The sequence below is a fragment of the Nuphar pumila genome, chromosome 2 (genome assembly GCF_984573655.1).
Source record: "Nuphar pumila chromosome 2, dmNupPumi1.hap1.1, whole genome shotgun sequence".
Classification (NCBI taxonomy): domain Eukaryota; kingdom Viridiplantae; phylum Streptophyta; class Magnoliopsida; order Nymphaeales; family Nymphaeaceae; genus Nuphar; species Nuphar pumila.
Genome location: NC_143250.1, coordinates 92,730,410 through 92,874,588, shown reverse-complemented (window position 1 = coordinate 92,874,588; position 144,179 = coordinate 92,730,410). Strand labels below are relative to the sequence as shown.

Genomic DNA, 144,179 nt, shown 5'->3' with positions numbered 1-144,179 from the left:
TTTTTATTGTGAATTATGGGTTTATGCTTTCTTGAGAAATTTTTAGCATGTTTGTATTGCAAAGCTCACCTCAGTTTCAGATTTGTGAAAGGAGGAAGAAAAGAGAAAAACAAAACAATGGTCTCAGTCTATCCCGGCTGGATCAAGCTCAAGTTCTCTCAATTCTTACACACAAAATAATTTGAAAAAAGTAGATAAAGATATTCTGTAAGCAATAGCATTATGCCTTCAGCAGTTAGCATTCACTAAAAAATCCATGATTTTCAGAAGTATATTTTTCTAGAGATGTTCTCCTTCTACTCCCCTTCCCTCCAATCTGTTTGTTCCTCTAGTTTGTCGTTGTCATTAGTTTTCCTTAATTTCTTTCCACATATCTTTCTCTAACCGTTGTGGCATTTTTATTTGAGTATCATGTAGTCTTATGGCCCCAATTGCAGGTGATATACCTCTGAGAAATGGGATTGTACCTGTCCTGATGGAAAATCAAACTAGATCATGTTTTTAGAGTCATAATGTTGGTACTTGGTACATTGTAAACCATCTTGCAAGTAGTGTTTGTTAATTATGAATATGATGGTATGCAGTTTTTTAATATAGTTTTTTGTACTTTATAGTATAATTTATTGTCATAATTTTGTTTTTAAGTGTGCATTTGTACTCACTCTAGCTTAAATTTCTGGTTCCGCCACTGAAGGGGTTGCAGAGGTCCTATCATCCCCTTTAATGTAAGATTGTCTAAGAGAGATACAATTATTGCCACCAAAACCAACTTTCATACTCGATTCACTTATTAAAAAACTGGTTTCTTATATTCATAGACACGAGTTTGATATGTATTTATAGATGAAACCAAGTTTGGTATGGGTTTCACTTATATAAGAATATAAGAAATTGGTTTATATTCTTAGGGATGAGTTTCATATGTAATTTACAAACACGTTTCTTGGTGTTTCTGAAACTGGTTTGAATGTTTTTTAAATCAGTTTTATAATAATACTATCATAAGTATACTGTTACACCTGAAACGGGATATATAGGTTAAAGTATGGTTTCTATGTAACTATGGAACGAAGCTCTCTTGGACCAGAAAAGAAAATGAAGATTGTTTTTAGAAAAAATAACAAAAACACACCTGATTTTCACTTATTGATAAAACCACTCAAGAAATTTTGTGGTTTCACGCTTCTGAAACGAGCTTTGGAGATTATGTAACTAGGAACCAAACCCACCCCAAGCTCACTTTCTTGGCTAAGGGAGCCTTTCGAACTTCGAAGTTTTAAGAGAAGCTTAGAAACCCCCACCGGCGCCCACCTGACGGTCTCCGTCAATTCAACCGTAACGGCGACGGAAGAGCCAAGCTCTCGTTTGACGCAAATATGAATTTTTTTATTGGACACAACCGAACCTCATTTCTTTTTCACCCTCCCACAACCAACGCCAATAATAATCAATTAAAAACCAATTAAATTACTTTTAAAAACAGGTAGCACACCAATTAAATTATTCTTTTAAAAAAAACAGGCCGACCAATTAAACTATTTAAAAAAAGGCAGACAGTAGTAATCAACAGACGCTCTCTCCCTCTCTCTCTCTCTCTCTCTCTCTATATATATATATATATATAACCCCAGCACGACTCACCCATTCGCCCTAATCCCATCTTTCTAGAGAGAGAGAAAATGGCGATCCGGTGGTTGATGGCGATTGTGGTGGCGTCGGCGGTGATGGTATCGGCGAGCGCGGGGCTGCTGAACGGGGAGAGCGGGATGGGCTGGCTGCCGGTGCGGCCGGGGTGCGAGGGATCGATGGGGGAGTGCTTCTCGGGAGAGGAGGAGATGGGCATGAGCTCGGAGATCAACCGGAGGATACTGCAGACGAGCCAGTACATAAGCTACCAGGCGCTGAGCAGGGGAAGCACCCCTTGCTCCAGCTCCGGCGCCTCCTACTACAACTGCCGACCAGGCGCCCAGGCCAACCCTTACACCCGCTCCTGCTCCGTCATCACCCGGTGCGCCCGCTCCTAATTTTATATTTACAGCCCTCCCCACCAAAGTACCCTTCCCTGTTTCTTATGTCACTGTCTCCCGTGATTCTTGTGTGTAATTGTGTCCGCATTCTTGTTGTTTTCATTTACAATAACTCCAATTTGTGCCAGTCTTCTTCTTTCTACTTTTCTGGATCTCTCTCTCTCTCCTTTTGTTGGGTATGTTGGATGAATGACTATGAAATGTAATTTTACAAATATGAAAGGATGGTTTTCAGTTTGAATTGGGTGGATGCGGTTTTCAGCGATTGTCCTCGCCTCGCTGCGTCTGAGTTTGGGCTTTTTTTTTTCTCTCTTTTGGTGATGATTTCGCTTAGATGGTATGGAGTGGAAATGTGATCGGAGTTTTCCGGTTCGGCTCGGTAATTGTATCGATTCGGAACTATCTTTTTCGGTTCGAGTGAGCTTTGGGGCTCGGTTGTAGCGAAACCGGGTCTCGTGTTTTCTTGTGAGAAGCTGATTTGGAGTTTTGTACTCCTCTCTGCTGAGCAATAAGTAAAGATTATTTTTATTTGATATTTATATGAAGAAACCGAGTTAAAGATCAAAGACCTAGCGGCGTTGGCTCTGCCTGCAATACTTATCTCAAAAAAATGGTAAATTTATCTAAAAATGAGCTTTGTACGTTTTCTAATTGTTTTTATGTTTTCCAAACACTCAACCGCTGTAAAGCAGGCGAGAGGTACTGTTCATATCCGACGTTGCCTACCAATTATATTTCTAGCTATTGGGTTGCCGGAAAATGCAAAAAGTAAGCCAGTTTTCGTCATTTTCCGATCACTCATAGGCTTAAAAGTGGCTGATAATTTTTTTCTAACAACAAGAACATGAAAACTTTTCAAAATTAAAAAGTGAAATATTGATGATATTTTACGTTGGTCATTTGGTCAGAGAGGCTGGTGAGACATCACTGGCAAACTAACAGAACGAACCAAACATGGCATGTTCAGGCCTGGTTAGTTTACCATGTAATTGCATATTATAAATAAAGTTTTTTTATATATATTAACACGGAGAAACCACCAACAAGATTACCTAGAAGGGTTGGCTACAGTAGCTGCCTGGCACCCTAAAACTCCGTGAGCTTACCCCTTGCCCTCAGTGAGTCGCCACGCTTTGACTTGTGCAAGAGGTGATGCCTATGGGATTTGAACCTAGATTGCCTGCCTAACCGCCTAGGCCCCATCCCACTACGGCTAATTAACGGCTATTATAAGTAGAGTTGAAAAACAAGATGAACCGCTCGTGGTTTTACTCACAAAAGACTCTTCTGAACCAGTAAATCAAGCTCTACAAGCCAAACTAAGAACTGATTAACCCAGCTCAACCCATATAAATTTATTTAAAAGTAATAAATATATTTTACAGTCTAAAAGAAATTGTTAAAAGTGTTTGGCTTGCAAGTCATAGGAATAAAATTTAAATCTTTATTGCTTTCAGCTTTAAAACAATGTATTTTTTTGTCTAATACCCTAGTCATCTTGAGCTTTGTTCAGTTGACTTGAGTAAAATCCAGTTACTTCAATCTACAAAACAATGTAAACTTTTTTTTTTATAAACAAGCCAGATTGAACTCAATTTATTTAGCTTGACCTCATCATGATTCTTTATCCTAGAAGGAAATCATGGGTGCAAGCCTTATCGCCTAAATCTAACCTCATGGACGCTTTCAACAGACTGATCGCTAGGAGATGCACCCTGGATCATGTTTCCTTAGGGTATAAACATGATTTTTTTGAGCCATAAAATTTGTTAGCATCATGTCCAATTGGTTTTTCTAAGCCTTTGAGAAACTTGCTTACACGTTGCAATCACACAATTCAAATTAAAACTCAATTTCAACTAAGCAAACTTTGCAGATCATATTTATAAGGTTTTGATCTACCAAAAAAACTAAAAAAAAAATAGTGAAACTAGTGTTTTTCTCATCATTACGAGGTAATGGCTCCGTGACCAAATGGTATCCCTTCAAAATTGAGCATCTCGTTTTTTTTTTATATTTACACCAAGAAACCAACCCCAGTATCATATGTTGGATCGAATTTTCGGATCCCACAGGGAGCAAACATGTCGGGTTCCACCATATACCAAAATCCAGACATATGCATAAAACATAATATAAACAACAAAAGCATGTTAATACTGTGTAAACGGCTAAGGCGTACGAAAGTACTCCCCTTAAAGAAGATTTGCCCCCACATACACTGCAAACAGGGTTCGGCGTCCTTCCCTCAGGATACAATAGCCTCGACGATCTGGATCGGTGCACGCCAATGGTAGATCACCCTTCGAAAATAACCTTAGGAACTACAACTACAGACCTCACAGTTTTAGCAAAGCAAGAAAGAGAGAGAGAGATGATAGAGTATACATCCGTCCCCTTAGAACCTCTCTAACTACATTTATATAGACGTGGAAGAGATCTGTTCGAAAGGACATGTCTCTTGAAGAGTTGCCTATTATGAATAGACATAACCCTTGCAAAGAGTTACCAGATTTGAACAAGTGTGACCCTGCCAAGGGTCACCAGTTCTGAACGGGTGTGACTCTGCCAAGTGTCACCAGTTCCAAAAGGCATGACTTTTCATCAAAACCAAACTTTTTCCAAAAAGGAAAAACACTCCATGTTTCTTCTTGGAATTTTCTCTCCCCTCCCTTCTTGCACCTAACATCATGGACTTAGCGGCTCTGTCTTATTTACGGCCGTTGTCCTGATAGCTTAAAACTTTGTGAGCTTACTCCTTACCCCCATGGAGTCACTACGCTTCTGATTACTTGCAATATTTTAGGTCATACTTTTTTCAATGTATGTGAGTGCAGCGCCTGTTAGATTTTTTGGATTGGATTGGATCCAACCTAGATGTGACATGTATTGACACGGGCACATCAAAGGTTTATTTTTATGAAAGTGTTTTTCAGTTTTGATGGCTATAGGACTGTCCCTTCATGGTAACCTCTCACTATTGAATTCTTCCTCTATGTAAAGTCACCATGGTGCTTGATGAGAGCTGCATGCTATGCGGTGGGATACCGATTTCTTTGAAGGTCTGATGTTCAAGGGTCCTGCTCACCTATCGACATAATGGCCTGGGCTCATCGAAGACATTGATTGACTGAGAAGAATGCCGAAAACCCACCTTCATCGAAGACTCATTTGGATCGTCTCTGATGGCCTTCAATAAGTGGTGTCTCTCTGACCCTCAAGCCACTGTCGGTGAGCAGGGTTGCCAAAAATTGAGTCTCTCTCGGGTAAATGGAGCCCTGCCCCCTAGCCACCATAAGCCACATACACCAGGAGGTTGGGTTTGGCCCTGCTAGGCGTCGGCTAACCGCCTGAGGTCGGCCATTGTCATCGGTAGCTGAGACCGGCCGCCGTTGGCATGCAGCTAGGGGTGCTTTATGTGTTTGTTTTCGTCGCTACAGTCATCGGCGGATGGTGGCTGGCGGTTGCCGTCAGTAGCTAGCTGAGGCGCTGGCCACCAGTGACGGTTGCTAGCGGCGGTGGACGGTGGGAGGGGGAGGGGGAGGGGGACGTAACCCTCATGCAAAAAACAAAATTGCAGTTTAGTTGGTCTTTAACTCGTTGAGACATATGACCCTCACACCTATCAAGCAAAAGGGTTGTCCAGATTTCTTAGATTCGGATTGATCGTTGACCACCAATTATCTTCTCTCTTCAGAAAGGGGTTAGTTCCTCGGCTCAAGCAATTTTTGACTGCTAAGACCCATTTGCAACCAAGTGCACATGAACTAAACCTTAGTCGAGTCAAGACTCCCACCCGCCACCTAAACTAGGGCAGATTTGGTCAGAATATTGTATATAACCGATATTCATTGATTATATTACATCCCTATCTTGGGCCAGGCCATGCCAAAAGCCTGGATTCCTGGATTGGGCCAAGCTTAGGGCAAATTTATAGGCCCAAGTCCGGCCAGTGGCGGGCTGCCCAGCCTAGTGCCCACCTGCAGTTGATGAAAATGTGTATGGGCTCGACTCACATTTTCAAAGTGAGGTGTACAATGAGAATTAAATATATTGCCCGCCCTGAGTTGCGCAAGAAGTCTGGATCAGGTACCATCACATGGCACATTTTTTGTGCCTTAGGCACCTGAGTGATCGCCCAACATCAGGTCATGAGCCCCACACCTGACAGGCCCTATCCCCAAGATGGAGGGTGATCAAGTGCGTAAGGCACACAAAAAATGTGCCATGTGATGGCACCTGATCCCTACTCGTTGTGCAAGTGGTTAGAGTGGTTTTTAGGAAGATGAGACGTCGTGCTACTCAGGAATGATTTGGAGGCCTGAACAGGTGAAATCGCATTGCACAAATGCAATGTGCCTTTGTACCTAATCTCCCTCCATCTGCTGCTGTACAGCCTGTCGGAGTTGAGCCCAACAGCAGATGAAAGGTGATCTGGTGCGACAGTGCAATGCATCTATGTAATGTGATTGCACCTTATCTTATCAGTTCATTGATTTCTCTTGAGATCATCATACTAGTAGTAGATAGGACACTCATGTGGCTATAATTATCAAAGAAGAAACCCAAGGGGTTTGGCTTAGTGAGATGAAGACTAGACCTTTTGACGAGCAGTCTAGATTCAAATCCCATGGGCATCACCACCTGCCGAGAAGCCGAAGCCGAAGCCGAAGCCGAAGCTTGGCGACTTCCTGGAGCTGAGGGGTAAGCCTTCGGAGTTTTGTGCTGACAGGAGGACAGCGACCCTAAGTATGGCAGGCTGAGCTACCGCGGCTAGGTCTCTGCGCCTGGGGGTGGTTCTTTTTGAGTAAAATTAAAAAATAACAAAAAAAGAAAAAAGAAAAAATGCTTGAATATTGATGGCTGCAAACCACTTGAACCCTAGAAAATTATTACGACTGCTGAAGCATCTTACTTGTTCATACGAAAGCGTGTTTGTTCAGGTCAGACAAATAGATCACCAATTTAGAATAACGCTCAATAGACAAAGTCCCTCACCAAATTTTCAAGGGACAACAGTGCCACCAACACCAAGATGTTGATATCCTGACTAGGGTTGTCAACGGGTGGGCTTTGGTTTGGAACCAGGATCAGATTTTCAGGTATGGTATCGAGCCTGGACCCGGTTTTAATAGAGTCTACTATAAGAGAAACCATACCCGGACCTGATAAGAATCACATGAACCAGACCCGGACTATACCCGGCAAAATAATATTTTTTATTATTTTTACATTGAAAAACTGCTGGTCTTAATTGGAACTCGGGTTGGGCCCGGGTCTGGTATAAAATTTCACAATTTATAGCCGTCCATGTATTAATTGGACTTTGGATCCGGAACCAGGTATTAATCGGGTCCTCTTATTTGTCAGCATACCTGGACCTTATAGTGTTTGGTCCGGGTCGGGTCTGGGTAAACCCAACCCATTGAGAGATGTCGAAGTTAATCGAGCCCATCTAAGACATGTTCACCAACTTCATAAATGAAAGCAAAATGATACCGACCCCTTCTAGAAATTCCACACTTCAATGGAAATTTTAATTTATAGGCAGGTTAGAAAAGGATGTGCAACCCTAAATCAAACTAATCAGAATTAAAAAACAAAAGTCAAGTGTCTCAGTTGGTAGGTGTCGGCATAAAACCAAACTAATACGATTATGTTGAGATGAAAAAGATTGCCCGGTAGTAAAACTGGAATCAAGATGAAATTAGTTCAAGCTCTTATCTTTAATTATCGATCGGGTCTGATAATGACTTCTAAATTAGGTGAAAAAATAACAAGGTAGGCGACCTGCTTATACCTTAATTATCTTTTTCTTTTCTTTTTCTTTTTCTTTTTCTTTTTCGTCAGTTCTCATTTGGCCAGGTTAGGTCAAACTCTCGGCTTCGAAGGCCTTAAGCCAACCCATCTAGCCAGGTGTGCAGAGCTCTTGTGGGCATTCACACCTCATCTAACATTAGACTTCTTTTAGGTATAATTTTTTAAAATGAATTAAGTACCCTTAAATTTGTTATACAAATTGGTTTTGAGATTGTTGATTACCCCCATTACAATTAAGGGAAACTCAACCTCAAAGAAATGTAACTTCTTTTTTTTTTTTACTCCGAGAAACCGCCCCAGGCATAGAGACCTAGCTGCGCTGGCTCAGCCTGCCGTACTACGGTCTCTGTCCAAGTAGGTGTAAAACTCCGAAGGTTTACCCCTCAACCACAAGGAGTGGGCAAGCTTCGTCTTACACAAGGGGGTGACGCCCATGGGATTTGAACCTAGACTATCCGTCTATCAGTCTAAGCCCCATCCCACTAGATCTACAAAAAAAATGCGACTATGGTCCCCATTATCAGGTCACATTTTTTTTTTTTTGGATAATTCAATGGAAAAATAATCATAGCCGGCCACATTGGCTGGCCAATGGTTCTTAAAACCCTTGAGGTCCTCCGTGCCCATTGGGGGAGCACACCCAGCTTCAACCTTATGGCAAAGGATGCCACCCGTAGGTTTCGAACTTGTCACATCTTAGTGACATTCACAAGTTGCCCTTAAGTCCATCAATTTGACCGTTATGGATTAGCTTAATTGGGTTTGTTTTTTCTTTTCCTTCCAGTATCATGCCCTAATTGCTCCACTCAAGAGTGGTAAACACTAGGATAATGGATTGGTCCTACAGTGCTACTCCATATTTATCACAATTTGATCCCTGGCAGAATCGACCTTGTAACGTTCAGGGCATTTAGACATCTTGAAGCTTGCGCTAACCAATTAGGTGTCCCTGTAGAGGCTGCCTGACTCGGCCTGTTGCCATCACTCCAACAGTTGGTCAACTAGTTAGTTTGTAATATATCCTAACATTGAGTAATGCGTAGGTTCTAGACCATTTATGTCCCATATCTTTTTGCATGTGTTTTTTGGATTAATTCAAACCTATAGATGTGTTTATCATTACTTATTCAAACAGAACCATGCTTTAGATCAAATCAATTTAACAAGAATTCTTGATTTTTAGTTAATCAAGATTTTGGTGTAATATGAATCATCGATCTTTTTGCCGAGCCAAAAACACATCTAAACATAAAAAATGTTTAAACTAATATATGTTTTCTCACGTCTACATGTTTAGATTAAGTAGAAACCACATGCAAAAATATCTTTTTTAAAGGAGTCTGGGATGATCTGGCCTCGAACTTGCATAATACTCTTATAGCTGCACAATATTTCCTCAACTTTGTATTTGATCCGTTTTCTACAAAAATCATCAAAAATCTTGAAAACTTTAAAGCCATGACAAAATATTTGAAAAAGTTTCAAAAAAACACAAGAAAAATTTAAGTGCAGGTCATAAAATCCTTGGAAGGGCCCCCCTTCGACGAATGTTCTCTCGTTTCCTTAGCCAACATGTTTAGAAAGAACATTCATAGTCTTTCACTTTGTTCTTTGAACAAGCTTTCTCATTTAGACGTTCATTTGTCTGAATTGTCCATGAGGTAAGAACCTCTTGAGCTTTTAAAAAAGTATCCAACCAAAGTTGCAAGATTTTCAACAAAAGAAAAGAAATTCAAAAACAAATATGCTCAACAAATTCTCTCAAATTAATGTCTTTTTTTTTCTTGTTTCATTTTGAAACTAAGGGTTGGTCGTTGGCAAGACCCTCATCTTAAGAGGAACCTCGTATGAAACAAATTGCTTACCTTGTCTTGGCAAAGCCAACGCAACAGATCGTTGAGCACCTACACAAGTTTGGCAAGACCTTGACTCAAGATAATCGTAACCCTAGAGAATATATTCACATAATTTTTTATCAAATCAACCTCCACCAACTTCACATTATCTATGTCTTACGAGTTTTCTCTTATTAAGAAAACCTCTGGTTTTTTGTCTAGATCAAAATTTGAGTGTGTCAACTTCATTATTATCAATCGAGCATCACACGCTCGATAACAAAGAAGGGCATCTATTGACACCTGAAATTTTTGGGATTATCAACCAGCATAAATGTTGGCCCTGTCACACTAGAGTTGGATTGATGACTTGTTGAAAATAGGATGGCGTGTTCGTACTCTAAAGCTTTTGGATATGAACTTGAAGTATCCTCACATGCAAATAGCAAGATACTTTGCAAAAGATCCTTTTTTGCATAAGGTTGATCAACACTTTGGGCACAATTTCATGAATCTTGAGAGAGAAGACTTTTTTATAAAACCCTCACAATGAATTCAAATATATTCAAAGATTTTTTTGCAAAAACTCAGCTTTCACCTTAATTATTTGATTTTCAAAACAACATCCTCCAAGTATTTTCATGAAAAACTAGAGATTTCAAGCTTTCCAACCAAATAAAAATTACTGACATCGAATTGAAAAGTTATGAATGAAACAAGTTTTAGTTTTGAAAAAATGGTTTTAAAAAACAAGGCCTATTTCAAACCAATTTTTGATTGACCAAATAACTAATTTTAACTTTGTTCCTAAAAACTTTTTCAAAAGAAAATTATGTTAGCTTTTCAATACACCAAATTGTGTATCGATACGATGCACTATTTGAGAGATACAACCAAAACACCAAACCAGCGTAAGGAGAGACCACAGTCAACTAAGGTTGGGGCCAGCAGTAATGCCCTCTAAGGCGTGGGGTTGTGGTTTTAAGCCTTGAGAGGGTGGATTCAAGGGGCTCTGCTATCAATGCTAGTAGCCCTGACATGTCGAAACCACCCGTAGTTCAGAAAATGAAATCAAGAATACAAAAAAGTATTTTTTTTCTCTCTTGGAATTATTGAACTCCCGGAATTAGGGTGCAGTACATATAGATTACACAAGACTTAAAGAAAATAAAAAGATAGATACATTTACAACCGACCTTGATTGCCGATAACAAGTCTACCGTTTTTCCTTGATTATCGATAACGAGGTTATCGATATAACATGGCTATAACTGTTACCTTGATTAATTCTCGATAACAATGTTATCGATATATAACACGGCTATAATTGTTACCTTGATTCTCGATAACAGGGTTATTATAACCATATTGATAACAAGATTATCGATAACCATTTCCATTGGTTATCGATTAAATGTTACACGCGTGTATCGAAAATCTTTTTCTAGGGATGGCAGTCAACCTAGGGAAAACGGTCCGTCCGAACCCATCTCGTTTGGGAAGGGTTTCGGGGCAGAGATGGAGGATATCAAATGAAGAATGGATCGAAGATGAAAGTGATGGAGGCAGAGACAGATTTACGCTTTCCCAGCTCAGCCCCGCCCCCCCCCCCCCCCCCTCCGATCCTCGTTAATAAAATGACTAAACGGGAACGGGGCAGGGATGAAGGTCACTTGGGCGGAGATGGAGACCTTGTCTCCCGCACCCACCCCGGTGCAGTGCCATCCCTATGGACCTAGTCGCGTGGCCACTGCCTGGGGTTAGCCATGAAGTTTTTCGCTGCCAGGACAGCGACCGTAAGTACTGCAGATATCGCTACGGAGAATGGGTACGTGCTTAATGCATAGCGCGCACGAAAAATGAAAAAAAAAAAACGATCGAACCTTTAGTGGCGCTGGAAACTGCCGCTAAAAGGTTGAGTTTTTGCGCTGTTAATGTTTTTTAAGCCAGTTTTTTTAGCGCCGACCGTCCACCAACGGACGGCAAAGCCCACCATGCATTAAGCACCTACCCATCACTCTATATTTACTAACTTACAATAATTAACAAACTAGGTTACAAACCTAGCCTGAGAAAAAACGTCCAGCATTTAACATACCAAACAAAATCAAGCCACACACAATTTATATAGAACAAAAGAAAAGAGAAGGGCCTCAACATGTACAGATCAACGTAACCAACATCACCAATTCCGTTGTTCAAAGGAGCCTGTAGCTCACAAACGCCAGGAAGGAGGCCCACAGCACGTAAGGCTTGACGAGATCGCCGGCGATCGGGTTCGCATCTCGGAAGCTCCGGTAGCACGCCACGGCGCCGGCGACCAGCACGACGGATGCGGCGAAGGCGAGCCGGCTCGTGCCGAAGCCGAAAGCCAGCGCCCAGGCGATGCTGAGCCCGAGCTCTATGGCGTATAGAGAGAGTGCACCGGATTGCTGGGGGAAGCCGCCCTCGACCCAGACGAGCCACGAGGAGAGGCCCATGATGGCGTGCGAGACGACCCAACCCAGGTCGTGGAACCAGACCGGGCACCAAATCGTTTCCTGACCCAGACGTCGGTGACCTAGTCGGAGGTTGACGAGTCCCAGTAGGAGGGGTATCGCCACGGCTACGGCTAGAGATCGCAGGCCACTCTTAGCTAGCGCCATCTTCTTGGCTCTTGGGTTCTTTCTTCTCGTCTCGGTTTCCGAGACGGACGGTTTGTTTCTGACTCGGTCCTTCAGATGGGACGCCTCCATGCTGTGGTACAGAGAGAGAGAGAAGAAGAAGAAGAAGAAGAAGAAACCGAGGCCCCAAATATATCCTCGTGTGGCGTCAGAATGACCAAGAAGGCCCTTTTTTTTTCAAAATGACAAATATGTCTCATGGGTTGTGGAATGGTCTTAGCTTTTGATTCAATCTTGGATGGCTCCTGAGTTGGTTCGGGCAACGATTATGCTAAAGCCTCGATGGGCTCAACCGATCAATGACATGGCGGTTACGTCGTTCCTGAACATGGGCGGTCAAAGTTCTCCACGGGGAGGGGGGGAATTGTCATTTATTAAGATAATTGGGGGTATATCGAAGATGTGCGGAATCAAAGGGTAAAAGAGAACTACGAACGTGTCGCTGCACCGTTACACGTGGCACGAGAAGATACAAAGGACCGGTTCTTGTGGAAAGAAGGCCTAACACGTGGGTGCACGCAGTTCCACGTGGAGAACCGATCTAGAAACAAAATTACAGGAAAACCCATGTACAAGTTAGGAAATCACAGGAAGAAACCTGATAGACTCCAGCTACAGCCGTGCATCTGTAAGATGGACGTCAAGAAGAACACTGTGGCGTCCGTAAAACGAACGGGGTGCTGCACAGGGCCAAACTGCTCCCTTTGCATGGTTTTGATCTTAGAATAACGTGCGGATGATGGGATTCCTGTCGAGTGTCGAGTATAACCGTCCATCTGAGAGATAGATGGTTATTACACAACCGCTACGTACAAAATGTGAGGTCCATAACCATATACTCTCGTTTTCCTCACTTCTTTCTGATGCCGACGCTTCTCCGGATCAACGAGGAGTAGCAGCACTCGCCAGAAGATCGGCGGTTTACTCGGCCGGAAATTCAAATGTGCTTGCTTCTAACGGTAACCCTAATTTCTAATTTAGAACGCACCACCAACACTAATAAGTATTTTGGAGCAACTAGAGGTTATCTCTTGAGTTATGGTCAGAGGATATTTTTGAAAGCTCTATAGAAGCCATAGGCGGCGAGTATATCGGTGTGGAGTTGTGCACCAGATCGAAAGAACGAAGGGAACTTCGCTCGGATTCGGATGGGGGTTCCTTTAGATTTCAAGCCACAGGCGTCTGTGGAGATTAATACAGTGGAGGGAGGATACAGTTATAACCAAAAGGTGGTTTATGAGCAGAGTATACAGTATTGCTCCCCTTGTGAACACCGCCCCGGCTCAGACTCGCAAGAGGTGAAGGAGTCTCTAGCGAAAGAAGAGACACCTGCTTCAAGCCGGGGTCTGAAAGAAACCATGCAGGTACTCGGTCGACAGTGGGAAAACAGAACCCCAACAAGGGTGCTCGGTCGACAGTGGGCGATAGTGCTCGGCAGAAGGAGCGCCCAAGGGCGAACAAGGAAACCTGCAGAACGACAACGGAGGACACGATGGATCGTGTCTCGACGAATTGATTGGGATGGAATTGGAAGTCCTCCCGGGATTCCAACTTCCAGTTCTGTTTTCATTACCTCTAAATGAGTTGGATGCTAAGGGTCTCGGGACAGACTCGAAGCAGAATATGCGGTCCCGAATCCGTAACCCTAGCAGTGACCATAGGAATAGTCTGCTTGGGGAAGAAAGTATTGGCCCAGGTAGAAGCTTTTCTGCTCAGTTCAAACGTAAAGGGTATTCAGCTTTGAGAAATTTAGAACTTGTAAAACTGAAGTCAGAGGAAAATGTGGGTTTGAACCTTGATGGTTGCAGTCGACTCCTCAGGAGGAGCCCTAAAAAAAGAAGGTAAGAAACCTGGGGGTCGTTGGGTAACCCACAAGAAGGAGAGCAGCGACTGGGATCCCTGGGACATTTCTCATACCCTCCCACAAGAAATCAATGAGACTCTTAACTTGGAATAAATGGGGATCGGGTTGTAGGGGTCCAGACGGCAGATAGTGGACACTCTGGAAATCGGTAGAATGAATCTTGCAGCCAGGATTCGACAGAAACCACAGAGAAAATTTAACTACATACTGAGATATCTAGCAAAGCTAGCCAAGGGGGGATTCAGAAGTCATGGAAAGATCACCCCCCAAGATTGGTCCCCTGTTTTAGGTGAAACATGATACCAACTTTGTAATGCTTTTTGTATTTAATGATATCTGGTAGGGGTCTGCCTAACCCCAACTTGTCTTTAAAAAAATATATATTAATTTGTTTTGTGTGATTTTATTCATCTAGTATTGAAAATGTTGTTCTCTTTATGTGATTTTAGGATAAGAAAGCACTATTATCCCATTACATGATTTCATGAGTCTTTTAGAGTTTGTTTTTTCAATTTTATGTTTTAATCGACTTACGGGTATAGAATTTTTTGCAAACCCGCAATGCGTCATACTGCCAAGTCTAGTCAGCCCAATGGTCAAAGGCCACGCACAAACATTTTTTCATGTGTTGAATCATTTTCATTGGCCCTGCGCACCACCTCGTGCGCAGCTGCCTAATGAAAGCTGATCAAGTGCATCTTCAAATATGAATTTCATCTGGTGCATGTCGCTTAGTGCATAACTGTCTCATACTAGCCATCACTTTCGAAAGGGGCACAAACAGGCCCTGCATGCCATGGAGTATATTGTGACTCTATGCGCATAACACGACAAAACTTTGTCATTAAAGGGACAAGACCTTACAGCCCCCAGTCCGAAGACCAGTTGATGATTAAACACTATAGCAAAGAGCATCACCACCCAGACTCATTCGTCGGTGCCTAGGCATTCACACGCCTAGTCCCGAGTCACCACCATACTCGGTCAGAATCACTTAAGGTGATCCTTAGGAGAAATAGCCCTCATTCACACGCACTCCCGTGCATCCAATCATTACGCATAGGAACTCTTGCAAGTTGAGAGGTCCTTAACCAAATCTCTAAAAGCAACATCCTCTGATCCGCTGGCACTGTTTAATCAAATAAGGCTCTATGTTTGAGCCACCATACAGTTATGCACTAACGTTGATATCATTGTTTATTGCGTGTAGCGCTATTACAGTGTGTCACCGATCAAGTCAATGCATACCACGTTCTCTTACACTCAATGTGTTTTCCACTCAGTAGAGCTTCGCACTGCACATGCCCCATTCTGAAGGCTTGGTCTGGGACATTCTCCTTCACCCAAACTATTGTCGTCCTCAACAATGATGGTACAAGTAAGAACACAGTCTTAACTGATATGTCAGGTTCTCCTTGTAATTATCTTTGGTTTACTTTTTTTCTTCACTCTGCTCAACTTATTTTGGTTTTCATCTCTCATTGTCGCAACCTTTAACATGCCAAGTTTTATTTCTTAACGCATCTCTGGTTACTTAGACAGCGGTCTTTTGCTCCATCAACATCAAGCACCATTTACTCGTGGGACCTCAGTATAGTCCCATAGACAAGCGAGTCATCCTCGCCCGCATGATAAGCTTGTTGTCTTCATGCTCATGGCTGGAGTGTCTTCCAACACCAACAAGGGCAATTCCAAGCACTTCGTGGTCCTCGTAGAAAAAGACAACCACCAACATGTGCCGTAGGGATTTCAACTTCTTTAAGCACCAACTTGTGATTTTTCAACTGTCCAAACTAGTCCTCAAGTGGGGAACACTTATTTGCATAACACCCCAAAGTGGTCCTTCAAAGCATCTTTTTGAGCACTTGTCCACACAAGGAGCAACACAACTCAATGTTGTAACTCTTATCTGGAGCCAGCACGTTGTAACTCTCATCCAGAGCCAGCAAAATATTCTCGCAAGAACCAAACCAATGAGTCACAAACAATATTTTTTTCCCCACACACAATCCACAGAGGAACTGTCAACTCAAGGGACCAAAACAATGAGCATTCTGCTCAACATGGGCACTCCGCTAACCCATATTCTTGAGAGAGAATCTAGAAGTTTAGTAAAGTCTCTCATACCCAAAAGTATAAATTCATCCAGCCAAATCCAACGTGTATTCTCTGCATGCACAAGGCAAACGTCACGCTCCACCTATGAGCCCAATGCATAACTGGTAGAAATCTTTGGTTTATCTATGTTCTCTTAACCAACTGAACAGTAACCTTACACTTTTGCTTATCATCGACAAGATGACCCATACCAACTTGCCAACATCTTATTTTCTATGCTCGATCAACTACACTTCAGTTGCGCAAAATAGCATAATCAAGATAAATTACCATTGTCCTCTTCAGTGTCGCACACAATGAAGAACAAGGTCTCCATGAATCTTTCTGCTCTGATGACAATTTATCATGGGCATAGAATTTTTCGCAAACTCGCAACGCGCCAGTCTGGCCAACCCAACGGCCAAAGGCCGCACACCAACACTTTTTTATGTGTTGAATCATTTTCATTGGCCCTGTGCACCACCTCGTATGCAGCTGCCTAGCAAAATCTGATCAAGTGCATCTTCAAATGCGAATTTCATCTAGTCCATGCCGCTTAGTGCATAATTATCTCATACCGGCTATCACTTTCGAAAAAGGCACAAACTTGCATTAGCCCTGCGTGTCATAAAGCGTATTGCGACTCCATGCGCATGACACAACAAAACCTCGCCACTGAATGGACAAGACCTTGTGGCCCCCAGTCCGAAGACCAGTTGATGATTGAACACCATAGCAAAGAGCACCACCCAGACTCATTCATCGATGCCTAGACATTCACTCACATAGCCTCGAGTCATCATACTCAGTTGGAACCACCTAAGGTGATCCCCGGAAGAATTAGCCCTAACCCACACGCACCCCCTTGCGTCCAATTGCTACGCGTGAAAACTCATGCAAGCTGAGAGGTCCTTAACCAAATCTCCAAAGGCAACATCCTCTGATCAACTAGCACTGCTTAATCAAACAAGGCTCTACGTTTGAGTTGTCGCACAACGATACACTAACGCCGATATCATTGCTTATCGCGTGTGTCGCTATCACCGCACATCACCGATCAAGCCAATGCATATCACACGCTCCTACACTTGATGTGTTTTTCACTCAATCGAGCTCCGCACTACACATGCCTCATTCTAAAGGTTTGGTCTGGTACACTGGCAATAGTTCCAAGTGTGGTTTTAACTTCATAACAGATGTCCAAATTAGTAAATATAAAGGATATTAAGAATTTAATAACAAAAAAGGTGTAGCCTCTGTAATAAATAATAGAATTTTCATGTACAATGAAAATAATATATATATATATATATATATATATATATATATATATATATATATATATATATATATATATATACATGAACCCAATTAGTAAATATAGAGGATATTAAGAATTTAAGAAAAAAAGTTGCAATCCCTTTAATAAATAATAGAATTTGTATGCACGGGCCTCATTTAGAGGCTTCACCTAGGGCCTCAACTTCTCTTGAGCCGCCCCTGCTCATGGTTCAGCTTGTAGTCGCCGCTCATTCAAACTCGTGAGATAACACTAACTCGGCCTGTGAAACCAGATGAGCCGCTCATAATAGCTTGACTTGTAATCTCGGCTCAGTAAGCCAAACACGAACAAATGTGTGTTCAGCCCAGTTCAGTTCATATAGCTCGTTAACTAGTAATAAATATTATATATATTATACCATAAAGTGCAGATGGTTGAAGTGTTGGCGTGCAAGCAATAAGCTTAGAGTTCAAATACTGCCTAAAAACTTTTAAATATTGCAGTTGTTGGGTAAATAAACCAATTTGAGCTTCAATTAATAGGTTTAGAGCTTAAATCTGTTATTTTTAATTTTAAAAATGTAATTTATTTATAAATGAGCCAGCTCGATCTCAGCTCGTTTAACTTGGAGTGGCCATGAGCTCGAGCTCAACTCGGCAAGCCAAGCTTGAACACCCTCCATTCGGATTGTTCAGCTCGTTTACCAACCCTAACAGCAACACTAATCCTAGCTCCATGGATCCAATCTGAGTCACGAGATAAAATTCCTCTCTAATCCTTCATGGCTGTACACGAGCTGAATGACGCCTGCACGCTTGTGGCAAGCTAAGCAGGCTCAAACTCGTGGCATGTTCAAGCTAAACAAGTAGAGCTTGATCACGCTCATTGGCCAAAAACATGGATTTTTTAAGATGAAACAATAGGATTTGAACTCTAAACCTTGTTTTACAAATTGGGGGATGGGATTTCAGAAATATATATAATATATTTATTACTACTTAACGAGCTGATACAAGCCAAGCTTAGCTGAACATTCCTTATTCATGTTTGGTATTAGCCAATGTCACACTGACTACTTGGTATAGAAGAATGCAAGTAAATTAAACAACAATATCAATATAACACTAATTTGTTGCACAATTCTGCATTTTCAAGTTCAACTAAACTGTTTTGCTGAAAGGAAGCTACCTGAACCATCAGAACCGAAAAAAATAATTGTATTGAGCCAGCCAAACTGCACACACTCATCTGCCAACTAGCAAACTATTACCCAGAAGTGAAACCCAAATTCCAACCGAACTGGTAAGGTCCGTGGAATAATGGATTTTGACAGATTTTTAGCACCTCCTTCAACCACTGTTAAACAGAGCCTCCTGTAACATTGTTCTAGAAATACATCCTTTGTTGGTTTATATTCTTGAGTGTAGATATTGCGGTTCTCTTACATGCTTTAATCATTGTTATCATTATCACCATCATAAGATTAGCAGTCTCCCGAACAACAATGCTTAGTTGGTTAGACAAAGCCTCCTTAGAGTAATAGATGTTCTTTTGTGTTGATCAATTTCTTTCCCCTCCCAGATCTGAAACCCTGGCTTGCGGTTAATTTCATGTTTCCAGAGGTAGCGAGCCTCTCCTGACATAAGAACCAGAGATCCAGGCTTCAATAGCACAGGAATCTTGTCAGATAAACAATATTCTTTATCCTGTTGTTGTCCTTTGTGGCCGCTACAAAACTCTATTGTCGGAGTGAAGTGCATCACACAATCGGATTCCAATGAGATTATAGCAATTCCATCTTCAAAGCGCATAAGGTCTACATGGCTGCATATTCCCTGAACAACAATAAAATAATGAACTTTTTCCTCATGAAAAACATGCATAAGGAAAGAAAGGCATGTCTAAATAAGATACATTTCTCGTTTGTCATTATAATTCAGTAACAAACTCTAAGAAAGTGCAGCAACAGTATCTGATTTAAAGAGCATTAAGTTTCATGTATGTAAGGCGTAACCTATTAAACTTTCCATGCCATCCATGGTCAGAAAAATCTCATCACTTCAAATCTGATAATTGTTTAAAATACAGCTCTAATTGACTGCAAGCATGGGAAATCGCAACCTGGAGAAGACAACCGATCTGTGAACACGAGAACAGTGAGGTTTGCAATTTTGAAAAGCACAACCATCCTCATGAAAAGGATAATAATACCTTTCGTGAGAATTTAAACTAGTGTATAACAAAGCAGGAAAATATTTATAGATGCTATTGTCCAGCCTAATCATACATATTCAGAAAATACATTACTTATTTTCTGCTTTTCTGGTGTCTTGCACTTCCCCAGGGATGATGATTATGTAATCAAAAGCTCATAAAACCCCTAAAAAGATTAGTCAAGGACTAGTCAAGACTAGTCGATACCCCGATTCAAAAATAAACAAGTATACAAAATGCACATAAAAATATGTTTGATTTTTTTTAGTAATAAGATGTTTTCCATCACAAGTACAAAATTACACAATCACATACATATATACGTTTGTGTGTGTGTGTGTGAGGCAGCTTAGTTGTCAACTAGGTGCCTTAGTTGACACCTAGTTGAAAAAATTGGCACCTTTTAAGGTACCCGCCTAAGAATCGCAAAGCCTAGGTGTTTTATTTACACTTGAAGTCGTAAATCTTGTTCTCAGGATATTCTCGGCAAGAGACAATCTTGGAATACTTTTACAAAATAAATTTTTCTCTAAAACATATTGGGAAAATCTTGGCATTATATATATATATATATATATAGAGAGAGAGAGAGAGAGTTTTGGGTTGAAAAAGAGAAAAAGCTAGGTGTGAGGTAGGCATAAAAGGCAGCAATTAAAGTAAAAGAGCAGGAATTTTAGTCCCATACCAAAGAGCGTGGGAAGGGAAGGCCCTCCCCCAACTCTATAAATGGAGGACCTCCTTCCCTCTTTCTTTTGTCAAGTTTCAAAGTGTCTGCAGGCAGGCAGCATTTAATGCCTTGCCTCTATTAAAATGTGTGGGGATGTAAAAGGGTAAATATTGTGATAATGTCCTGATATTTTGATTTCTGGCAATATTTTCAAAATATCAGTGACAATGGTTGGCTATGGTTTCAACCAAGAAGTTGTTGTGTTTCACTTGAACCACAAATCTCGGATGGTTCTCAACTCAACTGGCATCAGTGGACTACCTCTGGGCCTATTTATGTTTAATTTACTCTGTGATTCCAGAGTTCCTGCCATTGATCCTTATCTTTCTTGAATTTTTATCATCTCATGTTCCTAACTTAGCATTATAAATCCTTTCTTGCAGTTCAACTTCTATGTTCTGTTACATTTATATTTGCCCGGTTTTGAATATCGCATATACTGCATTCAGCTACAATTTTATGATAGGATACAGTAAAATTGATAGAGGAGCCTCCATAAATAATGTGAGAATGCATTTCCAAAGTCAATGTTATTTACTACACAACAATATTTAAGATAAACCTTCTGCCAAGCCTGAAACGAATCAACCAGCTCTTCAACAAGACATTCAACTTCACTGATCAACTTGCTCGTAACTGGTTGTTCTCTTATGGTCCAAATGTAAGTGTTTAACTTTGTCAGTAAAGATTTTAACGTGAGCAGACCAATGCACTAAACCATCAAGGAAGCACGATCGCCACAAGCTTGATTACAAAGCTCTCAATCTCCATTAGAGTAGCATATATCACTATTAATCACTATAGCACTATTAATCACATATACCCTGCCCTGTGAGAAAAATGAGTTTAATAACAGATAATTACAACATCTTATTACTACAAGTACAGCTCTAAACTGGTGTGAAGCAATACCATTTCTACACAAACAAGAAAAGCATGCATCTGTTGAACATGCTAATGTCAACTTCAAACGTAACAAAGATCAAGTCCGCACCTCACCCAGATGGTATACATTGACAATCATTTGGTCAAAAAGTGGCTCTCTCCAGAGCAAGTCAGCTGGAAAGGGGAACCCTTCCTCTTTATGATGATCACAAACAGTCAAAGCCCCACAAGTTTCACAATTGAATTCATACAAACACACAGCTGCACGAATGGAGCTGGAAAGTTCAAGTGCCCAATCTGGAAGATCTCCAAACCTCATAGCCTACATTAATGAAAATTTGTGAAATGACTGAGAGAAAAACTGAGATATATGAGTCATGACTACCATTAAATCAATTCTGCAATAGTGTACATTTCAAAACTTTGAATCGACTAGCAGTCATGAAATTTTACACCCTTAAGTTTCATTCAGAGATCAACTTAACTATCTCATAAACATGCAAAACAGTGCTTTAAATAGTTTGGGAATATTATAGCTTAGTTTTTCAGGGGAAAAAGTTGCACTTATAACAGTAAATGACAATGAGCTTGATCCCAAAAGGTAAATGACAAAGACATTTTTTTCCAAATAAAAAAAAAAAGAATCAGGTAAGAGAATTCGTCAACCAGTTTCAGCACTTTCAGGAAGTCAAAGCAAATCATGAACTATAATTGTTCTTGTCCAATTAATGTAGACGTAAACCGTCTCAAAGCATTTCTCTTCAGTTCCGTCTAATGAACTAAAGGCTAGAAAAGGACTTTATGGTGCAATATTATTCTAATGTCATTCTAAAGAAATATCCTGTTTAGGGTAAAGAACTTTTCTGTATTTGCTTAATGTCATCTTTCAAGGTAATTGAATTTTTGTTTCTATATCCAGAGACGAAGCAGTTTTATCCGTTGCAAAAGAAATGTATTATGAAGAAGAGGAAATGATATTATATACAAAAAAATGGCTTGTATCCATCATAAAACATGGAAAGCCTTCTACAATGAATCAGTTCATTCCATCATATCGATATAATGTTGTTGTTATGATGAAGAAAATAATTAAAAAAGAAGATATGTTGAAATCCTTACTAATCTCATCAAGAAGAGACGATTGTCTATTAGGATCAAATAGTTATGAAGCATGGTTCGTTATAAGAACACTACAAAGGCAAATCCAATGGTGCAGAGCTATATTTGACTGATTTAACAATTGCGGCTGCTAAGTAGGCCTGGCTTTGATGATCAAGAAGCATCATCAAAAACAAAAGTAGTAACAATCATAGACAAAGAAATACCTGATTGTGAGAATTTTCGGAGAACCATCCCTCTACAAGCACATTAGAGTTTGAAACCAAAAGAAATTTAATTAATAAAGTGAAGAATAAAAACCTCATATGATGAGAATGCACCTGAAGTAGAATATGAATTGTCTAGAATAACTTATTTGAATATACATCACCCGTTAACAATGTCTCTACAGCAATACCCAACAAAATTACAAATCACCAATACTGAGAGCCACGAAAAAGACATCAAATATATACCATATATTCATTGCAGATTCAAGTATATGTGATGTGATCAGAAAGAATCTGCATGACATAATCCAGAAAATTGGAGTATTATTTATCCTTGGCAAGAAACCACGGAAAGCTGAAACTTAGATGTGAGCACATGAAGCCACAAGCAGTCGTTCATGTGACATAGAAAGTCACAAAAATGGGCTAGACTTGGAAATATTCGAGCCAGCTCAGTTGCAATCCAGTTCCAGAGTGAAAGTTTTAGAATCTGTTGATGTTTTACATGTCAATACCACAGCCTTATCACCTTTAGGATGACTTCAGTGAGCAAAAAGCAAATCATCTAATTTGAATTATGCATTCACTTCTTCTGCAAGTTTTACTCCTTAGAAAAAGATATTGCATGCTTCATATACAATAAGCAACAAATTCCTAAATGATTCAACAAAGCTTTAATCTTCATATTAAACTCTGGCCTATACTGGGGCAAGAAAGGCCTAAATCTGAAAAAATATAGCTAGTAAAATCCATGCAGTCCTTTAAGAGATCTTTGAAAGAATCTAAGCTTACCTAAAAAATGTATCTATGAAAAAAGATTCATGCAACTCAGAAATAAACAAGCCACATCTAAAAATTATTCATGTTTCTGACAAATAAGCTTCCTTCGTAGTTAGCAAGAGTCTCCTTCAGTTGGCATGCCTTGGCAAGTTAAATGTACGATCTAACAAAACTGTTTTGTTCTCGACTACATAGCTCGCCTTTTTGAAGAAAATAATATCTAATATGTACTTGTCGACCAATCATATCAATCCTCAAGTTGAGATGAAAGGAGAAAACATCTTACATTAATTTCATATTGAAAGTACCAATGAGAGAAACAACTGCTACAATCAGGTACTACAGCAATTACTAAATCGTGCTGTAGATCAACATGAATGAAATCGTCCCTTCAGAAGAAAGACCAACTCTAAGTACCAGTAACACCAACGTCTAACAAAAAGTGAGCTTTTCCCCATTCAAGGAACTTCTCATTTGTTTAACAGAAAGTCAATACACGCTACTACCGACAAAAACATAGAATCATCCATCAAAACAAGTGAGCTATACGAAATGGTTTTTCGCATGCAATATGAACATGAAAGGACTTCCAAGAACATCGTCCACGTTAAAGCAAGAACTAGAACAAAATTTTCAGCACCAATAGGTTTAAGCAGGAATCCACGCTCACGAGTACAACAAAGATGGAACAAAGGATTATGGGTGGCTGTGATCAAACGCGGAGTTGCTCGGCGTGGTTGACAACCATAAGATCAAATGCTTAGCACTAAGAGAAAATCCACACTAAGCAAAGGATTGTGGATGGGTGTAATCAATCGAGGACTTGATCGGAGTGCTCATGACTCATAACTCACAAGAGGGAATGCTTAACAAGATAAAAAATCACAATCTATAGATTGTTACGTAGCTAAAAAAGACCAAATGCTACATCCCCATCTACTCCCAACCTCTCCATCGTTGTATTATTAAAGGCGGAAACTCTTCAACGAGTGAACTCGTTGCATCCACTAGCATGACCAACGTGTGAACCACAGTATAGAACAACAAAAGAAAGGTTGAGTTTCTTATTTAAGCTAGGAGCAGTTAATTTTGGATCAGACAAGATAACCAACAAGTGCGTACCGAAATTAGAGAGAGATGGAGAGAAGGATGAGGAGGAAAACCCACCTTGTTGAATGGCACGGAGCAATGAGATTTGGTTGTGTGGGGAGAGGAAATCTCTGCAAACCCACAACCCATTTATGCCTTCCACCTCCTCCCACACTTGGTGATGATTCTGTGGAGCACACACAGAATCTGCTTGTTATTACTTATATTAATCAAGTATGAAAATGCAGAAAGATGAGAGGCTCACCTCTCTAAGTATGGTAGCCTTGGGCAGATCTTCCCCTTCAAAATCACTCTCTGAGGGGTCACCAAATACTGCTCGGAGAGCACTGCTCTGGTCATCCATTCTGGAGAAGAAGAAATGGGGTTTGGCTCCGACGCTGGGTTTTAGTCCTTTTTCAGAGTACCTCGTGTCGTGTCGTGTCGGATTCGGTAGCCAGAGTTGAGCCCAACTAATAATCGGATCTGGACTCGGTATTGAGTTTTGCACCCAAATACGAGTCCAACTCCGAATAAAATCCGAATCCAAACACATGCAAATGTCCGGTTTTAAGTGGGGATGTCAATGAATCGGATTTTATCTGATATCCAACCAAATTCGTGTCATTTAGTTGCATTTGGTAAGCCAGAATCATATCCGATTATAATTGGATGCATATATGGTTTTGATTTTTTGCAATCGAATCCAACAAATATCCAAATTTGATGGTTTCTGAATCTGTTTACATGTAAACAAGCAGATCTGGGATGATCTTTTGACCAACTGAACCCGAATACTAATTTGAATCCATTGAGCCAACATCCGATCAGTTAGTCGAATATGGCAATTGGCCACATCTGACCTGATCAGTTAGGCTTACGCAAGGGGTGACCCTGGTGAGGTTTGAACGCCCCCTGCCTAGCAGACTAGGCCCTATCCCACTGCGCCAAACCCATTGGGGGCAATGTTTCATCAAGTGTTTGGAAGATCAAGTCATAGAGATAGAGATATGATTTGCATGATTTATTTAATTTATAAAACAGTAAAAAGTATATTTTTATCTATAAGGCATGAGTAATAACTATAAATATAGGGGCTCAACGGGTTTGGCGTAGTTGGATGTGGGTCTAGACCATTTGACAGACAGTCTAGGTTCAAATCCCATGGGTGTCACCCCCTTACCTAAGCAGAAGCTTGCCGACTCCCTAGGGTTATTTCTGCGCCTGGGGCGATTTCTTCATTAAAAATAAAAAACAATTATAAATATAAAAATGTTAAAATTAATCCCATTCCTTAATGTTTTGAAAAATCAAATCATGGCAAAAACCAATTTGCCTGATTTTATCGTGTCAATATAATAAGTAGGTTCCTACGGTACAAGCAGAAATTTCTTCAATTGTTATTGAAAAGCTTTCATCATAAGCACTAAACAATGCCAGCCTCTCCTCAGAACCATCATCTCCATAAAAGGAAAGGCGCAAGTTGGATGAAGGGAGCAGAGATAAGATGGCTTCAAATGTCCCCTACAAAAAATGCAAAAAAAAAAAGAGGGAAGAAAGAAGCTTATACACTAACCAAAAATAAAAAAATGAAGTTTTACTTGAATAAAAATAAAGACTGATTTTGGGCGATTTGATCAGCATGCCCATGAAAATAAGCCAAGAAGAAGCCACAACTGACATACAAAGATTGATCATAAGCAACAGTAGCAACTATCAACCATTTATCCAAAACAAATAACTGTAATGCAGCAGACATAAGAGTAACATTTCAGTGTCAAGCATACCTAAAGAGTCAAAACAATACTTGCAGGAGAGAGAGAGAGAGAGAGAGAAAGAGAGGAATAACCTTTATGATCTAGATGCACTTATTTGTAATGTTGATTTCACAACTACTTACTATTCTAATACTTGATCCTCGATTACTTCAAGTCATTTATAAATATATTTTTCATTAGAACTAAGTGTTCAGATTAATTTCAGGTTATTTCTATATTCCAAATCATCAAATCAAACCCAACCCCCTGGCCTAGCTACGATAATATTTTCCTTTTTAGCTTACATAAAATTAATACAAAGTTTAGAGATTAGATCAAAGCCTTAATAGGCAAGAGCAGATGAATTATAAATCGAAACGTGTGAGGAATGGAGAGTAAGCCATGCTTGGACTCGAGCTGGAATAAAACCTGGAAAATTCAATTATAACCAAGAAAAAAAGATGGGAAAAAACTGGCCAATCAGATTAAAAATGATAAAAGAAATTGAATAATGATATACGACAGTCAGCAAGAAACACCAACTACAAAATTTTCGCAAATTTTAACACTATCAGATTGCATACAATAACAATTATCTCCACATAAAACGAAAATACTGCAATATTTACACAACTTTTACAAGACCCGTGTATGCATGCAAACAAATGCAAGACAACACACAAACACATATCCACTCATGCAAACAAAACACGCACGCAAAAAAAAATATACATATATATAGTGCGAGAGAGAGGGAGTTGACACATAACTAGAAAGTACCACATGCAGAAAAGCTTGACACACACTTATGTGCTAGGGTGGCTACACAAACTTTGATGCAGCAGGCAAATGCAAAAGCAAGAGCACCGTCTTGCTTAACCACTGCTCTCGTTGCCAAAGGTTTGGATTGGATCTCAAACTGTAAGAAAGTCGTATCTTAATCTGACTACCAATAGGACGGATTAATTTCATTTCAATATTCTTGCATCCGAAAATGCAGTCCAGTTCTAGAGTAACTCAAATTTTGACAAGAGCTAAATTTTTTACTTGTAATTGTGTATCCAAGTAGAGTATATACTTTAGTAGGATCCAGATGGGGATGCAAACGGTTCAAATCTTATTTTGGAGGGGCCTCCTATATATGAACTCAATTAGTAAATATGGAGAATATTAAGAATTTAAGGAAAAAAAAAGGTGTTGTCCCGACCCGATCTTTTGGATTGGGGCATGTGCAGTGTGAAGTTCTATTGAGTGGAAAATTCATCGAGTGTAGGAACGTGCGGCATGCATTCGCTTGATCGGTGATGTACGGTGGTAGCACGGCATGCGATAGGCATCAGTATCATCGTTAGTGCATCGTTGTATGGCGGCACAGACGTGGAGCGTTGTTTGGTTAAGCAGTGTCAGCGGATCAAAGGATGTTGTCTTTGGAGATTTGGTTAATGACCTCTCAACTTGCAATATCCTACGCCTAGTGGTTGGACGCATGAGGGTGCGTGTGGTTTAGGGCTAATTCCCTTAGGGACCAGCTTAGGTGATTCCAACCGAGTATGGTGACTCGGGGCTAGGCGAGTGAATCCCTAGGCGCCAACAAATGAGTCTGGGTGGTGCTCTTCGCTATCGTGTTCAATCATCAGCTGGTCTTCGGACTGGGGGCCGCAAGGTCTTGTTCCTTCGATTATGAGGTTGTGTTGTATCGTGCGCATGGGATCGCAATACGCTCTCTGGCATGCAAGGCTAACACTACAAGAAAATGTCAATTAACGATGAAAATAATTCATCGCAATTTTGTGATGGATTAGGGAGAGAAAATGAGCCATCCCTAAAATTTGATTTAGTTGCAGGATTTGCAACGGAACAAATCCATTGCCAAATTCGTTGCTAAGTAGCGACAAAATTACATCCATCACAAACTATGTCGCAACTTAACGACGAAATAGCATAGACTTTTTTTCTTCGCTACTCTATCACTAATTAGTGACGGTGTTTGCGATGAAAAATTTTTGTCATGAATTTGTCGCTAAGTAGCATCGGTATTGATGACAGAATTGTTTCATCATGAATCCATCGCTAATTTTCGATGTAAAACGCGCATCTAGAGCACAAAACTAACTTTGCTCTCTCTCACCCGCGTTGCTCGCCCTGGCCACCTCCCGCCCTCCGGTGACCGCCTCGGCCACCTCCTCCTCCCTGTGTCTGGCAGACACCCCGACGACCCCGAGAACCTCCCCTCTTTGTGTCTCCTCTCATTTCCTCAGCGACCACCAAAGACTGTGCCGATGATCTCCCCATCGTCCTCCCTCTCTGAACTCACTCTTCAGGAGGCTCCCTCGGTCGATGACCTCTTTTCCCCGATGACACCTGTAAAACACATAATTTTTAAGGATTATTAATAAATAAATAACTCGTTTTTTTATCTCTATATTAGAAATGTGTTTCTACTTTTTTAATTCTATTTATTTATTTATTACATATTCATTTGTTCATTTAAGTCAATCAGGGTATAATTTGCATTTATAGAACTGTTTTAGGTTATAAATCATTATATATATATATTATATTTAAATATATTTTTGATGGAGTTTATAAATTATTGAACTGTATTTATATGTTATTTGGCTCTTGGTAATGATTTATAGGGTAATTTGTTATTTTTGGCTAATCTTGTTATAATTGGCATTTTTTAAGTTTTTGGCATTTGCGATCGCACACGAAAAGTTTGTTGTATTACTTGGGTAGCGGTCTTTGCGAACTTCAAAACTTCTCGGTCTTTTGAGTTTTGATTAATTGTTCTTCACATTATTAAGGTAAGATACCTTAACTGAACTTATAGAGAGCATGTTTAGGCACTAATTGTGTACGCATGATGTTGCACTGAATATCTAAATGAATTGCAAATACAAGTTATGCTCACACACTTCACTTAGTTGTTGATATCTAAGACTCTTGTGATTGTAGTTCAGAGATCATGCTTTTCATGATTGTAGTTAGCGGAATATGGAGTGTGTTTGTTGCAGGTACATCTGTGTGTGGGTTTGAATGCTTATGCACTTATGAATGTATAATATGTACGCATTGTGTCATCATACTTTGGTTTGCTCATACTATGTTACTTTGTGTGTTTGTATGAATTTCATACATGGTGCACATATAACTACTATGGACATGTATAAGTCGTGTTTGATGCATACTGTAAATGTTATATATATTGTCTTGTCATATATATGATGGACTCATTTATTCTTGTACAGAAGAAAGCATGCGAATGTTATAAATTGTTTTGAACTTGTATGTCTTGTTTGCTTGAGAAATATACGTGTATGATGTATGATAGGATGATTAATTAGATTTTGACCAACCCTTACACAACTATATCTAAGGTGATATATCGATTCATGTGATGAAAAATGCATATGACTTTTATCGTGTGTGCAAATCGCAAACTACGTAGGAGTTATATATATTGAGGTTTAGTTGCTTCGTATTATGAAATGTGCATGTTCACATATGCATGCATAGAACTCATGTTTTATTTATGCATGCTTCGAGGTTTAATTTACGGAGTGCAATATTCTTTGTGGCGATGATATGATGCGTAGGATAATATGCTTATGTATGATATGATTTAAATGCCACGTGAAATGAAATTATGAATGTATGCGATAAATGTTTAAGTTCAATAGTGAACTTTAGTTCATGAAGCCTTATTGGTTAAATGTGTGGTTTTATAATTTTAATGTCATATGAAGTGATGTATGGTGTGATGCTTTGATTATATACATGCTTATGCCCGTGTTGATGGCTATCGACCCTGAGAGTAGTCAATTGTATTGATGCATGTGTCACAATAGTTTTCACTGGATATGGTACCCATTAAGGAACTGTTCCCAAAGGATTCTCTGTGAGGGTGTGCATGACCAGATCAGGTAATCCGGCTAGAGCGGTAAGTCTCTGTGAGAAAGTGTATTGTCCAAGAGCGGGTAGCCCGTGAAGATGATATATTCTTGTGAGGAAGTACATTGTCCAAGACTAGGCAGACCATCCATCTAAAGCGGTAACTCCTTGTGAGGGTGTACACTACCCACACCAGGTGATCTGGCATGGATTTTGTAAATCTTTTTTATTAATAAATGAAATTTTATGATGAATTGTGATGATCTTCTGAGTTGATTAAGATAGTCAGTTATGAATATATAGATTTGGCTTTTCTATTATAACATGATTATATATTGAACTCATATATGATAATCAGATCCTTATTGATTTTAGATCTTGATATGAGGTTATGATTGTGACGCTTATGTTAGCATATAGGTGAATGACACACCACGCCTACAAATGACTAGTTTTGACTTATTAGGCGAATGATGCATCACGCCTATACAGTTTCATTACAAATGAATGTCGACATAGTTTCATTGCAAATTATTATATTATGATTGTCTGAGTAAATATATTACACCTATGTATCATGATTGATGCACTACAAGAAAAATGTTAATTAGCGACGGAAATTTGCGACGGATTTTTTTCATCGCAAATTTGTAACAGATTAGCTAGAGAAAACTTTCTTCATGAATCTGTCGCTAAGTAGCGACGAATTAGCGATGAAAGTTTTCTCTAGCTAATCTGTCGTTAATTAGCAACGGATTAACGACAATAATTGTTTCATCGCTAATTCTCAATACAAGAAAAACATTTTAGTGAGGGATTTAGCGAGGGAATTTTTCTGTCGCTAATCCATCGCTAATTAGCGACGAAAAAATTCCCTCGCTAAATCCCTTGCTAATTTTTTATTTAAACCGAGCGCAAAATTTTCCCTCTCTCCCCGTTCGAAATTTAAATCGACCGCGCTTGATTTAAACTGACTTCTTCGGAGGATGGCGATGTCGGAGAGCGCGTTGGAGAGCATGTACATGAGAGTGGAGGACGACGACGCCGGAGGACGGTCGACGATCGCTGGAGGACGTCGACGTCGGTTCACGGAGGACGACGACGCCGGTTCACGGAGGACGGCGACGCCGGAGTACAGTCGGCGATCGCTGAAGGACGTCGGCACCGGTTCACAGAGGACGACGATGTCGGTTCACGGAGGACGTCGACGCTGGTTCACGGAGGATGCTGACGCTGGTTCACGGAGGATGACGGCGACGCCGGTTCACGGAAGATGACGGCGCCGGTTCATGGAGGACGCCGACGTCGGAGAGCATCGGTTCATGGAGGACGATTCACGAAGGATGGCGACGCTGGTTCACGGAGGATGACGATGCCCGTTCACAGAGGACGGCGATGCCGAAGAGCACTGGTTCACGGAGGATGATACAAGTCCGACGACGAGGCATAGCGATCATTCTGTGCAATGCCTATCGGGTGCGGTATAAGTCCGACTTATTGCTGCCGGAATACCGCTCGACATGGATCATTTTTTTTAAATTTAGCGACGGATAATGTTTGTCGCTAATCTATCGCAAATTAGTGACGGAATTAACGACAGATAAGTTTTCCAGCTAATTAGCGAGCAAAAATTCGTGATGGCCTCTATCCATCGCTAATCCGTCGCTAATATGTCGCTAAACAGTTTAGCGATGACTTAGCGACGGATTAACGATGGATATAAGCCGTCGCTAATCCACGATTTTCTTGTAGTGATGTGTATTATGAATATCTAACTAAATTACTTATAAGATATGTGTGTGTGTTTCATGTTGGAATGGTCAAATGTGATTTAATTTATTGTTTATAAAAATTATGAATGCTTATGAAAATGATGCAATGATCTGAATGTCTTAGATGCATATATATATATATATATATATATATATATATATATATATATATATATATGCTATGACTTGTATAACTTGAATGCATATAGATTATGCTTTATTATGTGAGTTAAGGTTGAATAGAATATTAAGTGATGAAATGTTTTTAAATTTTTTATGTTCGAATGCTTGAAAATAATGACTCATAGGACGTTGTTCTCTTGTCTATCACTTGACGATGAATGAATAATATATCATTACCTTTAAATACTTGATATATTTTCTTTAAGTTTGAGTTTGGGTTGCTTTACCAGACTTTAGTGAGTCTGACCCTATTTTATGGGGGACAGGTAATGCAGGTAAAGTATGATAAGTAGTTTGAGCAAAGGGTTGGTCGAGCTGCATCATCGAGGGTCGACTCTTACCTTGCAATATTGGTATTCATGATTTTTTTTTTTAAGTAGTTGATCATGTAGAGACTGAAGTATTTTTTCATACTCTGATTTAAAATAAAATTAAAACTCTTCATATTTCAATCTTATATTGTACATGGTTTGAAATGTGTATATCCCGTATATTTTGATTTGATTGTTATCTTTAGTGTAACCGCACTCAAAGTCTTAACCATTTTTAAAAATCGTTTTCGCATTATAAGTTCTAATTTACTTATACTTGTAAAAAAAATGGTTTTGAAATTTTAATATTTGAACTATAATAAGGTTAAAATTTCTGGGGCGTTACAAATGGTATCAAAACAGTTTGGTAACAGTGGCCACGAGATGCGAGTAAGACGACCGTCGCAAGTAAGGTATTCATTTCTAAATCTTGTAGATGCACATATATGAAAGGTGTCAATATTAAATGTGAAAGATCTGTATGATTTGTGATATTTGAAATGTTGTTAATGTTAACTTAAAAATATGTCTAAGACTCATATTTATTTTATGATATTTTCTTCGCCAGATGGTTTGGGTAAGAAGGGTCAATGACCTGATGAATACTCCCACATGTTTAAAAGTTTGTATAAAATTCGAGGACAAAATTTCTTGTAAGGAAGGTAGGATGTAAAACCCATAATTTTTAAGGATTATTAATAAATAAAAACTTATTTTTTTATCTCTAAATTAGAAATGTGTTTCTAGCTTTTGAATTTTATTTATTTATTTATTTATTACATAATCATTTGTTCATTCAAGTCAATTAAGGTATAATTTGCATTTATAGAACTGTTTTGGGCTATAAATCACTATATATATATATATATATATATATATAATATATTTTTGATGGAGTTTGTAAATTATTGGAGTGCATTTGTGTGTTATTTGGCTCTTGGTAATGATTTATAGGGTAATTTGTTATTTTTGACTAATCTTGTTATAATTGGCATTTTTTAAGTTTTTGGCATTTGCGATCGCACACGAAGGGTTCGTTGTATTACTTGGGTAGCGGTCTTTGCGGACATCAAAACTTCTCGGTCTTTTGAGTTTTGATTAATTGTTCTTCACATTATTAAGGTAAGATACCTTAACTGAACTTATAGAGAGCATGTTTAGACACTAATTGTGTACGCATGATGTTGCAGTGAATATCTAAATGAATTACAAATACAAGTTATGCTCACACACTTCACTTAGTTGTTGATATCTAAGACTCTTGTGATTGTAGTTCAGAGATCATGCTTGTCATGATTGTAGTTAGCGGAATATGGAGTGTGTTTGTTGCAGGTACATCTGTGTGTGGGTTTGAATGCCTATGCACTTATGAATGTATAACATGTATGTATTGTGTCATCATACTTTGGTTTGCGCATACTATGTTACTTTGTGTGTTTGTATGAATTTCATACATGGTGCACATATAACTACTATGGACATGTATAAGTCGTGTTCGATGCATACTGTAAATGTTATATATATTGTCTTGCCATATGATGGACTCATTTATTCTTGTATAGAAGAAAGTATGTGAATGTTATAGATTATTTTGAACTTGTATATCTTGTTTGTTTGAGAAATATATGTGTATGATGTACAATAGGATGTTCAATGAGATTTTGACCAACCCTTACACAATTATATCTAAGGTGAGATATCAATTCATGTGTTAAAAAATGCATATGATGTTTATCGTGTGTGCAAATTGCGAACTACGTAAGAGTTATGTATGTTGAGGTTTAGTTGCTTCATATTATGAAATGTGCATGTTCATGTATGCATGCATAGAACTCATGTTTTGTTTACGCATGCTTCGAGGTTTAATTTACGGAGTGCAATGTTCTTTGTGGCGATGATATAATGCATAGGATAATATGCTTTTGTATGATATGATTTAAATGCCACATGAAATAAAATTATGAATGTATGCGATAAATGTTTAAGTTCAATAGTGAATTTTGGTTCATGAAGTCTTATTAGTTAAATGTGATTTTATAATTTTAATGTCATATGAAGTGATGTGTGGTGTGATGCTTTAAATATATACATGCTTATGCCCATGCTGATGGCTATCGACCCTAAGAGTGGTCAATTGTATTGATGCATGTATCACAATAGTTTCCACTGGATATGGTACCCGTTGAGAAACTATTCCCAAAGGATTCTCTGTGAGGGTGTGTATGACCAGATCAGCTAATCCGGCTAGAGCGGTAAGTCTCTGTGAGGAAGTGCATTGTCCAAGAGCGGGTAGTCCGTGAAGACGGTATATTCTTGTGAGGAAGTGCATTGTCTAAGACCAGGCGGACCATCCGTCTAAGGTGGTAACCCCTTGTGAGGGTGTACATTTTTCTGACCAGGTGATCCGGCGTGGATTTTATAAATCTTTATTATGAATAAATAAAATGTTATGATGAATTGTGATGATCTTCTGAGTTGATTGAGATAGCCAGTTATGAATCTATAGATTTGACTTTTCTATTATAGCATGATTATATATTGAACTCAGATATGTTAATCAGATCCTTATTGATTTTAGATCTTGATATGAGGTTATGATTATGACACTTATGTTAGCGTATAGGTGAATGACACATCACACCTACAAATGACTAGTTTTGACTTATTAGGTAAATGATACATCACGCCTACATAGTTTCATTGCAAATGATTGCATTATGATTGTCTGAGTAAATATATTGCACCTATGTATCATGATTAATGTATATCATGAATATCTAACTAAATTACTTATAAGGTATGTGTGTGTGTTTCACGTTGGAATGGTCAAATGTGGTTTGACTTATTGTTTATAAGAATTATGAATGCATATGAAAATGATGCAATAATCTGAATGTCTTAGATGCATATATATATATAACTTGAATGCATATAGATTATGCTTTATTACGTGAGTTAAGGTTGAATAGAATATTAAGTGATGAAATACTTTTAAATGCTTTATCTTTGAGTGCTTGAAATGAGTGACTCATAGGATGTTGTTCCTTTGTCTATCACTTGACGATGGATGAATAATATATATTTACCCTTAAATACTTGATATATTTTCTTTAAGTTTGAGTTTGAGTTTGAGTTGCTTTACCAGACTTTAGCGAGTCTAACCCTGTTTTATAGAGAACAGGTAATGCAGGTAAAGTATGATGATTAGTTAGAGCGAAGGGCTAGTCGAGATGCATCCTCGAGAGTCCACTCTTACCTTGTGATCTTGGTATTTATGATCTTTTCATTTTAAGTACTTGATCATGTAGAGACTAACATATTTTTTTCATACTCTGATTTGAAATGAAATTAAAGCTCTTCATATTCCAGTCTTATATTCTACGTGGTTTGAAATGTGTATATCCCGTACATTTTGATTTGACTATTATCTCTAGTGTAACCGCGCCCAAATTCTTAACCGTTTTTTAAATTTGTTTTCGCACTCTAAGATCTGATTTACTTATACTTATAAAAAAAAAATTTTGTTTCAAAATTTTAATATTTGAACTATAATAAGGTTAAAATTTTTGGGGCATTACAACATATCCTTCTTTGGCTCAGGTAACCCCCGACTCCCCTCTCTCTTTCCGTTGCATCGTCGGTCGTTTCATTTTTCGCCAGGGAGGGGCTGAGCCTCCCTATCTTACGGGATGCGAGGGAGGGGCTCAGCTCTCTCTTTGTGTTTTTTTCATTAAGGAGGGGTCGAGTCGTTGCCCTGTCTCCCTGTCTTACGGGTTGCACTGGAGGGGTTCGACCCTTCCCCTTTTTTTCGTCGGGGAGGGGCCGAGCCCCCTCTCTGTTTTTTTTTCGCGAGGGAGGGGCCAAGCCCCCTCCCTATCTCCTTGTCTTACGGGATGTGCGGGAGGGGCTCGGCCCCCTCCCCAAATTTTTTTTTTTTTGCCAGGGAGGGGCCGAGCCCCCTCCCTATTTTTTTTTTCCGCCAGGGAGCGGCAAAGCCCCCTCTCTGTCTCACTATCTTACGAAATGCGAGGGAGTGGCTCGGCCCCCTTATAAGTTTTTTTTTTGCCAGGGAGGGGCTGAGCCCCCTCCCTGTTATTTTTTTCGTCAGGGAGGGGTTGTGCCCCCTCCCTGTCTCCCTGTCTTACGGGATGAGAGGGAGTGGCCGAGCTCCCTCCCTTTTTTCGCTAGGGAGAGGCCAAGCCTCCTATCTGTCTTACAGGATGCGAGGGAGGGACTCCGACCCCTCCCTATTTTTTTTCGTCAGGGAGGGGTCGAGACTCCTTCCTGTATTGTTTTGTATATTTGTGCTTTGCAGGTACGTTACTGAGCTAATTACGCAATGCTTAGTGCTAAGCATCGCATGCAGCTAAAAATGCAATGCGAAAAGAAATAAGAAAAAAATGCAAAGGCAAAAGCAATTCAAATTGGGTAAATACCCGTGGTGAGTAAGTGATGCAAGCGCATCACCTGTTATTTAATTTTTTAGATGCAACACTTTTCTGTTCACACACTCACTTAGTTGTGGATATGTAAGACTCCTTTGATGGAGTTTAGAGATCATGCTGAGCATGATTTTAATGTATGAAAATAGAAGTGTTCTTATTTTTTGAGTACGGATTTCATGCTAGACATGGTAGTCGTTAGTAGGATATTGGAGTGTGTTTGTTGTAGATAAATGTTTGACATTATTTTGATATGAATGATTTGAATGTATTGCAATATTTGATGTGTCTGTATCAATGCTTGCATGAAATTATTTTTCATTTGATTAGGCCTTCTATGTGAAATTGTATCATGAAAACATGCTTCAAATGAATATATCATTTTACAGAATGTGATTTCATATTTCTAAATATCTTCGTGATGTGTATAAATATAATATGATGGTGTTACACACAAAAATATTGAATTATCAATGCATGCATAATAGTTTATGAAATTGCATTTTATGTCAGTCATGTTTATGGTATAGAGGGGAAAAAAATTTATGCATTAATTGAAACAAAAAATTGCTCACAAACAATCACCAAACAAGAATTAATGGATAAATTAGATATTTTTTTCATCATAGCATTATTAAGATTCTCTTTTAACTAGTGATGATAATATACGTAATATTATAGAAAAAAATGGATGCAAACTGTGAATGAATGTATTGTAGGATAGTTGATAATGAGGTGTCACATGGATATATGGATGGTGTTAACAGTTTTATTGAATTCACAACGTCAAGTGTCGATACAATGGGTCACACCAGTCGGATTAGATGCCCCTGCACGATATGTAAGAACAATTGATTTGTAGAACCTCATGACTTTAGACATCACCTATACTGAAAGAGTTTTGTTAGTAATTATCAGAATTGAATGTTTCATGGTGAAGAATTTTAAAATAATTTTGACGCACGGGTGGATGTGGTGCACGATAATTGATATGTGGATTTGATATTTGATGTCGTAGGACCATAAATGGGTTCTGCTATGGGACATAGTGATGCACCAACTGGAGTAGAAGAAGAAACAACAAACAATGCAGCTAGTAGATTTTATGACTTACTTAGAGATGTTGATGAGACAATGTGGAATTATTGTGAGAGTCACGCTATCTTATCTGCAGCTCTTCAACTATTGAATTTGAAGTCAGAGTATAATTTAAGTCAATTATGTTTTGACCATTTGTGCTCTATTGTGAAGAGTATGTTGCCCAAAGATGAAAAATTGTCAGAAAATCTCTACCGTGTGAAGGTTATGTTCAACGCTCTAGGTATGGGGTATCAAAAGATAGATGTTTGTCCAAATCACTGCATGTTGTATTTCAAAAATCAAGAAAATAGCAGATCATGTCTGTCATGTGGACATTCTCGGTTCAAGCCAAAGATAAGGAGAAATGGTAGCACGAGGTCAAAAAAAGTGTCATATAAGTCACTATGTTGTTTCCCTCTCAGCCCTAGATTGCAACGACTGTATATGTCTTCGAGGGCAGCTAAACAAATAATATGGCATGTAAATAGAGATTATTGGGAGGGCATGTACGACAAGTGGGCGAGTAATGAATTTCGAAACCACTCAGCAAAGGCTGCACAAAACCGAGCGAAGATGCTCGATGCCCATCTACACACATGTAAATTTAGGACTTTTGGGAGCCACTAGAAGAAAATAGCAACTCATCAATATATATATATAGTCAAATTTATAAGTATTTATGTATACTTATTAATTGATTTTTTTATCATTTAACATTGCAGGAAGCAGAAAAAGGAGACATTGTGCCTTACAAGGATGTGTTTGTTGAAACACATAAACGTAAGAGCATGGAAGATTTTGTATCATAGAATGTGAGAGCGACATCGGTATGTATTAATTATATTAATAAACATTGTAATATATAAGTTACTATGAATTACGTTATCATAAACATTGTAATTCTTAATTCATGTTCTAATCATTACTTTGTAGGAGTCATATGAGCGGCAAATGGTAGAGCGATATGGCGATGACTCCACTCAGCATCCGCCTTTTGATCCTGCAGCATGGGTGACTGCAACCGGTGAACCCAAAAATGGTCGTGTGTTCGGGTTTGAGAGTAACATGAACACCACAACAGTCGTTGCCTTCTGCACCCATGGCTCTCAGAGTTCTCCCGCCAGCATCAACTCTGAACATCCAATTGACCCTGCTATGTCTTAGGATGGTGTCTGTCAGCGTCTTGAGGACAAAATACAATACTTTTTAAATGAAGTCATTCCCAACATTGTCTATAATAAGTTGTGCAACTTTTTTTGGGATATGGGAACTTTGTCTGCATTCAACATGAGCTTCGGTGCCCGTTAGGTATAAAGATTCATGTCATTTGTTTCATGTTCTTTAGATTCCAAGCTAGTATATGCATGAGTGCCTCACTATGAATTTTTTTGACACCTTTAGAACACATATATGCATATTTGATTCACTATACATTTTTTATGACACCCTTATAACACATATACGCATGATTGAATCACTATGAAAGTTTTTTTACAACCTTACAACACATGTATGCATGATTTCATCACTATAAAAATTTTTCAGTGCATTATAACACATATATGCATGATTCAATCACTATGAAAGTTTTTTGACAACCTTAGAACACATACAAACATGCTTTCATCACTATGACAACCTTAGAACACATATGAGCCTGATATTAGCATACATAAAAGTTTTTTAATGTCTTATAACACATATATGCATGATTGAATCACTATAAAAAAATTTGACTGCCTTAGAACATGATACGCATGATTGAATCACATATAAAGTTTTTTGACTGCCTTAGAACACATATGAGCATGATTGAATCACTATGAAAGCTTTTTGACTGCCTTAAAACACATATGAGCATGATATTAGCATATATGAAAGTTTTTTGACTGCCTTAGAATACATATATGCTTGATTGAATCAATATGAAAGTTTTTTTACAACCTTAGAACACATATATGCATGATTGAATCACTATGCAAGTTTTTTGACAACCTTAGAACACATACAAGCATGCTTTCATCACTATGAAATTGTTTTACTGCCTTAGAACACACATATGCATGATTAAATTACTATACAATTTTCCTTAGAACACATATATGCATGATTGAATCAATATGAAAGTTTTTTGACTGCCTTAGAACACATATGAGCATGATTGAATGACTATAAAAGTTTTTTGACAACATTAAAACACATATAAGCATGATTTCATCACTATGGAAGTTTTTTGACTGCCTTGTAACATATATATGCATGATTGTGATACATAACACATTTATTTGACAGTCTTATAAACCATATATGCATGTGTGAATCACTGTGACATTCTTTGACAACCTTATAACACATATCTGCATGATTGAATCACTATAATTTTTTTTTTCCAATCTTAGAACACATATCTGAATTTTGTTAATGTCCTTCAGTTTATTGCTAGTGTATGTGTCATTCAGCCATTTACTTTGTTGCATTAGATTAGGTGCATTGCATATAATTTATTTTTTGTGTATTTTGTTTATAAATACTAATATTTTGGTTCTCTTGTAGGATGTTGGAGATGATCAGCGTAGAGGAGCTGATGGTGGCATGGAGGGAGGGGCAGATCAAAAAAATGAAGAGGATGATGCCCAGAATCTTGACGTAGATTAGATTCATGTGTTTAATTTGTTTGACGTACTTGTAACTAATTATAACTTGGCAAGGACTGTATTTGGTTGTTAAAGTTGTTTAACTTAGAACTTATGTTAAATTTGTTTCACTTGTATATATATTTTTTATGTGTATTTTGTTTTTTATAAGCATGTTATATGAATTGTATAATGAGAATTTTTTCTCAAGTTTTAGAATATTAAAAAAAAAAATTTAACTTAGCGACAAATATTATCTGTTGCTACTCCGTCGCCAATTTAAATTAGTCGTTGGTTTGCGATGGAATTTAAGTCATTGCTAATGTCTGTCGCCACATTGGCGACGAATATTAGCGACATATACATATCCCTCATTATAGATTAGCCACGAATTAAATTCTGTCGCATAACCAAATCAGTCTTTATTTAATGACGGATTACCGATGAACATAATTCATTGTTAATTCATCGCTAAGTAGCGACGGATTGGCGACAGATAAATTTGTTCATAGTTTAGCAACTAGGGTTATGCGACGTACGCTATCTGTTGCTAAGTCGTCGCTAATCCATCGCTGAACACGTTAGCGATGAATTTCGTGATGGATTAGCGACGGATAGCATCCATCGCTAATACGCATTTTTTATTATAGTGTAAGCCAAAAAATCGTACCTCTTTCAGAAGTGATAGCTGGTATGGGACGACTATGCACTAAGCGGCATGGACTACATAAAATACGTATTTTGGAAATGTGCTTGATCAACTTTTGCTAGGCAGTTGTGCACGGGGTGGTGCACAGAGCCAATAAAAATGATTAAGCACGTGGAAAGATGTTGGTACGTAGCTTTTGGTCGTTAGACTGGGTAGCTTGGTGTGTCGCAGGTTTGTGAAGCATTTTATGCCCGTGATAGAGCAATAGAAAGGCTTGTGGTGGTAAGGAAGGGATGTCGCGTCGTACTGGTTTATTGAAAAAAGCAAGCTCATGACAAATTGACATGAGAGCAGAAAGATTCACGGAGACCTTGTTCTTCATTGTGCGTGACACTGAATAGGACAACGATGGTTTATCTTGGTTACGTAAATTTGCACAACTGAAGTGTTGTTAACCGAGCATAGAAGCAAGATGTTGGTATGATGGTATGAGACATTTTGTCAATGATAAGCAGAAATGTAAGGTTATTGTTCAGTTGGATAAGGAAACATAAATAAGCCAAAGATTTATACCAATTGTGTGTCAAGCTCACAAGTGGAGCGTGATGTTTGCCTTATGCATGCAGAGAATGCACGTTGAGTATGGGAGACTCAACTAAACTTCTAGATTCTCTTTCAATATTGTAGGTTAGCGGAGTGCCCATGTTGAGTAGAATGCTCATTGTTTTGGTTTCTTGAGTTGGCAGATCCTTAATGGATTACGTGTATAGAAAAAGTTATTGTTCGTAGCTTGTTGGTTCCTATGAGAACGTTTTGCTGACTCTGAAAGAGAGTCACAGCGTGCTGACTTTGGGAGGGGAGTTCAACATTAGGGCAAAGTGCTCTTGTGAGGATGAGTGCCCAATAAGATACTTTGAAGGACCACATTGAGGTGATACGTAAGCAGGCATCCCCCACTTGAGGACTAGTTTGGACCATTAAAAAATCGTAAGTTGGTCCTTAAGAGAGTTGATATCCCTGCGGCACGCATTGGTGGTTGTCTTTCTCTGCGAGGACCACGAAGGGCTTGGACTTGCCCTTGCTGGGGTTAGAAGGCACCCCATTCGTGAGCATTAAGGCGACAAGTTTGTCATGTAGGCGAAGATGACCCGCTTGTGTATGAGACTACACTGGGGTCTCACGCGCAGAGAATACTCGATGTTAATAAAGCAGAATATTGTTGTCTAAATGATCAGAGATTCATTAAAAGTATAAAACTTAGTGTGTTAAAGGTTGAAGCGATGGTAGATGCAAACCAAAACAAGTTGAGTAGGCTGAAGAAAAAGAGTAAACCAAAGATAAGTTCAAAGAAAAAATGGCATATCAGTAAAGATTGCGATCTTACCTACACCAACATTGTCAAGGATGACAATGGCTTTGGGTGGAGGATAATGTCTCGGGCTGATCTTTGGGGCATGTGCAGTACAAAGCTCTACTAAGTGGAAAATGCATCGAGTGTAGGAACGCGTGGCATGCGTTCGCTTGATCGATGATGTACAGTGGTAGCACGACATGCAATAGGCATTGATATTGTCATTAGTGCATCATTGTGTGGCGGCACAGACGTGGATCATTGTTTGGTTAAGCAGTGTCAGCAGATCAGAGAATGTTGCCTTTGGAGATTTAGTTAAGGACCTCTCGGCATGCAATGTCCCACGCATAGCGGTTGGACGCATGGGGTACATGTGGGTTAGGACTAATTCTCCCAGGGATCACCTTAGGTGATTCCAACCGAGTATGGTGACTCAGAGCTAGGCAAGTGAATGCCTAGGCACCTACGAATGAGTTTGGGTGGTGCTCTTCACTATGGTGTTCAATCATCAACTAGTCTTCAGATTGGGGGCCGCAAGGTCTTGTTCCTTTATTGGTGAGGTTTTGTTATGTCGTGCGCATGGGGTCGCAATACGCTCAATGGCATGCAAGGCTAAGGCAAAAGTTTGTGCCTCTTTCAAAAGTGATAGTTAGTATGAGACAACTATGCACTAAGCGACATGAACTATATACAATACGCATTTTTAAAATACGCTTGATCAGCTTCCGCTAGGCAATTGTGCATGAGGTGGTGCGCATGGAAATGTGTTGGTATGCAGCCTTTGGCTGTTAGGCTAGGCAGCTTGGCATGTCACGAATTTGTGAAACATTCTATGCTTGTGACAGAGCAATAGAAAGGCTTGTGACGGTAAGGAAGGATCGCCGCGTTGCACTGGCTTATTAAAAAAAGTAAGCATGTGACAGGTGCAATCCCTTTAATAAATAATAAAAAATTTATATACAATGAAAACAAAATTAGGGCCTCATTTGGAGGCTTTGCCTAGAGCCTCAACTTCTCTTGAGCCACCTCTGGTATCAATTATACATTTTTTTCATTTGCTTGTTCATGTATACTAGTTTTTATATTTTATTGTTAATAATGAAAAATCATGAAGCATTATATAAATATGGTAGAAACATTGAGATGTGTTGCTTGAATGTTGTTTTTGTGTGGGATCCAATTGCCACTTGTGAAAGATTTTCTTGAGATGATCTTTGATAACCTATGGAAATGAGTTTTGAATGGGGGAATATGGAGATCCCTTGGGCGTTAAAGAAAATAAAGGAGAAATAGTTTTTGGAAATGAGTTGGCATTAAATGAAGAGAAAGTTAAAGTTTTTGTCTTTGAGAAATAGCGCATAGGCTCTCTTTTGAGTTTTGAGAGAGAGAGGAGTAAACCTCTCTTAAGTGTGGCTTTTCATGGGTCTGAGAAGGGGTGGTCTTTCTTGATTTTATAGAATGTAAGGATAGATTCAATATGGTGAATTGGTTTGGCGGAACGATAGTTGAACTGCATTGGTGTATCTTTTTGGTTATCGAAAACAACGAGTTTCAAGGTATAGTTGATTTGATGCTTTGTGTTTGGTTGTGTTTTTAAAAAGTGAAAATAAATCACATGTTATCTCAAACCAAATGCTTCAAAATCACACATTTAATGTGATTTCAAATCTCACGGGTTGGAAAGAAACCAAATTAAACATAATTTAGTTTCTCACACCATCTACCTTTTTTTGTCTGGTCAATGGTCAAATAAGATTTGAAATATCATTTATATGATAATCAATGTTTGGGACATCATTATCATTTACTCTTTGAGACAGCTGGATATTCGGCAACGAACTAAGCTCTATAGATAGTGTATGAGATAGATACACATTATCCACGGGATTCTCATCATTTCATTAACCAATTGGTTCTTTTACGTCCTTTATAATTGTCTTTGTTTAGTTATGTGAATAACTAAGTAAATGGTGCCACTAAATAACATCGATTATACATCATTATAAAAAATATATACTCATGTTTATGTGTTTTATGTCTTTAAAGAATAAGGTACTAGAAGTTCATTGACTCTTTATCATATATGGTTTTATGAGACAACAAACCTACAAATTTCTTAAAGCTACTATTTTTGGGAACTACTATAGATCTTCAGAAAAAATCATCAACTAGACGATAGTGTAGTTTAACTCTTTTTAAGACCATCATTAAATGCCTACACCAACTATAAAGCATATCTAACACTGTGGGTTAAGGCATGTACATACCTACAACAACCACTATGAAAACCAACTACCAACGATAACATCCTAACCCTTTTTTCAATGCTTTTGCATAGTCAACCCTAGACTCATTAAAGAAACTACAACAAAACATAGAAAAAACATATACAACAACAACCAAACACAAACACGCATGATCGCTAATAAATGCTCATATCTACAAACAAAGAAAACTTGTTCAGAATGAAATAATATAATATGCATGTATGATTGCATGGAACTCACCTTTTTTAACCAAACCGGAAAAATCAATGTAAAGGATATTGCAACCTCGTCAGAATACACACAAAAAAATCCACGAGAATCGCTATGAGAGGACAAAAAAAAAGGAGGAAAAATGTTCAGGGTTGTAGAGGAAAATGGGTTAGAGTTCTTTCCACAAAAAAACAAAGCACAAAACTGACTTTATATATGATTCAACAAGGATGTAAATTTAATTCAATATTTGCAAAGTTACAAGGTTTCTATTTAACAAGAGGTTTACAAAATTGGATATGTGATATTTGTAAAGTTATGAGGTTTTAATTTAATAAGAGGTTCACAATTTTAGATATGCAAACCTAGTAAGTTATATACAAATTTAGTACAGTATTTGCAAAGTTTCAAGGTGATGTGATCCATAAGAGGTTTGCATGTGGTCGTGCAAATGTTGTACCCTATGCAAATTTACTGTGGTATTTGCAAAGTTAAGGGGTTTCAAATTAACAAGACATCCGCAAATAATGTTTTTGCAAACATCAGGAGGTCAAAAAAAAGTGCAAAAATATATTTAAGTGAGGTTTTGCAATAGTCGATGAGCAAAATGATATATCACACGAACTTCATGAGGTTCGCTTGTGTGAAGGGTAAAAAGGTCCTAAAAATGTTGTATATATGTATGGTTTTGGACATGGGCAAATTTTATGAATTTTTAGGGCATTTGGAGCAACATCTAATTTGCTGTCATACAATACATTCATTCTTTATATTCCCAAACTATCTACAGTTCCATGGCTATCTCATCAACTAGGTTGAAGAATGGATCGACATGATCCATTCTCTAAACAAATTTGGGTTGGTTCCACATTTCGGTCAGACCCAACTTTACAGACTCATGGTAGTTCACTGCCCAAGTCTTCATAAAATTTAAACTTGAAACTTCTTGCTTGGGACTATGGCTTCAAGTGGATTAGATATGGTCGGATATGCAATCTAAGTAGACATGTTATTTCCAAATATGGACCCTTTAAAAAAATCAAAATGTGCATTCAGATCATATTTGGATTTGTTCAATTAGATTGCTTTTGCAATATGGTCGACATTTTAAGTTTAATATGGAGTTGATCCAACTCAAAATCTGACCTGATTGGACTTTTTACATGTAAATAGATTGTTTTTGTAAAACTCATAAATTTTTAATAATTTGTGGAGAAATTAAGATGAAATTATGTTAATTTAATGTATGGATTTAGTTTAGTGTTGAATCTTAAGTTAAAATTCCATCGAAGTTGAATTTCAATTTGGGATTAATTTCACATTAAATTTGGATTTAGTTTGGATCTAGTAAATGGGGCTATGATATTTTAATAAATAAATATCAGTTTAGATTTGGATTTGAATTTTAGATTATAATTAATATGAACTTTTAATTAATGTAAATTGGATTATAACTAAACTAAATGGGAGCCTGGGGTGGGATGCTCAGAACAACAACATTATTGTTTTGTCCAAAATTTTGATTGATCGGTGGCTCGCCAATTAAATCAGAGTCAATCTTGACTCTATTGTTGGTCGAAGTTTATGCCTAACTGCAAGCCGAAAATTAGTGTTTTTCGATGTCAACTATTTTTCTTGAATAATCTGTGCACGTACAATTAAATCGTTAACCACCATGACGATATACGTTTTGAGGGTTATCTAATCAAATATTTAAACATGGAATTCAATTGAGTCTTCATGTCTATAAGCCTCATGGAATAATAAAGTTCTCACAGAGGTAGAAGTCTCTTTGAGATAGAGACTTTAGAAAAATCTATAAAAAGAGAGGAGATTCCTCATTCAATTTTGACTGTGGCGCCCCAAACCCCGACCTTGGAAAAACTTGGGATTTCTATGGAATTTTTTTTTTGAAAGGTTTAAGTAGGAAACTAGCGGAGGCAAACGTGGGAAAACAACAAAGCCGCAAGTCTGGGCGGCCGCCACAGATAAGTGCAACCAAAAGTGTAAATATGAAGTAAAAAGGGGAAACACCCCAACAGTTTTAAAGAGTTTACAACTTATAAGTACAAAAGGTACAAAATAAAGGATACATCCCAACAACAACCAAAAACCCCAAAACCACCAGGTACAAGATCTGCAGGTCAAGTGTGTGGGTCCTCAGAGCCTCCATCGCGTATCATTGCATCTGCACTAAGCATGTTCGTCACCTACATCCCCATAAAACGGGGTCAATCCTTTTTCAAGGTGGTGAAGAAACAACCACAAGCAATGGGTATATATATCAAGTACACAGGAAAGCAGGAAACAAGCTGACAAGTGTAAGTGCCTGTGTCTGGTAAGTGTGAAGTGACAAGTACTAGTCAACAGGAAAACAAGTAGCTGAAGCAACGAACTGAAGTATAAGCGAACTGAGCAGCAAGTAACTAAGGTAACAAACTGAAATAACTGTAACAACTAAAGTAAGTCTACAATACAAGTAAAGCAACAACTACTTTAAGTCAGTTGTTTGGTTAGTTCTTAAGTTCTTAGGATTACTCCTTCGGGTACGCGAAGGAACCTCACATTCTGTGAGACATGCACCCGGCGTCTGTTATTTAAATTCTAGTGTGGTAACCGGGGAAGCTACAGACCGAGTCGACCTTATGCGAGCAGCACACAGCTAGGAGAAAACACTCGCATAGGCAAGGATTGCAATTCATACTACTGCAGTAGTGAGGTCCTAAAAAGGCAACCTCGACCTCCCTGACTCTAAGTGACTGGAGGCCAAAGGGCGCTACAGCTCCTGTCAAACACGTGTCGTAGTAACGACAAGTCACTCAGGGTTGTACCATCCACCCTCTTTCGAGGTGAACCATTTTGGGAATGGGGCGAAGCAGGTTTATCTTTCTTAAGGCTCATGTTCAACACACTTCTCACGAGGAATTTGCCTCGTGGTCCCCGCACGGTACGCAAAACGAGGACTTGGCCTGCCCATTCACGTGCTCAGCCTCACGCGGCCAATGGAGCACACTGCTCGTGAAAGCAGTCGAAATACCTTATTGATTTATTTCTGTTTAGGGTATATCACACAAGAGTCCATCTCTTTAAGCAAGGGTCATTGCCCAAGGATTCCAACTGAGCCCATAACAAGTCATTTCATTATTCATACCCTATCTTTATTCTTTTCTTTCTTGTAGTAAGTGCACGTGGTGCACTTACTAATGCCTCAAGCAATGTACCTTTTCAAGGTACGCACTACTCAGTAACAGTGTCAGGATGTGCCAAGTGCGAAGTGTATGTTTCTATCTTTTGCACAAGCATAAACAATAGAGGCAGTTGCATAATATGAAATGATTAACTTGCATACTTCAGTGTGAATATTGCATTCACTATGCTTTCATACGTGGTTGACACACTTACATGTTTATGGTGAAAATCTGGGATATACCCGACTTATGGGAACAACATTAGCTATTCCCATGGTGTGGGGTGTCGCGCCTGCGGACCCGAAACAAAGACAATGAAACAATGCTTGTAATTCAACGTAGTTTCCAAGTATGTGGATTTGCAATAGTGTTCATCTGTATACTTAACTAAGTAGTTGCACATAAATCAAGGTATAAGGATTTTCCTTACGCAGTACGACACACTTACGTGTCGAAGATGATTTCTGAACTTAACCCATCTAATGGGAATAACAAACCGTTTATCCAAAAACGAACGTAGGACAATGCTATGGAATTCATACTGAGCTCGGAGTATGGAATCATCTGAGAAAATGCTTGAACGGGACACGAGAGTCATAAGTTTTAATACCCTTACATATATTCATGTGTACATATATATATCACCCCTTTCAAACATACTCGGCGAGGCACATACCCATATGTATACGTATATACATATATATATACAATCTCATTTACATATATATATATATATATATATATATATATATGAAAAGCTTACTCGAACCCGGTGCATCCCAAGGCATGCACTCATGCCGAACCTAACCGAAGTGCGAGGAGGGTGCAGGGCAATACAAAGGCTGGTTTGAACCTAATCGGGTTCGACTCGAAGTAGGTGCGAGCTAGTGTTGATAGGGTAACCTGCTATCAGCCATAAATAATGGTGTAGCGGGGCCGGGAGTGTGGTGAAACGAAAGTCCACCCGCACTTGTGCTAACAAGCTCTAGATAAGGGTGGTCTGGTCCTACGAACCAGACTGTCGGACCTACCATCAAGGTCTGGACCGACTCAGGAACCGGACCCTACCTGTCAAGGGTTTTGGTTGGGCTGTTTCCAGCCCCGGCAAAGACAACTTGCATGCGCGGGCCACCCAAGTGGCGCCAGATCCATTCCTGGAGCAAAAGGATAGACCAAGGGGGTCTGGTCCGCTGGACCAGACCGAGCCACCCTTGTCAGCGTGAACCAGAGCTCAAGGGCTCGGTTCACAGCAACAAGGAGGGTGTGCTGGGCACACCAAAACCGGACCAGCTGCTCCAGTCCTGGTTCCAAAGAAGACCGAACAAAGAAAAAAGGAAAAGACATGCAAGAGGCTAACACAACCGCCTGACCTTCCTACGCCCAAAATGAGCTGGTCACACTGTGACCAACGTTCGACAACCTGGCTGCAGCCCCCAGTCCCAGCATTTTGGGACTGGTTTAAGCCCAGCACCGCAAGAGAAAAACACAGAACAAGAATAACAATAACCACACAAAAAAAATATAAATGCTGATGTCTGGAACACACCGCCTAGTGTTCCCGAATACAAGGGACAGCTAATCGGCCTGGGTGTGTGCTGGACGAGCCCAGCTCGGCCCACCATACAAAAAAGAAAAAAAATAGAAAATAGAAGGAAGAAGGTGGAGAAAGCCATGAACTTCAGCATAGAAGAATCACATAACAACTAAGACAGTGTTAAACTAATATGGTAAACATCAACAAGCAAGGAAATGATCTCAAATAAAATGGTGATTGAACGAAAACAAAAAGGGAAAAGCTTTCAAATACGTGCGACAAGAAATCTTGCTAATCCATTGTGATTTAAGATCGGAACAATAGCTATATCACCTAATCCACCGTTTGGATTTTTGCATGCCAAGGTGCAAAGTTTCCAACGGTTTCCTCTTCAATATGAAACCATAACAAGTGAGGTGAGTCTTCACCTTAGCTAATGAGGAAGGTGCTGCAGCTCTTCACGCCAAGAGGAAGCACACGGCTGGAGTGAGGAAGCTTGAGAGGAGAGAGAGAGAAAAAGGAAAATCGCCCCAAATAAGAGGGACCCATTTTTTTTGTAAAGGTTTTAGAGAGGTAGGCTTAGAGGTGAACGGCTGGGATTAAATCCCTCCAAGATGGAGGGTTGGGGAGCTCCACGCCCCCCCCAACAACCAATGCATGTCAAGCCTTTCAAAAGGTTTTGCAAAAATCTCGAAAATGCCATCATTAAATGCCCTTAAAAGTTTGAAATTTTACAAAAGGGCGCCCCTGGCTGCCACCCATCGTGCCCAATGGATTGAAAGGATTCAAATGTCTTTGAAAATAATTACGAATCTGCCATGGGGTGCCACCCCATGGCTCTCTTTTGAAAATGGCGCCCCTCATGATGGAGCCTAGGCTTCATCATGAGGGTGTTGGAAAGACACATGGCCAATGAAGGCCTGTTCTTTAAAGTCATGCAAGATTATTTCAAAAATACCATCCAGCTGGTCAGCCCTTGACCAGCTGGTCAACCAAGGACATGGACGTCCACTGTAGGGTCGTCCCAGGGTTTTGGATCTCCTAGTAGCCCCGGATCCAAATCCAAAATCGCATATAGTGTACTTCTTTAAAGAATGCTTATTCAACACATTAAAATGCTAATTTAATTCCAACAACTCATTCTGTTCTCTTCATAACCGTAATTAATGTATTATGGTCAATGCCCCCTAAGAAAATCACCTCTTGTTTGCTAAAATTGAGCGTTCTAAGTTTTGGGTCTAAAAAAATTAGGTCAAGACTCGTGATTCGCATGCACTGACGAGGTTTTTTCGTCACTCGGGTCTCATTTTCGGGGTGTATCACCACAACCCTATTCCAAACTCACTCTAAAAGTTTCAGAGGTAGATTCATTCTAGATTCCCCAAAATCGCTCTTTGCAATACAATTACGCGATTTACCGGGTTCTCAACTAAGCAAATCATTAGAAAATTGTCAAAACATAAAAATTCATCGATTCCATATAATTAAACAATATACATCAAAATTAGAATCGTAGATCTTACATCCTTCCCTCCTAAAAAGGATTTCGTCCGCGAAATCACCATTAGGAGGTTATGAAAAGTTCTGGATAAGACTCTCTCATGTTCGCTTTTGGTTCCCATGTGCATTCTTCAATGCCATGGTGCTGCCACCGTACCTTAACTAACGGAATAGTCTTGGTACGCAAAACTTGATCTCGTCGATCAACAATCTCGATAGGCCTTTCTGGTAAAGTCAGATCTTCTTGCACATCTACATCTTCGTAACAAATGACATGTGATGGTTCAGGAATGTATTTCCTGAGCATCGAAACGTGAAAAACATTGTGAATGTGGGCATACTGTGGAGGCAACTCAACACGATATGCTACCTCACCAATCCGTGCCACGATCTCGAATGGTCCGACATACCTCGGACTCAACTTCCCTTTCTTTCTGAAACGAAATACGCTCTTAGTCGGCGAAACTCTGACAAAAACCATGTCTCCAACATTAAAAGACAAATCGCGATGTCTCTTATCGACGTAACTCTTCTGTCTATCTTGTGCTTCCTTCAAACGTTCATGAATCTTCTGCACTTGCTGCGTGTAGTGCTGAAGAACAATCGGCGATTTGCTTGCTCTATCGCTGATGTCATCCCAATAAGATGGCGACCGACAAGGTCTACCATACAACGCTTCATACGGGGCCATCCCGATACTAGCGTGGTAACTGTTGTTATACGCAAACTCTACTAAACATAGGTGTGAATCCCATTCACCCTTCCAATCAAGCATACAAGCTCGCAACATATCTTCCAACGTTTGAATCGTTCGCTCGGACTGTCCATCCGTCTGAGGATGAAAGGTTGTGCTAAACTTCAATTTCGTCCCCAAAGCAGATTGCAACTGACCCCACAGTCGCGACGTGAATCGGGGATCACGATCGGAAATAATAGACCTCGGCACACCATGAAGCCGAACGATCTCTCTAATGTACAAGTCAGTTAGGCTCTCAAGAGACTGACTGATCCTGATTGGCAGGAAATGGGCAGACTTGGTGAGTCTGTCCACGACTACCCATATCGCATCGTATTTACGCCTAGACAGTGGCAATCCTACCACAAAATCCATTGTAACATTCTCCCATTTCCACTAAGGAATCTCAATCCTCTGCAAGGTACCACCGGGACGTTGATGTTTCGCTTTAACTTGCTGACACGTCAAGCATCTCACAACGTAAGCCGCTATCTCGCGCTTCATACCACTCCACCAATATTTCCGTTGTAAGTCCTTGAACATCTTTGTTCCTCCGGGATGAATCGTATATCTTGACATATAAGCTTCGTCAAGAATTTCTCTCTTCACCTCAGGGTTGCTCGGAACCCAAAGGCGATCTCTCATATGCACGCTGCCATCACTAGACACTCTGAAAGGAGAATCTGCTTGCTCAACCAAGGCTAAAAACTTACCATACTGGTCGTCAAGCTTCTGAGCCTCTACGATCTTTGGCAAAAACGCAGATCGAATGGTCAGACCAGACAACCTAATCGAACCACCACCAACAGAAAAAGGTTTTCATGCAACAAAAAGCTTCGATAAGCTTTTGGCTCCACACAAGACTAGCCAGAATGCCACCCGCTTTGCGGCTAAGCGCATCTGCCACAACGTTCGCCTTACCAGGATGATACAACAACGTGAAATCATAGTCCTTGATGAACTCAAGCCATCGTCGTTGCCTCATATTCAACTCCTTCTGAGAGAATAGATATTTGAGGCTCTTGTGGTCGGAAAAGACCTCAAACGATTCCCCATATAGGTAGTGTCTCCATGATTTCAAAGCGAACACGACTGCTGCCAGTTCTAAATCGTGCGTCGGATAATTTCGCTCGTGAGTCTTCAACTGTCTGGAGGCATAGGCAATAACTCGGCCATGCTGCATAAGCACGCAACCTAAACCGGTACCAGAGGCGTCTGTGTACACCACAAAGCCACCTCTGCCTAAGGGTAAAGCGAATACCGGCGAGGTAGTCAACTTCAACTTCAGGATCTAGAAACTGTCCTCACAGGCACTATTCCACACGAACTTAATACCTTTACGCAACAACTTCGTCAAAGGTAAAGCGATCCTTGAAAAGTCTTGGATAAAATGTCGATAATAACCGGCCAATCCAAGAAAGCTACGAATCTCAGACACATTCTTAGGTTGTTTCCAGCCTAAAACTGCTTCTACTTTCGCTGGATCGACGGATACTCCGTCCCTCGATATCACATGGCCAAGAAACATGATGCGCTCGAGCCAAAACTCACACTTGGAGAATTTGGCGAACAACTGATGCTCGGGAAGAGTACTCAACACAATCCGCAAATGCTCTCGATGTTGCTCCGGACTCTCCGAATAGATCAAGATGTCGTCGATAAATACTATCACGAACGAGTCCACATATGGACGAAAAATCCGGTTCATCAAATCCATGAATGCTGCTGGAGCATTCGTGAGGCCAAAAGGCATCACCACAAACTCATACAACCCATATCTCGTCCGGAAAGCTGTCTTCGCAATATCATCCTCTCGGATACGAAGCTGATGGTAACCCGATCTAAGATCTATCTTCGAGAAGACCTTCGCCTTCTGTAACTGATCGAAAAGATCTTCGATCCTCGGCAACGGATACTTGTTCTTAATTGTCGCCTGGTTGAGCATCCGATAATCGATGCACAACCTCAGGGATCCATCCTTCTTCCGTACGAACAACACTGGTGCTCCCCATGGTGAAGCACTAGGTCGAATAAAACCTTGATCAAGGAGTTCTTCCAACTGACGCTTTAACTCTTCAAGCTCTGCCGAAGCCATACGATATGGTGCCTTGGATATTAGTGTCGTTCCCGGCAACAACTCGATACCGAATTCGATCTCACGCCTCGGAGGTAACCCAGTTAGTTCCTCCGAAAACACATCGTAAAAATCTCGGACTACGTCCAAGTCTTCGATCAAAACCATCTCGGGTTCAACTGGGGCAATGCTGACTAAGAATGCAATACCCCCGTTTCGCAGATATTTCTGAGCCTTGAAAGAAGAAATCATGCGACTATCGCGCAAAGGTCGAGGAAGCTTGATCTCCAGAACAGGACGATCAGGCTGAGAAAGAACGATCTTGCCTTCCCGACAGAAGACTTGAGCATGATACTCAAAAAGCCAATCCATGCCTAGAATGACATCGTACTCTGTCATGTCTAACATAATAACGTCAGCTGACAAGTTCTGTCCTGCCACTGACACCTCGATGTTCAGAACATACGAGTCACAAAAAGATTGCTCTCCAGTTGGAGTGCGAACCTCCAACGGAAAGTTCAAAGACTCGACTGCCAAAGGTAAGGTACGAACGAATCTAGTTGCTATGAACGAATGAGTAGCACCACAATCAAACAACGTAAGTGCTTCATGTCCGGATATCGAAATCGTACCTTGGACCAACTCTGCCTTGGTCACTTGCTCGACTGATGTCGCGTATGCTCAACCTGCAATGACCTTCTGGGTTGCTGTCTTGGGTGGATATGACTGTTGCTGCTGCGTCGCTGGCTGTCATTGCGGTGTCGGCTGAGAAGTACCCGGCGTATTCCTGCGCTGGTCGTCTGCTTGCTTCTTTCTACAATCCCTGATATAATGACCCATCTTTCCACAATATAAGCATCCGCCGGTGTCTCGCGGGCAGGGTCGCCCTGGATGATCTGTAATACATTTTGGACAACTAGCTGCGGTAAGCTGCTTCTGCTGCGGCTACTGGCATTGTTGGTACTGGGGCCTACGGTTCTGATACTGATTCTGGCGGGTGTTGCTGTTGTTGTTGTTACACTACTTCTTTGTCTGAGGATGGAACTTCCTTCTATCTTGATTCCTCCGGAATTGTCTCTTCCTTGGCCAACTCCTTTGGCTAGGATTCTGCTGTTGTTGACGTGGTGCGGGGGTCTTCTGCGATTCTATCCAATCATGTTCAAGCAAGGAGGCCGTCTCTAGAGCCTCATTGACCGTCATAGGCGCACGCGTGTACACCTTCGTCCTTAAGACTGGCTTCAGACCTCGAGCAAATTTAAGAGCTCGCTCCTTTTCTGTCGTGTATAAGTGCGGACAAAACCTCTCTAGGCTTCAAAAACGCGTGACATAATCCGGGAGAGAAGAACTACCCTGTTGGAGGTCGAGAAACTCCTGCATTTTCCGGCTCCGCTCGTGAGCTGGAAAATAGGCTGCGTAGAACGCTTCCACAAATTGCTCCCAATCAACCGGCTGGTTGTCGAATTTTATCTCCCAGGTAGCTGCCCACCACCTTTCTGCGTCCTTCCTGAGACGATATGTCCCAAAATCTACTTTCCGATCATCACCAACTTGTAACACTCGGAAGATACGTTCAATTTCTCTGATCCAATCCTCGGCCGCTTTCGGCGATGACTTTCATCAAACGAGGGAGGGTTCAAGCTCATAAATTGCTTATATGGGACTGTCGCAACAGGAACCTGGGCAGGTGCTCCCTGTCCCTGGGCGGTCTGTTGGATGTGCTCGCCCATGTTCCTCATGGTCTCCGTTTGTCGTCCTACAACCTCTGTAAGGTTGTTCAGAGTCTCCATCAGGTCGTCACACCTGGTGCGCCACGCCATCTAAATACACAACATTCTATACATAAGCAACCAGCAAATACACAGAGATAGAAAAATTTCCATTTCCTTAACAAGGAAAACCGAAACATTACAGAAGCACCATTCATCAAGATAGGGTTAAACAAGTGTTGCCAACAATTTAAGCACGACAAAAGCAAAAACGAAACACTGACTCAGTGTTTCTAACATCTAATCATTACATCGCAATATCACGACTTGCTGGTGTAGAAGTCTCTGTAGTCCTTCCGACTACCACAGCGCCTCGGCCTAACACGTGGAGGAGAAACAACTTCCCTCAGTGGCGTGTCCGAGATCTCCTGGACTTCTCCCAAAATCGGTGACACGTACTCCGAAGAAACACCATAAGGGTAGGACTCAGGAGAATATTGAGGAGAATCGATCGCTCCTCGCTTTTCTCCGTCCTGGCTATCCACTTCCAGAACCAAAGGTCCAGAGACTGAAGAAACATCCTGGATGTCTTCCGCATTGCTCTTCCAGAGCTCATCCCTCTGCTTCGTCTGACATTCCTCTTCGACATGCCCACGAAGGCTACAGTAGGGGCACTCAGCCAACTTACGGGGACAGATCTGTCCCACATGATCTCCCAAACACCTTGCACACGGGGGTGTCAACATATGCACATTACGTGCCAAATGTCGCACAGCTCCACTCAGGGCCTCTTCGCCTCGAGTCAGGTTTTGGAGAGCCTCCAAAATCTTGCCGTAGGTCGGGTTCGTCGACATCTATGATATACACAAAACCACAACACAAACCATCTAAAAGCAGGAAGTAAAGGAAGGAAAGAAGGAATACAAGAAGAAGAAGAAGCTAATCTTATACTTACAGTGCGATGGATGATGCACGATGAAGCTCTGACCACACACTTAAACATTTCTCTGATACCAATCCCTGTGACGCCCCAAACCCCGACCTTGGAAAAACTTGGGATTTCTATGGAATTTTTTTTTGAAAGGTTTAAGTAGGAAACTAGCGGAGGCAAACGTGGGAAAACAACAAAGCCGCAAGTCTGGGCGGCCGCCACAGATAAGTGCAACCAAAAGTGTAAATATGAAGTAAAAAGGGGAAACACCCCAACAGTTTTAAAGAGTTTACAACTTATAAGTACAAAAGGTACAAAATAAAGGATACATCCCAACAACAACCAAAAACCCCAAAACCACCAGGTACAAGATCTGCAGGTCAAGTGCGTGGGTCCTCAGAGCCTCCATCGCGTATCATTGCATCCGCACTAAGCATGTTCGTCACCTACATCCCCATAAAACGGGGTCAATCCTTTTTCAAGGTGGTGAAGAAACAACCACAAGCAATGGGTATATATATCAAGTACACAGGAAAGCAGGAAACAAGCTGACAAGTGTAAGTGCCTGTGTCTGGTAAGTGTGAAGTGACAAGTACTAGTCAACAGGAAAACAAGTAGCTGAAGCAACGAACTGAAGTATAAGCGAACTGAGCAGCAAGTAACTAAGGTAACAAACTGAAATAACTGTAACAACTAAAGTAAGTCTACAACACAAGTAAAGCAACAACTACTTTAAGTCAGCTGTTTGGTTAGTTCCTAAGTTCTTATGATTACTCCTTCGGGTACGCGAAGGAACCTCACATTCTGTGAGACATGCACCCGGCGTCTGTTATTTAAATTCTAGTGTGGTAACCGGGGAAGCTACAGACTGAGTCGACCTTATGCGAGCAGCACACAGCTAGGAGAAAACACTCACATAGGCAAGGATTGCAATCCATACTACTGCAGTAGTGAAGTCCTAAAAAGGCAACCTCGACCTCCCTGACTCTGAGTGACTGGAGGCCAAAGGGCGCTACAACTCCTGTCAAACACGTGTCGTAGTAACGACAAGTCACTCAGGGTTGTACCATCCACCCTCTTTCGAGGTGAACCATTTTGGGAATGGGGCGAAGCAGGTTTATCTTTCTTAAGGCTCATGTTCAACACACTTCTCACGAGGAATTTGCCTCGTGGTCCCCGCACGGTACGCAAAACGAGGACTTGGCCTGCCCATTCACGTGCTCAGACTCACGCGGCCAACGGAGCACACTGCTCGTGAAAGCAGTCGAAATACCTTATTGATTTATTTCTGTTTAGGGTATATCACACAAGAGTCCATCTCTTTAAGCAAGGGTCATTGCCCAAGGATTCCAACTGAGCCCATAACAAGTCATTTCATTATTCATACCCTATCTTTATTATTTTCTTTCTTGTAGTAAGTGCACGTGGTGCACTTACTAATGCCTCAAGCAATGTACCTTTTCAAGGTACGCACTACTCAGTAACAGTGTCAGGATGTGCCAAGTGCGAAGTGTATGTTTCTATCTTTTGCACAAGCATAAACAACAGAGGCAGTTGCATAATATGAAATGATTAACTTGCATACTTCAGTGTGAATATTACATTCACTATGCTTTCATACGTGGTTGACACACTTACATGTTTATGGTGAAAATCTGGGATATACCCGACTTATGGGAACAACATTAGCTATTCCCATGGTGTGGGGTGCCGCGCCTACGGACCCGAAACAAAGACAATGAAACAATGCTTGTAATTCAACGTAGTTTCCAAGTATGTGGATTTGCAATAGTGTTCATCTGTATACTTAACTAAGTAGTTGCACATAAATCAAGGTATAAGGATTTTCCTTACGCAGTACGACACACTTACGTGTCGAAGATGATTTCTGAACTTAACCCATCTAATGAGAATAACATTGGCATTACCATGGTTCGGGGTGCCGCGCCCGCGGACCCTAAACAAACCATTTGTCCAAAAACGAACGTAGGACAATGCTATGGAATTCATACTGAGCTCGGAGTATGGAATCATCTGAGAAAATGCTTGAACGGGACACGAGAGTCATAAGTTTTAATACCCTTACATATATTCATGTGTACATATATATATCACCCCTTTCAAACATACTCGGCGAGGCACATACCCATATGTATACGTATATACATATATATATACAATCTCATTTACATATATATATATATATATATATATATATATATATATATATATATATATATATATGAAAAGCTTACTCGAACCCGGTGCATCCCAAGGCATGCACTCATGCCGAACCTAACCGAAGTGCGAGGAGGGTGCAGGGCAATACAAAGGCTGGTTTGAACCTAATCGGGTTCGACTCGAAGTAGGTGCGAGCTAGTGTTGATAGGGTAACCTGCTATCAGCCATAAATAATGGTGTAGCGGGGCCGCGAGTGTGGTGAAACGAAAGTCCACCCGCACTTGTGCTAACAAGCTCTAGCTAAGGGTGGTCTGGTCCTACGAACCAGACTGTCGGACCTACCATCAAGGTCTGGACCGACTCAGGAACCGGACCCTACCTGTCAAGGGTTTTGGTTGGGCTGTTTCCAGCCCCGGCAAAGACAACCATGGCTAAGCCTGCGGGTTGAGCCCAAAAACTGGGCCCAGTCGGTCTGGTCTATGAGACCGGGCTGTGGTTGGCCAGCAGTGGGTCTGAACCCTTCTCTCTCTGGTTCAGACCCGGACCCGAAGGGGATCAGCTCGAGGGACCTGGGTGCCCAGCACCATGCGGCTGACACTCGACCTGTCCAAAAACAGAACCATGGCTGGCACCCGTTGCCGGCCTGGTTCCCCATACATGCACAGGTCTGAACCATTCGGTTCGGACCTACATGCAACCCAAAATGGCCGAATGAAAAGGGCCTGGGTGCTCGGCCCCACTAGGCTCCATCCGGCTCCCACGAAAGGGGTTGGGCGGCTGGCACCTTGTGCCACGCCCAGGCTGACAAACCATCAGGTCTAAACCTTGGTTCAGACCTGAACCGAAGGGTTTAGGCAGAACGATAACGCAGAGGGAAGAAGAAGCTAGAGGCCAAATCCCTACTTGCATGCGCGGGCCACCCAAGTGGCGCCAGATCCATTCTTGGAGCAAAAGGATAGACCAAGGGGGTCTGGTCCGCTGGACCAAACCGAGCCACCCTTGTCAGCGTGAACCAGAGCTCAAGGGCTCGGTTCACAACAACAAGGAGGGTGTGCTGGGCACACCAAAACCGGCCCAGCTGCTCCAGTCCTGGTTCCAAAGAAGACCGAACAAAGAAAAAATGAAAAGACATGCAAGAGGCTAATACAACCGCCTGACCTTCCTACGCCCAAAATGAGCTGGTCACACTGTGACCAACGTTCGACAACCTGGCTGCAGCCCCCAGTCCCAGCATTTTGGGACTGGTTTAAGCCCAGCACCGCAAGAGAAAAACACAGAACAAGAATAACAATAACCACACAAAAAAAAATATAAATGCTGATGTCTGGAACACACCGCCTAGTGTTCCCGAATACAAGGGATAGCTAACCGGCCTGGGTGTGTGCTGGACGAGCCCAGCTCAGCCCACCATACCAAAAAGAAAAAAAATAGAAAATAGAAGGAAGAAGATGGAGAAAGCCATAAACTTCAGCATAGAAGAATCACATAACAACTAAGACAGTGTTAAACTAATATGGTAAACATCAACAAGCAAGGAAATGATCTCAAACAAAATGGTGATTGAAAGAAAACAAAAAGGGAAAAGCTTTCAAATACGTGCGGCAAGAAATCTTGCTAATCCATGGTGATTTAAGATCGGAACAATAGCTATATCACCTAATCCACCGTTTGGATTTTTGCATGCCAAGGTGCAAAGTTTCCAACGGTTTCCTCTTCAATATGAAACCATAACAAGTGAGGTGAGTCTTCACCTTAGCTAATGAGGAAGGTGCTGCAGCTCTTCACGCCAAGAGGAAGCACACGGCTTGAGTGAGGAAGCTTGAGAGGAGAGAGAGAAAAAGGAAAATCGCCCCAAATAAGAGGGACCCATTTTTTTTTTGTAAAGGTTTTATAGAGGTAGGCTTAGAGGTGAACGACTGGGATTAAATCCCTCCAAGATGGAGGGTTGGGGAGCTCCACGCCCCCCCCCCCCCAACAACCAATGCATGTCAAGCCTTCCAAAAGGTTTTGCAAAAAACTCAAAAATGCCATCATTAAATGCCCTTAAAAGTTTGAAATTTTACAAAGGGCGCCCCTGGCTGCCACCCATCGTGCCCAATGGATTGAAAGGATTCAAATGTCTTTGAAAATAATCACGAATCTGCCATGGGGCGCCACCCCATGTCTCTCTTTTGAAAATGGCGCCCCTTATGATGGAGCCTAGGCTTCATCATGAGGGTGTTGGAAAGACACATGGCCAATGAAGGCCTATTCTTTAAAGCCATGCAAGATTATTTCAAAAATACCATCCAGCTGGTCAGCCCTTGACCAGCTGGTCAACCAAGGACATGGACGTCCACTGTAGGGTCGTCCCAGGGTTTTGGATCTCCTAGTAGCCCCGGATCCAAATCCAAAATCGCATATAGTGTACTTCTTTAAAGAATGCTTATTCAACACATTAAAATGCTAATTTAATTCCAACAACTCATTCTGTTCTCTTCATAACCGTAATTAATGTATTATGGTCAATGCCCCCTAAGAAAATCACCTCTTGTTTGCTAAAATTGAGCGTTCTAAGTTTTGGGTCTAAAAAAATTAGGTCAAGACTCGTGATTCGCATGCACTGACGAGGTTTTTTCGTCACTCGGGTCTCATTTTCCGGGTGTATCACCACAACCCTATTCCAAACTCACCCTAAAAGTTTCGGAGGTAGATTCATTCTAGATTCCCCGAAATCGCTCTTTGCAATACAATTACGCGATTTACCCGGTTCTCAACTAAGCAAATCATTAGAAAATTGTCAAAACATAAAAATTCATCGATTCCATATAATTACACAATATACATCAAAATTAGAATCGTAGATCTTACATTGACCCTCCATCATCTATCATTTTTTTCCTCAAACCCTAGGTCAAGACCTCCATTAGAGCTTGGAAGCAAAGTTATATATCCATTGGTGGTGGAGCTTGGGGATGATATGATCCGGTGAATACGAATGAGTCATAGACCCGACTATTTTGAGGTAGGTTTCACTAACTTTGGATACATGTAAGGGCTAGGGTACACGATCAATGCACGAGAATGAGTTCTCTACGCATCCTACGACTAACTATTGGTCCAGCTATGATCATGATCTATTTTTTATGTGTTTTCGTAGTTTCAAAATCCAAAATAGGTTTTTGGAAGATCAAATTTGGAAAAAAACTATGTTCTACATTATTTTGATGTGTTTCATATATGAAATCATGTTTTTATTTGCAGATCTGTATGAAAAGCATGTTTAGATATGTTTAAGCATGATTTTATAGTGATTTAATGGATCAAAATTATTTGTTATGGATTTTCATGATGGATCTTGTTGTAGGCATAATTTCTTGTTGTGTTCCGTGAAATAACATGCTATTTTTTTTTAAATCTTGATTCAACTCATCTATTTATAAATTCGATTTCTCATAAATGGTTTGTGAGAAAATTATAAAAATTTATGAAGGCACTCTACTCACGTAGAAAAATATTTGAGTTCAAACTTTGCATTCATCTGAGTTCAGATGAAGGATATGACCATTGCAAGTTGATGCATAAAATCTGTTCGGAACAATGAACCTGTTTTGACAAATTTTTATTAGAAAAATCATCTCTTTGATTATGTATTATTTTGATCCATTTTTTTATAATTGATTGTATATATATATATATATATATATATATATATATATATATATATATATATATATATATATATATATATATATATATAAACATATGATAACAATTTTGTGTTCTAGTTCATTATGGGTTGAAAATTAAAAACCATACAAAATGTCTCAAATTTTGTATTTTTTTTATGTTCTATCATGTCTAGGGATAGAAGTTACAGGTGATACAAAATTTTTAATTAATGTTTGGTAATATTTTTTGCTCTAGGTTTTTTTATTTGATGTGGACATGTCAAGCTATTCTTTATAACTTTTTTTGAATTTACTTTATTATTTAAGATGTCTTGTTTGAGCTTACAATGGACAAAAAGGTTCAAACAAGCCTGTTATGTGATCAGAAAATAGACCATCATTACATTTTTTTATAAATTTATCCTTAATGATTTTGAGATCAAGTTTTCGCCTGTATTCAAGTAAGATGTATGTGAATACAATAAATTAATTTGAGGACTAAATATTTAGTTTATATTTATCGTTAGATTTTACAAGTTGGGTAAAATTCTATCCGCACAGTTTTGAGTTGGGATTATGGGTTTGCTTGATTGTCCAGGTTCTAAAAGTGGACCCCATGGACATGAAATAGTTACAAATATAAACTTTGTTTAAAATTGACTTGTTTATGAGTTGTATATAGGCTTAGTGTGGCATTTAATTGTACTTTGGCTTTTGTGCATGATTTGTATGTTTTAATAAACGTATGGTGTGTTATTTTGATACGTAATAAGAATGTAATGTGTGCATGATTCTTAGATGTATTATATGATTAGGAGAGGTGCAAAATACTCTTATGATGTGCATCATGATGTGAATGGATGCTATGTTGTTCTATAAAACATGAAAGATTCTTGCATATTTGAATGCTCGAAAGAGAGTTTGCAGTTGTGTTAAACCAATGTTGTGCCCTAAGTGAGACAATGTTTGAGTCCAGTTGGAGGCTATGGATCCCGTGAGTGGGTTAAATGTGTTAAAACATAAATTGACAAGGAAATTAATGAAATTAATGTAAAATATAAATTATTTATCTTGTGCTTACAAAGAGAGGGTAACCGGTACTCTTTGACTTCGGCGGTTACTTTATAGTTCGAATTATAGCTTTCCTCAACCCCAGAGATAGGGAACATGACTACCACAAAGGTCCATGGAGTGGTAGGTATAAGACTCCAAACCAGAGGTATAAGACTTCAGTTGTGGGTATAAGACTTTAGTTGAAGGTATTATGATATATTAGGTTAGAGGTTTGGGTCTCTCTCTTAATGTTGGATTGCTGTAAACTTGGGATCGAAAATATGTGTAAGACTAGGTTAATAAACTATAAGTTGTTTGAATGTACACCTTAGGCCTTTGCCACAAAGTATGGGTTGTCTGTATAGTACTCATAGAATCTGTGTAAAAAGACAATCAATCTTGTCTTGTGCACTTAGCTAAGGCATGTCATGCATTATTTAAATAAAAAAATACAATATAAAAAGTAAGTTACCCCATGCATACATGAATGATTATGTCTTTTTTGTAAGATCATATATTGATTAATTGTTAATGCATTGCTTATGTGCTTATGCATAATTGATTATATGTCATTGTCTTAAATAATGAATGTTAATCATAGATATGTTATGGTTTAATATTTGGTGCATAAACTTAAATGCAATATATGTATTATTGTTTTGAAAAAAACATATTTTATATTTTATGTATGACTTATACCTAATGTGCATGCATTGTTGGTGTTATCGTACTCAGACTGAGAATGATTTTGACCCCAATGTTATAATCATAAAAATAATGATTAGATATGTTGGAACGATGGGATGGTGCGGGGAGTGTGCCAAGAACCGACTATTTAGATTTTAAAATTTTAATATTTTGATAATATTTTATGATTTATTCAAACTGTTTAATATTTATTTATAAGTTTATTGATGGATGATTTTAAACCGTTGATGAACGACACAATTACTTTTTTTGGTGTACATGTAATCTGCTAAAGATTTTTAACCAAAGAATATTTTCGCTATTTAATAAAACAATTCTTTGATGCAAGGTAGTCAATCGGTTTGTTTTTTTGTGGTTTCGTACTGTACCTGAGCGTAACCATTATTGAGACCGTTGCATCATTATAGATTTTATACATTGAAATTAATATTTAAAAAAAATCTCATATTTTTGAGTTAAAATTTTAGAGAGTAACAATTTTTGTTATAATTATTTTTTTCTGATCCAATATTACCACGTGTTTTTCGGAATTCCGATTCAACCTTACCTCTGGATTTGGATCCGAAAAGTTCAGACTTATTTGGGACGCACGCGAAAGGCTCTATTATCTGAAACTTCGAATTTAGAGAAAAATTGGGAAAAGGAAAACTCCCGTCCCGCGGAAAAACAGCGCGAAAATACCACAAAAGACGAGATTTTGACTCCTTTAGGATAAACCCTTCCCATCTTATCCTTCTCTCTCTCTCTCTCTCTCTCTCTCTCTCTCTCTCTCGTGATGGAGCTCGTTGGTGCTCTTGGTTTTTGAATGGAAGCACCGCCGTTCCTCAGAATCTATGCAAGAAGAGGAGCGGTTCACCCATCAATCTGCAGAGTAATGTCTTCTCACTGGGTAATTTCCTCCCCACCATCTTTCTCTTGTTTCGGTATCTAGGTCTAGAGTTTTCTTGATATTGATGTGCTAGAACTATTGATCGTCTGGAGATGCTGAAGCATGTTGGATTTCTTGATGTTATTGATTTCATATTAATAAACGTTATCGACACTCTTCCCGCAGATGTAGTTACATTGCCGAACTATGTAAAATTCTTGGTTTTATGCATGGTTTGCTTCTTTGCTGGTTATATTGTGCTTGTGTGTGTTCCCTATTCACGTCGATCTCAGATCTGACCTTGCATGATCTTGGGCATGGGCTCCAAAAACACAATAGAACTATGGTCATGGTTGGCTTGGACATTTGAAAAATCGAGTTAGATAAGAGGTGAAATGCGTATCATATGATTAAGTAATAGGAAAACGACGAACTTGCCTTTTGGTTGCTTTCTATGTGGATGCAACTTTAGCAAACTTCTCAGAGTGATGGAACCTATCACACAGATACTCCATTTTGTCTCCAATTCTGCATCTTCTTGTATGTTAGTCATATTGAAATTTCATAAAGATGGTCGTGGCCCTGTATCACAGGCATATCCATGTGGCATAGGTGGAATATAATTTTATGATTTTTGCAGAGGCGTGCTCATTAATTTTCTCTGTAGCCTCACATAATAGGATTTAGTTTACTCTGAATTCTGGAAGAAGACAACCATTTAGCCAGGGTGGTTGTAGACATGAAGGATTTCTTGAAAGTCATTGCAATTCAAGTGTTTCTAGACTGTTGGATGAGCCTGTATTTTGTGTTCCACAATTTGAGTGGACACATCTGTTAATCTGATAGGTTATTGCATTTGGTGGAGGTGTTGTAACACATTCTTAACTTTTCCTTGTTGGTGAACGAATAGTTGATGTAACCACAGTACTGTTGCACTTCTGTTTAAAAATATTGTCATGAGTAGGTGTGTTCGCTTTGAATCCACCCAAATCTGTTACTGGAGTATGAGGTGGAATTTCAGGGGAATGATAGGGTATCTATTAAGGTTTGCAGAGGAAGGCAAAACATCTTTTGTTTTTATAGTAAAGGTTAAGGAATCTGAAGTATTAATAAGGAAAATGGAAGAGGATGCATAAGAGGTATTTGTTAGAGAAAGTGCTGCATAGGCTTCAGTTGTAAGAGTTGTTGCTAAATATTAAGGAAGGATTTATGAGGCAAAACACACATAACCACTGTGAAAGAAACAGAAGAAGAGAGGTAAAAAATATGAATTGAGATTGATGGTTAGATGGATATTAAGGAGCAATAGAGAGATTGGAATGGGGGAGCTGAATAACGACACAGGTTCAGAGCAGATTGCTTCAAAATGGTTTGAATATCTGCAGGATTTTTTTAATTATAAAGGTAAGAGTGTCTATAACTTTATTTGACTTTAAAATGGTTCAAAACACCTTGTTCTGATGGATGATTGCTCATGATAAGAAGGGAGATATCTGACAAAGATTACAGACAAGCTTTTAATTACAATGGAAAACTCATTCTAGAAGTGGGGGAGAAAAAACATTCTTCTTGTCATGGACTTGTTTTCTCTTTAGGCTATTGATGGAAACTGCTAGTCAAGTGGATGAAAGAAGTTCATCTGTTTCTGTCACTTAAGGTCAAGCCCCTCTCTACGAAGGAAATGAAATATTATGTGGATCGATCCACTTACTGAAAAGCTTTTTGTTTCTTGGAAATCTACCTTTCAAGTAATGCGTCTATCTTGTCCTTATCTATGGTGTGAATAGCTTCATGTGCCACCACCCATTCTATCCATGAAAATTTTGTGTTTCTGGAAGACCCTTTGCACTCTGTCCTGTCCGTCATGAAACTGTGGTGCAATCATGTGGAATCTACACAAGTGGGACATGATTAATTTTAATGAGTATTCACAGTTTTCCTGATTACAACACATTTGATCAATGGTTTATGTTTTGCTTTTTAGCATTAGTATTGGAGCTCTGTGGTATAGTTTTTGTGAACTATAATTTTAACCAAGTAGACATCTCATTGAGATGTTTCTATAATATAATGTTTTAATGCTTTCAGGTTCTATCACCAAAAGCGTATTTGTCTATTGGATGCACTACTGTTATTAGCCCCTTCCATCTTTCAAGGGCTTCCTTCACAAAGTATTTAGTGACTCCAACTGCAAAATCCTTTTGTTCAAGTCAGCAGGGAGATACTGGATTGTTTTCAAAGAAGAGGGGTTGTGGACCTGTCATCGCAGAAACTAGAGCATCAACAGGTGCGTTAAATTTTTTCAGGAAACGCTAGGCCTTTCTATGTGTTTGCCGAGTGCTATGCAAATTTGTGTGTATTTTTGTACCTTACAGGTGTATCCTTTAGGGGGTTGTTCTAGTTTGAAGTTTAAAAGTTTGTTTTTACCTCTTTGTTGTGAAAAATTGCTTTGAAATCATTTCAGGTGTTAAGCAAGAGGATGGAAGGTACAAGAATACAGTTGACCTGCCAAGGACAAAATTTGGTATGAGAGCAAATTCTGCAGTGAGGGAGCCTGAAATTCAGAAACTATGGGATACTAATCAGGTGTTGAAGAGGGTTGTTGATAGGAATGATGGGGTCAGTGACATGCATAATATAGTGGAAAATTTCTTATGATAGATGGTATTTAAATTGAGAAGCTAATTATGTTGAAACATTGTTGCAGGGGATCTTTATTCTGCACGATGGTCCACCATATGCCAATGGTGATCTGCATATTGGTCATGCGCTTAACAAGATTTTAAAGGATATCATCAATCGTTATAAGGTGATTCCTTACGTGTATTTTTTTGTTTTGTTAATGTGGCGGTTATCAAAATTTGGTGTTGATTGGCACATATACCATCTTATTTATGAAGCTTATTTTCATGGGATTTTGATGTGCGTGTGTGTGTGTGTGTGGAATTCACGGTCTAGATCAATAAGGCATGAATCTCATCTTAAAAGTGTAAATTCTTGAGCAGTTCTCAAGCATTATGATTAATGAACATTAAATAATAAAACCAAGTTAATAACTTGAAGTTTGGCACTTAAAATTTATCAAATCAAATGCCAAAATTTCAAATAAAAAAACAACTGGAAATAAAGGACCAAGATCATGCAAAACACAAATGAAGTTAGGATACAGTTTTTACTGCATTCATAGTAGGTTTGGATTTGCTCGTGGCACATAGTGCTTGTGTTAGTGTGGTGGAATGTCAACATGGAATGTGCACACTGAGGGTTTGTGTTGGATAAAACAAACTCTGGTTCACTACTATGATACTATCCCATTTTTTAGTAGGTTCTCCAAATTGCCAGTTACAATGAGCCAAGCCACCACACTTCTGCATGAAGCTTCGATGCAAATGGAGTTTCCACTAGGAATTTCATATATTGTGGTTGATGACTTGGAGCAGCAGAACAGTGAGAAGCTACATGTGCCACAATGTGCTGTTTGTCCAATAGCTAAACTCAAAAACTTTAACCACATAACTCTTGTTTTTGTCAAATGCAACAGGTAATGGTGATATGGGAGAGTTGAAACATCAAGGTCACTATGTACCTCATTTTTCTGTTATTAGAGTTTAGTCAGTCAGGGCGCTAGCTTGTCTAGGCAAAAGCTGCAGATTGGACCACATTTGTCCATAGTAGCTTATATCTGATGAATGATGATTTGGTAGATTCATCTCTGCATGATCTGATACCAAACAGAAGGAACCTTATTGCACATTTTTTTACTGGGTGAAGGGATCTCGTTTTACTAATTGGGGGAGATATCTATACCTCATCCACTTTGCACATTGAATTCTAGGTTTATAAATCTAAATCAGGGAAGGTGGATACGACTAAATGATCAATTAACCATTATATCCTTCCATTCCAGCTGCCTTATTGTGGTTGATTGCAATCTTGACATTCTGATTGAAGTCACTAATCTGATTTATTTCTGTTGGATTGAGCACTTCTCCTTATATTACTGGTTCCTTTGTTTATTGTTTTTTTTTAAAAACTTTTAAGTGCATCTGGTATGATGGCAAGCCTACTGATATATTCTGAGAAGCAAGTGCCCATCTGCTCCATCTGCATGAAATTTGTTTTGGAAACAGAAATGTTCTGAGTCTTCTGACTCAATGAAGTCCAGAGGCAGTGTCAGCACCAGAACTTGATACTGAATTAATTTGTTGATTAAACTTTGTCATCATGAAAGTTTTTTTTTTTGGTTCAGAAAATTTGTACATCATGTTGGATTGCAACAACATTCCTTAGTTAAATTTACATTTTCATTGTTGCATCATTCGTCATTTGCCTCTTATGTTTTTTTGATTTTCTTTATCTTCTGCAGCTTCTTCAAAATTATAAGGTACATTATGTGCCTGGGTGGGATTGCCATGGCCTTCCAATAGAACTGAAAGGCAAGTAACCTATGTACTTTTGGTACGCTATTTGTTCAGAAGTATTAGCTTAAATGGGTACATCTTGGGATGTATGTTAGCATCTCTAAAATGAAAAGAGAAGGGAGCCCAAGGGCATTGATGCTTTAAATTCTGATTGCTAGGTTAGGTATAATTACTTGTTAAAGGAGATGTAGAATGTCTTTTCTGTTCCACGATGTATTCTGTTGATTGTATCAATTATTTGGAGGAATATTTTAGCTCTTTGTAAGCTCTCTTGCTGTTGTGTTTTTGTGCGTCCCTGATTATTGTATACATTCCTTCCCATTATCAAATGTGATGCAGCTAATTGTTCCATATAAGACAAGCACTTGTTAGGTTTCAGTTGATGCCTTGCTGGTCATTGCTTACCTTGACATCAAACATACGATACATTTCTGGTAGTTTTGAATTTCATAATGTCAACAAGTTATTAGTTCAGAAAAAGACTTTGAAGACATAGTAAACCCAGCTGTTCTGTCGCTAACATATTGGAGCAATTGATAACCTTAAAATTATTTAATGCTGCACTAGACTCTGGTATATATCAATGAACATATCTGTAGTTGATTGTACTGAAGATGACATTATTAGGGAGAAAAAAGTCTCATTATTTGACTTCCATTTTTGTGTCCATAAATGCTTTGCCTGTTTATGTGAAAGGCCACAGTGCCATGCTTTCTGCTGGTCATTGGACTTTGCTGTCTTAGTCTCTAAGTTTCTTTCCTGGGTTAGTACTTTCTATCTTTTATGGTTATTTGTTCTTTAACTTTTAGTATTTCGATAGTCCTGCAATCAATGGATGCGGATGCAAGAAAAGAGTTGACACCATTGAAGTTGCGGAAGAAAGCTGCCAAATTTGCCAAAGACACTGTTAACACTCAGATGAAATCATTTAAGGTCGTTGTTGAAGCTTTTTCCTTGTTATTCTTAATTTGATAATTTCTTATGTTTATCTACTTGTTTACAAACCTTTATAAAGTTGCTGTTGACCCAATCTTTATGAGTTCCTTGTGTACTTTAAAATTGCTATGGCTAAGTTGCTTGTGTTGACACAGGAACTGCTGCATCTGGTTTAGTGCGGCAGGAGCATACATTGTTTATCCATGATTATCAAATCCTTATACTCTGTCATGCACAAGCTTTAGTTGGGATGGTTCCAATCATCAAAAGATAGACTTAGCCAGTAGGATATTGCAACCATGATCTATCTGCCATTTAGGTACCTAACATTACAAAAGATGAGACAAGGCCTACTCCATAGACAGATGACATTCGTTAAATATGAATGTTAAATTTTGCATCTTTTAGAAATTGGATCTTAATTACTTATCAGTAAATAAACTATGATGAACATATTGCAAAGGCTAGATCTAGTTTGTTATATTGGAACTACCAAATCCAAAGCAAGTGTATTGTAAGTACTTTTGCTCTGTATGGATTGATTATTTTTTATTCTTTATGTGAATGCAGCGATATGGGGTATGGGGAGACTGGGAAAATGCTTATTTAACTCTATCTCCAGAATATGAAGCTGCCCAGGTTGGTATTTTTTTCCTCGTATAAGTTTTTTGATTTATAAATGGAAATCACAACTTTTTGTTGAGTCTTTCAATGCATGTTTGTATGTATATATATACACAATGTATATATCTGCATGCATGTATGTGTTCACGTACATATATAGTTTTTTTTTTTTTTGTGTGTGTGTGTGACATTAACACATTCACCACAAATCTTTGTCCCTAGCAATTTTAAGAGCGATAGTGCGATTTGATGCATTAATTATTGCAGACTATTGCATTTTAGTGATTTTATAAAAGGAACATGTAAAAGACCTTGTTCATTTTCAGACTAAGCGTAACGAATGTGTGGTTTGTTCTTTATAAAGTTACAAAAACACTAATCTTGGTGATAATTAATGCTTGAAACTGTCCAAGTTATTTTCCAATTTGTTAAGGGCATAGATTTGTGGTGAACTTGTTAATGGCCATGATGTTATATATATATAAAAAATTTTGTAATTCCAATGTATTGCCCAACAAGGGTATTTTAGTCTTTCCACTTGTAAAATAAGTTTTTTATTAGAAACAACTTATGTTTTTCTCTCTTTTTTATTTTTATTTTTCCTTTTTTTAAAGGACCTTGGGGACCCCACCATTGGAGTCGTTGGGGTCGCCAACAATCATAAATATGACCGTTGGGGGCTCCTCAATGACTCCAAGAGTGGGGAGCCCCCAAGGCCTCCCTCTCCTTTTTCTTGTCTATATAAAGGGGTGTCCCCCCTTCATTTGAAATGAGTTCTCTCTCTCTCTCTCAATAATATTCATGTTTTTTTCCTTTTGGCATTATCCCTTTGTGGATTTATGTTTATGCACTTAAAGCGCTTGTTTACTTTCTTTGTTTCTTGTCCATTGTTGGACTTATAAGTGTTCTACACTTAATATTTGTATTTCCGCCTACTTCATTACATGGTATCAGAGCCATTTGGGTTCTCTTGATCTTGAAACTTTTTTTTTTCATGTTTTACTTAAAGTTCATGACAAACGCACTATCACTCTCTTCTTCAACATGGAGCATGAATCAAGGGTGAAGCTCTCCTTTAAGTTCAATGGTTCAAATTACTTGATGTGGGCATCGGCTATGGAGAATCACCTTAGAGGAAAGAAACTTTAGGGCTTTGTGATAGGGACAACTCTTGAACCATCATTGAAGCTCACCAAAATCGAAGGTGTTGAAAAAGCTCTTGTTGGAGAACATTTCAAAGCCATTCATGATCATCAAGTAAAGGTAGAAGATTGAGAAAGTAACCACGCTAAGATTTTGGCGTGGTTTATGAGCAATGTTGACAAAAGGATTTGTGCCAACATTGCTAAGTTTAGAAGTATCAATGAAGCTTGGTTCTTCCTTAAGGGTATGTATACCCAAAAGGATCTTGCTAGACAATATTTTTGTCAAGATAAAATTAGATCCACTAAACAAGCAGACTTGTGTGTTCGTGATTATTTTAATTCTTTGTCCCCTCTTTGGGACGAATTAACTCTTCTTGAGCCTAAATGGGTGGCTCCCAAAGACATTAAAACGAGAAGAGAGCAAGTTGAAAAAAAAAGACTTTTTTCAATTCCTTCATGGTCTAAGACCGAAATTTGAACAAGTCAGGGCATCTCTTCTCCATAGGAGCAAGGCTATGCTTATTGAAGATGCTATTGCCGAAGTATGCCAAGAAGAAACCCGTCTTGGCATGACTCATAAAAATGATGATATTTTGGCCGTTACTAGGTCGGGTTCAAATGTAAAATCCTATAAGCCACCCCACCCCACTTTACAAAAACTAATGGACCAAACTATAATAGTGGTTATAGGAAGGGCGTCACTTGCCATTATTGTAATGAACCGAGACATATTAGATCGGTGTGTCCTAAGCTTAAGGTTTAAGTGTCTTTCATTGGTGAAGTTAATTCGAAGAAAGAAGAAGCAAACCAAAATGGAAGAGATATTAAAGATACACTTAATCAAATTTTGGAGGCACTCCAACAACTTCTCAAATCATCTTCAACTTCGGGTGCTCATCATCCTCATCTCCTCCAAGTATGCAGATTCTTGATTTTGGTTCCTCTTTTCATATGACACCACATAAGAATGTTCTTTCTAAAGTATATTCTAATTCTTTCTCGTCTTATGTTTTAACGCCCGATGAGACTTCTTTAAAAATAGAGAGTATTGGTGTCACAAGCCTATTTCTTTCAAATTTCAATAGGCCAGCACAACGCGACTGTCCTTCCTTACCACCGCAAGCCTTCTTATCGCTCGTTTGCCAGTCACAGAAGCTTGTAATTAGAGTGCAAGAGAGCAAGAGAATAGAGGGAGAAGAATTGCAATCATAATGAGGGTGGACAAAAGAAAGCTCAATGCATTTGATTCATTCACAATTTAGCCTGTAGGCCTCTTACAGTTCAAGTGTACAGGTTGTCCCTTCGGGGTATTGATTAACCTGAACCGAGCAACTTACATTAGACTCAACGAAATCAAAACAGACTCTAGACACAACTTTACAATGTAAGTCACAAGGAAACATGCTCCCCCCTTCAAATCATGCGTCGTCATTGATGCCATTTGTTTCATGCTAAGCCCTGATTTCAGCCAGGTAGCGGCTGCTTATCCGAAAAGCTGGCTCCCACGTAGGTTCTGCTATTTCCTCCCACTGCACTAGGTATTTCTTCGCTTCACCCAAGTAGTTGACCTTGTGGCGAAAAATCTGACTGATGTGCTTCTCAGCCCGTTGTGTTGTCGGAGCCCTCTGTATGATGGGAGCATGTTGTAGTACGCTACGTTTCAGATCTCCATCATCTGTATGGAATTGTTTGAGGTTGCATACGTGGAACACTGGGTGCACCTTGAAATCTGGGGCAACTCCAGCTTGTACGCCAGTTTGCCCACCTTCTTTGTGATGGTGAATGATCCTTCATACTTTCTGATTAGTCCACGGTGCCGCCCGCGAAAGATGCCTGTGCGACTAGGATAAAGCTTCACCAACACTTGGTCTCCTACTTGGAACCCAACGGGCCTACGATGCTTGTCCGCCCACTTCTTCATTCTCTTTGCCGCCTTGTGTAGGAATGCCTTCACCAACTCATTCTGCTCATGCCAGTCTCGAACAAATTGATAGGCGAAGGATGACCTTCCCTTTTCTTGCGAGGCAAGCGTGCGGGGTTAGCGGATGCTGCCCAGTGAGACTCGCTCTTCTGCAGATTGCAACAGAATTGTGTTACGTCAATGAGCTTTACCCAATTTTTTTGATTGACACTAACAAAGTGTCCAATGTACTGCTCTAGTATTCAATTGATGCACTCTGTTTGCCCATCGGTCTGCGGATGAAAGCTTGTTGAAAACAACAAATTAGAGCCAAGTAGTCGAGATACTTCACGTTTGAACTTGCCCGTGAAGCGAGCATCGCGATCACTCACAATGCTCTTTGGTATGCCCCAGTGCTTCACCACATGCTTTACAAACAACTATGAAGTCTTCTTTGTAGGGCACTCCTTAGAAGCTGAGATGAATGCGACATACTTTGAGAAACGATCAACTACCACTAGGATGGAGCTGGTGCCATCTACCTTCGGCAGACTAACAATGAAGTCCATGGAGATGCTTTCCCAAGGATGTTCTGGAATTGGTAGAGGCTTAAGGAGACCGACTATCTTCTGGTTGGCCCCTTTGTCTTGTTGGCAGATGAGTCACGTTCGCACGCACCCCTCCATGTCGTCTTTCATCTGCGATCAATAGTAGTCGCGCTCAAGGAGTGCTAAGGTCCGCTCCTGACCAGTATGGTCGGCCCATAATGTATCATGACACTTCTTAAGCAATTCTTGGCGGAGGCTTTCCCACCGTGGCACGAAGACACATCTCCCTTTTGTCACGAAGAGGTCGTCCTGTAGCTAAAATCGTTGAGTCTTTCCTGCTTACGCAAGAGAAACAAGGTGTTGCGTCGTCGGATCCTGTTGCATACCTTCGCAGATGCGGCTCATCAAACCGCTCTCTAAATGCACTTTGGAAGGCTCCGCACACACAACAGCCAGTTCAGCCCTGCGACTCAAGGTGTCCGCAACTACATTGGTCTTCCCAACCTTATACTCTAAGGCAAAATCAAATTCAGCCAAAAACATCTACCATTGAGCTTGCTTTGGCGTCAGCTTCTTTTGTGTTTGAAAATAACTTGTGGCAACATTGTCTGTCTTGACGACGAACTGAGCACCCAAAAGATAGTGCCGCTAGGTCCTGAGGCAATACACGATGGCTATCATCTCACGTTCATGCACCGTGTAACGCCTCTATGCATCCTTTAGCTTGCGACTCTCATATGCGATTCAATGACCGTCTTGCATAATAACTCCGCCGATGACAAAGTCTGAGGCATCTTTCTGGACCTCAAAGGGTCTCGTGTGATCAAGCAGTCACATCACTGACTCCCTCACTAAGGCTTTCTTCAAGCCGTCGAAGGCATTTTGGCATGCTCCTGTCTAGAGTCATACCCGATTCTTCTTTAACAAGTCAGTGAGGGGCGCAACAATGAGGGAGTAACCTTCAATGAATCACCGATAGTAATTCGCCAAACCAAGGAATGATCGCAACTTTGACACTTTTTTTGGCGGAACCCATTCCTTGATGGCTCTTATCTTTTGCTCATCCATGCACAACACACCACGCCCCACAACGTGGCTGAGGAAGTTGATCTCCTCCTGACCCAAGAGACACTTCTCTTGTTTAACACAGAGGTCATTCACCTTTAGCACCTGAAACACTGTTCGCAAGTGCTCAACATGTTCCTCCATGTTGCTGCTATAGATCACGATGTCATCCAAGTAGACTACCACAAACTTGTCTAAGGATAAAAAATCTGATTCATTAAGGTCGTGAACGTGGCTGAAACATTCGTCAACCCGAATGACATTACTAAGAATTCGTAAGCACCATAACGGGTGATGCAAGTTGTCTTCAGCTCATCACCATCTGCAATCTTCACCTGCCAGTAACCTGATCTCGAGTCTAGCTTTGAAAAGACTCGATCACTGCCTAACTGATCGAACAAATCCGCTATTAGTAGCAACTAGTACTTGTTCTTTACCGTGACCTTGTTTAGCGCACGGTAGTCCACACATAACCGCTTGGAGCCGTCATGTGTCATCTGAAATAGGACTGGCGCACCAAATGGTGCTTTTGATGGACGAAAAATGCTTGCATCCAACATCTCGTCTAGCTGTCTGCGCAACTCTTTCAGCTCAGCTGACCCCATAGGATATGAAATCATTGCGGGAGGCTTCGCTTTTGGGGCCAACTCAATCTTATGGTTAATCTCAAGCCTTGGTGGTAGACGCTTCGGCAATTTCGAAGGCATCACCCCCCGAAACTCCACCAATAGTGGGGTTAGGGTCGGCGGCGTTGCTGCTTGCACCTTTCCTTCTTCTGCGCGCATGACAACTAAGAATGTCTTCTCCATACGCTTGACACCCTTCTTCAACTACATTGCCGATAACACTGAAGTCTTGTCTTTCTGAGTAAGGCATTAAACTGTGTGTGACAGGTTTGGCCCCATAATCGTCGAGTTAAACTTAGGCAGCATCATAACATTCTGACTTCGTAGAAACTCCATACCCTAATTCATCTTAAAATTGTCCAGTGGCACCACAGAGAAGTTGACCTTGTCGGCCTAACTCCTAATTTGGATAGCCACGTCTCTTGCTTCACCAAGGATGGGCTTAGCCTCAAAACTCACAGTTTTGATGGTCCTTTGCTTTGGCCCAGGCTTCATGCCTAACCACTCTGCCTTTTCCTGCGAGACAAAATTGTGTGTGACCCAGAGTCTATCATTGCTGAAGTAGACTTTTCATCCGTAATGATTTCTAGATACACGAGTTTCTTATTGACTTGCATGTTTTCAGCTGCACAACTTCTAGTTGTGTTAATCGATTGCATGACCCCCATCCTTGGTTGCATGGTCTCAGTATCACTGCATTCTGCCTGCACCGCATTGGCTTGCCCATTATTCTTTACAATACGTTTCAGACACTGCCTGGCGATATGCCTATCGCCACAAAACCAACAAGTAACAACTGCTCTCTTATTGCTGCTGTTGTACTTTTTGAAGTTTTGTTTCTTATCAAATTGGTGGGATGTCGACGCCTCACCTTTGTTGTTGCGTCACTCATCCTTTCAGGCTTCTTCTCGACCTTGGTTGATGGGATGAAGGGCTTGCGTTGAGTGTTAGCTAAGCTCTCGGCCGGCACATATGCATCTTTCAAAATACTGGGGTTGCTCCTTTCCACTTCGGACTGTGCCCATGACTGAAGTCCCACAATGAACCAGTTGAGCTTGTTCTCATATGGCATGTTAGGCACCTCAAGCGTAAGCTTATGGAACGTTCTAAGATAGTCTTGCAACGAACCAGTATGTTTAAGATCCGACACCATCTTGTAAGCCTGTCTTTGCGCATTCCTCGGCATGAAGTAGTTGCGCAATTCCATTTTGAAGTCGTCAAAGGTGTCTATCACGCATTGACCCCTTTTCATGTCACTGCGTTTTCGCCTTCACCACGCGATAACATCTCTATCCAGTAGAGCTACTGCAGCCTTAATCTTGAGATCTTCAACCGTCACGTTCTGAATATCCAAGTAGTCTTTTACTTGGAACAAGAAGTTTTCAATGGCCTTGCTGTGGCGAGAATCATTGAACTTTGCTGGTCTTGACACATCAATCTTTGATGACCTTTCACCGTTTCCCCCATTTAGGGTCACTGTCCACTGCAATATGCGGTCTTCAACTGAAGCTCCCCTATTTCAGTCTGCAAGTCGGCCACTGTTGTTGTCAACGAAGTGACCTGTCCCATCAGTAGGATCACTTGCTCTTGCAAGCTCGCCATCATATCATTCAGTTTACCGAATGATTCAACTGCGCGTGAAATCACTTCTTCGTGCGAAGTCACATCTTCCACCGGCTTGTTGACAGTTGCAACCATTTGCTCTTGGCCCTAAGGTGAACTCATCTCCTCAGCTTTGGCAGCTGTCTTGCCTTTGGTGTTACATAAGTTTTGATAGGGCGCCACGATGTCTTGCTCACAAATCGTAGCCTATCGGTGCGTCTGTCGACACCGACTCTTGAGTCCCTTCCCCAGCACGAGAACGAGCTCTGGTACCACTTGTCATGGTCTTATTTCCTTCAATAGGTTAACATGATGCGACGATCCTTCCTTACTGCCGCATGCCTTCTTATCGCTCGCTTGCCAATCGCGGAAGCTTGTAATCAGAGAGTAAGAGAGAATAAAGGGAAAATAATTGCAATCACAAGAAGCAATCACAACGAGGGTGAACAAAAGAAAGCTCAATGCATTTGATTCATTCACAATTTAGCTCGTAGGCCTCTTACAGTTCAAGTATACGGGTTGCTCTTTCGGGGTATTGATTAACCTGAACCAGACAGCTTACATCAGACTCAACGAAAGCAAAACAGACTCTAGACGCAACTTTACAATGTAAATCACAAGGGAACAATTGGAACACTTGATTTAAAACATTTTCAAAATTTTCTTGTTTCAAAAGTAATGGTGGTTCCAAAAACAAATTTAAATCTATTTTCTATCTCTCAATTTTTTTATCATGGTTGTAAAGTTTCTTTCTCACCTAAAGATTGCACCGTGCAGGATCTCCAGTCAGGGAAGCTGATTGGGCAAGGCTATAGGAGAGATGATCTTTATTTTATGAATTTTTTGTCTCTTCAACCCAAGTCATTTTGTAAATATCAAAAGCATTGATGTTTGACATAAGAGACTTGGCTACCCTAGCTTTTTAAAGATGTCTCTTTTCTCTTTTTTGAGAAATACATGTAATGAAAAAGACATAACTCGTAAAGATTGCATTTTTGGAAAAATAAAAGCAATTCCATTTTCCCAAAGAACTTTGTGTCTATATGGCCTTTTGAATTAATTTATTCGGATGTATGAGTTACCTCACCTATCATATCAAAAGGAGGTTTCTCATATTATATGATTTTCATTGATGATTTCACTAGATACACATGCATTTATTTTCTAAATCATAAATCCGATGGTTCTCTTTTTTTAAAGAATTTCATATAATGATTAAGAATCAATTCTTAAGCAATCTTTCTATTCTAAGATCAGATTCGGGAGGAGAATATATGTTTAATGATTTTCAAAATTATTTAAAACAAAATGAAATTTGTCATCAAAGGTCTTGTTCTAGAACTCCATAACAAAATGGCTTAGCGGAAAGAAAACATAGACATATAATAGAAACCACTAGGACTCTTTTAATTTTCAAGAATATTCCAAAATTTTTTTGGGCCGAAGCCGTTTTAACTTCAACTTAATTAATAGAACTCATTCAATTTCATTAAACAATGTTTCACCATTTGAAAAACTTTTTAAAATGACTCCGGATTTTAAAAGACTAAGAATCTTTGGTTGTAAGTGTTATGTTCTTACTCATAAAAATGATAAGCTTTCTCCAAAAGCCATTGGGTGTGTTTTCTTAGGCTATTGAGAAAATAAAAAAAGATACCTATGTTTTGATCCAATAAATAACAAACTTTATATTTCAAAGGATGTTACTTTTCTTGAAAATGAAAATGCTTTTGAGAGTAATGAATCAAGGAAAACCATTGATTATTCACTAAGTCACATGGGTGCGGGTGCGGGTGCGGGGGTGCGACACTTTAAAAAACCTTGGGTGCGGGGGTGCGGGGTGTGGCAAAAACAAATAATATATATATGATATTATTTATATAAAAAAACTCGAGCATCAACAGTTGGAGAGTTAGAAAAATTTATTCAGCAAGAATCTTTTGGAAGCAAATGAGACAGATGAGGACATGACACACCGTGAGCCCCACGGACCTGGTCGGCCAAGGGTCCTTCTGGCAGCTTCTGTCCCGTGGCCCCCTCATCAGCAAGAACCCGCAAGAACGCGCATTGCTGGGAACGTGGCAGTCTCTATCGCGCCTTACACTCCCATGCCCATTAAATGCTGAGGTCCATCCGTGGGCCCCAATGATGTCCCAGTCCCACTCCCACACCACCCTACTCCCTACTCCACAGTCGTCCCTCGACGTGGCCATCTGACGTGGACATCAAGGAGCTTTGCTGTAGATTTGGACCAACGAGGAAAGATGAATCATTACAGTGGGCTCCACATCATTCCTCCCCTCTCCCTCTGTATAGATATGCGATATCACCCTCCGTTAGAAGGGAATGATTCTCTTTCGGTGGGGAATATTTTCGATTGAATAATATTCAACGAGTTTTAGCCCGGGAAACTGTCGTGCACCAGACCCCAATTAATGGTTAAATGATGAAAATGAAGAATAGGAGGTCTTGAAAGGGCGCATTAAATGCATTATTTATAGTTTCATGCAGAAAAATTAACTAGAGATATCAACTTTAAACAAAATGTGTGATTCAGATTATTTGCTCATTTATATTGACGTGACGTGAACTACAAACTATGAAGTTAGAATGAACTTTTACCTTCTAACCAGATGGCAGATGCTCGTTTTTTAGCTTCTACCAACTAGCAATCTACATGTCTTTTGGAAGTTATTAGCATCCGAATGCGAGGGTTAAAACCCTCGCATATTTCAAACCCCCGCAGCCTCCCCTTCTTCTGAGAAAGGAACCCCCTTTGGGGTTTTCTGAATCGGGCATCCTCCGAGCCTTCAAATAATCGCAGAGGGGGGGGGGACCCTCATCGCCTGCGCCTCCCTCCTCCGCCTCATCTCCCCTCCCGATCACCCTCCTCATCTCTCTCTCAATCGCTCTCCCTCTGCCTCGTCTCCCTTGACTCGCCGGAGAACCGGTATACTCCCGAACACCACCAGTCCCTGCGTGCGTCTGCGAGCTCAACGCCATCCCCTCTCCTTCCTCTCGATCGTCGTTGCCATCGTCGTCGCCGTGACCTCGCAGGTAAAAAGCCTCTCCTTGCGATTTTCCTTTTCGGTTGGGTCGCCGGAGAACCGACAGAGGGTCAACAACCTCTGTCGTGCCCTCCCTCTCTCCTCTGTTTCCGATCAGGGTGCCGACAGGAGGTCGGTGGCTCATGCCGCCCCTGGCCCTCTCTCTCTGTGTCGCCGGAGGGTCGGCAGTCCCCATCGTTCCCTCCCTCTCTCCCGTGGTGCGCCGGAAGGCCGGCAAGGAGCCGATGGCCCCCTGTCGCGATCTTCCCTCCTCCTCTACTCCTTGCCGGAAGGTCAATGCACCCAGGGTCGGGTTGACCGCACCCGGTGCCGCACCCGCACCCGCGTCGAATCGCGTCGACGCGGTTGCGGCACCCTGCTAGCCGAATCCCTGTGACATAGATTATTTATTTCTATTTGACTTATTACCAAGAAATGATGAGTCTATTCCTATTGAGGTCTTCGAGTCTTTTGACAATGGTTCTAATCATAATGAACATTCTTTTGATAATAAGAATAATAGTCAACATGAGAATTTGAATGAACATATACCAAATCATATACATGTGTATACTAGACGGGAAGAAGGTAATCGTCAATGTGCACTTGACAAATTCTCTCAAAACATATCTTTAGAAGAGTCTCAACTTAGAAAATCAAATCGTATTTCTAAGGCACCAAGTAGATTTGTATCCTATGATTCTTTCTCTCCAAATTTTAGAGCATACTTAATAACCCTTTACTCTTACTATGAACCATATCATTATTATGACGCCAAATAATATCCTCATTGGAATGAAGCTATGAAATTTGAACTTAATGCTCTTAAGAAAGCCCACACATGAGAAATAGGTAATCCTCCGCAATGAAAGAAGCCCATAGGATGTAGATGGGTGTTTAAAGTAAAAACCAAAAGTGATGGGTCATTAGAGAGATATAAAGCATGGTTAGTTGCCAAAGGGTATGCTCAAGAATATGAGATAGATTATTATGAGACCTTTGCTTCGGTTGCTCGAATGATAAGTGTTTGAGCTCTCATTGCCATTGCATCTATGAAAAAATGACCTATTTATCAATTAGATGTTAAAAGTATTTTTCTAAACGGTGATCTTGGTGAAGAGGTTTACATGGAACCTCTTCCTAGGATGAATTTGAATGGAAAAGTTTTAAAATTAAAAGACATTGTATGGTCTTAAATAAGCTCATAAGGCTTGGTATGACAAATTCAGTAATGTGTTAATGAATTTGAGATTTATTTCTTGTTATACTGACACTGCTCTTTTTGTCAAGAAAACAAGTGACACTATTGTAATGTTTTTTTATATGTTGATGACATGATCATCACAGGAAATAACAAAAGAGTAAATGAAATTAAAACAATTTTAAAGAAAACTTTTGATATGTCTGACTTGGGTTTCTTGAGATATTTTTTAGGCATTGAAGGGGCCTACTCACAAAAAGGATACATACTCTTTCAAATGAAATTAACTGCTGATATTTGTGCTAAGTCGGAGATCTCAGATGAAAAGAAGGTGGAGACTCCAGAAGTTATAAATGCAAAATTAAGACTTGAAGATGGTGTTTTACTTGAAGATCCTACTCCATCACCCGACCTGATATTGCTCATGCTGTTCATGTGGCAAGCCAGTTTCAATATACTTTTACCACTGTGCACATGACAACAATAATGAGAATTGTGCGATATATTAAAAACACCATTTCAAAAGGGCTTTTCTTATCCTCTTCCTCATCTTTTGAATTAACTGCCTATACTGATATTGATCGGGGAGGTAATCTCAATGATAGAATCTCAATTACTGGTTTTTGTATTTTTTAGGAGATTCGCTAATTTTCTGAAGGTGCAAGAAACAACAAAATGTATCTCTTTCCTCAATCGAAGCCGACTATCGAGCCATAGCTACTACAACAATGGAGAGTGTGTGGCTTAAAAGTCTTCTCAGTGATATGAGAATCATCATCTCAACTCCATCAAAGTTGTGCTGTGACAATAAATGTGCGATCTACATTGCAAACAATCATACTTTTCATGTGATATTGAGATAGATTGTCATTATGTTCGTGATGAATATTTAAGAGGAACTATCACTTTGCCATATGTCACCTCGGAGTATCAGTTGACTGACTTCACCAAATCTCTTCCTACTCGTTTTCTCTTTCTTCTTAACACACTTTCGGTTCTTTTCCCATAAAGTTTGAGGGGGAGTGTTTATATATATATATAATTCCAACGTATTGTCTAATAGGGGTATTTTGGTCTTTAAGTTGTTTATTAGAAACAACTTATGTTTTTCTTTCTTTTTTATTTTTCTTTTCCTTTTTTTAAAGGACCTTGGGGACCCTACCATTGGAGTCGTTGGGGTCCCCAACGACTCCAAGCCTCCCTCTCTTTTTTCTTGTGTATATAAAGGGGTGTCCCCCCTTCATTTGTAATGAATTCTCTCTCTCTCTCTCAATAATATTCATGTTTTTTGCTTTTTGGCATTATCCCTTTGTGGATTTATGTGTATGCACTTAAAGTGCTTATTTACTTTCTTTGTTTCTTGTCCATTGTTGGACTTATAAGTGTTCTACATTTAATATTTGTATTTTCTCCTACATTACACATTAGATGTGGACGCACACACTTAAGGTTGGCAATGGATCAGAGTATGGGTTGGGCCATGCTTTACTTGACATTGTGTCCTTTTTTTTATGAAATTTCATCTAGTTTTGGATCTAGGTCTGACTCAGATAATGCAGTGGTCCTGGGTCCATACATGGTTAGGGATGCACACTTGCCGGGTTCGAGCTGAGCTTGGGTTGGCTCGGCTCGGCTCGATCAGAAAATCTGGTTGTTCAAGCTCGGCTCGAGCTCGAGCCAAGCTTGAACAACCATTGCCAAAGATCGGCTCGAGCAGCTCGAGCTGAACACCTTTATTTTAAAAAGATTTTAAATGTTTTTGAAATTTATGTCAAAAGTTTTTTGAAAGAGAGGAAGATGGTGGGATTTGAACCCATGCCACTTCCAAAGAAGACCAATGACTTACCTATTAATGTAAGACCTCTCTTTGTGACCATACTATGAACAAAACACATACATATATAAAATCTAATTTCTTTATATAACTATGTGAACCAAGCTTAATCGGGCTTACTGAGCTTATCCGAGCTCAACTGCCTGTTCAAGCTCGGCTCATTTATTTTTCCGAATGAGTTATACCAGAGTTTAAACGGGTTGAGCCCGAGCTAGCTCGGCTTGTTGTGCATCCCTATACATGGTCTGAACTGCTACTTTACCAGACTTGCTGAAATAGGTAATCTCCACACGTTTATAACATAAAAAATCTAATGGATTGGACTGGAACCAATTCTGACCCAGATCCAATGATAAAACTGTTACCCAGTTCAAGATCAGGGTCTAGTCTTGTGCATGTCTGTTACCCATATATGGTAATATGTGTTGAATCTGGTTTGGAACAGGGTTGGAACCTTGTCCCACTTGCACTCTCACAGAGATGCACAAGACACACCTATATGCACACGTGCGTCCATGTGCTTATTGTTTGTGGAGCATATGCCACATGGCTTATCTCAAATTTCAGTTACCAACTTACCATCTGGCCCCTAATTGCAGTGTGAAACATGGCTTCTTTCATTTAATCTATGATATTGTAATTCAAAAGTTGCATTTAATCTATGATATCTAATTCAATGGTAGTGACTGATAGATGGCTTTCCTTTCTTTTCATGTATGCTGAACTAGATAGAGGTGTTCGGCCAGATGGCTCTGCAAGGTCATATTTATAGGGGCCGGAAGCCTGTGCATTGGAGTCCGTCCTCATGTACTGCTCTTGCAGAGGCTGAACTGGAGGTAAGATTTGTTTGCATTTGTCCTTTGCCTAACCTTTTCAGGTTTCATAAAGTTGGCTGTGAAAATTTATAACTACACAATAACCACAGGCAGATACACACACACACATATATAAATATAAATATAAATATAAATATAAATATAAATATAAATATATAGATATAGATATAGATATAGATATAGATATAGATATAGATATAGATATAGATATAGAGTGTGATTGGTAGCTGCTCACATGTTAGGTGCAAAATGAACATACTAAATGGGGTTTTCAGCTTTTTTTCATTTTATTTTTAAATTATACCGTACATATGTGATCTATGTACTTGATTTTATAGGGATCAGCTCTTGAAGAGTTCAATTCCGACACATGGGTGGGTTTTTATAAGGTTCGAAAAATCAACGGTCCAAAGTCTTTGTATATTTTCGAGGCTCCAAATATCATTTTTTAATTGAAAACACATGATCCAGGTGTGGATTTCTTGTAAATCGACCATGCCCGACACATTTATGGGGTCGGAACTGTAGAAAAAACACTGGAAGGGCAGAAAAACCCATTTAGCAAGTATCATTTCACACCTAATGTGTGTGCAGATACCCATTTCTCTCTCTATATATATATATCTATATAACTGGACTGAATCTTGTGCAAATGCTGGTTCATTCACTGGGTTGACCCATTGAATGATCTGAGTCATGAAAACTCAGCTGACTTGGCCAGTCTTGTGCAAATGCTGTGTCATTCACTGGGTTGACCCAGTAACAGACTGATCCATGCTGAGTCATTAGGTTGACTCGGCGAGTTTTCATACAGTGATCCAGATGACTGATGGTGTTGATATGGGTTTCTTGGTGTCGTTCTTTTTGTACTTTGAAGCCAATGATGCAATCATGGTTTAAGAGAAAGCTATATGCCTTTTGGGGAAAGGAACTAGTTTCCTGCTTATTTAATTGCTCATGTAGGTTTTTATTTTTTATGTATAAATAGAAATATGAATAAATATAACTATAAATATACATATAATATGGGCCCCTCAGGCTAATTTACCATTTTGACAGCTATCTCTCGGGCACAAGTTTAGGTTTGGCCTCTTTATATATGTCTATATGTATATTCATATTTATGTATAATTGTATATTCACTTGGTTATGGTTGTTTGCCTGACCGTTTTTCTATCTCATGCGTAATGCATATTAAACCTAGATTGAAGTTTGGCAAACTTCTCCTATGCAATCTGCTGTCAATGTTTTTTGGTAGTGGTATTTTATTTATGATCCTAACACATGTCAAAATATTGCCTGCAGTACCCAGATGGACATGTTTCACAGAGTATATATGTCATATTCAAGCTAACACACGTACCTGATGCTTCCTACATGTTGTTCAAGGAATTTTTGCCTGATGTTTCATTGGCCATATGGACCACAACCCCTTGGACCATCCCTGGAAATGCTGGTAAGCACTTATATTTTTTCAGAGTAGTTCTTTGCTGGTATTATGAGTTTTAACTGTTGGCATTCCAGATCAATTTGTAGTGGGTTTAGTGATAATGTGCCTATATCTACAATTCGAAGAACAAATTTGTCAGTTAATTCATCATAATACAGTTTCCAGATACGTTCTATCCTTGTGCTGTAAACAACATTTTGATAGCTTCTTAGCATGTCAAAGGATTTTAAAAAATCCTTTTCTTGGGAAATCTCTGCGAATCTTTCAGTTAATGATATTTTTGAGTCCCAGATCTTGGAGTTCACTGATATACCTGCTCATAGCATGTTTCTTCTTCCTTCTAGGGACTAGCTTTTTTAGTTCTGAAGAAACTTCTTCATTATGACTTACTATTATTTTGTATTGATTTTTTGACTTTTCTTTCTTTCACCAGCTGTTGCCGTTAATCCTCTGCTGCTATATGCTATTGCTGAAGTGCATGCTCTTGTAGAAGATGATTCAATTTCAAAAACTAGTACCAAACTCAGTGATGCTTTGAAGACTGATCATCAGAAGCTATTTGTTGTTGTTGCAACTGATCTTGTTCCTACCCTGGAATCCAAGTGGAGAGTCAAACTTACCATAAAGAAGACTCTGCTGGGTTCTGCTCTTGAAAATTGCAGGTTTCATCTTGGAACAAAAGGGATAATTACGTTCTTTTATAGCTACATTACATGGTCAAGTAAATAAGGGATAGTTATTGTTTCTGAAGTTGCCTAGAAATGAACATTTTCTTATACCTTGTGTTTCTAGTATCTGACAAATCAGTGACATGTGGTCAGGTATCTTCATCCAATTGAAAACACAGAATGCCCTGTGGTCCTTGGAGAGGGCTACATTACAACTGAATCAGGGACCGGCTTAGTGCATACAGCTCCGGGTCATGGACAGGAAGATTATATTACTGGTTTGAAATATGGATTGTCTATACTTTCTCCTGTTGATGACAATGGAAAGTTTACAGAAGAAGCTGGGCAGTTTAGTGGCTTGGATGTCCTTGGTGATGGAAATGTTGCTGTGATTAAATTTTTGGATGAAAAGATGTTGATTATGAAACATGAACCATACAGTAAGTATGACCAGCCTTCAGATAGTTATGATAAATGGATTGCTACTCTTAAGAAATTTTATCATGTTCTGACACGTTTCTTTCTTTTTCTGAAGAACATAAGTACCCATATGATTGGAGAACTAAAAAGCCTACCATATTTAGGGCCACAGAGCAATGGTTTGCATCTGTGGAAGGGTTCAGGAAAGCTGCTATGGATGCGATCAATCAAGTGTCGTGGATTCCAGCACAGGTATCACTTAAGAGGTTCCCAGTTTATTTTCTTCATTAAGTATTGATCCATTATTTTTACTTCGGCATTTGTTGGAGTAAATGTGATTTATTTGTGTTATTCTTGGTGATATGATGATTCTTTCTGTGAAACTGTTAATATAAGGAATTAAGGATCATTCTTGACTGCAGCCAAACAATTGTAGAAATTAAAAAAACAATTTACTAGAACACCTGTTAGGTCAGGGATGATCCACAACAATTTTGTGAATTAAAAAGGCAATTTTCTAGAAGAACACATGGTAGGTCATGGCAGCTATGTTCCAACGAGGCTTTTTCTTTACTTCTATAGAAATATCTGACACTTACTGACTTACTGCCATTCAGATTTTGTAAACCACAACGAGAACGTCCACTGAACCAAACCTCATTACTGTACATCTATGGTGGTAAGATAGTTGGGCAGTTATGATTTTATGACTTGATAAACCATCACACAATATTTCTTTTTGCTGCTGGCCTGCTGCAGTTTCTATTCTCTATCTCTCTCTCTATATGTATATATGTATATGTATGTATATATGTATGCATGCAATATTTATATAAAACAGTTGTACCTGCTTCCTGCAGCTGTTGGCATTGAAGGCTTGCATATGGCAGAAATTGCTTTTCCTTTTCAATGCTTCAAATTAGTGAAAAAACTTTACAACTGGGTGGATGGTGTGAGCCTTTTTATTCAACTTAAAAAGAAAAAAGAATACAATCCTAGTAATGTTTTTTCCCCTCCAGTTAATTCCATTTGTCTTATTAGCTACCAAATCTTGTAAGACTTGTGGTTTTTGTCTCAGTAAAAAAAAACTCATGAGAGAGAGAGAGAGCTTCTTTGTTAGGACATCTGTTAATTCTGAACCTGGACATGCTTAACTTATTTTTGGTTTGGCCTGAGGCTGCGAGATAGGTTCAAGTTTATTGATTACATTCACCTACTAAGTATCTTTTTTTTTTTCTCTTTTCTGTTTCAACAAAAACTGCTTTTCGCTTTCGGGTTCATTGAATCTACATCCAGATGAGTACCTTTTTTTCAATTAAATAATTCCTTGAAATATAAAACCATCATAGTTTGGGATATCAATAGATCGGGTATGGATCGGATTTCTGATGGACTGAAACCACTTTAGTAAAGTCAGCAAGCATATCCAGATCTGATTGGTTATAGCAATTTCTTTTGCCCTTACTATCCTTTCACATTTTAAATAATTTTTTGCCTGATTTGTCTAGGATAGTACTTGTTATTTCTAGTGAATTTATGTTTTGATGGGGTTTTTCCCCCTGTAATGGTGATTACATAGGGTGAAAACAGAATTACTGCAATGACATCCACCCGCTCTGATTGGTGCATTTCAAGGCAGAGAACCTGGGGTGTGCCTATTCCAGTTTTTTATCACATTCATTCAAAAGAACCCCTGATGAACGAGGAAACAATCAACCATATTAAGTGTAAGGTCCTCTTCATTGTTGCTTTCTAAGGTTCCTTTTAAGCCCGTTAGTTCATTTATTCCTTCTTGTTGTGTTTAGAAAGTTGTGGAGGTGCCATGTGTAATGTTCCATCTTGTGTAATCTGCGTTTAGTATGCATTTCTTTGGTTTCTCTAGATTGTTCACCAACATATCATTCTGAAATTGGAGTGATGTCTGATTTGATTACAATGTATTTAATACTAGATTTGATTAAAATGTATTTGATTATTGCAATTTTGTCACAATAAAGTGACAAAAGAATAGAATCTTGATAGAATCACAACAAATTAAAGATATCACCTTTTTCAATATTTCATGATTTGGATAGAGTTTTGATTTTTTGGATACAGAAATAAAAAAACCCTGTTAATATATCAGATATATACAACTATCTGATATATCATGATATCCATTTGGATGGGCAGGACTGAGACTCAGAATCCTAGCCCAGGTCTACTATTGACTGTGCCACCAGCCCGTTTGGTCCACGAGCACTCTATCAATGCCAAGCCTTAGAATTGAGACTAACTTGGAAACCAAGGGAAAGTTGTCCTCACTCCTGATATCGGTGGGAAGTATATAATTGGATGTCTCAACAGTTCCCTCCAAATAATGTATACCATTTGCCAGAGACTTTTTCATTGCACAACCGAGAAAAATGGCATAGTTGAGAGGTGAAGAACATCTATGTTATCAGCTAGATGTGTTATAATGGCTTCTAGTGTCTAGGGATTACTATTAGCTGATATCTATTGATGATATTAAATTAATGTCCTATTAAACATGGTGGTGGTATGCTTATGATTTTCACTTTGAGTTGATGTCACCTTTTGATGGCAATCTTGTAATATTAGAAGTGGTGAAGGTTTTATGTTGTATAAGTTCATGCCACCTATGGTGGCAGGTTTGTAAATATAATCAAATGTTGTTGTATTTTGTTTAAGGCTTTAAGCCCTCATGAGGGTTGCAGTATAAATCATGTTGATGGGTTTCATGCATAGTCACAGATATCTGCGATATTTTCAAAATATCATGATATTATTGCTGTAAATTCAACTAAAGATAATATAGGTAAAATATCTCAATATGTTGAAAATATCACCGATTTGATAAGATCACAATATTATCACGAGAACATCATGATATTCTCATGATATTATCACTTTATTATTAGTTAGTTTTAATGTTTTTATTTATTTATTACATTTTAAATATTTTTTCTTCTTTCTTTTACATTTTTTACTTGTTTTATTTATTATTTATGTATTTTTTTGTCTAACCATGATATTTTGTTACTTATTTTTTGTTATTTGTTTATATTTTTTAAGCCACGAGATTTATCACCAAACCTATAATATCACGAAAAATAGCCTTGCCGAGATATTTGTGACTATGGTTTCATCCTACACACAGTTGAATTCGAGTCTATGTTAATCCCTCTAAGCCTTAGCCATTCCTTTTCTCCTTCCTCGTGTTTCTCCCTACTCATAATTTATTATGATATCAAAACCAAGCTTCTTCCTCTAACTCTCATTCCTTCTTTTCTAATATCTTTTAGCTCTTCTTTTTTCTTGCTTTTCTTTCTTTACTCTCTTCTTTCTTTTCAGTTATCCGTATCCACCCACATTTGATTTGTTGAGACATGCTATAAGGGCATTTTGGGTTTACGCGTTATTATATATTGTGTAAGGGTTAGTTTTGTAATTTGGTGCTCTTGTTTAATCTCTATTTAAGTAGAGATTAAACCCTAATAGAAGTATGAACTTTCCCTCTCTTGTTTTTTTTTCTCTCTCTCTCTCTATCTCCTGCGTACTCTAACGTGGTCGCAACATGGTATCAGAGCTTTCGAACTTGGGAATCTGATTTCGGTGTTCGAACTTGGGAATCTGATTTCGGTGTGTTTCGCCAGAGCTCACATGAAGGGCATCAGATCAATAGTTAGTTTTTTTTGGCAGATCTGATAACAGATCTGTAGTCTGACAATAGTCATGACTCAGATCTGAAATCAGATCTAATCATTGTGATAATGTCCTATGTGCTTGTCGACCAGATCTGGTGGTTGCAGGTCTGGGTGTTGCAATGAGGTCGTGCAATGGGTGAAGATCAGATCTAGCAGTCGCTGATCTATGAGTCGCGGTGAAGATCAAATATTGTCGTTGATCTGCATATCGTGGTGCAGACCCAAATAGGAAATCAGGTCTGATCGTAAGTGCCTGTGTCGTTTGTGGGTGCCAAAAAAAAAGGCAGTCGCTGACCTGTGTGTCGTGGTCAAGATCAAACACAGTTGTTGATCTACATATTGTGTCCCCAACAGGAAATCAGGTCTGATTGCAATTTCCTGTGTCGTTTGTGGGTACTGGAAAAAAAAGAGAGGAAGAATCAGATCTAACTAAGTTCAGATCCGATTATTTAGTGGTTCGTGGGGGTAGACTTGAACAATGCTACTGCTATTGTACATTCTTGGGAACGTGTGAAGGCAAAGCTCGTGAAGGTTGATCGTGTGAAGGTGATTTCTGGATTTCTTTTTGGACAGATCGTCTGTAGAAGATCGAATCTACAAGTCGTGATGAATCCATGGGTTCCTGATCTGGTGAGTGGTATGGATGTTGCGCAGTCGTCGTGAAGCAGAGTAACAAGTATTTTTTTTGGTGTGGACCTGTATAGTGTGGAGTTTTTTTTGTCGTGGTGGAGACAAATTAGTGTCATCAATCTGAGTTCCTGTTCGTTTTTAACCCATTATTTTTCCTTATGGCTCAAGTGGTTAAATCAGATGCGGATTGCTCCAATGATTATATAACTCTTAGCCGGGGTGAATATAAGAAGCTTCTTGCTTTATGCTCATCCTCTTCGAAGTCTTCTGTTGCTAAGGTTGCAGGCTTGGCAGGTGATGGCCTATCTGGCCAAGGTGGTAGGTGGATCATTGATTTTGGAGCATCCAGACACTTGTGCGGAAATTCGAGTAACTTTTTAAGTTTAAATCCTGTAACTGATAAAAAAGGGGTAGTTCTTGCTGATGGGAGCTCTTCCTCAATTGTAGGGCAGGGAAACATATCTATTTCCCCTACCCTTCAATTGTCGCATGTTCTTCATGCTCCTTCGTTTCCACAGAATTTATTATCCGTCAATCGAATGACAAAAGAGTTGAATTGTAGGATGATTTTTGATCCCATGGGGTGCACAATTCAGGACTTGCTGACGGGGAAAATGATTGGTAGTGGCTACGAGGAAGGTGGTCTGTACTATTTACATCAACCAGATGTTTTGGCGTATTCTGCTGTTTCATCATCCTCAAGTCCTTTATTGTGGCATCATCGTCTGGGTCACCTTCCAGTGACAAAACTTTGTCGTGTCATTCCTCACATACCTCCTTCAGTTTCCTTTCAGTGTGAAACATGTCAATTGGGAAAACATTGTCGAAGTTCTTTTCCCTCCAGTCAGAGTCCGTCAGGTCAAGGATTATTTGGTCTTCTTCATGTCGATGTGTGGGGTCCGAGTAGGATTCTGAGTAGAACTCAGTGTCGTTATTATCTAGTTATTGTTGATGACTTTTCAAGGTTATCATGGGTGTTCCTGTTAAAAGATCGGTCTCAAGGTCCTGTCATTCTTAAATCTTTAATTGCCGAGATAAAAACTCAATTTGACGTGAATGTTAAAATTGTTCGCACTGATAATGCTCTTGAGTTCAAATCTAAAGGCTTGCTTCAATTCTATTCTGCTAATGGGATTCAACCTCAATTTACATGTCCCCATACCTCCCAGCAAAATGGTGTGGCTGAGAGAAAACATAGACAAATCCTCAATGTTGCTCGGTGTCTAATGATTCAATCCAATATGCTTGCCTCATATTGGGGCGATGCGGTTTTAACTTCTGGCTTTCTTATAAATCGCATGCCTTCAAGTTCTGTAGAAGACCAGATCCCAATTCAAATTCTTTATCCGGAGGCTCCTCTTTTTCCTATCTCCCCTAAAGTTTTTGGATGTGTGTGTTTTGTGCATAAGCTGGGTCCTGATCGAGATAAACTTGCTGCACAGTATATAAAATGTGTTTTCCTTGGGTATCCTAAAAACCAAAAAGGATACCGTTGCTATGACCCTATATCTCATAAAGTGTATGTCAGTGCAGACGTTACCTTCTTTGAGTCTATTCTATACTTTTCGAGTACTACTCCAAGATTACAGGAGAGCCTTGGTGATTCCCTTCCTTTGCCAATTCCTCCCTTTTCGTCAGAGTCGCTTCCTCCTCAGTCCTTGGCTCCATCGAATGGGATATCTCGCTATCGAAACCCTCCCATAGTATACTCTCATAGGGAACCACCTACCTCCATACCTCTGTTATCTCCTTCTCCTGGTGTAAGTATTTCTGAGCTTACTGCTGTTTCTGCTCCTGATGATGATCTTCCCATTGCTTTGCGCAAGGGAAAGAGACAATGCTCTCTCCACCCCATCTCGCAATTTGTTTCAGAAGTTAACCTTGGGGCATCTATGAAGAATTTTATTTCAGCTCTGTCTGCCTCCTCTGTTCCGCTTCATCACAGTCAAGCTCTACTCGACTCCAAATGGATGCAGGCTATGCGTGATGAGATGGATGCCCTATGGTCTCGAGGCACTTGGGACTTGGTTGATCCTCCCACTGATGCAAATATTGTAGGCTGCAAATGGGTATATAACATTAAATATAACTCGGATGGCTCAATTGAACGGTATAAAGCCTGGTTGGTTGCAAAAGGCTATACTCAGACTTATGGGGTTGACTTTTTTGAAACTTTTTCTCCAGTTGCTCGTCTTAGAACTATTCGTCTCGTTCTTTCTGTTGCTGTGCACCATGGATGGCCCCTGTTTCAGTTGGATGTCAAAAATGCCTTTTTGTATGGGGATTTGCATGAAACTGTCTACATGCAACAACCACCAGGCTTCGAGGTTCAGGGGGAGTGTCAGAAGGTGTGCAAGTTGAAGAAGGCTATTTATGGTCTGAAGCAGAGCCCTCGGGCATGGTTTCATAAATTATTTGAGGTAATGTCGAATTTTGGATTTGTCAGATCAGCTTCAGATCACTCCCTGTTTATCAAGAAAACCAATGCTGGGATTGTTGTTATGGCGGTATATGTCGATGACATCATATTAACAGGGAGCAGTGCCCAAGATATTTCTGCAACAAAGGATCATCTTCAGAAACACTTTGTTACGAAAGATCTTGGTCATCTTCGATATTTTCTGGGTATCGAGGTTGCAAGAAACGAAGAGGGCTTAGTTTTATCGCAAAGAAAGTATGTGTTGGATTTATTAAAAGAGACTGGAATGCTAGGAGCTAAGCCATCTAACATTCCAATGGATCCCAAAACTCACATGTTTGATGAGAAGTCTGACTATGTGGATAGTACCAACTTTAGATCCTTGGTGGGTAAGTTGTTATATGTGACTGTTACTAGACCTGACATTTCATTAGCCGTGAGTAAAATCAGTCAGTTCATGGACAAACCTACCAAATTTCACTGTGATGCATCTGTGATGGTTCTCAGGTACTTAAAGTCATCTCCTGGTAAAGGTCTGTTGTTTAAACGAAATCCCTCCTTGGACGTTGTTGCTTACACTGACGCAGATTATGCGGGTTCTGTTGAAGATAGGAAGTCAACATCTGGATTTTTTGTGTTTGTGGGAGGAAATCTTGTTTCCTGGAGCAGTAAAAAACAAACCGTTGTAGCCAGGTCAAGTGCTGAATCTGAATACCGAGCGATGGCCCAGACCGCAACTGAGATTATGTAGGTAAAATCAGTTTTGACCGAGCTTCAGGTAAAAGTATCCCTACCTATGTTGATGATGTGTGACAATAGGGCTGCTACATATATTGCCAACAACCCAGTGTTTCATGAAAGGACTAAACATATTGAAGTTGACAGTCACTATGTTCGCGACTTGGTTCAGGCCGGGTATATCTGCACCGATCATGTATCTTCCGAAGATCAAGTAGCTGATGTCTTTACCAAGGCTCTGGCGAGGCCGAGTTTCTCTCACTGTTGTGACAAGTTGAGCATGATTGATATCTATGCTCCAGCTTGAGGGGGAGTGTTGAGACATGCTATAAGGGCATTTTGGGTTTACGCGTTATTATATATTGTGTAAGGGTTAGTTTTGTAATTTGGTGCTCTTGTTTAATCTTTATTTAAGTAGAGATTAAACCCTAATAGAAGTATGAACTTTCCCTCTCTCTCTCTATCTCCTGCGTACTCTAACGTGGTCGCAACATGATCTTAGCACTGCAATTGTTAAATTATATGGATGTTATATATGTATCTTTTGTAATGCCACTAGGGGCAAATTAGTCTTTTCACTTGTAAATACACATGTCCATTAGGGATATTTCTTTTGTTTTTTTATTCATTTTTGTTTTATTGTTTTTCTTTTTTTTTCTTTTTTGCTTTTTGAAATGAGTCCACATAGAGCCGTTGGGATCCTCTCCAACGACTCTATGGGAGTCCCTTTGCTTCCATTTGGTGTATAAATAAGGGGACTTGCCCCACCACAATTTATGCTTGTTTAAGCATTCTCAATAAGAGATTATTTATATTTTTAAGCTATCTCTTTCATATTGTGTATGTTTGTCACTTGCCACTTTGTGGCCTATTGTAGTTTTGCCCATTAGTGGCTTCTTGCTTGTATGCTTGTGCATCTCTTGTAGTCACTTGGTGACATTGTTCTTTACACTAGTGTTTCATTACATGGTATCCGAGCCACTAGGTATTGGAAGCACCATTGGGACTACTCTCTCTTATGTTTGAGTGGTGGTAAGATTCATACCTTTGTTCTTCTTCAACTCCCACGATGGCCGACAATGATGAAAAGATTGACCTTTCATTCAAATTGAATAAGACCAACTATAGAATGTAGGCGACTGCTATGGAAAACAACCTCAATGGTAAGAAACTTTGGGGATACATATATGAAACCATTTCGAAACCACAATTGAAGCTCACCAAAGAGGAAAATGAAGAAAAAACCTGGAGTGGAAGAAAATGCCAAAGCTATTCAAGAATACCAATCTAAAGTTGAAGATTGAGAAAGTGAGCATGCCAAAATATTGGTATGGTTCATGAATAACGTGGAACTCAAGATTTGTGCTAATTTAGCCAAATTAAAAAAAGCAAATGAAACATGGTTCTTCATAAAATACATGTACACTCAAAAGGACCTTGCTAAGCACTTTTTTTTACAAGAAAAAATAAGAACTAAGCAAGGAGATATGAGCATTAAAGACTATTATAGTACTCTATCTCCTCTATGGGATGAGCTTGCTCTCCTCGAACTACAATGAGAAGGAAGCGCTATTGTCATGAGGTAAGGGCAAATGGAGAGAGAGATTTTCAATTTATTCATGAGCTTCGTGTAACGCCCCAAAATTTCAAACTTTTGAACCTTTCAGAAAACAGCAAGAGACTAAAAGAAAATATCTTTCCTTTCAGAGTTTGTTTATGTAATCAGCGGATGATAATTCTTTTGTTGAATTTAGAAAGGCAAGCTGACAACTTTGGGCACGTTAGCTAAAAGAACCAAAACTCACAATCCATGTTACTTGCAAAACACTTGGAAAAGCCACTTTCATTAAAAGAAGTACCCAAATAGTACAAATTTCGGATATCCAAAGGAAAATTCGTAACATAACCCAAAAACGTCTAGAACGCGAGCTAAGAGCAGGAAAAGGAAATCTTGAATCCATCTTGCCATCGCCTATGGTGTACCTAGTTATCACCTGTACTAATAGAATGGGTTAGTTTCGCGAAAAACTAGTAGGTGCACAAGAGAGACTACAGGAAACTGAATTAAGAACAATTAATTCAGCATGCTAAGCAGTTTAAAGCAGATCAACAGTTAAACAGGTAAGCAGTTCAAAGCAAGTAAGCAGTGCAACTGTCAAACGCAACATGACGATTCATTTGATCGTAAGCTGTGAACTACCACGCAACAAGCAAGTCTCATGACCCATCAACCAGTGTGAACAAACTTTATGTTTAGATATTACTGGCCTGCGGGTACACATAAATAAATCGTAGAAACAACTGAGACTAGTTCAGGCGTATGTTATTCTATGTATTTTCAATAACCCAAATAGCTAGTTGAGTCCGCTCCTAAGGGGACGACTTTCAGCCGAGAGGGGATTCCCCAAAGGCAGTTACTTGACAGCAGATGCATCCAACTTCTGCAAAAGTCCATGGGATCTACCACCTAGGATAATGTCTGGTAGTCCCTTCCCCTAACTCCAATGATTGGGGAGGCCAGATCTTTGCCCGTGGGGTAGTTGTTAACAACCTGTTCATTTGAGTTTTTGTACCGATCCATCATCTTTTTTGACGAAAACCAAAGGGCGAATGAGTGCGTTAGTCGTTGCTTAACTAACGATCCATTCTACATGTTGTGGTCTTTCAATCACTCGAGCATCTTGCTTGTGAAGGTGATCCCATTTTTATGTGTTTACAGCATTGTGCATTTAGCACTGTTTGAGGTCCCACGATCGTCTCATCCGATCATCGCAGTACTAGCGTGCAGTGCACGACTACAAGTACTCTAGGATGAAAGGGATATAGCTCCTTAATAGGAGCCTCAACATAAGTGTTTCGCAAAGATGTAATGTTTCTCAAACTTTACTTTTGATATTATTTATCTTTTGAAACAACCAACAACTTGTGCCAACATTTGGCATGCGATTTTCTAGAATCTCATCCGCTATCGTGGTATCTACATGCCTCACATGACTCGATACCAGTCTCGATGAATGAGATACGAGTTTCTCAACAGAACCCCCGCTAAAAAGTTTGCTCAAGCCTTAATTCAGGGTTACCTGAGATGTCAGATAGACGAACGAAACCGGCCAATCACATCCTTCCAAATACTTCGATTTGGACAGTCTTTGATGTTTTTGCGTAACTCCCTAAATTCTCAAGTCTACTTTGCAGGATTGCTCACTCGAAAAGCCAGGATCCCTGCTAGGGATCCCTCTTCTTAGACGATGATGTATCGTTAAGCCCCCGACTCAACTCTATTCGCAAGAGGGAGAGCGGTAAATGCCCCTTACATCCTTCACGAGGATGTCTTTATAGCACATGCAATGAGCGAAACCTAAGCGTCATCTGCAACGGCAAGGCAGTAATGAAACATTTGCAAAAGCAAGAGCTTGGGTGCAAAGCGCGACGACAAAGTAAAGACTGTGAGTAGGAGTACAAACGCAAAACCTGAGAGCAAAGCACGACAACAAAGTAAAGACTGACAAAAAGTAAAGGACAAGGATCGCGAAACCACGTCCTTGAGTTAAATGCGTACTCGTATAAATATATATATATATGCGTATATATTTATATAATTGTCCTTTTTAGTTAATTGAACTCAATTTAATTGTCCAAGTCCTCTGTGCAATCTTCCCCTATCTTGGGGAGTTGCGAGCTTGTTGGTGTCTGCGGGTGTAGGTGATTGACAGCTCGGGCCGCGGAGCGCGAGCGTGATCCGTCGTACGAGCTGCAAAAGCGACAATCTTAGCAAGCTAATACAAAAAATAGAAGGTCAGGGGCACTGCCGCTGTCCTGACATGAAGGAAGCAGATGTAGGGGCATCATGCCCTTGCGCACCTGCTATAAGCGCAAGAAGCAGGGGCTGCGAGCCCCTGCTGACTTGTCAGCAAACTACGAGGAGGCAGGGGGTTGCACCCTTGCCCTCAGAAAGCGAGGGCAGACAGGGCTGCGCCCCTGCCTGACAAAGTAGAAGAGAGGCAGGGGCAAAGCCACTGCCTGTCAACAACGAAGGGGAGGCAAGGGACTTCACCCCTGTCTGTCGAGCATGCAAGGAGGCAGGGACTTGTCCCCTGCCTGGCGATCATGTGAACAGGCAGGGGGCGAAGCCTCTGCCTGATGTCGGGGAAGAGGAAGGGGGCTCTGCCCCTACCATCCGAAAAGCAAAGAGGCAGGGGCTAGGCCCCTGCCCGTTAGCCACAAAAGGGGGAGGTAAGGGGCTTCGCCCCTGCCTGTCGAATACGCAAAGAGGCAGGGGCCTGACCCCTGCCTGACAAACACGTGAACAGGCATGGGGGTGAAGCAGGGAGCAGGGAGGGGGCTCGACCCCTCCCCTGAACAACGAGGGTGCAGGGAGGGGCTCAACCCTTCCCTTGTAGGAAAAAAGGAAGCAAGGAGGGGCTCGACCCCCTCCCCTGCTGTCAAAGGGAGCAGGGAGGGGCTTGACCCCCTCCCCTGCTGTAAAAGGGAGCAAGGAGGAGTCTAGGCCCCTCCCCTGCTAAAGATGGTGCAGGGAGGGGGTTCTACCCCTCCCTTGTCCGCAGGGAGCACAGGGAGGGCTCGGCCCCTCCCCTGCCAAAAGGAGACGTAGGGAGGGGGACCAACCCCTCCTCCGCCAAATACGACACGCAGGGTGAGGCTCGACCCCTCCCCTGCAAACAGGGACATCGAGAGGGGGCTGGGCCCCTCCCTCGCAAAACACATCGTAGGGAGGGGGTTCTGCCCCTCCTTTGCAATTTAAGGTAGCAAGGAGGGGGCTTTGCCTCTCCCTTGCGATCGAGGGAGGCAGGGAGGTGGCTCATCCCCTCCCTGCGCAAACGGAGAGTGAGGGAGAGAGAGACAGAAAGAAAAGGAGAAGAAGGATGAGGGGAGCGTACCTGGGGGTCGCCGGTGGTCTGGTAGTCGGGAGGTCTTCGACGATCCGACGAGAGAGAAAGAGTCGGGGGCGAGAGAGAGTGCAAAGAGAATAAAGAGAGCGAGAATGAGAGAGCAGAGGGGAAGGAGGTTTCGAGAAACCTCCCCCCTTTGCCTCACTGTTTTTAAAAGGCACGAGGGAGGCGGTGCCTCTATTGGGTCCGGGTCCGACCCAAATCCAAGTTATTATTATTTTTTGGGGTTTTACACTTCGTCCCAAATTTGAAAAACTAAGAGGATTCATTTTTCATAGGGCTTCTACTCCTCTTAGTGAAATCTTTGTCGACTTAGGCAAAGAAGAAACTCGCTTGGTGTAACGCCCCAAAATTTTAACCCACATTTTTTCAGGATTTTTTTTTGATATAGCGGAAACAACTAATAATTCCAGGGTTAAGCATTTCAGAACGATACAGGAAGGTAAAAGCATACCACACCATTTATTTTTATTTCAATAATCATAAAATCAAACATCAGAGTTTTCACATTATGAGTCTCAAAACAAAGATTCCAATCTGAAATAAAGTAGGACCGCCAGGGAACAAGTAGATCAAGTCTTGGTCAGCGCCTCATCTCGCGTCGCTCGTAGGTCTACTCTTTGCCTGAAAATGATAAGAATTATAGGAATTAGACTACCACGTCTAAGTAGGAAAACTGTAACTCTTAATGGATGTATATCATGTGTCAAGGATGTGATGTGGGTGTCGTGTTTGATTTTCAGCCTATACAGAATCACGTAAAGAAGACTATGCACCAACAATAATTAAGTAAAGCATTTTATGCAACAACAACAATTAAACAAGTAAGGCATTACGCAAATAAAGCATATTTTGCAACAACAATAACAGTAACAGACATAATATTCATGTAACAACCACAATATGAATTCCGTTATCTCATTTCTACACATTTTAGGATTTCGTTTCATCACAAACTCAGAATATAAAGTATGCTGAAAGAATATGCAATTGTCTCTTTAATGACTCCACTCACTGTGATACCTAACTGTTCTAAATAGTGTTTATATTATCTTATCCTGCGGGTACACACGGGCCAAGGCAACCATATTAGAAAAGAACGTTCGAGAGTATATTACTCAAGGGTATTTTATTAACCCGAACATTCTAACTGAGACTGAAATCCCAAGGGAGCGGCCAGTGACCGAGAGAACTTCCCAAAGGCCAAAACCAAAACATGATGCATCCCTAACTTCTGCAGAAGAACAAATAGCTACCCCCTAGGACATATTGGTAGTCCGGGTCCCCTAACTCCGAGGACTGGGGACCAATGAGTCATTTTAGCTCGAAAGACATAAACACGTCCCCGGAGTTTTGTACCACCTACCCTCTCCAAGGTAAGCCCGAAACTGAGTGGGTTAATCTTTTTATTTAATTATTTCCCGAAGTATGGGGGCGTTTCTCCATCTACCTCCTACTACATAGTAGTAAGTTCCCAACCTTATCCATTTTGCCAAGGTACACATATATCTGATTTTTTTTTTATAATCATTGCACAAACCCACTCAGAGTGCTCCGGTGCCTTTAAACCAGTCAAACACTCAATCATTAATATTAAGTTTTTCATCAGTTTTATTGTCATAGCCTACAAGCTAATAGTTCTAGTATCCGTATCAAGTATTCAACCCATATTGCCCATTGGGCTGGGTTTCCCAAATAACACTAGTTGTAGTTCAGTCAATCCACTTTGTGTTATATATTTTAATGCAATATGTAGAGTCCCTTTAAGATGATTGAGCATGGTACATATACACAAATAGCTAATGAAGTACCATAGAAGTAACCCACACAGCCTATCGAGAGTCTACCAATTCTGAACCCAACATGTGCAAGAAATAAGTCTTCACGTTTTCCTCCAACAGGTGTAAGGAGTTTTAGACTGATTAGGGACACAATCCAGCTACATTAGTTGGGCCTGTTAGTTATCACAATTCATCATGCAATTTTGCCATAAGCAGAAAATTGGGATAAAGCAAAACAATGTATAGGCATCAATTACAAGTAGTCTTTTCAAAATAATATTATACTCAGTTAAGGCTACTCTTCATATGCTACAACCTATTAAACAACAACATATTGCAATATCAACCTAACATAAGTTAACCAAATTAATGTGCAGAGGTCCTAGGCATGCCTCACATCAACCTTTCATATAATACTTAAAGAAAGCTACACAAAAACAAATCATGAAATCTTCAAAAATATGCACAAAACTGATTCGTGAGATTCCAAGTATTTTCCATTCAAATATCAAATCTTTATTAAGTCGAAAATACAACCCTTCAGTTGATAACAGAGTGCACGAAGAACCAAGCAACACCTAATCCAAATACTAGAATTAGTCCCGTATTTAAGTGTGTAAGTTGTGTGTGACCTGGTTACATACAAATCTATGTGTTTAAGAATCAGTATACTATATTCAGTTATAATAAATGTATTTATACCACATGTTATTCGCAAGATAGAACCCTTAATGGTGGTACAAAAAAATCCTTAATAGTAACCTGTGAAACCTTACCTTAATCTTTATGGATTGGAAGACATAATATGTTAGCATAAGGTATAAGCAGAACCAGAATCATCTTAAAAAGATAAGCAGAGTCTGATATATGAAATTAACGTGTAATAGTCATCAACAACTAACCAGATTTGCTAACAGTCAGTGAAATCACAAGTAATCCGATTTTATAATAACTGTCAAATGGTATAAAAACAGATTTGGGAACATGCTACCTATAATACTTTTAGTCACGTCAGCAAACAGTATCAACCTACCAAATCCTAAACTGTTAACAAGCATACCAATCATCAATATCCTGATAGAGTAACAGGCAACTAGACAAAAAAAAAAAAAAACGATTCAACACTATCAATTTAACATGAAATCAAACCCACTAGTTAACAGAAATTCATATATTCGTCACACACAAATCACCATATTTGTTTGGGTACCAACAGTGTACCCAACAATGACCCAGACTGCAAGAAATCGAAAGCTACCCCTTGAACAACAAAGAACATGCATAGGCTATTAGGGATTCGAGAATCCCATAACAGAACTCAGCAAAAATTCTATCACATTCGAAGCCCCCTCATTTTATTACACGAACCCCCTCCTTTGAGGTAGGTGTTCCTGTGTGATTTCGGAACTGCATAACAACCGACATCACACCCAAATTGCAGAGCTCAAAGGGAAAACCCTCCCTGCAAATCGACCGATTTGGGTTTTGGACAACCCACACCCCACCAAGCCCATGATCGACCTGAAAAAAATTTACAGAAGAAGTCGCCGACGTCGGTGCACTGTTGTCGCTCACACAAACCAGAGGATGAAGACCGAGAGAGGGTGAGACGAGATGAGAGGCAGAGGAGAGTGAGAGAGAGAAAAGGGATAGCGAGAGAGGGAGGAAGAGGGGTTCGGGGTCCCCATTTGTAGGAGGGTGGCCTCCCGAAAAGGAAGGACCCCCCCGGTGGCTGCGCTGTGCTCCCCCACCTCCCCATCTCTCTCACTTTCAGCGTGTTAGGGTTCAAAAGAACCCTAACGTGCGATTTATCGGGGGAGGGGGTTCCCTCCCCCCCCCCTTCCCATATATTTTTATTGGGCAACCCATATCGGGTTGCCCCTTTTAACCCTTATTGTTTTCATTTTGTAGGGTGTGGGCCGGGTCCGGGTCCGAACCGCGACCCGCACTCGGGATCCAACAACGTGTTGGATCCGGGTCTTGTTTAAAAATGTGGATCCATAGTTGGATTCAAAACCCTACATAATGATATATATATATATATTATTTATTTTCTTATTTACGCATATTGATATTTAATAGGTTTATATGTATAAGAGGTATCACTTAGGTATGGGTTCTGGATCCGAAACTTGGATCCGTGCCCAAATCCGCCCATATTACGCCTAAAATATTAAAAATTTTAATGGAAAAATTGCGGTTATTACACACTTGGCTCTTAAAAAGGACATTGATGAGGTCCATGTAGTATCTAGACTGAGAAATAGCATGACATATAAACCTCCTCATTTTTTAAAAAATAACAAAGGTGGAGGAAGAAAAATTATTTGTCACCTTTGTAATGAACTGGGTCATCTTCGATCGGATTGTCCTAAGCTTAAAAGGAAGGTTGCTTCCGTTGGAGATAGTCCAAGCAATTCAAGTGAAGATTCAAAGAGAGATGGAGACATAAAGGACATTATTGCTCAACTTACGGAAACTATTCAACAATTCATGAGGTTCAACTCTTCCACACCTTCCACCACCGATGCCGCGATCTTATCAACTTTCGGTATGTCATCTTGGATCCTTGATTCTGGTGCCTCCTTTCATATGACTCTGAATGCATCTCTTTTATCCAAACCAAGTCTTAATTCTTTTAAATAATTTGTTTCCATGGCTTATGAAACATCATTAGATGTTGAATGAATGAGAAATCTGGAAAAAGTTTTTAGTTAAGGCAAATAATTTCATGTTCCAAAGATTAAAATCATCCCAAAACTTAATTTAAATCTTTTTTTCGTTTCTCAAATAACCGATTTTGGATGTAGTATCTCTTTTTCACAAACTAATTGCTATGTACAAGATCTCCGGTCCGAGAAGCGGATTGGGCAAGGTCATAGAAGAGGAAACTTATATTACATGGATTTTTTGTCTTTGCCATCCAAATCATTTTGCAATCATATTCAATCTAAAGATCTTGGTACTTGGCATAAAAGGCTTGGTCACCCTAGTATTTCTAAGTTATATCTTTTTCCTTTTTTAAAACAATTTTGTAATGCAAAGGAATTTACATGCAATGATCATATCCTTGGAAAATGCATTCTCTTCCTTATCAACATAGCAATTTTATTTCTCAAAGACCATTTGAATTAGTGATTTGGATGTATAGGGATCGGTACTCGTTATGTCTAAATGAGGATATTCATATTATGTTGTCTGTATTAATGATTTTACTAGATACACATGGGTTTATTTTATCAAAAACAAATTTGATGTTTTCTCTATCTTTAAAGAATTTTATATTCCTATTCAAAATCAATTTCGAAACAACATTGCCATTTTTAGATCTGATTCCGTAGGCTAATACATGTCAAATGAATTTCAAAACTATCTTAAACAAAATGGCATTATTAATCAAATATCTTGTCCTAAAACTCTTCAACAAAATGGTCTCGCCGAAAGAAAACATAGGCATCTTATTGAAACAACAAGAACTCTTCTTGTTTCTAAAAATGTTTCAAAGAACTTTTGAGCCGAAGACGCTCTTACTGCAACTTACATTATAAATCGAATGCCTTCATCATCCTTGAAACATGTTTCTTCTTTTGAAAAATTGTTTAAAATGTCTCCAAATTTCCAAAGATTAAGAATTTTTTGTTGCAAATGCTTTGTTCTTTTTCAAGGACAAGATAAACTATCACCAAAAGCTCTTGAATATGCTTTTATTGGTTATGATGAAAATCAAAAGGGGTATAAATGTTATGATATTAAAAATAACAAACTTTATGTTTCAAGAAATGTGACCTTTCTTGAAGAACAAAATGGTTTTAAATTTCAAAAATCTAAGGAAAAAATTGACTATTCTTTCTGATAGAAATCATGGGTTCCTTCATTCATCCACAAGCAACCCCACAGAATGGGGAGAGAGAATGTGGCTGCTGTAAAAATGCCTAATCGGGGTATTCAGTTTTGCTTCTTTGATTAAATATACACAGATACAATAGTTAGGGTACGAAAATACCCATTATATGATATGTTAAAATTATAGTATGCCATTAACGAGCATGTGTTTAAATAAAACGAATTGGGTTTGGATCTCTGGATCCTGAGATCCAAACTCAGTCGTGAATGACAACGTCTTTTCACCCTCCTTCAAGTTGTATATGGTTTTGAACCATGAACAACTTGTCTTTTAACATCCAAAATTTGTCCTTGATAAGTCCTTTTGTAAACAAGTCAACAACTTGATCAACAGTCCATATGTATTATGGTTCAATTTCCTTCTTTTCGACCTTCGGTCTTACAAAATGTTGATCAATTTCAATATGTTTGGCACGACTGTGGTAGATAGGATTGAATGACATGTTGATAGCACTTTGATTGTCACACAAGAGAATGCTTTTAGAAATCGATTCTCCTACTTCTGTCAACAGGTGTCTGATTCATGTTACTTCGGTTGTAGCAGCTGTAATTGATCTATATTCAGCTTCTGTGCTCGACCTGACTATGACCTTTTGTTTTCTACTGCTCCAGGAGACAAGATTTAGGCCAATGAAAACATAGTATCCTAAGACTGACCTACACTCATTTGGATATCCTGCCCAATCTGCATCTGTGTTAGTAAGAAGTTCATGCATGTGATGGCCATGCATACTCTTTCTGTACAGAAGACCATCTCTAATAGTTCCCTTCAAATATCGAAGAATGCATTTAACAGTTTCCATATGCCCAATATGCGGTTCATGCATGAACTGAGATACCTGATTGACAAAATAGATAATGTTAGGCCGAGTGAAGGTAAGATACTGAAGTATTCCTACTATCCTGCGATATCCTGTAGGATCCTCATACAAATCTTCATCTTGGGAACTGAGTTTTTGATGAAGTACACTGGGTGTGCTTAGAGGCTTGCAATCTGTCATACCTGCCTTGCTAAGAACATCAATGGTATACTTATGTTGAGTAAGCGTCATGCTTTTAGGAGTCCTGTCAACTTCTACTCCAAGAAAGTATCGTAGTTTACCAAGATCCTTCATCTTGAATCTATGGTTCAAAAGTTCTTTAACCTATTCAATATGTTCATTAGAGTTACCTGTAATGATAATGTCATCAACATATATCAATAACAGGGTAACTATATCTTTGCATTTGAATATGAAAAGAGAATGGTCAAGAAGAGACTGACTAAAGCCATATTTTTTCACTTCAAGAGAAAAACTGTCAAACCAAGACCGAGATGCCTGCTTCAGACCATATATAGCTCTCTTTAACCTGTACACGTATTCTTTAGAGTTCCCTTCTACATACCCAGTGGGCTGCTCCATGTATACTTCTTCCTTCAGAGTTCCATGTAGAAATGCATTTTTCACATCCAGTTGGCTGAGAGTCCACTGGTGCTCAACAACCAATGCTAGTACGATGCGGATAGTGTCCATTTTCCCGACCGGATTGAAGGTCTCATCATAGTCTTGTCATTACTCCTGTGTGAATCCTTTGGCAACCAACCTTGCCTTGTATCGCTCGATAGTACCATCTGGCTTATACTTTATCTTATACACCCACTTTGACCTAACCACATTTCGATTGTGTGGTCCGAAAAAAATATCCCAAGTGCCACACTCATGAAGAGCCTTTATTTCTTCGTTCATAGCTTCAATACATCTCTTAGAATTTATTGCTTGATAAAATATTGTTGGTTGATCTTCCATGCCCAAAGAGGTTAAGAATAGTTGAAAATCCTTCGTGAAGTTCTCATAACTAACCCACCTATCAATAGGATGTTGAGGTCGGGTAGACCTTCTGTGAGTAGGTGATTGAATGGAAACAGAAGGAGAATTCTGCTCGTGATTAAAGCTGGGAGAGTCATCATGATCCTTCTTTGTTTGTGTCTTCCTCTGTTCTTGGAAGATGCATATTGCTTCTTTACGTAGATGATATAGTTCTCACTGGAGATGACATAAAGAAAACAGAAGAGACCAATATGTTTGAGATAAAAGACTTGGGGTGTTTGAAGTATTTCCTTGGGCTTTAGATAGCCTATTCTCCCAGAGGACTGTACTTGTCCCAACATAAGTATGCTACATATTTGGCTGTAAAATCAAGATTGACAGATGACTCTAAACAAGTAAATTCCCCCATTGAGGCAAATTTGAAGATGAGGGCAATTGATAGTGTTGAGCTAGATGATCCTGTAGTACACCGATAGTTAGTTGAGAGCCTTATATATTTGACTATATCCAAACCAATATATAACTCATGCAATTCATGAAAAGATGCTGTCATTCACGACTGGGTTTGGATCTCAGGATCCAAACCCAATTTGTTTTATTTAAACACATGCTCATTAATGGCATGTTGTAATTTTAACATATCATGTAATAGGTATTTTCATACCCTAACTATTGTATCTATGTATACTTAATGAGAAAAGCAAAAACCGAATACCCTAATTAGGGATTTTTGCAGCAGCCACGTTCTCTCTCCCCATTCTGTGTTGTTGCTTGTGGATGAATGAAGGAACCAATGATTTCTATCATGGTATCAAACCACAGATCCAATCTTGAAGTCCGGTTCCTTTTATGACTGCTTTGTCTTCTTCTAAGGTACCTGTTTCCCTATTGCTTTTATCGATTTTCCTCTTTATTCCTTTGTCTTCAAATCTTCCTCCTGTCTCCTTTCTTATTGCTCATATTGATTTCCCTCTTTATTCAAGCCAACATGTTTCTCTTATTTTCAAAAATCCAAAACTTGGATTTGGTCACGTTGTCATATTTTCTTCTCTTATCATTGCCTACTATTCTTCTGTCTGCCTACTACTCTTTCTTTCACATTGCTGCACGTGATCTTACCCATCCATAGCTAAAATAATCATGTAACATCATATTTTGATCTATGTATGATTTCAAGAGTTGAAAAGGATCACGTCAAACTCATTTGCATATTGACGTCCAGATCATATTCTGATCTGGACGAGATCCCAGATCTGTCTTGATTATCTAATATCATCTTTGAACTCATTTTCATCTCTGTTTTTGTACTGTTTGTCTATTTCCTCATAATTCTGAAAAGAAAACACGTTATTTTCAAAATAACACACCTCTTACTGATTGAATTTTTTTCAGAACAGATTCTTTACTGCACAGTTTCGATTTTCTGCCTCGGGTTTACTAGTTAAAAAAAAGGTGCCAGCTAAATTCTCTGATATTAAATTTCTGTCTTGAATTACATTAGAATTCAATAGTAGTTGGGTCTTTGTCTTAAAGCCATTTTCTTATTTCTTATTCCTTCTTGTTTTCAGTTTCAATAGAATATGGACTCATTTCTGAATTACATTAAAATTCAATTGTAGTTGGGTCTTTGTCTTAAAGCCATTTCCTTATTTTTTATTCCTTCTTGTTTTCGGTTTCAATAGAATATGGACTCATTTGCTCGTTCTCAATCTGGCCTTTCCTCAAACTTTCTTAGTCAACTCGTGTCTGAGAAACTGAACAATTCCAATTTTCTAACTTGGAAGTGACAAATCATACCATTCATAAGAAGTCATGATCTTTCTGGACATCTTGATGGTTCTGTTCCTGTTCCTTCAGAATTCATACCACAAGAAGAAACGAATGGCGAGGGAGATCTTTCTATTACCTATGTTAGAAATCCTGAGTACGTATCCTGGATGAAGTGAGATCAGGCGTTGGTTGCCTATATCACTTCTACATTGTCACAGGAAGTGCTTGTGGCAATTCCAGATGAATGCTCAACCATGCAATTATGACATTGACTGGTTCAAACATATTCTCAAGTTTCTCGGGCCAGAGTATTATTTTTAAAGAAAGAGTTTCAAATGTTTAGGAAGGACTCCATGACTATTATGGAGTACTTGAACAAAATAAAGATTATTACAGATCAATTGGCCATTGTGGGATGCACAGTTAGTGACAAAGATATGGTGCAACAAACTTTGAGTGGACTGGGATCGGATTATCATATGATGGTTACTTCTTTATTGTGTTTGCCAGATTTACCTACATTTGAAGATCTTTGTGCCAAGCTTTTACAGTATGAGATGACCTTGAAGGGATTTTCTGAAGATACTAATGCTCATGTTGGAGCACGCGATGTTCTTGCCACAGGAGTTGCTTATGGGCGAGGACGTGATAGGTATGATTTTCGAGAAAAAGGGGGTCAAGAAAGAAATGGACAAGGAAGTCGTGGAATATTACCTACACCCAATATTCCTCCCAATGGGCAAAGACAAAGGACAATACCTACCTGCTTTCTTTGTAACAAAAGGGGGCACATAAAGGCAAATTGCTGGTTTAACCCGCAAAATGAAGGAAAGCAATTGAAGACAAGAAAGAAAACAGATACATTGAAGAATAGTGAAGAAGTCAAAGAGTTGTTATTATCTGCCTTGGCTGAATTGAATATCAAACAGAATAATCAAGACACTTGGTATGTTGATTCTGGTGCAGCCACTCATGTCACTGGTGATGTTGGTAAGCTCCTAAATCTTGTTCTTTATCTTGGTAGAAATAGTATAGTCAGTGGAGATGGGTCTCACCACCATATTTCACACATTAGAAATTCTGTAATTCCTATGTCCAATTCTTCTCTTGCTCTTTCAAATGTCATTCATGCTTCAAATATCAAGAAAAATATTGTTTCTGTCTCTAAGCTTGTAGATGACATTAATGCTTCAGTTGAGTTTACTTCTTTTTCTGTTTGCATTAAGGACCTTTACACGAGAGAAACGTTCGCTGAAGAAAAACGTCAAGGGAATATGTACCTGTTCCAAGAGAATCCTTCCTCTCGTGTTCAACCTGTTGATTCCATCTTGAAGCTCACATCATCATCTTCAGTTCCTCTTGAGAGTGTTTTTTATCTTTTTGAATGTATTGAGCTGAGTCTTTGGCATGGTCGTTTGGGTCATTGTAGTAGTCGCTTTATTGATAAGCTTGTTTCAAGTAGTCTTATTCCCAAGTCAAGTCTAAATTTAAGTGTCAATAATAAAAAATGTTCTAGTTGTCTTCAGTGTAAGAGTCATGTTCTTCCTTTTCATTCCATTAATAAAAGAGCTTTAAGACCATTTGAAATTATATGTTCTGATGTTTGGGGTTCGGCTCCAGTTTCTTCCATGTCTGGCACTAGATATTATCTCATCTTTGTTGATAACTATTCTCGATATACATGGATCTTTTTTATGAAAAGTAAATCTGAAACCTTCAAGCTATTTCATAATTTTTATTCCTTTGTTCAAAATCAATTTTTTAAGAGGGGGTGAATTCTCTTCAAATGACTTTATTAATTTTCTCCAGACAAATGAAATAAGTAGACAGGTGTCTTGCCCTCATACACCTCAACATAATGGGATTGTTGAACGGAAGCATCACCATATTGTCGAGAGTGCAATGAGCATGATGCATGATAGTAATCTTCCAGTTACCTTTTGGACAGAGGCTTTTCATACAACAGTCTATGTCATAAATTTATTGCCCATGAACATCTTGGAAAACAAATCACCCTATTTCTCTTTGCATGGTGTGCATCCAAATTATCATGATTTGCGTGTATTCGGGTGTGTATGTTATGTTCATGTTGACAGTTCAATGCGGCACACGTTTCAGGATAAGGCCTTAAAGTGCAAATTTGTGGGGTATGCTGATGATTACAAAGGCTACAAATGCTATGATCCCGTGACCAAGCGCATCAAAATATCCAGAAATGTTGTGTTTGACGAATCAAATTTTGGTCATAATGCTAGCACTCCTCCTGAAATTGAAGTTTATCTTCCTTGGTTGAACTTAGATCTCTTTTCTAGTATTGATGGTGTTTGTTCTTCTGAATGTAATCAAAGAAATGAGGAAAACGTATCTACTGCTGCGCAAAAGACTCAAGAAAGTGTGATTTCTGAACCACTATTGGCCCCTGCAAGGTATAAAGGCATTGTTTACTCTCGACGTGAGAAGGAGATACCTCCTAGCTTTAATTAGGAGCAGAATTATCCTTCTGTTTCCATTCAATCACCTGTTCACAGAAGGTCTACCCGACCTCGACATCCTATTGATAGGTGGGTTAGTTATGAGAACTTCACGTTGGATTTTTAACTATTCTTAACCTCTTTGGGAAAGGAAGATCAACCCACAATATTTTATCAAGCAATAAATTCTAAGAGATGTATTGAAGCTATGAACGAAGAAATAAAGGCTCTTCATGAGTGTGGCACTTGGGATATTTTTTTCGGACCACACAATCGAAATGTGGTTAGGTCAAAGTGGGTGTATAAGATAAAGTATAAGCCAGATGGTACTATCGAGCGATACAAGGCAAGGTTGGTTGCCAAAGGATTCACACAGGAGTAATGACAAGACTATGATGAGACCTTCAATCCGGTCGGGAAAATGGACACTATCCGCATCGTACTAGCATTGGTTGTTGAGCACCAGTGGACTCTCAGCCAACTGGATGTGAAAAATGCATTTCTACATGGAACTCTGAAGGAAGAAGTATACATGGAGCAGCCCACTGGGTATGTAGAAGGGAACTCTAAAGAATACGTGTACAGGTTAAAGAGAGCTATATATGGTCTGAAGCAGGCATCTCGGTCTTGGTTTGACAGTTTTTCTCTTGAAGTGAAAAAATATGGCTTTAGTCAGTCTCTTCTTGACCATTCTCTTTTCATATTCAAATGCAAAGATATAGTTACCCTGTTATTGATATATGTTGATGACATTATCATTACAGGTAACTCTAATGAACATATTGAACAGGTTAAAGAACTTTTGAACCATAGATTCAAGATGAAGGATCTTGGTAAACTACGATACTTTCTTGGAGTAGAAGTTGACAGGACTCCTAAAAGCATGACGCTTACTCAACATAAGTATACCATTGATGTTCTTAGCAAGGCAGGTATGACAGATTGCAAGCCTCTAAGCACACCCAGTGTACTTCATCAGAAACTCAGTTCCCAAGATGGAGATTTGTATGAGGATCCTACAGGATAGTAGAAATACTTCAGTATCTTACCTTCACTCGGCCTGACATTATCTATTTTGTCAATCAGGTATCTCAGTTTATGCATGAACCGCATATTGGGCATATGGAAACTGTTAAATGCATTCTTCGATATTTGAAGGGAACTATTAGAGATGGTCTTCTATACAGAAAGAGTATGCATGACCATCACATGCATGAACTTCTTACTAACACAGATGCAGATTGGGCAGGATATCCAAATGAGCGTAGGTCAGTCTTAGGATACTATGTTTTCATTGGCCTAAATCTTGTCTCCTGGAGCAGTAGAAAAGAAAAGGTCATAGTCAGGTCGAGCACAGAAGCTGAATATAGATCAATTACAGCTGCTACAACCGAAGTAACATGAATCAGACACCTGTTGACAGAAGTAGGAGAATCGATTTCTAAAAGCATTCTCTTGTGTGACAATCAAAGTGCTATCAACATGTCATTAAATCCTATCTACCACAGTCGTGCCAAACATATTGAAATTGATCAACATTTTATAAGACCGAAGGTCGAAGAGAAGAAAATTGAACCATAATACGTATGGACTGCTGATCAAGTTGCTGACTTGTTTACAAAAGGACTTATCAAGGACAAATTTTGGATGTTAAAAGACAAGTTGTTCATGGTTCAAAACCATGTACAACTTGAGGGAGGGTGAAAAGACGCTGTCATTCATGACTGGGTCTGGATCTCAGGATCTAGACCCATTTCATTTTATTCAAACACATGCTCGTTAATGGCATGCTGTAATTTTAACATATCATGTAATGGGTATTTTCGTACCCTAACTATTGCAGATGTGTATACTTAATGAGAAAAACAAAAACCGAATACCCTAATTAGGGATTTTTGCAGCAGCCACGTTCTCTCTCCCCATTCTGTGCTGTTGCTTGTGGATGAATGAAGGAACCCATGATTTCTATCAGTTCATGTGGTGAGTCAATTTATGAGTGCTCCCAGATCAGTGCACTTGGCAACTGTACTAAGGATCATCATGTATGTCAGGGATTTTATGCACTATGGCATGTTTTTCTCATCTTCGTTTGACAAAGAGTTGAAAGCCTTTTGTGATGCTGATTTTTGAGGTTCCACTAGAGATCAACTTTCCACTATAGGGTTTTGTGTATTCCTTGGAATCTCCCTAATCTCATAGAAGAGCGAGAAGCAGCAAAGGGTTACATTGTCCACTGAACAAGCACAATACAAAGCTATGGCTCAAATTGTAACTGAGATTATTTGGATTCGATGGTTGTTAAAGGAAATTAAAATTCCATGTTAAAAAAAACTCAGCTATATTGTCACAATATGAGCGCTATTCATATTGCAAAGAATCTAGAGTTTCATGAGTGCACTAAGCACATTGAAATAGATTGCCATTACACGAGGACTTATGAGGATGAGATTATAACTTTGGAACATGCCAGTTCAAAGAATCAGACTGCAGATGTGTTTACAAAATGTCTTTCTCCTTTGCATTTCAGTTCTTTCCTTTCCAAAACTTGGAATGATTCCTTTACATCCTTCCAAGTTTGAAGGGGAGTATTGAAAGTCCGTATAGTACAAAGTATTATAGTGATGTGTAAAGTAACTTTTAGGCTTATATGTACATACCCTATAAATGAGAGGTATACTAGTCTTTTATCTTTTCCCTTTTTGATGTCTTAAAGATGTCGACCCTTTAGTTGTAATAAAACCTCATTTCACGATATCGAATAAAAGCCAACTCTTGTTCCCTTTTGTCTTGTGCTAAACTTCTCTGACCCTAACTTCTTGTAGATTAGGATTTCTAACATTATGCTACCTATGGTGGGGTGCTTATAAATATAATCAGATTTGTATGTGCTCTGTTAAGCCCTTTCCGATATAAATTATCCAATATATTTTGCCCCACACACAACAAGGTAATTAAGGGCTACATTAGTGTCTCAACACTAGCCATTCCTTTCCTTTGTAATTTCTTCACTTGCGTCGTATGTGATATGTGGTGGAAAAAGAAGCTACCATGAAGCTGTTTGATCTTCGGGGACATCACAGATACCACTACTGACTGAAGTGAAGAAAATGCTTTGTGGACACATATATGCCTCAAACTAATTATCTGAAGCTTTAATTGTCTAAAGACTCATAACTTTCTTCCCATTTATAAAGTTATGGTCTTCTCCATTAATACGCTCCAATAAATCCTATATCCTTACAGTTTTTTTCCATAATTTATCATTCAATCTTTTGGTTTTTGCCATTGTGATTCTTCATATTTCTGTGATCATTTTATTGGATATTATTCTCTAGCGATGCGAATGCATGTCTTTTCTCGTCGGGCTCTGCCTTGTTTTATATCCATTTTATGCTTGTTCATTCTGCAGCAATAATAGCCGAAAAGGGTAGTGATGCATGGTGGTACATGTCACTTGATGAACTACTTCCAGAGAAATATCGTGATAAAGCTTGTGAATATCAGAAAGGAACTGACACAATGGATGTTTGGTTTGACTCTGGTATGTAAACCAGATTGTGCACTTTTATAGTCTTAAAAAATTCCAGATTTCATGATATGTTCTGGCTGTGAATGCATGTGGATTTGATTTTTAATAAAGGTTATGTTTTATTTAAGCTTGATCATGTAGCTATTGCACTTATGCAATGCAAACATACTGGTTACCTACTCATAAAATATCTCTTCCTTTTCACAATTCATCTACAATCACTAGTAGAAGCTGGACAGTGCATTAGTCAAGGTACTTCTGAACCACCTTCTGTTACAAGTCGGTTTTGGAGATAACTGTCTACGTAGTTCTGACTTTGTAGTTTGTGCATCAAAACTTTCTAGAAATTAGAAGTTCTGAAAGTCGCTAAAGATGATGTAAGATTGCACATTATTTTTTTTCTTCTCCAACAAAGGCCATTTTAGTTTTTTTCCTGAATTCCTATTCAACCTTCATTAGTATATATGATGAAACTTAACTGCTAGGTTGTATGTTTATGTTACTTTTCCACATTGTGTATCATTAAAAATACACGAACCATGGTGTTAATGTCAACATCAACTGTGAATTACATTCAATGTGAAGGGTGCTAAGTAAGGTGGCATTGAAAGCGAAAGTGTGATTGTAGTTATCATGGTGTTATGTCAACATTTCTTTGTTTCGTATAGTTGTAGTTATTATTATTTTCTTTGAATTTCTTTAAGACTGCTCATTAAGTTAATGTATGCAATGGCTCTTTTATTTATGATGAATTTTGGTAAGTTGAAAAAAAATGGTCTTAATAGAGTACTGACAACTTCTCTTGGAACTCATCAAATATGAAGGGTCTTCTTGGGCAGCTGTTTTAGAGAAAAGAGGACTTAACTGGCCAGCAGATTTGTACCTTGAAGGAACAGATCAGCATCGTGGCTGGTTCCAGAGTTCATTATTGACTTGTATCGCCACAAAAGGTTTGTTGCAGTTAAGCATGTTCTTCTGTTAGGCATCACAATGGTGAAAATATAAGATATTTCTCTTATTGTTGTTCCTACAAAATTTATAATTTATACTATTGCTATATATGATCTCATCCTTTTGTTTCTCACAGGAGTGGCCCCATATAAAAGCGTTGTAACACATGGATTTGTGCTTGACGAGAAGGGTTTGAAGATGAGCAAATCTGTTGGAAATGTTGTAGATCCAGCTATTGTGATTGATGGAGGCAAAAATTCAAAGGTAAGATGATGATTGATATAACTTCTTTTGTTCTTTCTATTATTCTATTAACACTGTTATGTAATTATTCTATTAACACTGTTTACTTATGTAACTGCCTCTCTGATAGGAAGCACCTGGTTATGGAGCTGATGTGTTGCGTCTTTGGGTATCAAGCGTGGATTATGCTGGTGACGTGTTGATTGGGCCTCAAATTCTACGTCAAATGTCTGACATTTACAGGAAACTTCGAGGAACTCTGCGTTATCTTTTGTCTAATTTGCATGATTGGGAGGTACTTCAATTCTTGGGTTTTAAGGCATTTATTCTTACCATAGCGATGATTCTTTGGCCATGTCGTTTCCCTCCCGCTGCTGTTTTCATCTTAAACTGAAAAGTAATGAGCTTTTCTGGATGATAAAGCATGCTAAATTTCTTGATGTCCTACATTGATAGGATATGCATCTATTATTCTTATAATGTTTCATCTTAGTGATTGTATCTTATGGAGGCCCTTATGCCGAGGATGGTTGCCAAGTCATTTCTATCTACATCTCTTATTTGTGGGAATTGATAACTCGGTTTCTTGTTCTTAGAATGGATGTAAATATTGGTAATGTTTCATATTCATAGTCTTTTTATTTTCTCTTTTATTTTAGCCTGAAAATGCTGTTTCATACATCAATCTTCCGATGATTGACCGCCATGCTTTATTCCAACTCCAAAATGTTGTGAGTAGCATCAAGGAGGGTTATGAAAGCTATCAGTTCTACAAAATATTTCAGGTAAAATTTCTTTCTTTACTCCTTTGCTTTAATAATATAATATATATTTCTTCTGTCCTATTCATTGAACTGCTTGTTTCTTTTGCCCATCCTAAGTGCCATATGCTTTCTTATACTTTGTTTTTGTGTCATCCATCCGTGTATTACTCTGAAAAATAGTGCATGAACAATCCATCATCCCCATCCTTCCCCATTTCCACTGCCCCACACCCCCACCGCCGACACCAAAACCAAGATTTGGTGACCATTGCTAGCTTCAGTCACCTATAATCTCCCACTCTGCAACTATCTTCCTGCTAAAAAGTTAAAATAGGCTGTGATCTAGGCATGATGTAGGCCATGGAACCAACTGCACTGTATTACACTATTACTGCAATAATTTAGAAAGTGAATGGCTAAGTTGATGTCATGTAGGTATAACTCTTGGAGAAATTTTTTTATGGAATCGAGAGAAAAAAATGATAGGTTTTGTACCCTGGCTACAATTCATGTCCAGGTAGAGTTTGTTATTGAGTTGTGTGTGATAGCAAAATGACCAAATTCAGATCTATCTTAGATGGGGAATTCAATGTTGTGTAATGCAGACTGATTGCGTTGTGGCTATTGATGACATCTCATCATGCTTTCTGACTTATATAATAAAATCTGTTACTTTCATTAACGAAATAATTAAGTTTACTTAAAGAACAGTTCCTTATATTGTTTCTCACAGATGGAATCCTCAATAACACCCGTTGCTTGCATGGTTTATGAAATGGAGAAATGTTCTTAGTTTTAATGTTGTTTAACTGAAGTCCCATATTAGATCTTCCACCCGCATTTGTACTATTCTTGTTTGCTTCTAATAATGCTCATGAAAGGTTGATTGTATAAAATACAAATAAACTTTTATAAAGGGGGGAGTACTTATGGAGTTTTACACTGCAGATACCAAAAGAGGGCCACAATCAACGTGGCACCCCTTGGTCTGTAACGGGATGTCCACACCAAACGGTGGTTTCTCCCTGTTATCATAAAAAAACATAAGCTTTACTTGTTTATTTAAGCTTTTTGACCCTCTAATTTTCTTCTTTTCAATCTCAGATTATACAACGGTTCATTATTGTTGATTTGTCGAATTTCTATTTTGATGTTGCCAAAGATCGACTATATGTGGGGTATGGTGCACTACTTTCTCTGATATAAACTACTTTTCTCCTTTTAATCTTCATGCTGTTTTCATTTTATTTTTCCTTTTATGATCCCATGGTTACGTGATCATTTATTGCATCTGCTGTATGATTATTGTACCCCTTTCAGTCTATGTAGCATCTTTAATTTAATCTGAATTTGTTGCGCAAACTGCGTTAAATTGTAATCCATTATCATTGTAATGCTCATATATATATTTTATATATATAAAGAAAGATACATATACATATATATAAAATATATATGTATATGTATCTATCTAATTATATATATATATATATATAAATATATAGCAAAGAAAGATACATATACATATATATAAAATATATATGTATATGTATCTATCTATCTATCTATATATATATATATATATATATATATATATATATATATATATATATATATATATATAGCAGCCGTAGGGGTATTTTAGTCTTTTCTATTTTTGCACATATTCCATTTGGAATGTGCATGTAATTTCCTTTTTTATTTTTTTTACTTTTTCTTTTTATTCTTTTTGGATTGCCTTGGGAGGGACCCAATATGATTGTTGGGCCCCTCCAACGATCACATTGGGGGCCCTCCAAGACGCCCTTCTTGTGTTATAAATAGGGGTCTTCTCCCCTTTGTAAAGCATTCCTTTTGGAGCTTATGCTCTCCAATTTCTTCAATACAAGTTCCTTAATTTTTATGCTTGTGTGTATTTGTGAGATTTTGTGGATTGTGCCTTTGTGCACAAGTGTTCTAAAGAGTTCTTATTGTGCGTGTGTGCACGTGCTTATCATCAAGAATATTAAGGTCTTGATCATAATATCTTGTTGAAGATACTTTTACATGGTATCAAAGCAAGGTTTGAGGCAAAAAGATCGTGCATTCTCCACATTCTTGGGTCACCTAAAAAAACATGCCTTCAAGCTATTGGAGATTGGAGTGGATCATTTCCTTCAGCCAATATTTTGGAAGTACAAAGATCGATAAGAGAGGCCCGCGAGACTGGGAACTTGCTCAGGCTTATCCATAGTGGGGAAACCGGTCTCCTTGATAGGGAGGAGGACTATTTTATGACCCTTAAAAATAAATGAGTACGTGTTCCTACGACCGTCGTGAATGGTCTTGCGATCAAACTGCCAGGGATGACCCAAAAGAATGTGACACTCACTCATAGGGGCTATATCACACCACACCTCATCGTGGTAATGCTCCCCCATGGAGAACTGAACTAAACAACGTTGGGTGATGGGAACCTCGTTTTCTTTCTTGAACCATGTCATCTTATATGGTTGGGACAATTTCTTCGTTTTCAGGTTTAAGGTGGACACGACACTCTCGGACACCATATTCTCACACGTACCAATGTTGATAATAACATCACACGCATGACCCTCACAGTTGCACCGGGTTCTAAAAATGTTGTTCCGCAACCATTTTGCAGGGGTCAACTCTTGGGGTGCGGTCAAAACATGACGGATGTACAATAAATTTTTGACGTTGCCTTCGAACTCTACGACTTCCCTCTCACCCTCTTTCTTAACCAATGACTCACCCTCACTCTTACTATCGAATGCTGACTCAATAATACCCTCGACGAGATGGGCATTCTTGTTCACGGTGGGGCACTTGGATGCGACATGTCCTAACTCCTGACACCTAAAATAACGGATGGTAGACTCACTAGGTTTGGCTTTGGATCGGGTATTGTATGCGGGTCCAGACTGGTCGGGTTTGCTAGGGTCTATTCTAGGATTGGACTTTGAGTCTTCCTTCCTAGGGGAGCTTGCTCCCCTGGTTGAGAAACTCGACTTGGGTCGACTAGACTGATCACTACGGGAGGTCCTATATTCCTGCTTCCTTTTCATTTTTTCCTCCACATTCATGGCATAACTGCTTGCCTGATCCAATGACTCGACTGTGATACAACTGAAATCATCAGAAATAGCAGGACAGAGACCAGAAATATACCTCGTGATCTGTTGGGGGGCGGTCTCCTCGATCTGCACTCGCAGGGATAGACGATGGAACTCAACAATGTATTTCTCCACAGTACGGGTGCCCTGACGCAGGGTCAGGTACTCCTTGTAGGCTCTCTCAGCATGGTCCGACGATACGAACTTGGACTGCATCAACCTTTGCATCTAGTCCTTGCCGTTCCCTCGACCTCTGCAGCTCAACCCACCATGTCTGTGTAAAATTGTCTATGACAAGACAATACGCATACGAGCACAAATACTTTAGAAAAGATGTGCACGAAGGCACTCTCAGAACACTTGAACAAAGTACGCAAAAGCGTAAAAATAATAAACATGCACTATGGCATGTATTTTATGGAAAGAACAAAATGCTTGAGACTCTCAAGCTTGGAAGAAGTAAGGGGGAACACCCTTATTTATACAAGAGAAATGAGGTGCAAGAGGGGGCTCCCAAAGGAGTCGTTGGGGAGCCCCCAACGGTCACATTTGTGACCGTTGGGGGGTCCCCAACGACTCTATTGGGGGGACCCCCAATGCACCTTTATAACAAAAATATAAAAAAAATAAAAATGAAAAAAATGCAAAAATAAAGAAAAAAGAAAATTACAACATATTCTAATTGGAATATGCGTAAGATGGGAAATTACAATAATGCCCTTTTTGGGTGAATATATATATATATATATATATATATATATATATATAGAGAGAGAGAGAGAGAGAGAGAGATACGTATACATATATGATATATATGTATACACATCTCTATTTATATAAGTATATATATATATACTTACAATAATGTTTTTGGAGATACATTTTAACAGTTTGCACTAAGCCCCTCAACCAGGTGGATGCTAGAGAGACACGATGGTGCTCAACTACAGTGTGGTAGTCGAAGAAAAACTGTACGACATAGGCCCAGTCGAAGAACTGCTCTGCATCGAATCGTGCTGCGAACTGCAGAAGGTCTAGCTTCACCCTGTAGGTGGAGGGGTGCTCTGGTGCTCTCTGCTGATGAGTCTCCACCATTCCTGTAAGATATTCGTTCCAAAGAGCATCATCATCCAACATTGCTTCATCATCACCCTCACGGTACTGCTCGCCTGGAGGCTGGTGCTGACGAACCCCCATAATGTGTGGTCGGCGTTGAGGTCGCGTTGGTCCATGCTGAATCTACATGGCGGTTGCTGGAAACGGCCTCGGTTTGGCCCCCCGTGAGTGGGAACCATCTGTGGTCGGCGTTGAGGCACCGATACGACAGGAGGTCCAACTAATGGTGGAAGGGTTGGTCGGGTCTCGAGCTCTAGGTGGGTAGGAACAAGATAGTATGGGTTTGGATTATGGGTTGGGTTTGGGTGGAGGTAGTGGGTCGGGTATAGTGCGGGGTTCTGGATCGGGGACAGGTTAACGGGTTGGGTCTGGTACGGGTATTGGGTTTGGTTGGTGTAGTATTGGGATGAATCACTCGATTGGATTTGGATAGGGTCAAGTCCTAAACTATTCGTCGGACCCATAATGGGGTAGGTGGGATCATGGATCGAGTTGTGGTGTGAGAAGACCTGGTTTGAACTCGATCCTTGATCCACAACAAGATGGGTCTGGTTTTGACCCGGCTCAAATTCAAACTGGAGCTCCGTTCGGGTCCGATATGGGTTTGGGTCGACATTGGATCCATTTTGGGGATCAAAAGTAGTGGGTTGGGTCTGATTTGGGGTGAACCGCGAACCGAACCCAACTGGGTAGGTTGGGTATGGGGTTTCAAGACTCGGATTCGCTTCCGGGGACCTAAAGGATGGTCAGCGGGACCCCGGTTCGGGGCCCACTAGTCTCGGCTCATGGACGGACCCTATCGGGTTTGGTTCAATCCACAGGGGATCAACCCCCTTTGCTCGTTGGTGGGCTGCGATCGAGCCCCCATGCAGAAGTGCTGGGAGGGTCGACAGGCCAGCCTAGGCTGACGCAGGTGCGCCTGCAGCCAGGCCCAACGTCACTCTCGGGCCCTGCAGCCCCTGGGTCGTGGGTCGGTGCCAAGCCTGTGCACCCAGGCCGACGATGGGAGGGTCTCCAATGGGTCCCGGGGTCGGTTGGAGGGCTCCGACCACCCGAGTGGCAATTGCGCTAGGGTTCAGAAACGACACCCCTTGCTGGAGAGTCTCGCGGCTGGCATTCTGGCGCAGATCCTCCCCGATGCCCTCCGGCTGCACGGCAGGTTGACAGTTCAGTTGGGCTCGGTCGATCACTGTAGCATTAATGAGACCGACAACACCGTCACCCACTCCCGTACCCATTTTTTGGGTTGGCATCGTGTGCGGCTCTGCTGGCGACTCTAGGGCAACGAGCCAACCTTCAATCCCGTCCAGCCGTTTTGATATCCCTGCCACTTCTTTGTTCACGCTTAACATATTTTCTTGCATTTTGGTCATCATTTCTATCATATGCATCATTGGATCTTCGTTACCGGTTTCCTCTCGCTCTTTTCCACTTGCAGGATCGTTCCTTGCCTCTTGAGCCATGCCGTTGACGAAGGAGGAAAGGTTGGGCTCTGATACCACTTTGATGCAGCGAGGGGATCGACTTGAAAGTTGAAACGAAGTGCATGACTCCCACACCGTGCGTTGCTCAGAAAATAATTGGAATAACCATCGAAATCGATGGTGTTGGGTTTTCTTTATTTCAATATGCACTTCAATCGAACAATAGGATGATCTTAAATTAAATAGAAACAAGCAATAGGAAGGAATAAAGAACAAAGGGAAATCTGCTGGAAGAGAACAATTTAGAAAACAAAAGGTTGCTGCAATCTCCAATCATCTCTGCCACACTCAACCCTAGAATAGGGTTTTTAAAGGCGTCAACCGGATCTGGGTCTCGGGTCCGATCTTGGACCCGAGACGTCTTCTCGTTGCTGCTGGACTTGGGACGCTCGAACCTGTGTTCGTCTGGAATAAGTACGTAGGGGTACACCATCCCTGCGTCTTGGTACCATGTTTTGGGTCGGATCCACTACGTGGGTCCGATCCTCAATCCCATCGTGCATGCCCGGTCCCCTGCCTGGGTCAGGCTGTATGGATTTGGGTTGATCCTGCTCTGCATCACTTACAAACCTTTTCACTTTAAGAATCAAAATCAAGGAGGAAGTTGGCAAAATGGAAAGAGAGACTATAACAAATTAACTTGTCATTTTTGTAAAGAACTGGGCATATCAAACCAATTTGCCTAAAATGGAAGAAATTGTTTGCAATGGCCACCACCTCTTAACTGGAAGAACGACCATCCTCTTCAAATGAGTCTCTCTCTCTACAACAAATTGTGGAAGCTCTTCAACCTCTTCTTAAGGGAGGAATTTCCGGAACCGCTATGTCAACCTTTTCTCCTTCCGGTAAGACATCTTGGCTCCTAGATTTTGGGGCATCATTTCATATGACCCAAGTGCTTGTTCTCTTTTCGAATACTCTAAAAACTCTTTTTCATCTTTTGTCTCAACAGCGGATGAAACATCCCTTGAAATCAAAGGAATAAGCAATTTCGAAGAACAAGATTTTTTTTATTCCAAAAATTAGATTCATACCAAAATTAAATTTAAATTTACTTTTCGTTTCTCAACTCTTGGACCATGGTTGCGATATAAAATTCTCTTCTAATAAATGTTGGATACAGGATCGCCGGTCCGGGAGGTTGATTGGGGAAGACTGTAAAACCCGAAAATTTTATAAAATTTTGCAAATTGGGCCTGGATCCAAATTACAGATCCAAGACCCATAAAGGGGTTTTTCACATACATTTACCTCGTAAATTTGATATGTACTTATAAGTACAATAATTTGTAATTAACTAAGTAATTCGGAGAATAATAATCATCCAATAGGAGTGCGTAGATGGGTATGGGATCCATATACCGGATCCATGTACATATATATATATATTTATATATATATCTAAATATATATATATATGTGCATAATAATAAATAAATAATATTAATATTGGTAATACTATAGAAACATAATATATATATATATTAAGCGGATTCGAGGATCCACAGTTGGATCCACTTGGATCCAACTTGCGGATCCATTTTGGTGGGGGTTAAGGTTTTATTTAAAATGTGAGATTTAAAATAAATAAAATTTTTAAGTTTTTTTTTTATCCAAGGATCCACAGTGGATCCATTTGGATCCACTTGTGGATCAATTTTGTCTTGGGGCCGGGTTGCGGGTCTCGGGTTCGGACCCGAGCCCCACCCCATTTTCTTCAGCCCTGTTAAATGAAAAGGGCAACCCGATAAGGGTTGCCCGATAAAACCCTAACCCCAAAACAGAAAGGGGGGGCGCAGGGGCAGGGGGGGGTTACGCAGAGCGTAACGACCCCGCGCCCATCTCGACTGAGAAGGGGGAGGCCTGTGGCAGATAAAGGAGGGGAGTGGAGAGGGGCTCTCACCCTCTTCACTCAGCCCCATCTCTCTCTCTCTCTCTCTCTCTCTCTCTCTCTCTCTCTCTCTCTCTCTCTCTCTCTCTCTCTCTCCCTGTCTGCGGGCGCGCACCGGAGAAGGAAGGGGTCGCCGGAAAAAGGCTGCGGCAACTCGCAGCCACCAGTAGCCACCAACACCCACCAAAGTCTTCCAGCAAGCTCCCTTCTTCACGGCATCCGCGGGGAGCAGCAGCCGCAAGGGTCGTCGGAGAGTTCGCCGGAAGATTTCGTCAAGAGGTACGGGTTTTCCTCTTGATTTCGAGTGAGAAAAAGGGTGTAAATTTTGCTTTACATGGAATATTTTAGGAAAATCGTAGAGGGGCAGATTTGGGGTTTGAGGCACCGGAACCCCAAATCGTCAGTTTTGTGAAATTTGATGCTATGGGTTATACTGGTACCTTATTGGGTGGGTTGAGGATGCTATTGAAATCAGTTTTGTGGCCGATAGGCTTGTCTAGCAAAAGTTTTCTCCATTACCAATAGTCTAGTAATCTGATTTTCAGTTTTTTTGAGGTGTCGAGTTGCATATGTTGAGATTGTGTGGCTGGTTTAGTATTGTTTAGCATAAGTGGTGCTATTACTGTGGTTTGGTAATTATGTGCAACACATGGTTGAGGCTTCTTTCGTTTCATGTATGCTTCTTGATATCGGCTGTTTATAACTGTCCTATAAAAAAAAACATGTTGATAGGTAGTGCGATTGTGGTTTACATAAGCTTTTGAACCATGATTTTGTTAATGCATGCAAGTACATGTTTGATGATAAAACTTCAGTCTGACGTTTTCCCTATGTTTCTGTTTAGTTAATCTACTGTGCAACTAGATATGCGATACTTCTGTTTTCAAGATTTTATGGAAACGGTAGATTTTATTTGTTCTCCAGATTTTCTTTTGCTGAAAATCCCAATAACTAAGTTTGTGGCTATGATGGCAAGTAAACCTCACACAATTATTTTTTTGAGATTTCAAGTGTGTTATGCAAATATTGCTCGAGTACTATTGAAAACCATTTAATCTGATGGCATGCTTCATAATAGTAGATATACTTTATGCTATTTTCAGTAGCCTTTAACTCTCAAGAGGCTTAATCCGGCTGTGCATATTTGATGGAAAATTTCTGTGCTCAGTGCAAAATTTGGATGGGATTATCAACATATATTTAATATCTTTTATAGTGTTTGAGTTGTTCTTATATAAATTACTCTCTTTAGCTACTAAGCTCTTGTTCATATAGTGCATGGATGTCACGACTGTGTTTGGGTCTCCTCAAGACACTTAAATGCAGGATTGAGAGATACTTTCGTAGTTTTAGGCACATTATTTTGGACTCTTCTTTGGCCTCCAGAGCATATCTTATAACTCCTTAGAGTCATATGAAGATGGGCCAGTTGCCTGTAACTTTATGTAAGTTCTGCAAAGGAAAAAGGTTTTGTTGTTAGTATGAAATATAAATTGTGAAACAAGGGTTTACAGATTCAAAGAAAGACTTGTCTGACAGGGGGGGGGATTGCCGGTTGGGTTTCGGTTGGAGTGAGGCTGAACCCTAGTCAATTAAGTCGGCCAAGCTTGAATAGCCAATTTCAAGAAAACCTTATATAAACTAGATGTTATTTTAAATCCACAATTTGACTCATAGTGTGTGCATTTAGCTAAGTAGGTAACATGCTTGTCATGTACATGTGTGGTTATGAGTTCAAATCCTGCCTTATATAGAATTAAGTTTTTATGTATGTTCCACATGCCTATTGGTTATGTTATGCTTATTCAGGGTGATGTTTCCTTAGGTGCTTAAACTTGATAAATAATCCTTGTTCAAAATTATTGTTGTACGTGAGTGTACTTGTGCATATACACATGGAATTTAGATCAAAACTGCATGGTTGTTCGTATGTTTTAATTGGATTGATTCATGAATGAACTCTTGCATTTGACACGAGTGGGTGCATGTCATGAAAACATGCATTTAATGTGTGTGTGTGAATGTACGCTTATGCCTATGAAATTATTGTTTCATGCACAATTTGCATACATGAATGCGCATTGAAAAGCATGTGAAAAGAATGCATAAGTGGCATACTCTTTATGATTTTTGCTTATGCATGTGGTAATGATTAAATTAGATCATTTGTGGCTGGATGAGCCCCGAGAACCAATTGTTCTCTGTTTTGGTTATTTTGATGCATTGCAACAAATCAAATGTGAGATTTGTTGTTTTACCGCACTGTTCTATGTTGTCATGGGCGGTGGTCCCGTGAAAAGCTTAGCATGCTGATGTGCAAGCTTATGTTATTAATTCTGCATGTAAATTTGCAAATGTAAAAGAAATGAATTAATAACCAGATAAAAGAAAATAAAGAACAGTGTAATTCACTTTCTCCTTGATGTCCCTGCTCTAGCGTGGGAATCTTGGATGTTGCGGTTTAGGGGAAACCGTGAGGATACAAAAACTCCGTGTGCGTTTTGTTGCCCCTGAACCCGATATTGAGGTTCTTCTCCTGGCCACGGTTTTAGGGAGAGTTCGTCACTTTACCCGGGAGTGGTGTGTTAGTCACAGCTGTGAGTTTGTTTGGTATACCAAGAAAGTGGCGCCAGTGGATGCTGTTTTCCATGGTGTCCCCGACTTTGGATGCTGTTTTCCAAGGTTCCGATGGATGGTGCTGTTTCCTGATATCGGTCGTGGGCTAAGTTTGGAACCCGGTAACAAAATACAAATTGTGTGTGAAGCTACCCCGGGAACCCTACTTGACCTCGGGGTTTGTACCCGTTTGGTGTATCCGCGGGCCACTGTAATTAAAAAGAAGAATATAAGAATGTGTACATTTAATAGGACATGCATATGGAAAGAGAAAAACTGAAATGGAAGATAATAAATGGTTCATGCATTGCACATAAATCATGCATACTCTTGTTATGCATTAGTTCATGCATGTTTACCTGTTCACTTGGTTGCTTATGTTGATCATTGTATGGTGTTGAACTCTTTTGCATTTAATTGCCTTATTGATTAAGTTGTAATCAATGTTGCATATTTCGTGTTCCCTCTTGTTAAATGTTTAATTATGCATGAATGATTAATTGACTTAGTAATTGATTTTAATCGTATTCCTCAAAATATTACATGGATCTTATTTATGCTCTTTTTCTTATTTGATTCATTAGGGAAACCTGTACGCAGAATTCTTCGGATTTCTGACCCTCTTATTTTATTGGTTTTTCCCAGGCATAGGTGAGCAGTGAAGTCGACTAGCTTCTGAGGGATACGAGGGTCACAATTGTTTCAGACGACTTCACTTACGGACAGAGTGGCTCTACTGTTAATTTTCTTTTAGTTCTTCTGATTTTCCTGCAAATTGATATTTCACTTTTGGCATGGAACATATTACTCTTTTGATTCATTAATAAAAGAGTTCAGTGGATTGGTTATGATTGATAAATGTAAGTTGCTTTGTGGTGTGTGGTTATCCAACTGAAATTGGAACTGTAGGGACCCCAGGTCTTTGGGAAGTTTTCCGCGACTCTTTAAAAAAAAAAAAATATTCCGCATTTTTTCAAAGGTAGGAGTTGGGGTTGTTACAAAGACTCTTGGAAAAAAGATCTCTACTATGTCAATTTTCTTCAAGTTTCCAAGAATCAATTTTGTAATATTGTCCAAAATAAGGATATTCATGTATGCCATAAGAGACTTGATCCCAATATTGTTAAAATTTCATATTTACCTTTTATTAAACATCTTTGTAAAGGAGATTTTACATGTAATGAATGTATTCTTGAGAAAATGAAAAGTTTACCCTTTTATCAAAGATCCATGTTTACAGCAAAACCTTTTGAAATCGTTCATTCCGATGTATGGGGTCCGACTCCTGTGATATCTAAAGGAAGATTCTCATATTATGTGATTTTTGTTGATGATTACACTATGTATTGTTGGATATACTTTCTCAAAAATAAGCATGAAGTTTTTTCGACTTTCAAAACTTTTCATATGATGATCTCAAATCAATTCAATGGGAACTTAAAAATCCTTAGATCCGACTCTGGAGGAGAATACCTATCAAATGAATTCAAAAGTTATCTTGAAAATTATGGTATTTTCCATAAAAATCTTGTCCAAAAACCTCTCAACAGAATAGACTAGTCGAACGAAAGCATAGGCATATTATTGAAACAACTCGAACTTTGCTTATTTTGCAAAACATTTCAAAAAAACTCTGGGCTGAGGCAACCCTTACATCGGTCTATCTCATAAATAGTCTTCCATCAAAAAATGTAAACAAAATTTCCCCTTTTGAAAAATTATACGAGAAGAAACTTGACTATAACAGGTTAAGGGTGTTTGGATGTAAATGTTTTGTTCTTACGGATAAAAATGATAAGCTTTCCCCAAAGGCTATTCCTTGCGCCTTTCTTGGTTATTCGGAAACCCAAAAGGGGTTTCGGTGTTATGATGTCAAAAATGACAAATTGTATATCTCTATAAATGTGAGTTTTTTGGAAAATCTTAGTAGTTTCGAAAGCTTTGTATCTCATGATAAGAATGTGGATTATTCCTTTCTATTTGAAATGTTAACTAAAAATGATATGAGTGATGATGAATCAACTCCGAATAACTCAAGCGATAATGAAACCGAGGAAACTATCACCTTTCTGCTCTCTCCTCCTTGTCAACATATCGACGAAGGATTATCTAGAGCACCCCTCACCTATGTTCATAGAGATAGAAACACCTTCAGAAGTGCTCTTGAAAGATATGATGACACCAGTAGGACTGCCTCTCCAAGAGAGAACTTGCAAAGAACTGAAGGACCTAGGAAAGCTCTCTCTAGGTTTATCTCATATGACTCTTTTTCACCTAAATATAGGGTCTGTCTTAGTGGCATTCATTCTTACGTAGAACCTAGAATTTTTGAGGAAGCACGAAAATGTTCTGAATGGGTAAAAGCTATGGAGAATGAACTTGGTGCTCTGAGAAGAGCCAAAACTTGAGAATTTCAAGATTTTCCTAAGGGTAAGAAAATAATAGGATGTAGATGGGTATTTAAAGTAAAAACTAAAAGCGATGGATCTCTTGAGAGATATAAGGCGACACTAGTTGTTAAGGGATATAGTAAAAAATATGGGATTGACTATGAAAAAACTTTTGCCCCTGTGGCCCGAATGGTCACTGTTCGATGTCTCATCGCCGTTGCCTTCATCAATAAATGAAACATCTACCAAATGAATGTTAAAAACGTCATTCTAAATGGTGATCTGAATGAAGATGTATATATGGATGCTCCACCAGGAATGGAGACTCTCAAAGGGAAAGTACTTCGCCTTCGCAAAGCACTTTATGGTTTAAAACAAGCCTCAAAGGCTTGGTATGTTAGGTTTAACTCCGTAATGTTAGAAAATGGTTTTTCTTCCTGTTTCACTGACACTGCCTTATTTGTTAGAAAAACCAATGCAGAGATTGCCATTCTGCTTTTATATTATAACTGGAAGTGATTCTAAAGGGGTTAAAAGCATAAAATCAATTTTGAAGGATGAATTTGAAATGTCTGATTTTGGATTCTTAACTTATTTTTTGGGTATTGAAGTAACATACTCTCATAGAGGGTATTTTTTATGTCAAACTAAGCTTGCTTCGAGATTATTGAAAGGTCAGGTATTACTGATGACAAGGTTTGTGAAACTCCTACTATAGTGGGAGCTAAAATAAAGATTGATGATGATATTCCTCTCTCTGATCCCATCCCATACCGACAGCTTGTGGGATCATTGATGTATCTGAGTATTATTAGACCAGATATTTCTCATGCAGTTCATACTGCAAGTCAGTTCTAACATGTACCAACATCAGTTCACATGAGTGCCATCTTGCGGATTGTAAAATACATAAAGGGTACACTAAACAAGGGAGCATTCTTATCCTCTTCTTCTGAATTGAAATTAATTGCTTATACTGACTCTGACTGGAGAGGTGACCCAAATAACCGTCACTCTACGACTGTTTTTTTTGTGTTTTTAGGAGACTCGTTGATCTCATGGAGATGCAAGAAGCAACAAAAAGTGTATTTATCCTCTACTGAAGTTGAATATCGAGCCATGAAAACTACTACCATGGAAATTGTATGGATTCATCAGCTATTAGAAGATTTGGGGATCAATGTTGAAGGGCCCACCAAGCTATGTTGTGATAACAAGAGTGAAATTTATATTGCCAAAAATCATACATTTCATGAGCGGACTAAATATATTGAGGTGGACTGTCACTATGTTCGAGAAACATATCTCAAAGGAGTCATAGATCTTCCGTATGTAACTTCCGAGTATCAGTTGGTAGATTTCTTTGCCAAAGCTCTGTGTTCTCCGCGATTCAGCTTTCTTCTTGGCAAACTTTCGGTCATCATGCCCTAAGTTTGAGGAGGGGTGTTAAATTGTAATCCATTATCATTGTAATGCTCATATATATATTTTATATATATATAAAGAAATATACATATACATATATATAAAATATATATGTATATGTATCTATCTAATTATATATATATATATATATATATATATATATATATAACAGCCATAGGGGTATTTTAGTTTTTTTCATTTTTGCGCATATTCCATTTGGAATGTGCATGTAATTTCCTTTTTTATTTTATACTTTTTTTACTTTTTCTTTTTTCTTTTTATTCTTTTTGGATTGCCTTGGGAGGGACCCAATATGATCGTTGGGCCCCTCCAACGGTCACATTTGTGACCGTTGGAGGGTCTCCAACGATCACATTGGGGCCCCTCCAAGGCCCCCTTCTTGTGTTATAAATAGGGGTCTTCTTCCCTTTGTAAAGCTCCTTATTTTTTATGCTTGCGTGCATTTGTGAGATTTTGTGGATTGTGCCTTTGTGCACAAGTGTTCTAAAGAGTTCTTATTGTGCATGTGTGCACGTGCTTATCATCAAGAATATTAAGGTCTTGATCATAGTATCTTGTTGAAGATACTTTTACAAACTGTACTGTGAGACAAATGTCTATTCAGGAAAGGTCAGCACAGAGAAAATCATCCAGGAAGGTTATATGACACTTCAATGCAAAGTCTAACTAGTTTCCAGGTTCTCTACTTTGGGCTACAAGCCATTACGCACTATATGTACCCAAACCATTTTTGGTTCAAATGGTTCTACTGTAGCATACCTAGGTCTTTGGGGCCACATTGACCTGCAACCACCAAACCTTGTGACTTTGAAGCATTATCATCAGTAATCTTCATATTATGAGGAATGAGGAACTACTTGTTTCACATCCATAAGAGCATGCCATCCAATTAAGCCATTTTCTCCTTGCTTGTTTAGTGTTTTGCACTGAGAGGCCTATTCCAGATTTGTAGTTTGAGCAAAGGGAATGCTATCTTCATCCTTGTCCGTGACAGATTAGATAAAATGATGAGAGATTCTTCATCTTTTGATGATTTGATAACTCCAAGATGAATTGCTGCTAGAACAATTTTTGCCTAGTTACTGATATGCCACCACCTCTTAACTCTGACACTTTGAACAGTTCTAAACTTCAAATAGTGGTTCCTAAGGCCATGTCTAGATAACTCTAAAAAAACATGCTGTTCTGTCATCTCAGTTTTGGGGACATCATTGGGGAGAACTCAGTCCGTGAAATTGCATTTTAACACTATCTGCTTGGATGACAAACCTCCCCCACCCCCTACTTTTTGAACATCTCAGTTCCGGGGAACATAGTTTGTGATTCAAAGTTAATTTGTTTGTGGTAATCATCTTTTATGCGCAGAACTTACGGGAACCAACCTAGGAAAAATATCCTAATTTTTCATCTCTCTCTCTCTCTATATATATATATATATGTGGTTTTTCTTCCTTCATGATCAAGAACAAAAGGCATCCCATAGATTTTTCTATTAAGATAGGCAGTCAATGGTTGGTTTTCTTTGTGTTAGCTCATGAGATGCATAGCGAACATTAAGAGTGGGTTCTGGCCACACAAACATTCCCAAATCTAACTCCTGCCCAAGTCAGATCCGGCAATGAGGTTTCCCCTTGTTCATTTGATTGCACTTGGATCTTACCTTCCTAAGTTAAACCTATCTGAATTTGACCTGGATCAGTATAGGCAAGTCCTCCCAAACCCAATGAAATCCTCCTTGTTCAACCAGAGTCAACCCAGATGCAACCCATATTTATTCAAAACTCACCATCATATGAGTAAGAACCATGTATATTTAATAAGATCAAAGCTTAAGCTAATTTATATTCATTTACAATTCGGTGGGAATCTAATCAGCCTGATTCCACTGCAAAGCATCTGTGGCTAATGAAGGCTGGGCTTCAATCCATAAAAGGCCCACTTAGGCCAGATTTGGATTGATATAGCTTTCTTCATGAGATTGACACTGGAGATATGACCTTTTTTTAATATCTAATAAGAACATTGAAAATATGATGTGTTAGCTAATTAAATTCGTCGGAGCTTAACGATACTCCAAAGGTTTACTACCCCGTTCTGTCCCATGTTGGCAAACGATTGTTTTTTGGGAGACGGTGAATGTTGGTAAACAAAATAGGATGTGCTCCATTCTGGTTTGTTGTTTTGTGGATTGGAAAAATTCTGATAAACCAAAATAAAATAGAAAATGGTGAAAGACCCCTTGTTCATTTTTTTATAGGTTGGGACAGTTATTCCAAATGAAAGAATCTGGATATTGTGATTGCTGATATGAAGCAAACTAGTAATTGGCATATTGGCTATTTTTTCTTTTTTTTTCTTTTCTTTGTTTTAATGGTCAGGGTAATGCTAAAATGCAGGTATAGGAGGATCTTTTCCATGTATTTGCTTTATGGATCTGGAATGGTTTACAAATTTAATTCTGATTAAGTTGTACATCTTCCTGAGCTATGTTATTTTGTGGGTTCGGTGTTTCAGGGGCAGAACAAGTCTTACAAGGAGAAGTTGTCAAACTGTACTTGCAGCTCATCTCCTGTGTATTGTTAGAGTGATTGCTCCAATATTACCCCACTTGGCAGAGGATGTTTGGCAGTATTTGCCTTTCAATTTTGTGGTGGGAGAAGGATATTTGGCAAGGTTTGTCTTTGAAGCAGGCTGGCCGACTATAGACAACCAGTGGGCAACAATGCCAAATGAAGATATTGGTCTTTGGTCCAATATTCTTGAGGTATTCCCATATTCTAATCATATGAATAAATAATGCAGTGTTTTCTTTTAGTGTTGATGATGCATAACTTAAAATATATCCATGTGTGTGGTGCTTTCATTTGGTTGTAAGTTTTCTGTACTAACTGTAATGAAATAAGCGGAAATCAAAATACAATGTGCTCAAGCACAAATACAAGTTCACTAAGGGACAATACAAAGGCCAAAGCCAATACAAAAGCACAAAAGTGCATACAAGGGCCACAAAGAGCCAACAAGAGAACACAAGAATGTAAAACATATAAATATGTTGAATAACAATGCTTTAGAAAAATATCAGTCCAAGGAGGGGGCAAACACCACTATATATACAATGAATACGGCCTTGTGGAGCTCCCGAGAGTCGTTGGGAGCTCCCAATGACTGGTTTTTTGGCCATAGAGCCCTCATACCATACAAAAAGGACAAAAATAAAATAAAGGAAAACAAAAAACAGAAAAAAGACATCTGTTCCTAGTGGACAGACCCTATTACAAGTTTAAAATGACCAAAATGTCCCTGATGGGCATTGGCTATTACATCAATGTATACATATAATATATATAATAACACATTTTAACACAAACTCGAGGTTAATATTTGGCTATTACCTTGGTGCAACAGAAGCAATAAGAAGCAAAACAATTAGGATTGATAGAAGATTACAACTATGTCACAGGGATAATCTTTTTTGGGCACTGTACCCATGCCGAACGGATACGGGTCGGATACAGTTCCGATATGGACAGGATATGAGCAAATCGTATCCAGCACGGTTTGACCATATCCAACCCATTTTTGTCTCAACCAAAGCATATTATTTGGCTAAGACTCGTAAACCCCTACCATTTTATAACATTTGACTAATTTGACCATCAATTTTAGGTCAAACAATTGGTCAAAACTATAGAATTAAAACTAGAAAAATTGACTCCAATGTGGATAAAGTTTTCACCTCCGATCAGACTACCTAAATCCAGTCTGCGCACCGGGTTGACCGCACCCGGTGCCGCACCCGCGTCGAGTCGCGTCGACGCGGGTGCGGCACCCTGCTAACCGAATCCCTGTGACTTAGGATTTCTGCAACATTCTCTATTCAACAAGTTCAAATTTGAATTCTAGAATATCAACTCATTATCTTGTGAACCCTATCAATCTGCTAACGTCATTGACAACTCTGTACTGTGTACCAACTCTATTGAATAAAGCTGTCTTGACTCTTGACCAGTGTTATTAAAAACGCGCCTCAAGGTGCAAAAAGCGCGCCTCGCCTCAAGGCGAGGGCCTTTGTGCCTTGAGGCGCAGGTACAAAGCGCAATACCCCTGAGGCATGCGCCTCATAGGCCTTGAGGCGCACGCCTTGAGGCGAGGCACACCTCAGACTAAGGCGCACACCGCCTTTGTCATCGCTGGCTTGAACGTGATGCGTATCATCAATGAGCCCACCACCACTGCTATCGCCTATGGTCTAGACAAGAAGGCCACGAGCGCGGGAGAGAAGAACGTCCTCATCTTCGATCTCGGCGGCGGTACCTTCGATGTCTCTCTTTTCACCATTGAAGAGGGTATCTTCGAGGTCAAGTCCACGGCGGGAGACACCCATCTTGGTGGGGAGGACTTCGACAACCGGATGGTGAACCACTTTGTTCAAGAGTTCAAGAGGAAGCATAAGAAAGATATTACCGGCAACCCCCGACCCAGCAGCGCCTTATCCCGCCGAAACTTGGCCACCCACGAGTTGGACGCCTGCCGGAGGTCAGCCACCGCCGACGGCACGTTCGGATCCGACCTGTCCATCGTCAGCGTCGCCCTCACCTTCCCGATCACCTCCGTCGTCGCCCTCATGTACTCCTCGTCTGCTGCCACCGCCACTGGTGGTTACCCTAGTAGCAGCAACAGGGCTGCCGCCGCTGCTGTCGTAGTCGTTGTCGTCGTGAGGAGGGTTCGCCGGGTTAGGCGAGTGGCCGAGGCGGTTGGGCGCGAGGGAGGTTGGTGGTGGTGTTAGGGGGAAGTTTGAGGTGGGGAGTTGGGGGTGAAGAGGGAGTGGGTGGTAGACATTTTTCTCACATACAGAGAGAGGCTGAAACCCTCTTTTAGAGAGAGAATGTGTGCTCCAAAAGCCTTTTATTTTTTCTCAGTATATTTTTGGAAAACACTGCTATTGAGAGAGAGAGAGAGATTTTGGTTGGCAGAGGGAGACGAATGGGGATGATTTCCTTGCCACGTGGCTTATCTGCTTATCCACTTCCCCTGCTATGGTTGGGCGCGAGCGTTCCTTGAGCTGTTTGCAGGGCTCAACGGGTAAGGCTTGTATCGAGTACCCGATCTGAATCTGAACCTGAATTTTTGGATATGGCATGAAAAGTACCAAGTACCCTAATAATATTCAGGTAGTGCAAGGCGGGTTTGGGTTATGATTTATGCCGGGTATGAATCCAAGTATTTTATGTGTTTTGAGTAAAAATAAATTTATGAAATTATGCAGGTCTGAGTTTGATATTCCATTATCGTGACCGGGCAAAAACTGAACCCAACAATTTATTATATGGGCTGGTTTGGGTATACTCTGGGTCGAGTACCCAACCCGTTGATAGCCCTAATTGTGAGCGAAGTTGTCAGTGGATCGGGTTCAGGTTGAATCCATTTTGTAATTGAAACTGAAAGAGGAATTGAGGAAGTGCATGGGCTGCCAATATTATGTCAGATATCCAATCGATTCTGGGTGTATCTGAATTCAACCAAACAAAGTATAGTTGGCTCCTAGTAGGGCTGGGACTCGGCTCGTCGTTCAATGTAAGAGTTCAATGTAAGAAGTAGTGTCACAAATCTCATAATTTTCTTGGCAAAGAAAACACAATAATTTTTGACAAAAAATTGTTTTATGAAAATTCGTTTGTTTTTCTGCAGTTCATGCGCAGAATAATACGTTTGTTTTTCTCATATTTTTTCAGTATTTATTTGAGATTTTTTATTTCCTGTTGGTTGTTGCTTCATCAATAAAGATTTTTTATTTATTTATAATTTTAGATATTTTTTTATAGTTTTAAAAAAAAAAACTTTGAGGCTTACGCTTTACGCCTCACCTCAGATTTTGGTGGAGCGCCTCGCTACGCCTCAACGCTTTTCACAACACTGCTTTTGACTAACTTCAGGAACCTGTCAAATATCACTGCACCCTGATCCTAAGTTGATCAAATGCATGAATATGCTAGACATTCAAAGTTTATATTTTATTTTCTATCCCAGTTCAACCAACCACCGTAGTTTGGAGCTGGCTGGTGGGGGTTGTAGCCATGAGACAAAAATAGACAATTTTATGTTTTAAATACTAGTTGGTTCATTTCCAGCTACCTCTAACGTATCTTCATGCTTTTCTGAGAGGTTTATAATTCTTGGCTGTCTTTGCACCAGTTGAGAACAGAGGTGAATAAAGTTCTGGAGACTGCGAGAATTGGAAAGCTGATTGGTTCCAGTTTGGATGCAAAAGTCTGGATCCATACTTCTGATGTAGAACTAGCATCTAGATTGAGAGCATTGTGTGCAGCAAGCAATCATGTGGACATGCTTCACCGGATATTTATTACATCACAGGTAAGTTCAGATTGTTAAATAACATATGGTTACACATAATATGTTCTAACTTCTATTCAGATGGACTAGTAATGTGAGTTGCAATAATGAACTCTGCAGAGTCCAGTTTGGATATGTAGTCATAGAACAGGAAAATGTAAAGTCCAGTCCCATCTTTTATGGCTTGTATGAAAATGGGCTTGTTTTCACGTTGAGTGGAACAAACGTGTTTTGGGTGGGCCCACTTGGGACTGGTGCAACTCTTCATATGAAAGTTGCTTTGCACCTCCCCATAGAAACGAGTTTTGCATGAAACTGCGCAAAAAATAATTCTGAGAGTGAAGTGAGCACGTTTTGGGTGGGGCCTACATGGGACTGGCATTTTTCACACCTTTCCCTTGGGAACAAGTTTGCACAAAACGCTGGTTTCCTGGGAAACTTGTTATCACGTGCTGTTGCGTGATACAAACAAAGCCTCATATAGACTAGAAAGAGTGGTAGGTCTACATAGTGTCCTTGGGCGTTGGTGGGGCTGGCCCTAATATTTTTCATTTAAGCATTACTAACCAAGCTCCATGCGAATATTGTTCAGGTTGAAATTCTTTCTTACATGGAAGATCCGTTAACTCTAGATATTCCATACACCGGCCATTATGATATGAAAGGGGGAACCAAGGTTTGGATAGGAGTGTCTTCTGCTGATGGTAGTAAATGTGAAAGGTGCTGGAACTACTCTAATCAAGTTGGGACATTTTCTGATCACCCAACACTATGCGGCCGCTGTTACAGTGTGATCATGGACTACCAACATCAACTAGCTGCAGCAGGGGCTAGCTAAATATACAGAAAAAACTGAAGTATGACTGGCCCTGCTAGCCGACTATGTTGGCATGGTATCATAACCATTCTTCTGTCCACATTCAGTTCAGCATTCAAAACTCAATGCAGATGGGAGCTAGCTGCGGGGAGGAAGAAGGCCCCAAATCGATGGTTTGAGAGAAAGAGTAGGGACAATTCTTTTTGTTTTTCCTCAAGATGTATATATTAGATCAATCATTTTTATTTGTTTGTGTTGATAAAAAAAAATTAATCTTTGATCCTCGAGAAAATTGATGATTTGAATTTATATATTCTATTTTGCTTGCTAATTTAAGGTTTTGATTCCTAGTGTTGGCACCACAAGAGCAAGTGGGTTACCATCATCCGCTATAATGACAAAAGTCCAAAACAGCAATTATTCAGCTGCGATTTCTCCTGAGATTTTCGAAAATTTTCATTGGATCACATTTTTATTAGGCAAAAAATATAAAAAAAATTAAAGATATAAGAAACAAGGAAAAGATGGGAATATATTTTGTTTAAAACATTGCTGATCAAAAGTACATATTGTTTAAAACATGTGACAAAAATAGCACAATATTTTTTCAGAAGTGTCAATATTTTGTTGCTGTCACCCATGACTAAGACTGGATTTTACCTGATATCTGACCGAATTCAACTCAGTTTAGTAGGATTTGGTAAGCCAAAACGATATCTGATTATAACCGGATGCAAGTATAGATTTGATTTTTTGTTACTGAATCTGACAAATATCTGGATTTAATGGATATCTGAATCCATTTGGATGTAAAAAAACTGGATATAGTATGATGAGTTTTGCACCATTAGAATCTGAATCCAAATCCGATTAGATGATTTTGCTGGCTTGTGGCGGAGCATGAGTGATGGTCACATATGTTGGATCTGGTAAACCAGAATCCAGTTTCTGAATGTGCAAACTATGAAATGTGAAAAAACATGGAAAAAACGTCTGGTTACCAATAAATAAATTGATTTTACATTGGAAAGATGACATTGGCATCCAATAGGTTTGAAATTATTCCTACCCACGGATGCATGAATCATTCTTCTCTTTCTGCAAAACAAATTACATCCTGACCAGACCTGCTAGTGTAATCTTTGATGTCTCCTAAATGTGTCACTGTCTGATGCTTTCATATTACATCATGGTGATTCAGATCAAATTCTTATTTGATTTTGGCTAAAAATTACAGATACTGAGCTCTATATGGGACTTTTTTACGGTATTATGGAAACACTAAAGACATCTGGGACTCGTGGTTTGATTCGGGGAATGCTATGATATTTGCTTGTAAACGAGCCTGGCATTATCATGGAAGAAGGTTTCACTAATGCTACAGGTTGTGAACAATCAGTAAGAGGGATAGGCCAACATCATGTCGGCTTTTCGATGACATCATCAGTCTTTGCATCCCTGTTATTGTTAGTGATAGCATTGAGGTTCCATTTGAGGGAATGGTTGACTGAGGATGTCAGAGTTCTGTCTTTGTTTCTGTGAATAATGCTGTGAAACCAAGCTGTCTTTTAGATCACCTAAGAAGCTTCTCTAAAGAACAGAAGGATTCCTTTCGCCTGAAATTATCGCGAGTGCAACCAATCTTCGATTATGATAATGGTCATAGAGGTGGAATTGGACCTGTTCCGGCTGATGGGTGCAGTAAATCATACTTGGAGGAAGGTTTCTGAGAAGTCTGCAACCAAAGCAGCAATTATTTGCGAAAAGCGAAAACCAGGCGTCTTGATACCTGCTTGTTGCCACTGTACATGATTGGCACATTTATATCTATTTCTTGTTTTTTTTTTCCCGGATAACTGGGGGGAAGCCACCTTGCTCACTGAGTTCATTGGCGTAAAACCTCAGGTCTCCCTTGCCCGCTTGGGAGTACACCTAGTATGGCAAATGAAGCACACCCATGGGTTTCGAATTAGTGACATCCCATCAACTTGGTGTCATTCACGAGCCATCCCTACCAGATGAGCAGAGCCTTTGTGAGCATTTCTTTTTGTATTCTAGTAATTGGAGAATTACATGTGAGACAGCCATTTTTTCTGCAATTTTTGCATGTGTGCTGCTCTAGGAAAATTGTCTCGTAACATTGCCTTTTTTTTTATGTGCGCCAAATTTCGCTTTCATTTTATCACGTTTATGTACACACACATGCGCGCGTGCACACGCACACATGCACACCAAATGATATCTTCTGAAAATTGAAGGAAGAATGTTTCATTGGCCAATGGAACAAATCAGAAAGGTTGAATATGGGTTACCCAATAATTAGATCCTTGTCTTTCAGCATCTGACTAGGCCCTCAAGTGCAAGGCATCTGCTCGTAGTAAAAATGGATAACCAATCCCCCTCCTCTTTGAAGGAAACATCAGAAAGAGGAAGCTGATCACAAATCCAAATACCAAAGGGACCACGTTGGTCACCTTCCTTGGCATTGCCTTGTAATAGCACCCTGCAACATCATTGTTCAACGAAGCAAATGCCAGAAAGGCTACAATTGACAGTGTTACATGAAACAGATCTCTTCTTCTTAGTCGGTACGACAGATTGGCCTGTTTTTCCCGGCCATCATTGAATGTCCATATCCCTTGGAGCGTAGCAACCCCATAACATAGCCTTCTTGATACCGTTCTATAGCTGTCTGTCAATGCAAAGAAGATGCATGACAATACGCAGAGGCCCAAGAATACGGCCGTCAACCACCGGTTTAGTGTGTTGCATGATCCATCATTGGTCACTATTGGAGCAAAAATGGTGAATGCCAGGATTTTTGCAGTTGGTAGCAGAATGTTCAGGCGAGCCCTGCCGCTAAGAATTGTGTTCAACATGTAAATGAAACTATATATATATATGATACGTCCAATTTTGCTTGTGATTCCTTGTCTAATATAGTTAGGTTCGCCTGTATGTTTACTTTGTCTGGACGACTAGGGAAGCAACAACTTTTGGATAAGTTAAGGCATCAGGACAAAGTGTGAAGGTTTCTTGTTGGGAGTCGTGAAATTTGAAGTTCAAGAACTTGGTCAGGATATTGCATGAACAAACATTGAAGTTTGCAAACTTGCTGATGTTTTGCATGATGTACATTAGTGCCTGCGGTGGGCCTCTGTGTATTGTCATGCATCTTCTTCGCATTGACAGACGGGTGGATCCGGATTTGCTTAGTTGGATCCATAAATGTATTGGGTCATGGACCCATAGCATCCATTAGGATGTGGTCCAAATCAAAAGATTCAGATCCTTAGATCCGGATGGTTTTAGTTTGGGTTCAAAGTTTAAATGGGTCGCGATTCACAGGACCCAAACCCATTTTGGGTTCACGCTATCATGCATGAGGAAGGAGGCAAAATGCAAATAAAAAAAAACGTAAACCCTAAAAAGGGTTTACTCTTAAAGATGAAAAAGGAGAATATCATGTTGACGCAGCTGGAGGTGGAAGAGGGGGTAACCGGCCCACCTCTCCCACGATCTCCACCCCTTTCATTTTCTCTCTCTCTCTCTCTTTTTCCTACTGGAATGGAGATAAATTCTGATTTTTAAAGAGAAGGCTAGGGACACGTTGGGGAAGCTAGGCTTTAAATTTCAGACTTAGACTCGCTACGATTAGGGATATATGATATAACAAGTCAGACTAGATTCTATAGTTTACAGCAAACATAATCTATGCTTAGGACTAGGTTCAATGGATTGGGTGAGGTCAAGGAGTGGTTTGGGATTAAGGGAAGTATTGGCCTAACTTAATTGGTGTGTCTAGGCTTAGTCTATGGCTTGGGCAGTGGTTGAGGGTCTATAAGACATCAGGTTCACTAGGTTGAGTCCGGAAGAGCTTAGCCATCGGATCCTTGTCCACACGGTTTTGGTACTTGGACTTGGGTAACAGCCAAAGTCCTTGAGTTCCACCACCTAAGGAAGGTATGGTCCTCTAGTGCCAAAGAATAAGAAAAAAGAGACGTGAGAGAGGACCTAGGGGCCAATAGAGAGAGAAAGAGAAAGGGGGGGTGGGACGAATTTGAGAGAGAGAGAGAGCAAATTCTTATTATTTTATTAGCAATATTTAGCATGCTTCAAATGGAGAATCAAATGACCTATATATAGGCACGAGAGGCGATTTACAACCCTCACAAGTTACAAACCTCAATTTAAATATAAAAGCTAAATAGAGATAAACCACTATAGAATTAGGTAACACATTCTTAGCCTTGGGTAACACCTCTTAGACTAGGGCTAATTCTGGATAACTCATTGACTTAGCTAAACTTAGCCAAGCTAATTTCAACCTCCCATTTTTTGCCCTTCTACACATCCACGCAAGCTCCCAAAAAATAGGGAAGTCACCCCCTATGTGAGCCCCGCAGGCTTCATTGCTTAGACCAAGAGAGGCGCCCCACCTATGGGTCACACTTGAGCCTTCAATGCCATGATAAGGTGGCATCCTGATGATGGATCCCAGAGTTAAACGGAGCTTGGAGTCTGGATCTGGAGCATCACCAAATAGATCATCTTCAAGTATTAGGTGCAATGGACTTGGATGGGAGTCACCCAAACTAAGGTCAATATTAGGTACTTGGGGCAATGGATTCAGATCAAAGTCTTCAAATTTTGGATTCGGTTGGGCCTAGGTGCAATGGACTTTTGATTCTACATTTGAAGCATGATAATGAAATGATAAGAATTGCCCTCTCTCTCAAATTTTTCCCTCGCTCTCAATCTCTCTCTTTCCCTCTCTATTGGTCCCTAGGCCCTCTCTTATGTCTCTCTCTGCTCTTATTCTCTAGCACTAGAGGACCAGACCTTCCCTCGTGGAACTCAAGGACTTAGGTTGTAATATCTCATAATTTTGTCATGATTTTTAAAGTCTAAAATATAATTTCTATTAGTATAATTTTGAAAATTAATCTAAAATATAATTTTCATTAATAATGATGAAAATTAATGTAATTTCTTGTCAGTCAAGTATAGTTATTGATAGATGTTTGAAAATTAATTGACCAAATATCTCAAAAATTTGAGACAATGATATTAATATAGTCAATAGTTTTTTATACCCCGTGTGAGTGTATATTGAAACAACAAAAGGAAAAATATCTAGACAAATGATTGTCTAATGATGAACAATACTTAAGAAGTAGTACATTTCTTGAAAAAGAAAAAGTAAAGAAAAAAGTAAGTAGTTGAACATTTTGCCCTTGAGAGATAATACATGCACATCAAGGAAAATATGGTTAAAAGCTATTGAAAATAATTATTTGTGATGGAAACCCAACCATATGAAATGAGTTAAACTAAGTCTAGTATTTCAATGAGAAGACTAGAGTAATTGGATAATCACTTATATAGGTATAAATATAGAGAGTATTTTTAGCTCATTTCTGATGTCAAATGCTCAAAACCTGTGATTTTTAGGACGAGTTTATATCAAACTCTTAATGAGATCCATATGCCTTATGAATAAGGCGTTTGAAAAAGGTTTATCACCTCTGGCGGACTCACCTATATGAGTGTGAAGATTAAATAAAAGCCCATTAGGTTTTTTAGTTCAAAGCTAAACTACTAAGGTTGCTATTTATAACAATAAGTGAAGGTTCAAACCCAAAATATACCTTTATTTATGCATAAGAACTTTATGAATAACTTTATTATTTTCATAATTTTGATCCAAGTGAGGGAT

At 39.5% G+C, this 144,179-nt stretch overlaps 3 protein-coding genes and 1 pseudogene across 3 annotated transcripts; 1 reads left to right on the top strand and 3 right to left on the bottom strand.

Annotated features, from left to right (window-relative positions):
* Positions 1–1,626: 1,626 nt before the first annotated feature.
* On the bottom strand, positions 1,627–12,417 carry LOC149846134 (translocator protein homolog). Its single transcript, XM_089990513.1, has 2 exons — positions 11,906–12,417; positions 1,627–2,040 (listed from the first exon to the last, which is right to left on the bottom strand). Exons 1-2 carry the CDS (start codon positions 12,415–12,417, stop codon positions 1,665–1,667), a joined length of 888 nt encoding a protein of 295 aa, XP_089846639.1. The 3' UTR covers positions 1,627–1,664.
* Positions 12,418–18,679: 6,262 nt separating this feature from the next.
* On the bottom strand, positions 18,680–22,767 carry LOC149846133 (uncharacterized protein P8A3.02c-like). Its single transcript, XM_089997858.1, has 3 exons — positions 22,740–22,767; positions 21,524–21,736; positions 18,680–19,423 (listed from the first exon to the last, which is right to left on the bottom strand). The coding sequence occupies exons 2-3, from the start codon at positions 21,731–21,733 to the stop codon at positions 19,097–19,099; spliced, it is 537 nt and encodes a 178-aa protein (XP_089853984.1). The 5' UTR covers positions 21,734–21,736; positions 22,740–22,767; the 3' UTR covers positions 18,680–19,096.
* A 42,349-nt stretch (positions 22,768–65,116) lies between these two features.
* Positions 65,117–138,791, top strand: OVA2 (tRNA synthetase class I (I, L, M and V) family protein). The gene is made up of 22 exons (XM_089996197.1): positions 65,117–65,307; positions 67,375–67,573; positions 67,751–67,905; positions 67,994–68,095; positions 69,653–69,722; positions 70,528–70,640; positions 71,214–71,282; positions 84,964–85,071; positions 86,377–86,527; positions 86,955–87,183; positions 87,343–87,629; positions 87,725–87,861; positions 89,189–89,336; positions 115,156–115,287; positions 116,100–116,225; positions 116,363–116,490; positions 116,600–116,764; positions 117,129–117,254; positions 118,338–118,411; positions 133,807–134,056; positions 137,485–137,664; positions 138,236–138,791. The coding sequence occupies exons 1-22, from the start codon at positions 65,224–65,226 to the stop codon at positions 138,479–138,481; spliced, it is 3,279 nt and encodes a 1,092-aa protein (XP_089852323.1). The 5' UTR covers positions 65,117–65,223; the 3' UTR covers positions 138,482–138,791.
* A 2,014-nt stretch (positions 138,792–140,805) lies between these two features.
* Positions 140,806–141,339, bottom strand: LOC149846131 (protein DMP3 pseudogene; annotated as a pseudogene).
* Positions 141,340–144,179: the final 2,840 nt, after the last annotated feature.

What these genes read in the sequence shown, in the direction of transcription:
- LOC149846134 (XM_089990513.1), bottom strand. Translation starts at nt 12,417, where the DNA reads ATGGAGGCGTCCCATCTGAAGGACCGAGTCAGAAACAAACCGTCCGTC. An exon ending in CTGTGGGCCTCCTTCCTGGC is followed by an intron (nt 2,041 to 11,905) that starts GTTTGTGAGCTA and finishes TTTGGTGGGGAG; the next exon opens with GGCTGTAAATATAAAATTAG.
- LOC149846133 (XM_089997858.1), bottom strand. Translation starts at nt 21,733, where the DNA reads ATGAGGTTTGGAGATCTTCCAGATTGGGCACTTGAACTTTCCAGCTCC. An exon ending in ATGTATACCATCTGGGTGAG is followed by an intron (nt 19,424 to 21,523) that starts GTGCGGACTTGA and finishes ATTGTTGTTCAG; the next exon opens with GGAATATGCAGCCATGTAGA.
- OVA2 (XM_089996197.1), top strand. Translation starts at nt 65,224, where the DNA reads ATGGAAGCACCGCCGTTCCTCAGAATCTATGCAAGAAGAGGAGCGGTT. An exon ending in TCTGCTCTTGAAAATTGCAG is followed by an intron (nt 87,184 to 87,342) that starts GTTTCATCTTGG and finishes ACATGTGGTCAG; the next exon opens with GTATCTTCATCCAATTGAAA. An exon ending in ATGGAGGCAAAAATTCAAAG is followed by an intron (nt 116,491 to 116,599) that starts GTAAGATGATGA and finishes CCTCTCTGATAG; the next exon opens with GAAGCACCTGGTTATGGAGC.